The sequence below is a fragment of the Anopheles ziemanni genome, chromosome 3 (assembly GCF_943734765.1).
Source record: "Anopheles ziemanni chromosome 3, idAnoZiCoDA_A2_x.2, whole genome shotgun sequence".
In the NCBI taxonomy this organism is placed as follows: Eukaryota; Metazoa; Arthropoda; class Insecta; order Diptera; family Culicidae; genus Anopheles; species Anopheles ziemanni.
In genome coordinates this window covers 25,872,270-25,986,521 of record NC_080706.1, presented here as the reverse complement: position 1 = coordinate 25,986,521, position 114,252 = coordinate 25,872,270, and the positions used below count along the sequence as shown (strand labels likewise).

At 44.7% G+C, this 114,252-nt stretch overlaps 4 protein-coding genes across 4 annotated transcripts; 3 read left to right on the top strand and 1 right to left on the bottom strand.

Moving 5' to 3' along the window:
* The first annotated feature begins 11,838 nt into the window (after nucleotides 1-11,838).
* On the top strand, nucleotides 11,839-12,761 carry LOC131287859 (uncharacterized). Its single transcript, XM_058316944.1, has one exon. The coding sequence runs from the start codon at nucleotides 11,948-11,950 to the stop codon at nucleotides 12,596-12,598; it is 651 nt and encodes a 216-aa protein (XP_058172927.1). The 5' UTR covers nucleotides 11,839-11,947; the 3' UTR covers nucleotides 12,599-12,761.
* Nucleotides 12,762-53,036: 40,275 nt separating this feature from the next.
* On the top strand, nucleotides 53,037-96,268 carry LOC131284416 (adenylate cyclase type 6). Its single transcript, XM_058313270.1, has 17 exons — nucleotides 53,037-53,150; nucleotides 53,610-53,840; nucleotides 60,331-60,427; nucleotides 68,152-68,291; nucleotides 81,290-81,473; nucleotides 85,443-85,770; nucleotides 88,954-89,376; nucleotides 90,014-90,173; nucleotides 90,247-91,065; nucleotides 91,135-91,466; nucleotides 91,542-91,626; nucleotides 91,690-91,806; nucleotides 92,765-92,845; nucleotides 92,986-93,143; nucleotides 95,272-95,512; nucleotides 95,588-95,939; nucleotides 96,009-96,268. The coding sequence occupies exons 1-17, from the start codon at nucleotides 53,037-53,039 to the stop codon at nucleotides 96,266-96,268; spliced, it is 4,122 nt and encodes a 1,373-aa protein (XP_058169253.1).
* Nucleotides 96,269-98,222: 1,954 nt separating this feature from the next.
* Nucleotides 98,223-100,417, top strand: LOC131288649 (SET and MYND domain-containing protein 4). The gene is given in 3 exon segments (XM_058317799.1): nucleotides 98,223-98,781; nucleotides 98,846-99,209; nucleotides 99,271-100,417. Coding segments are annotated over 3 exon segments (2,070 nt in total).
* Nucleotides 100,418-100,537: 120 nt separating this feature from the next.
* On the bottom strand, nucleotides 100,538-102,407 carry LOC131284415 (proton-coupled folate transporter). The gene is made up of 3 exons (XM_058313268.1): nucleotides 102,375-102,407; nucleotides 100,866-102,292; nucleotides 100,538-100,800 (listed from the first exon to the last, which is right to left on the bottom strand). The coding sequence occupies exons 1-3, from the start codon at nucleotides 102,405-102,407 to the stop codon at nucleotides 100,668-100,670; spliced, it is 1,593 nt and encodes a 530-aa protein (XP_058169251.1). The 3' UTR covers nucleotides 100,538-100,667.
* Nucleotides 102,408-114,252: the final 11,845 nt, after the last annotated feature.

The following is a 114,252-nucleotide window of genomic DNA, read 5'->3' as shown; positions in this document are numbered from 1 at the left end:
ACCCAAAATTCCTATTAATAATGTACCTTACACTAACATTTTGTTTTGTTTGTACCCTTACCTGTAAAAGTTGAAGTTAATCTTCAAGAGTTGGTGAATCACACTGCGTGTAGAATAATTGAAATGCAAAAAGCAAAAATCTTGCGGCACATTTTCTTTGTGTGATTCACTAAACGTCGTATTATTGCGCTTGTGGGGCATTGACGGATCTAGTGGACACAGCATTTGCAATCAACTGTTTCATGGTTACGGAGAAAATACTGCATCAGACAGTGATTTACTAGTATCGGCAATAACTCCTATCCGTCTTTCGTTCATTAGTGACAATTCAGATATCATCTGGATAAACTTGATGCCCCAAAGTGTTGGTTCTGCAGGCCAATTGTGATCAAGTTTGCGAATGAGTCAAAAGAAAAAGTTTTATAAACAGTAGATGAAATCAAAAGCCAAATAACCAGGTTAGTTCCTTATACAATTCAGCTTAATGAAACAAGTTAAGTGACGGTAAATTATTCATTGTACATGAGTTGAATTGATGGAAACATTTTGGCATATTTAACCGACACTATGTATACGCAAACATGTTGTATATATGGTGCAAAACCAACAGAAATGAACAGTGTAGAGCACTTATAAAATGGATTTATTCCATATCCTGAGAATTTATCTTGTGACTTATATACGACTGCACTGCACTCACATTTCATACAGAATTGATTTTAAAAAACGGAAGGTTACTAAAAATTATAAAAACATGTACAATGATCGAAAAAAATTGTATTGGAAAAGATGTACAAGGAATTTGGTGTTAAAGTAGATGAACCAAGGTAAATGGGTGGAAATAGTACGACGGGAAATGTTTGTCGTAGGGCTTTTTCAAACATTGAAAAATTGAGCGATGTTTTGCAAATAGAAACAGAACTTATAGAAAGGTTTCGAAATATTTTAATAGCCATCACCTGTTCACAGCCTTTAAATCCAAAAAACTATTACTCTATATTGCATAGACACATACATGTTTTACATACATCATTACAATTGGTACAAAATTCCTTCTACTGTCCATAAAGTTCTTCCCAGCTCCATTGGGATCCTTAGGAGAGGAAGCAGCAGAATGTAGAAATAAAATGTACAGAAGGGATAGCATTGCAATCATCAGAATAGTTTAGAAGTTATGTCCGCGTTAGATGCTTTAAATATCAATTATTTTCCAGATAACAATATTTTGAATGAAATTTTTTTGTAAATTTAGTTTGTTTTATATCAAACTAAAAAATTTGTTTAAGTCAATGTAAAAAAAAAAGATTGAAAAGTTATTGCACCCATAGAAAAGTCCAAAAATATGAGGTTTTTGCAGCGCCACCTGGCGGGATTGTCCAGAAACATCATAATTTCGTGTAATTTAATAGTACTACACGATATTATAATGAAAAAATTGCAAAACAGTTGATTCCGAATTTTATCCCGGCAATTTGCTCTTTTCGCTCCATAGTGCGCTGGAGGTAGCGATCGATGGCGCTGGGAAGCGAAAGAAGTTTGCACCGCGATGGGAGAGGCTTGACACGGTTAGGTAAAGTGGTCACAACAGGGCAGGCTATTTTATGCAATTTGTTGGAAGAAAGTGAAAGATATAAAGTGTTTTCATTATTTGCTTTTCTGCTAGCTGTAAAGCCGTAAAAATTGCAAATAATGCTATTTAATTTAACTTTTGATTGACAGAAATTAACTTTAAATGCAGATTCTGCTATTAAAAAGTATACAGAAAGATGAAAAAATAGTCTACATATTCTGTTGTCTTATAAGACGAACAAAATGGCATCCAGACTTACAATTTCGAATCCTCGGCTCGATTGGAAACAGCAAACTGGCCCAAAACGAGAATAAATCCCCGTGTGATCCTCTTTAAGCTGCGATCCTCGCTCGCGGATCATTGAGCAAGATTTTCCTGCCCATTGGAACACCATACCAGGAAAAAGGCTCCAAGCAACGCAACCCAAATGGAAAGCTGGAAACCGTTTTCGAAAATGTGACCGGAATAAAACAGTCCCAACGCTTTTGTCGTCGTCGTTTGGCAACCGTGACCCCTAGGTTCGTGTTGAAGGCCATGTTTCGATCCATTCGGGCCCCATATTAGCCACCCTCGTTTCCGGAAAGTTATGAACGGAGCTAGCAAAAAGGCTGGTCGCGCCGGTGGGCGTGTAATTGTGGGGAGTCGCGTCAAGTAAATTATGGCCCACCCGGCAGGGGTTTGGCAGGTGGAACCGCTAGCGTTAAGAAGCTTTTTCGACTGACAGACCGTCGTCCTGATGTATTTATTACCGTGTTGCGTAGCAATGGAACGAGTGAAGAAAACATCGAAACCGCACGAATTGGGCAGGAAAATCAAGTTATAAATTTCCCCACCCATGGACATAAATCTGTTCAATTTCGTTCTGCGTTGGCTCGCAAAAACCAACAATCACCCGGCCAACAGTTGGGTTACCATTCCCGTAAACGGGAAAATCCTTACACTCAAACGACCAACAAAATCATAGCAAATCCCATCAAGCGCAAATATTACCTTCCTTCCAGTTGGTGAACCAGTTAATTAGTACGAAAATGATGACGATAACGCCACGGGCAACGGCGGTCGGTCTTTTGAGGGTGGCGATGAGGTGGCGCAGCTTAATTTCGTCGAACCTCGATCGCAACAGCATAAGCAACGCCTGCTTCGTAATAATTGGAGGAGGCAGCTCCATAAGCTCGTAATATTTTCTAACGGCGGCTTACGGGAAGCTTCGTGCTGCTGCGTTGCCTTGCCATCCAGCAAACGGTTGCTGCGACTGAAAGCGACACGTAGTGAGTGCATCGGGATTGATAAGTTCATTTTGGGTACAACAGGAGATACAAAATGTTAGTATACAGACCGGCCTCGGTTTTGTTCACCAAATGGGACTTTGACAGTACCGTAAACCGGGGCTAGCGCCCAAAAGTTTATGTCAATTTTAAGTGTTTCCTACGTTTATACTCAAGACTTAACAGACACAGAACAAACGTTACTTATGTACATTGAAATATGAAATCATATGAAATCTCACCGATGTAAAAAGAAACGTTATGTTTTTTTCCATCGAATCAACGGTCATCAATCTTTTTACACTCCGTTTTACTTCTTTGATTTCTTCCTACATCCAGTGCTTCAATTGAAACTCATTTTTTATTGAGCAAAGTAGTCTGAAGCGGGAAACCTGCACCATTCGTTTATTAGTTCATGTTCGAATCTTCTGTCATACAAAATGCATTGAATCGTAGAAGAACAAGAACGTTACTATAAACTAGCTTCAGACGATTTGTCAAACGACGTAATCCGAGGTCTACGAAAACCGATGCCAGCCTGTATTTTGGACATTTTGGAAGTAGACTGTTTCCCTTTGTGTGCGTGGATAGTCAGTGTACTAGTTTGGATTAAATCTGTGGAGAAACACTAATTAGAAACACCACGCACTTTAGTTCTCAACCATAAACTTACCAATCCTCTGCGTTCTAAATATAACCAGCGAGTTTCCACAAGGTAAAGCCGGCGGCAAGGATATCATCGTTAGAAATGGCACCATCAACGTGATAATGAGATCCTCTTTCATCCGCGCGAGCGCGCGCACGCCTTGGGTGAAATGCTTGACGACACGGGAAAAATAAATTTTCACGGCTGTTGCAAAAAAAAGGTCAATTCTCAAACCGAGAACAACATCGGGACCGGCAGGACCGGGACCGGGCAGAGTAGAATCACCACAGGACACCAGTAGGACCCGGTGGACCACTTGGGAGGATAAAAATAGCATACCAAGCAAGCAAAGAGCAGAATATGAGTGACAAAAACTGCTCCACTCGAGGTGCAAAGGCTCCGGAGTATGTCCATGTTCATGTTTTTGCTTTGGGGACACGGTTCGTCAGTGTATGTTCGGACGTCATCGTGAGCACAAAGGGAAATACCCCTCCTCACGTCACATACCACTTGCTATTCATTGCCTCACCTCACCGCAATCGATTTGTATTTAGTTTGGTTACCTTGACGACAACCAACGCCCGCAGACCTTTGCATAAGCGAACCACCAAGGTCCAAGGACCACAGGGTCGATTGGAGCGAGCTGGAGGTTTCCGAAACACAACCGATTTTTTCGTCCTGCCCATATTCCCCGGAGTGAGGGCTCAGAATTGATTATTTCCGTGCGCTGATGGGAACGGAAAAACAAAACTTGCCACCGAGCAGGACCGTCGAGGTCAGGACGAACGATCGTGACAGCGAACGAAAACGGAGGTGAACCCAAAACGGAAAAAGGGAAAATTAGAATAAAAATCATCAGACCAACCCACGTGGGAGGAGGGGGGGAGAAGCGAAAAACGGCTAAACAAAATCGTCGCTGGTAGGGGAATTGCTAACTATTTTCTGATTGAACGGCGGATAACGGATCAGGGGCTGGATGACAGGATCGGAGTGCTTCGGAGAAAATCTAACGGAAGGTGTACAGAAAATCAATATGTTTTCAGGCGGTGGAAAACTAAGACACACCGAAGCAATGTGTTGGGGTTCAAGTTCGCCCGTTCGAAGCTATCAAGCAACACAATCGTTTGGACATAAACACTTTATTGATTACCGTGTCGTTCGATTTTTATTATCCATCTTCCACGTTCGAGAGAGATGTAAGCAGCGTATCCCACAATGCCATAAAACTTCGCACCTACTTCGAACTCCATTGTATAAAAAAACGATTGACATTTTCTTGTAACAAGAGTGTTTTTTTATGTTTAATATGTTCATTGAGCAATGTGAATTTTTCTGGGAAGTATACAGATTAAAACATTGATAAAAGAAAATAAATCAAAACCTTCATGAAACAAAATTTTAGTATGTTTTATACGTAGTTTTTCAAATGTATACATATACTATGGAATGTTTTTTTGTAACCAACGATTGGGTTCGACCTAACCTACCGATACAAAATCGTACCAAAGCCAAACATAACAATTGCTGCCGGTCGTGGTCCGTGTTTCACCCACAATGGGCGATGTTGCCGCATGGATACAAACATAACCGACACGCATGCCGCTCGTGCCTCCGATGGTTTACCATTTTGCATAATTTATTTTATCGAACAGTTTTCCCCCCGGTGGCGGTCGGGAATGTTGTGTGTTAATTAAATGTGCATCATTCAAATAAACCCCTCTTTTTAGGTGAACCTTTTCCAGCTCCAAACGAAACGGAAACCCAATCCACGCACGCAACATTGTTTTACTACACAGCCGGATAAAATATTTCACCCTTTTGCTGCGTGAATGCCTCCCGCTGGTGGTTTATGCCAAACAAAATGTGCTCCATTTTAAATGCACTGGCCAGCTCCCCTCAGTGGGGGAGGAAAAGACGCATATTTCCATACATTTCCATCACTCATTCACCAGCACAACGCGGCGAGGGACCACACACTGTTTATGTTTTCCCCTTGTCTCTAATTTTAGCCGACCGGTTTAGTCACATTTTCCGCAATGAGAGTAAAGAAAAACAAAACCGCCGAGGAAAAACCCCGGTACAGCACCAGGGGCCGATGGAGGCCAAAGAAAAGCCAACGGAGCGATGTAAATCGATCCCCAACCGGGCCTCTCCGTACGCTTGTGCCGTGCTGGTCGCGTTACTTCAGCAGCACTCGGTGGACAGTTGGAAAATTGCGTACCAAAGAAAAACGGAAAGACTGTCGTGGGACAAACCTTGGGGGAGGGGGGAGGAACGCCGGAAACTCAAACTGGAATGTCCCATGCATCATTAAGTCCATGCGTACTCTCTTGTACTCGGTTTACGGTTGGGCGTTCGGGATGGCCGGACGTTTTTCTTCCGAAAGGAACTTCCATTAAAAATTCATTCCGAACCATAATGCAAACGCAACCCAAAGGAAGGTCACCTTTCGTGGGTATTTTTTGTTTACTGTACCATTTTGAGAACGGGTTGTATTTTATTTCTTAAACTTGATGAATATTTTGTAAAACGACACAACACTTGAGTACTTTCTTTGAAAAATAAAGTATGCTCTAAAAACCATAGTTATCACACCCAACTGAAAGCTAACGTTCAGGATTAGGATATCTTTCATTTGCCATGGGGTCAAATTTGTGTCGCAAATATCGAATTCTATCCTTTTCAGCTCGTTGTCCACAAAGATCCGATGAGGACCTTAGCGACATAAAAAAAACATGGCGAAACGGAAGAAGCTCGTTAAATATGCGTATAAAGTGGGCAATCCTCACGCACACACACACACAAGCAGCCGCCCCGGTTTTTCCGCTCGTCCAATGAATGGAACGGTTAAACATATACGGTGCGGTCGGTTCTGTGGTCCCCCGTGGGTACCACGGGTGCGGCGGAATGCACACTTCCGCCGGAAGGATACGCTTTATCGAGAGAGAGCCCGAGGCATAAAACGGGTGGTGATGATGAAATAAGTTTCACCGGCGTTCCTTCGTCCCTGGTGCTAGGTTCTTTTCGTAGCCTGTTTTTTTTCGCACTGCCTTTTATGTAATTTCATTTCCTTTCCGTCAGTGAGAACTGCAGTAAAAGGACGAAGAAGCGAAGCGGAAAAAAATGGCACTCACATGAAGAAGAATATAGAATCGATACCGGTGCCTTTCCGCAGCTTCCGTTATGCTTCTCAAACGAACCGAGTCGACTAGAAGAAACGACACCCCAAAAAGCGGTAATAAAATAATCATCAAAATATTCATAATGGTCTCTATTGTTTTATCTCCGCCCGGGCTGGTGCCGAGATCTCATAAACACCCTAATGATAATTTCCATCATGATCATTACCCCACCCTCCCGGAGCCGAGTGTCCGCATGCCAACACCAGCGAAGATCGGAGCAAAAGCATCGTAAATCAAAATTATTAAACCTGTTATCCGTCGTTGACGGGCGCAGGTGTGAATGACTCAGGCCTGGATCCCGCGGAAGTGACTGACTCGCGGTAGTTAGAAAGAATTTAGAGGAACACTCATAAAGAAAACACGAGTAAGATGTCTCATCGCGGATGACTTTCACGCTATGGGAACAGACTAGAGGGAAAAAAAGAGCTAAGAAAAAATACATCACGCTAGCTGCCCCAGTTTACTTAGACTCCATCAATGTACTCATACCAAGTCGGGTGCAAACGCCAGGGTGGTGGCACGGCGTACGGGAGGAATCTTATCTTAAACTTTACTCCATTAACACAAGTTTGTCGTTTCGACTCGGCCGTGACGACGACGTTCGTTCGATACCGATGCTTGTCCACCCAAGGGATGGAGGTTCTTGCGACTGGATTGATGGTATTTTGCTGATAAGAATTCTTTCGCAACCGATAAGTGTATTGGTGTTTTCACAAAATGTCAACAGTGCGATTCAACGAATGGGCGGATAAGACTTTGTTCGATCTTGTTTATGGCTCCGACAGAGGTATTACCTGTAAGGCATATCAAAAGAAGGAGTTTTTGGGGTGAGGAAAGCAATTTCAAATGTTCAAGACATTAAGCTTCCGATGCAAAAATTCTTTTAAAAGGAGATAATGCGCATTAAATATTTTATGCGACCCTCGTAAAAAGAAGGCGCACAAGGAAAGAGTGGACATTTCATAAGCACTACAACATTGGACAAAATAGCTTACCCCAGTTTGGCACCGGCACGTTGTCGGGATTATCTTTGACACACTGTAACATTGATGGCGATCCACTTCGCGCCGAGTGAATGAAATCCGCCTCCATGTCGCTTATGCTTCGGAATGCAAATGGGCAGAGGTTCAAGTGGTATCGCGTGTAGTGCATTAGCTGCAGCCGGTCGCATGCATTGAACGACTCCGGGCGTATCTCCACACACGTCCGTTTTCCACTTCCCTTTCGCCTAACGCGAACACTTTCTTGTGACCCTCACTCTTTTCCAGGAGAAACATCCCGAGGCGTCTTTTCCATTCAACGTTTCAACAGGGGTTAAGATCCCTGGGTACTCTTGCTATATCATCGAGGGGTATTGGAAGGAATGTTTAGTTCCACAAGCTGCTGGTAGCCGGGTTTTTCAAGCATAGATCGCGCTCGTTACGGTTATTGCGACGAATAAATGCGTGCCTTTTGAAAGAAACCCTAACAGATGTGTTGGACAGGGGTTTGAACAACAGCTTTTTCTGTATAATAAATTGATAAGAGGCGAATTTACAGTGTATCCATTATAAACATTAATAGTTTAAAAAAAGATACAGTAACGTTTAATACAGCAAATAAATAAAGCTCCAGCCTCAAATACATTTTTACAGACTACTTCGATCAATTGTCAAAATCTTACCTCAATGTGTGGCCGCGTTTTATCGCCCTTTTATTTTCTCGCGTGTCCTTGCCCAAAACCGTTGACCGAAGGCGCGTTCCAGTGCTGTGACACGTTTCAGCTGACTGTAACCTTATTTTTTCTCCGTTCCTTTTCTTCCCCTTTCGTTTAAAGATCGATATTCCTTGCGTCAAGGAAGTACCGGCCTACCGTACGGTGTGGCCAATGTTTGAGCAGTACACACACACACACTCGCGCGCCCGCTCACAAGGACGAACTTGCCAGCTGCAACAGATGGACGACGACGATATCGAATGGCGGCAAAATAAGCGGACGTCAAGGACTCGCCGAGTACGACGGCAGGTGTCGTTGAGGTTGGCACCTCCTTACGACCGCCACACGCCCATTCGGGAAGGAATGTTTCGTCGTCCACAAACTTCACTCGCACACAACGAACACTCGAACAGGCACAGCTGCAAACGGTGGAACAGGAAATTGGTTTTTGGTCTTCACTTTTCTCGCTCTGCACGGTTTTTCTCAACAACGCCGGAAAGCGAACGGGCAGGATGGCTGCTTTTCAAACGGAACAAATACTTGTGTCACAGCAACAGAAGCGGAATACTTTCAAATTATTATTTTTTAATTAATACGTGCACTTTATATTTCAATTTGTCGCTGTTCAATATCTTGGTATCGATTTTGTTAAACATAAAACTGGAAAAGTATAACATAAATGTATTTTACAACTACACTTCATGAGCAGCAACAGTCGATAAAAATACAATTCCTCTGAAAACCCACCAAATGATGAAACAACCATCAAGTTTGCCAATACAAGACTAGAAAAGCCTGCGAATGACCTACATTTCTGCATCAACCTCATCTGAGGCTGCATGTTACAATTTTTGTTTATTTATTCTCCCTTTCCGCGTGCCGTAGCTTTTCTGGCAATGGCCATAAATATTCACCAAGAGTTTAACGAACGCTGAACGGTTTGCTGGCAATCTTTCCCCTTTGGTGAAGCAAAGGTGTAAAACAATCAACCGTCCGTTCCCATCATGATGACTTCATCAGCATCTCGCGGCCGCTCCGAGATTACCCATGGAAGACGTGTTTGTCCAGTTTGCTTCTTCTCGTTTTAAAGATGGCCCTGGCCCGAGATGATGTGGAGATTGTTTTGGTCGTGTCTCGAAACAGCAGCATCTGTACGCCACGTGGGAAGGGTCGAGCGTTTCCAAACGAAACCGTTCCCCAAAGCGGGCGTTAGCCGTTCGGTCGGTTGCGATCGCAGATTCCTCTGTTAGTCACACATTGCAGAAAGGAGAGCTGAGTAAAAATTACTGCTCATCACCCGATGACTGCAGTCGAAGTCAGTTAAGTCAAGTTTATGCATTTTTTCATTTTTTTTTATGAAAATGTGCTTAATTAAGACCATCCAGTTGATGAACGAAAGAGCAATAAAAACGTACGGTTCGCACGCTAACCACACCCTGCCTAACGTGCGCTATGGAAAACATATGAAGTGGAGTCCTCTACATTGCGTATCGTGGGGATCAATTAATGTTAATTAATGCACAAACACGCCAGCAAAGACTTATTATGTACAACCCGGTCCGTTCTTTTCTTCGACTCGTCAACACATGGCTATCAAGCGTACTTCGGCGGGCCTTTTTCCGTGCAACGAGGACATCCATTCCCGCCAAGGACATGTTTGCGATGGTATTGGTGCACCAGTTTCCGAGACGAGCCTTCGAAATCCTTCACAACAAATCCTCCATCCCACCGGGATGGGTTTCTCTCGCTCCGGTTAGCTCTTCCAAGTCGTAGAGAATTTTCCACCACACATTTCCTGTCGATGAAGCTGGTTTTCCAGCAATTTTCCGTTCGGCGGAGATTGGCGCTCTCGCACCGTTGTGTGGGGAGAGTGTCGCTTGTACGTACCGCCACCACCGGTTGCATAGTGCCCAAGGACGAAACCAGTTTACTACTCAGTGTACTCTTGCGGAATCTTTTGTAGTAAAACCATCCGTATTTGTTAGTCATCGCCCCACTGCAAAACACTGGGGCGTTCGATGAACCGTCATAGTACAAAGGAGAGAACTCTCAGCTTGTTACACTTTAAATATGTTTTTTTTTTAATATCTTAACAAACATGCACACACATTTCGTTCGTCACAAAACCATGCGGGAGTATAAACTACCTACACACGCGGTTGGGGATCCACGGATTTCGGAATGGGATTTACGGAGCACGCTTCGTTACCTTCCACAACGAACGGCGGTTTATAATTGACTAACATTCGTTGAATGTTTCGTCGAGCAGGTTCGGGAAGTTGGAATTTGTACCAAGACATCAATGATGTCAGGTTGAGCTCTTACAACATTTTGAAGTTTCTGCTTTCGTTAAATTTTAAAATTGTGATGCAGCAATAAGCATTATTTAGCAATGTTTGTCTCATTTAAATAATGAATTATGTTTATTAATATAACAAACAAGAATTATGTAGCATACACATAAACCAACAATAGTTTTGAATTTGATTGATTTATTATTTTTTATCTATTGATTCACATCTATGACTTAAGTTGTTATTTAGCTATTTATCAGTAATTTTTCTTTGTATTAACTTGTTTTTAAATAATTTTTTGTAGTCTTCCTAGATATTTCATATGCCTTCTTCTTCTTCTTCAATTCGACGAGGATTTACTCCAGTACGGCTATTGAATCCAGCTTCCTGGGCCTTCGCAAGCTAACCTGGAGACATAGACCTCTATTGGTTTAGGACTGGTAACTAAAGGCCATATGTCCTGGTTTTCTGTGGTTTTCGATTTTCTGTAAGCGTCGCCTTTTGACTGCCACCATGCGGCCAGGAGCACTGCTAGCCAACCACGCTAGTGCACAGTCAAAATGCGGCTGTTCACCCGCCGTAACGAAAGGAATATTTCCTTCCGTTTGTCAGATCGCACGAAACTCGTGATCCGCTTGATTACTCAAACAGCACGAGATGTGCGTCGGCTAGGATTTCTCTGACTTGAGCTCCAGCTCGGCGACACCACGCGGCCGTGCTTAAGATAACCTTACTTTTCAGCTAACCCTTTCAGGAACCTCGTGCACTGCTAACCATCCGCTCTGATGCGACGCCGAACTGGAACTGATATTTCATATGCCCGTCATTATTTATGGCACTGCCTGCATATATAGTTTTTGGTATATTTGACAACCTCGTTCGGAAGGTTTATCTTTACGCAAAGAACCTTGGTCATATCGTAAACGAGTGAGTTAAGTGAAGTAAAGACGAAATAAAAGATTTAAAACTTTTCATTTGTTCATAAAATTTTTTTTTTTCACGGCAGCAAGAAGATCCAATGCCAATTATTTTATTTTGTTTTTCATTTTGAAGTGTATCTTTGACATTTGTCATATTTACGACGATTTGCTGTGAAGTAGCCAACCTCATTGTTCTCGTGCTTGGTATGACGTAGTTTCGATCGATTGGTTTGGAAAATTGAAAGCAAAAACAAATAACATTCCACAATTCGTGCATGTAGATCGCTGCGTGGACAATCGAGTTTACCTGGGTCCTGCCTTTCCTGTGCAATTGTTTTGAATGTTGCTGCGGCAAGAGAAGATGAGTGGAAATAATGAATGACCGCGACGTAGAAGACGCCACTAGTGACTCGAAAGGAACAGACGGCCGAAGCAGTGGTGCAGAACAAATGCTAAACAAACGACCTCGGTTGCTGTCCTTCCAGGGACTGAGCTCACACTCGCGCTCGCAGGCGGAAAGAGATGCGGCAGTACCGATGGCCGGTGCATCCTCCAGCTCGATGGAGCACATCAATCGTCGGGAGCAGTTGGCAAGTGACCTTCGCAGCTGGCAGGAAAATCAAATCGCTGCCTGTGTGGAGGACAACATACTGAACATGGTGCTGGAAAGATACTTGAACTTCTTTGAGGAACGAAACAACCGCAACAACGTCGAACCACCGGAAGAGTATGACGATGAGACGCTGGAGGACCAAGCGATTCGTATGCTCATTAATGAACGAGGGCTGCAGGCGGCCGGATCGGGCCCTTCTTCCTCCGTCTCGGTGGCGATGGAATCGGTGGATAGTGTGTCCGTGCAATCGGACCCGGAATTGCCAGAGCTCGAGCGTAGCATACATGACAATTACATTTTAGAGACAGCCGTGGCCGCTGCAATACAGGAGAAGGGTTTGGTCACGGGGTCTACCGATGCTGAACACTCGGATAGTGATGATAGTGCGTTGCTGGAGGACAACGCTAGGTAGTGTTGCTGGACCGACCAGTATCGTTTGTAAATGAGTATTTTTGTTTACATTTCTTTTCACTTTTACGGATGATTCCGTCCGACACTTGAACTCCTCTCAAAGTATGTCGATCGTTTGTAAACCTTAATGTTAGAAGTAACTGCTAATAAAGTATTCGTATAGTGAGTTGAACCATTTAAACCATTTTATATAAATAAACCCTCTAATACAAGATTTGCTCATTTCAGATGAATATAAAATGGATTACATTTTGAGGTCAAAACCCACGGTTGGACAGACACCAAAGACGAACTGATTGTTTGCGTTTTTGCTTCCACCATGTGTGTTCCGTTGCTGCGTGCCAATGTGATTAACATGCTCGCCGTAAATAATTATGGACGTGTTTAAATATGTCTGGCCATTCAGTGTTTGTTATAACAAAAACAAAAACTCCCGCTTTGTGACCGGGCATGTTGGTTTGGTTTTGGATAAAGAAATTATTTGCGATCGTTCGTAGACATTGGAACTACACAATTACCTAATACGATTGAGTCAGTTTTTGAGCCAACCTGTACTGTGATCAATTTATCGATAAAACTACTGCCTGTGGACCCGGCTTGGCAACGAATACTTCAATCTCATCCGTCGCTAACGTCCGCCCGGGCCATACTAACTATCGTAAAACGGTAATATTATTAGCTCATGGTCGTAAAACCGTCAACGGGGCAAGAAGATACTCAGCGCATCGCAGTTCATTGGAACAAAATTCCTAAGGAAATGCATTCGATGATGCGCGTGATTTGCTCGTTCGCTTGGGGAGGAACACAGATTTGTGGAACCATTTACTTCAATTAACTCGCGTCCGCTAGTTTCAAGTTGATGCATGAAAGAAAAGGGTAGGGCGTTAAGAAGATTCGCTCTGGCGAGCTTCCTATCCAGTTGCACGATTGCACTTGTGAATCAAGAATCTCACAACGTCACATCGCGAGGAAATGGTCAAGTTCAAGTCGATCACTGACGACGTTGACCTTTATCAAGCTCTTCCTGGAAATTAGCGGTTGGGAGCGAAGTATCATCGTTTCTGCAGAAAAGTTAGTTGATGAACTAAAGTTAAAATTATTTATCAACTCCTTTATGTGTCCGAAATAAGGTTATCTAATGGTAAGATTTCAAATATATTGGGCCTAATCTAGCTGATACTGTGTTGATGAGCAAATGCTTTAGCCAACACTGTGTGTTTACTAATTTAACTGTGGGATCGTATGGCGAAGAACCAGAATGATAAGAGAACTTGAAAGTCTGTATTACCATTTCCCCTTCAAGAAAGCTTGTTATTTTCGTGAATTTCGATGCGCAGACTCGGGGAAAATAGGCTGTTGCATGCACCTGGGCGATGTTTTCCGACCTACCTCGGAACCAGCGCAGGAGATTCCCTCTGCGTCCCGTTGCCTTACTATAGCGTACAAACGATATCCTTTTACGCTTAACGGTGGCTCCTGTAGGTCCAACAGGTTACCGAAACCCGAGCCTCGACTCTCTAGACATCAATCGCTCGCCGTTCTGAGGCACCGGATCGGGTGAAGCCGGCTGTACATGCCCTGTTGAGCCATTCCTATCGCATTTTCCCTCTGCCAGCCAATTGGTTCACCGTGTTTTTGTCGAACCATCCGTTGTAGACGATTTTCACTTGTTCGATCGCCTGAAAGTAAACGTTCTTATCCACACTCTCAGGCACGCACGTGTGATCGAAGCGCGTGTTTCATCCTCCATACCACCCCTTAACCCACCCCGCTTCTCCCACTCCACCACCTCACAAATAAGCGCCCCGGGGAAACTGATTCTCCATAGAATGGTAAAAGAAAAATAAAATCATTTTCACCCACCCAGCGGACCAGCCATCAACAGATAAGATCTTCTTCCTCGTGTGGCGGCGCAGAACAATCGTGGAGGCTGAGAAAACGTAAACAACTGAGAAGGGAAAAAGTTAGAAAAAGAGAAAAAAAAACCAACGCACAATGCGGCGATTTCGACAGCGAACTGCTCAGCTGGAGCACCCCGGGGAAGTTAAATCAACCTGTTGTGCTACCTCCCGTCCCGGCGGAGGTGTAGACGGCATTGAGGTGGAATTGAGGGGTTTTGGTTGCCGCTTTCGCAGGAAACTTGTTTGATTTGCGCATGGGGGTGGGTTTCGAATGATAGCACGAGATAAGCTGGTATATTTTTTGTTTTTGTTTTGTATGGAAGGGGGTTACTCTGGTGGAATAGTGTGTTCGCTTTTGTTACGCCCAGCTTGGGAAATTGATTGCATTCTTGTGTTTAGGGCAAGATGATGTTGAGGTATAATTTTAAGGTAGAAAAATTACTCTAAATATGTTCCTTTTCTTTGAATGATGAATTAACTGTTATCAATCTTGGCAGTTGCCTAACTGTACATCTCTTCAACAAAGAATCGAGGTGGTTTTAATCGTTTCGCTAAAAACTGTCCTGCAATTCAACCTTATTTTCCGTTGGAACGTAGGCAAAAAACACAGTAGGCGTTGTCATCACATTATCCCCCCAGGGGAAGTCGTTTCTTTTACGATTGACATACATTATTCTCTTCGCCTGTATTGTATTTTTTTTTTAATATTTCCAGCGAACCGTACCTACCATTGGTTTTCTCACCTTATTTCATTTCATTTGCTTTTTCCGGCAAAAGCCCGCCAGAAATGTTTCCGGTTCCTGACGCTCTCTCACGGGGGATTCGCCCGCGTCACGCCGTTTCCCCTCCGGGGGAGCGGTTTTCGTTCGTGCGATGTTTTTCGTGCTCGGAGTCCGTGCGTGTGCTCGTGATTTCGATGTTTTTAATTCATTTTTCCTTCTGGTTCGAAAAGAAAAAAACACAAACCCCAGTATGCCTCTGAGAAGCTTCCCGCGTGCAACGTTTCATGGAGGCCGGGAGCACCTCCGCCAGCCGCAGCATCCCCTCTTGACCCTCGGCCCACGAGAACAAACGTCGGCACGGTCGGTCGTCGGATCGTCTGTCGGAATTTCGCCGCCATTCGTTCCGTGGGCATCGGACCAACCGGACGTGCGTCCTCGTCTGTAACCGTAGATAACAAAGTGGTAGCGAGAGAGAGAGTGAGACAGTGCGCAAAAAATCGTGAAATTCGTGAAAAACCCTCCGAGCCGATCGGTGCTAATTGTTCCGCCGCCTTCCAGGGTTCCGGGCGGGATGTTCCGTTGGTCGAAGAACTCGTCGCCGCCCCAGACGGCCGCACCGTGGCCCCAGATCTCGCGTGAAGTAGTGTAAATAATCAACATTTCCTACGTTCGTGTTCCCGCGGGCTACGGCGGTGCCCCTCGTGGGCGAGAAGTGTGGCGCATTCGTGTTTGCGGGCGCGCGTGTGTGTGAGCGTAAGTTGTGATTTTTTTCCTCCAACTCCTTGAAGATATGTAATTCGACACGCGATCCGCATGTTGAACTCTTCACCGCGGACAGACTCGGCCCGTGTAAACTAAAACCGTTGCCGATCTTCACTCCAAATCCGAGCGAATGTATCGAATGATCGAGCTCAACTGTCCGTTGGCCGCAAATAAATAGACTCGAGTCAGGCAAGCATTGTGGCCAGCGCTGCCAAAAAGAGGCCAAAATCACCCCCCATTTCCATTGCCCCGTGGCAGCTTGGATTTGGAGTGGGAATTGAATTCTTTTTACTCTTCTTCCACCGGTGCATTTTCCGCCAAAAGATAAATATTTTCTGTGCAAACTGTCGAACCGGCGTGTGCTTTGAATGTGTGTTCTGGTGTAAGCCGTCTGTTTTTCCGCTGTAGACAAGATTTATGGTACGATCGGGTGGGTAGGGTTACGCCGGTGGGTGGAAAGGGATGTTTGGGATCGATCGGATCTTCGTGATGTTTCCAATCAATCCACAATCTGGCGTCCGGGTACAGATCCGCATGTTTTGGATACCTTTTCTGTTATTCGTTTTAGTAAGTAATCTTCTAGATAAATATGCAAACTTTGGTATGGCGTTGGAAAAAATGTATCATTCGGAGGAAAGAAAACATACAGAATGCGCCATGTGTGGAAAACTACTGCCAGTTAGTTCGATCTGTTGTGGAAAGATGTTTTTTTGCTACCAACCGCAAACATGCTCATGAGTAATTTCCTCTGGTATTTCTGAACATTACTCGATGCGACCGGAGCGCAGTCGATTAAATTCCCGTACCGAGCGGGGGTTCGGTGACTCAATGTTATGACAACCGCGGAACTAACAGCGCTCACCGCATTGGTTTGAAAAATACCAGAACTCCCCATCCCCCTCACCTCCCCCATCACCCATTCCACGGCGTTCTTCGCGTCCAGATAGTGAACAAACAGAGCGTACTCCGCGTATCAACCCACCCTGTGTTGTGTTCCCTTTAAACCTTCAAAACCATACCTGCAAATAGAACCAGTGAGTCGCCACAAACCATTGTGAATCGATAGTGTACGAAAAAGTATCAGAATTTATAGGCCATCCTTCTTGGGAACGAGGAAAACCTTGGGAATGTTCGAGGAAACCCCTTTCCCGGTTGTTCAAGTGATTAGTGGGGCAGGCCTTTTCCCGGAACGCCCAGGTACTTTTGCTTTCCCTTTGGTCAACGTGAACGGTCCCAAGAGAGATCCATTGTGCTAGATATCGCTTGACTGAAGGATGTCCCGGTACTTTCGTCTAGGTTGCGAGAAGTGGTTAAAAGGGAAAAAGGGTCCGCAGCCATTGGAGGAGCGCATCGAACAAAGATTAATCGGTGTCCAAACCCGGGAGGGTGTTTGAAACGTGGAACAAATTTTGTTCCCGGAATGAAAAATTGAAATTTTCCTACGAATCAAATCAATATCAAAACTTGAATTCTGGACCGAAACACTAATTGTGATCGTAAAGCATTTCTTTCGATGGTGATTTCCCACACAGGATCTGTGCCCGTTACAGCTCCCTGCTCGTGTCATTAGATACCGAAAGTGTACGAATTGTGGTGCTTGAGTGATTGGGTGCAGAATGGGTGGCGCTAATCGGGAGTGAAAACAGTGAAGGGCCGAAAGAAGGAAAAGGAAACTTTCATCCACAAAAGCACCGTGACAGTTTGTGGTTGAATCGAATTTCGCTTCGCCGTTCGGTTTCAGATCAGTGGCCGTGAAAGGAAGGCTTTCCCGGAAAAGCGGAAGCAACAAACCTGGACCGGACGAACGCTCAAAGGTAAGCATTCCATTCCTTTCCGTTTTATTTTCCCTTAGTTTTTCGTGCGGTCAGCGACAGGGCACCGGTGACCTGCTTCGGTCATATTCGGCCAGCCTTCTCACCCCTTCACTCCACTGGAGTTGAAGTGCTTGATTATATCTCACCTGGGTTAACTTTCCGATAATCCTCCGGAGGGTGTCGCTCGAGGGTAAGGACCTGCCAGAACGAAAGGATACATTGGATGATGAAACATCCGGAAAGCTGAAGGAAGTAACGAACATTCGGAGAAGGAAGCCCCGGTTCTAAGCACGTGCTTCGGAAGGAGAGTCGGTGAGCAACGGGGAATGACGTCACAAACGTATTTGCTGTCCCTTCCAGGAAGTGGGATCGGTCAGTTAGAGAAACCGTTCCCCCACTACGAACAAAATGGAAGTGGACAAAGAACGCGAAAAATTTAGTCTCAAAACCGTTCACCGAAACATTCCAACCATTATTGCAAATTCCCAATGTCATGTCGTCTTTTACAACATGGTTTACAAAAGGAAACATCCACTACGTGACCGTCGGAAACTCTCTCTCCCTCGATATCCGAAAGGGATGATTCATGGCTTAGATTTTTGTAGTGTTTAATCGCCTTTCGAAACCATAAACCTTCCCCAAACGAACTGCTCGTGCTAGGTCGGCTCCCCTCACCTGGCACACGCAGTTGCTGATTGCGGTTACTCCGGTGTAATTACGCCCAATAAAGTCCAAGGTAAACGCGCTGGGAAAATTATCTCTGCCCAGCCGCGCGCTTGCGTTTCCACCTCGCCCGTTGCCGAGGTAACGAACTTGGACATGCGAGTTTAGCGGCGGACGGACCCCATTGCATCGATAAGCTACCGCGCTGGTGAAGAGGTAAAAAAACAAATGTGAAAAGCTGCTAGGAAAAATGACTTCTCTAATGACCTCTGCAACAACAAACCATTCGCAACTCGAGCAACGTAGTACATTCGGAGAGCATTGGCGCTAGCAAAAGACGTTGTTCGCGGCCGGTCGTTGGCATAGGGTCGCTCGGTAGATGTTTAGAAAAGTAGGCGAAGAAAATTTATTTTCCCAACATTGGCGGTCAGGGCAAGAAAGGAAAAAAGGTCACTGCTTCTAGCACCCTTCCCCCACCCTGCTACCATTCCTGCCTTGGGGTTCCGCAACACGCGTCCCGGTTACTATTTTTAGTTCCAGTTTCTATCGATGGTAATCGATGATAGGTTTCGTTTTACATGCACACACCAAACCCCCTGCACGCCCTCGCGGGGGCTGGTGGTTTGTGGTCGGTTTAGAATGTTCCTTCCATCAGCGCCAAGCGGGCGGGAAAGCTCGACTTGATTTCCCGCCCACAAAATGAAGGGTGCGGTCGTTGAACGGGCGAGATAAAAATGGTGTTTTTCCAACATGTCACTGCTGCGGCGGTGAGGTGCAGAATGGAATCTTTGCTTTTCCATTTTCTTCTCCGCTTTTCCGCGCACCCAAGTGCACACATACACACATAATGGTGTGTTGAGATGATTATTATGGTCGGGAGTGGGGCCTGATGGTTTTCACACGCAGCCTCTAGAGCGGCCGCACCGGGTGTATTTTAAAGGTAGGTCGTTTGTCAATCCAATTGAACGCTGGAAGTGGTTTTTAGGGCATGGAAAATGGCCCGAGGCGTGAGCACAGATTTTGGAGAAGGATTTCGGGTGAGTTTGATTAATGAACAGTCAAATGGCTGCGCTTCAAAGGGCCCCTAAAGGCGTTCCTCGTTCGTTTCAAGTGGTAAAAAGGGCTTTCCTAATTGTCGCACCGTTCTTTCGCATACCACTTTCATGCTCTCAATCTTGTATCAACACTCGAAGGAACCGGTTTTATGTGGGAAAAGGTAAACGCGATAACGTGTCTATTATTTTTCACATCCTCATAACCAAAGCGCCCGACATGAAAGTGGCAACCTGCTAAGTACTATCGAGGATCTTCACACATTACCGAGGAGAAGATGGTAAGAAATTATTCTGAACGGTGCTGTGCGATCCTTTGTACGAGGGAGAATCCTTTGCCGTCGCACACGGCTAGTAATTGAATATTTTCTTGTGGCCCGTTTTTCCCGTCGCCCTTGAAGCGGCACGTGGAAAAGCTGACACGGACGTGCATCGTTTTATGCAGTGAGCGTGGGCTCTTGCCGGGCTCAATTTCCGTACCAGAATGGGTCCCATCGGAAATAACTCACACGTAGAACGCGCTACGATAAGGTATAACAATAGGCTTTAAAAATACCTCTTCCCCATCGTTTCTGCGCCAAGAGCATTTTTCATGGCCGCTTATATTTTCCCATTCGACAACCGATGATCGATGGACGTAAAACAAATTGCCCATCCTTATCTTGAGCTACGGCACAGTTTCGCAGCATAAACATTTGTCGTTTAAAATGCCTGCGGAGTAACATGATCCGATAACCTTACGGCTGGCAGCGTAATGGTGAGGGGAAATTTATGGTAACCAAAAAATAATGGATCTATAGAGAGAAGGAAAGAATAGAAAATACTGAAGAGTTTGGCGTTCGATAGAGATTCACTGTGTTTTGCTAAGAAATACCGGCGTGTTTGGGAAATTAAGTAGCAAGACAGGGTCTTGCTTTTCCGTACCGGCCATACTCGCTGAACGCTTTATCAGCTGGTATCAGTTTACCGAGAAGGTACAACATTCCCTTGGTAACGACTACGAGAGGAATTAGTGAATTTTAAAACGGGAAGTTAAAGAAAACATTTTCACAACATCGTCCAGAACCTCCGTCCGACGACCACCTCCGTCCGACGGAGAGGGTTTTGTGGTCACTTCATTCCAGCACTGGAAAATCCTGCCTTTAAAATAAAGGATAACAAGCACCCAGCTCCGTTTGGGCAACGGAAGTAGCTCCCGGTCAAAAAGGCACGGTATGTTGATGTAATCCTAACCAAGCTTCCCGGTTGCCTTTTCACTCCGGTGTGAACTGTTCCCAGTTGCTATTTCGACTTCGTCGCTGGGCCAACATTCTATCCTTCTGTGTTCTGTGCGTGTTGCACAGATGTTCCCAGTATTTTTCAATACTTCCTTTTCTTCCATTTCTGGTCGGCGTGCCAACTTCTCCGTAAACGCTCAACGAACGATAGTTTTCGGTTTAAACTTTTCCGGGTAATTGGAATGTAAAAAACAAAACTACTCGAATTTCCCCCATCCCAGGAAAATGGATGCAGATTTCCATCGAATCCGTAACAGGTGGGCGTACGGTGGAGTGTACGATCGGTTTGTCGAGTTTTCCACCGGCTTACTAAGTTGCTCGGGAAGAGGAAAGGAAAACGGGGTGGTGAAGGAGGTGGATGGGAAAGTAGCGCTTGTTACCAACCCAATCCGACAGACAGTGCAATGGGTCATAATCGAAACTAAACCCATGTTCTCCGGTTGGCGAAGCTTCCAGAAACCAGCAAAGTTTTCCTTTGTTGCAAACATACTGTGTGAAGGTTCCGTATTTTTTGTTCTCGCTCTCTCCCTTTCTTCCCTTCTGTGGATCGAGCGAAACGGGACCGGGGGGTCGGAAAAGGCTATTGTTTCACCCGCAGGTTTCACGACTTTTTGCCCTTTGCCAAGCGGGGAGGTTTTCTGCAAAGTTGTAATGAAATGCCCTTCGCTCGGTGCAGGCTAACTTTTGCACCCCATTTTCCAACGCCAGAACATGTTGCTAGTGATTCCGTTACGCTTTCTACCCACCTAATGGTTTCTTCCGCTGAAGTCTTTGTGTCCTTTGTGCACGGTGTCAAAAGTGTACCTTTTGAAACAATGCTCCAGCACGGGATGCTGGCATGCAAGTGTTTATGCTTCAATCTGTTCTATTTGTTCATTCAATGAGAGCCTTCATCGGCTTGTGGAGCTTAAAGAAAGAAGAAAAAAAAGCTACACAAACACACCCATTCCGTGTGACAATCCGATAGGTTGTCCGTTCCGTTCGATGGAGGTACTCCTGGTGAAGAGTTGGGCCCTCCGTGACACTTGAAACGACGGGTGCAATGGTGGCAATTACGCTCAAAGGGTACCGAACCGGAGACGGAAGATTACATATTTGGAAAAATTGTTGCCTGTTGCTGGCTGTGAGCGTTTTCCCAGCGGTATTTGTACAGCTGCATTGTGTAGCCGAGACCGTAGGGGCTTTGTTCTTTTGTGTCCTTTTGAGTGCACAATGGTGGTCGGGGTGACATTTGAGCACTTTTCCGATTGAGTTGTCCTTCTAAAAGAGCCCTCTTTAATTCACGAAGAGTAGCTTTTACCAGTGTATTTGTTTATGATTTTGAAGTTTCAAGGAAGTAGCCCCCGAAGCGGAGGGAAAGTGCTACAACAAATCTTAATGAAACGCCAGCAAATGACGCAACGGTTTGACCTTTTCAAGCCACATCGGACGAGGAAGATATTGGTTTCCTTAAAAAAAAAGGAAAACACAAGCCATACCAAAATTAAACCAGCATCAGACGGTGCAGTCAGCAGCAACCTTTTAGTGGCATTGCTGCAACTGACGGGGCACCGCAGGAATCGAACTTTTGCGTGCTGCTCATGTGAAGAAAGTATCCATTGAAAGTTTTTACCAACAAGTTGGATGATAACAAGTGTGTGTGTGTGTCGAATTTGAGGAATTTGAGCAGACTTCTGCGTATTGAAAGTTATTTTAAAACCCATTCCACATATTTTCAGTTGAGGAAAGGATACTTCTACTAATGGAGGAAGCTAAAACCATGACCAAGAATTTAATTCGGATGTCATCGATTTGAGGTTCGTTTACTCCCGGATCGTATGAAATGTTCTTCTTTGATCTCTGAAGGTTGGGTTAGATAGAACTTCTCGTAGGCAATCAAGTAAGTAAGTAGAATTTCATTATGAATTCGACTCTTGAGATTTTTGTCATCTCTCTAAATCATGATGAAAAATATTATAGTACTTCGTTTTTCCAAATTAGAGCCTAAGATTGTTTTGAAGAGTTTTGGGCAATTATATGTTTTAAAGCATTTTATATATTTTAAAGCATTGTGGTGCAGGAAACAAACCTCCTTAAAGTACTCATGCCCGACAAATTCCCTCAACTTGTTGTCAAACATTGAGTCGTTCCTTTGACAGAAACGGTGGAAAATTACTGGCAAACTTAGCGAAGCAGATATCGCAGGCCAGCACGCCATACTGTGATTCGCTCGCTCGTTATCCGACACGCTGGGCTCCGATTTAAAAGAGAATATTTAATGCGAACCTCTCCGCCAATCTGGGCTACTGAAATTCCAATCGTTCAGCATTCCTCCGGTTGAGTTTGTGCTTCCGTGCCCATTTTGGGTCCACGAAATATGAAGCATGGCGGACGGCGCAACATAGCTCGGATAGTTGATGAAGATGCTGTACATGGACATTTTCAATGCGGAGAGGGAGTCGCAAAAGTGGGCAAGATTTATGAGACTCGATGTCAAAATCGTCCCTCAGCTTTTCCGCCCCATTCGCCAGTTCATTTGCATTTGGGTGAATTTTGCGATTTTCCCGCTGCGAGACGGAGTTGTCGTTTTCCGCCGCAGCCAATGCGTGTGTTCGCGAGACGGACTGGGCGCCTCCATTGGCCGGGAGAAGGCAAAAGCCATGTGTCTGCAACATACGGGCCCGGGCTTGACAACTTCTGCACGCGTGGAACACCAGTGCAGCAGTGGCTCTGCGATTGATTGATTGATTGATTGCGGAACCGACGGGGCCGGTGTCTACCCGTCACGGCAAGTGTGTGTGCGTGTGTGTATCGTGCGACACGATGGCTCCACTTATGGCTCGTTATTGAGATTTTCCGCCATCATCTTTCGTGCAGACCCCTCAATGGGCTCTGTCGAAAGGAAAAGCATGATTGATGTGAATTTTTTGAAAATGTATGTAAGCCAGCGAATCGGTGGAGCCTGTTTTATTAGCGAAATATTTTTATCATTTGTAGGAAAAACAACCGTAATCACTGAGATTATTTTTCGCATTCGACTGAATTTTTTACCATTAATGATTAAATATTGCTGTTTGCTTTTACTCGCTTTTTACCACAGTATCACAGCATTTTGAAAAAAATGTGCGGTTTATTTTATTAATTTAAATCGCACCGATTTCTTTAATTCCGTTATCGTCGTTTCTCTTGCTGTATGGCTTTGTTTATTTGTAATTTGCAGCTGTTTTTTTCATATTTTCCAACTGTAATCCCTAGGTCACACATAATTTTCTGTTTTGTACAACCAAGCGTATCGAGAAATCTGTGGCAAAAAACAGATGGCAACAGCTAAAAGATAAAAAATGAAACTTTTTGCAAAGCCGATGCGTTCGCTTACGCATTTGAAAAATCTATATGACGACAATATTTTACACTGAATCATAAAGTTACGTTTTTTGCCCTTCCATGGACGAATGATTTTGTGTTTGTTTTATTTATGGGTTGTGCCTTTCCTGGTATCATACAGTCCATAGATAGAATTTTAAAAATGCAGGTATTAAAACTATATATACATTTTATTCTTTAATCAGCGTTCAATTTGAAAGGTGTGCAAATTAATTTGTTTGAAAGTTCATTGATTTCTTAGTAGTTGATTAAAGTTTGTTTTCCGTGTAGAAATGGAATAGAAATAGAAAATATTGAAAATATAAAGCTTTCCTACAAGTCCTCTCTTTACCATCATAATGCTTTCTATTCCCTATTTTCCCTTTTTTTCATTTCAATGTACGGTAAACCCTACACATATCACTTCCGTGCGTTACAAATAAGCACTGGTTGGTCTCGCTAAAACTCTTGGGAATTGTATCCTTGAGTTTTGTCCATAAGTTTCTTGTAAATAATCCACGTACGAAGCGGCGCATGATGTTTTCCTGATTGCCAGGGGGGAAACTTTCCTGAGATGAAATCTTACCTACAAATGGCGTTATAATTATGGATACGTACGTAGAGTGTCGATCTTCAAACCACCTTCTGGAGATGTGGAAAATATACTTTCAAAGCTCATCCAATAGACAACACGAGCGAAGGTACACAAACTCATGGTATGGTAGAAGAAGGCACCACAAACCTGTTGCATCGGATAGCGAACGAGTTCCATCGAGCAGAAATGGCGCAAAGAAGATGAATTGGAAAAGTTGTGTGGTTAGATTTATGAGCTCCCAAAGTACCAATATTTCATGTTTCCCTCTTTAAGCCTGTATTAAATCTTAACCTTCGTATGCTTAAACGGTTGTGCCTGGAAGGGATAAGTTTCTGTTTCTATGACATGAAGGTTTCATCAATTTGACATGAGGGTTATTCATCCGCTTTGAGGCGGAAGTGATATTTTTCATTTATGGATGTGAAAAGTTTGCGTGATATTTTATTCAAAAGTATGGTATAATGCTACGCTGATGCCATTGCGAAAAAAGGCTACTCCAGGTTTGATGTCGACGCAAGCAGACAGTTTGCCAGTGTCAACAATGTCGACCATTGTTGCCCAACGTGTAGCGACGTGTGGATTAGTCTTGTAGCTCACAAAGTCGCAGTGCAGCAGGGCAAGATTGGGAGTAAAATGTAATGCTTCCACCACCGACGGAAGCGCAACACGGAATGAACGGAAATGTGTGCCAGCTGCAGTTGGTTGAATGTAATCCGAACTGTATGTTTGTCTGATAGGTTATGATCCTGCTGATGAGATATTTTTTCCCAACTGCATGAAATGTCACACCGGATGAGTGGTGTTGGATGTTTCAGAAGTCAGAATTACTCCGAAATGGATGAGATTTTCCGTACGCCTTGACCGTTTCCCCGCCGGACCCCGGCTGTGAGTGGTTCCGGCAACGAGCCGGATTTACCGCGCTGTCAAGGGATTAGTCGAATGATATGATGTTCGCCCTAAATCCGTTCACATGAACATCTTGCCCGGTTCTCAGCGGGCTTCCGACCTGAGCGATGTGGAGTTAATGTTTTTGAAGTTGGTTCGGTTTTCATTCATCACTTTAGACATACTTGAATAAAGTGAATAAAGAAGTACAAGACCAAGGGAGCAACGTATTTGACATGGGATACAAATTTAATCATCTTCGTCGATGTGCTATTGAAAACTTGTGCTTGGAAAATTTTCTGTATGTCAAGTTTAATATTGCGAACTTTGCATTGAGGTCATTGGTGTGGTAGAAAGTTTTTCTTTTATAACTTTCTCTATTCAAGAGAATGTATGTCTATGAATTACAACTTTAAAACGAAGTGTGATTATTATTTTTTCAAAGTAAAGACCATGTATATTTCCAAGGCAAAATTTAATATATCTGTATAAATAATTTCTTTGCCTCTCAAAAACTAATTTGATGCAAACTGATGACGTTCTTGATGACCCAATTGCGCACAACCAGAAGCAAAAGAGAAGGATCACAGCTTCACACCAAATTATTTTTCAATCACCGAAGGGAGCTTGTTTCCTGGGGCTGAAGTTATTTATAGTGCGTTTCCAACCCCCAATGAGAATAATAATGGCACTAGTTATTTCTTAAAGAGCGGATACAAATACGGGTCCGCTTTGAGGAAGGCGTTACCAGTTCCACCTCCCTTTCAGAAGCTCCTGCTAGGCCCTGCCGGTAGGATAAGGCAAACGTACAGGAGAGAGAAATCTCGTCGTTAGCTTTTCACACCCACCCCCAAACGGTTCATCCATCCCCCCAGCGAAGGCCAACGGTCCGATGGTGGGTGACAGAAGAAAGATGTGGTCGATGACAGAGCAAGCGGCGAAGCGTTACCCTAATTCGCATCCAGCCTTCGATTCAGCCGAGGCCCAACGGTGACGATGATGATGTCGATGATGGTGTTAATGGTGGCGGTGATGATGTCCCAGAAGTGGGCACCCTTCTCGTGGGCTTCCGGGGGTGTTGGGATGGATGGCTGGAGGGTAACCGGGTTCAATGGATCGAATCGCGCTGGGTCGCGAAAGCGTGGGAGGGAGGGTGCTTGTGTTGTAATATTAATGTGCTTCAAGCGCTATTGCTTCTATTCCAACATTAAGCATATTGAGTTAACATTCAACCGGGGCACGGGATGGGAGAGAAGCTTCACCTGGAGCAGGTTCTTCCAACCAGAAGAAGAAGGATCCAACCGAGGGGCTATCCAACCTCACCCGAGGAGCCGACAGTAGAGTCTTGCCCGCCCTCAGCCTGTGGCCTGGTGGGGGTGACTTGTGGGATCCGGATGCCGGATGTCGTTTCCAGAAGCCATCGTCTTTCTTTTGCCAACGTTACTCCCTGACTCACTGTCTCTCTTTGCCCAACTCTTTTCCTACACATTGGGACCCTCGGCCCGGTTGCTCGGCGACGGTGAAAAGCCATTCAGAGTAGAATTTGTAACGCTTTTCTCCATACGGACCCATGTTTTCCAACCTTCACGACATTTTTCCTGCTGCTAGGAGGCTTTCGGCGGAAGAAATCGTGTTCGTTCAGGCACGTAGCGAGAATGGCAAAGAGAATAAAACTGCCTTAGGCAGGGAAAATACGGGATAATGTGGTGTTTAAAATTTCCACTCCCGTATAAACCCCCTCCTCACTCCTTCACAACGTTCAGCAGAGTTGGCCCATGATTCGACATCGAAGAGAGGACAAATTTACGTACTTCCAATACGATTTGCTAATGGGGATGCTTGTTTCGTTTGGTACGCTTGTATTTTTTTTTATTTTATCGGAATATTTTAGATAAGGAGCTACTTTCTCCCATCGAAAAGAGCATATGTAGATCGGTTACTTACGAACCATCGGGCAGCTTTCCGTCCGCACGGAGCAGCTACGGCAGCCCGAAGGGAAGGCGTACCGTAGAACGTTTACCTTTTGTGCTCGAGGAGTCTAAGTGCAGTTTCTTGTAAAGGAACCGTTCGCGTGCGGACCATGGATTCCGGCAACGGTTTCCAACCGGCAGAAACGCTGAGAAACGAGCTCCGATGTTTTTTGGTTTTTGTCTCTACGATCGATTTCCTTTCACCCCTCAGCAAATGCGAACTGATGGCTTGTGAGCTCTTGCTCGATTGGATTAGCCACTGTTGGAGGTAGGATATAATGGTAAAGAAATTGAGCACGAAATTGATTGGTTTACGATTTTGTTGCGTCGATGTTGGTAGGATCGAAAGACTATTCGATACACTTTTACTTCTTTATGAAAACAAATTTTATTAGATAAAAGTAGGTGGTAAAAGGTGAGTTAAATAATTGCATACAAAGGCCATGCCAAATAATGTTTGTTTATGAATATTTTCTCATCACTATTTAGAAATATTCCATCACCGTAGCTCATTTATTTTTCCAGCTAATTTTCTTCCTGTTTATTCGAGCATCTATTTCCTATGCATGGCATTTTTAGCATAATATTTTCCATTCTGTTCGTATTCTTGTTTCCCAGCCAACGCAGCCATTGCTATTTGTGGTGGTAAATCATTTCGAAATTATGCGAACGCCAAATCCCCGACCAGGAAACTAATAAAAAGTCGTTCGAACGTAAGCTTACCAATCCCACCGCGTAACCGTGTCAAGCATTTTCCGGCCCACTCCGGGGTTTGACTGATTTTCCTACGCCTTTGTTTCAATCCCTTCTCTTCACCCCGCCCCTCGTCTGCCACACTGGAAAACCACCCCCCGGTCGGCACAAAGACTTGAGCCCACGCCAACGAGAGGGCAGTAATAACTCAATTACCGATGACGTGAATTCGGGATGGCCAGATCACCGTGGCACCTTAATAGATATTTTATTATCGCACGCGCTTCCGCCGGTTTCGGTTTATCGGCCGGGGGGCTAGTGTGTTTGTGTTTTTCCTCTTATTTTGGGTGAAGGTACGAAAGTTGCTTTCGTTTTCCTCCCCTCATGCGGGGACCGGATGGTCGAAAGTAATTTCCTCCAGGTGGCAAAGTTTTCCGTTGGAAAAGCGATTAAACTGACCTTAAGTGGAGTTTCCCTTTTGCGACTGTTTCCCAACCTGCCGGCCAGCCTGGTGGTCTAGGGAAAAAAGAGGGGAAAAAAGATACACGAAACGAAAAAGGGAACCTTTAAACCTCCAGACAGCGATAAAACAGAATCGTTACAAGTCGGCTCGGTGCGGAAGGCAAAAGAGTGCCGTGAAGACAATAAATTTTAAATCAAAGCTGTCCGCCGTCGTCCGAACGTGTGTCCCGGGGGCAAGGGCCAGACCGGAAAGACTTTCCTCATTCACGCTCCCGAAGCGCTCGCTGCGACACGATGCGCCACTGCCCGCCCCGTTTGGATTCGTGTCGGAAAATTTCGATAACTTCGGAGGGCTCAGCATATTGCTTCGGGAAACATGCTGAATTCATCATTTCCTTGCCGCTGCGTTCCTTGCGTCCCCTTTCCCTGGGCAGAAGCACAGGAAGAACAAAGAGTGGAACAATTATTTATGGACGAGTAAGGAAATGGACGGTGTCGGGCATCGAACGGCCGGGCATGTCCCGAAGATGTGGAAATAATTTATGTCGCTCGCTCGCCATTATGCGCCCGGTTCGGCCCTCCCAGAAGGCTGGTTCGACTTTTCGGCCAATTTCCCGGCGACACGCTGAGAATGTATTCTTGCACCGGTGCGTGGCTCAGCTGGCCGCCTTCTATCTGCCCCGATGGGAGGGATGGACGGGGCGATGGGGCTTTGTGGAGATTAATTTAAGTCACGTAGGCATTCAAATTAAATTACAAATCCTTCTCCCGGTCGTTTCCACGGGTGAGCGTCACGTTATAATGCTAAAAACATTCGCCTTGCGTCGTCGAAGCCTAAACGCAAACGCAAGCTGTTGGCCAAAAATATACTGCACCGCCACGCAGAAAGGGAGTGTGCAGAATGGGAAAACGGGCCACCGGGAAAAACGTTCTGACAGGGAGCGATGTCTTTTTGGTGAGTGTTTTCAAGGAGAAGGTCGTTCGATTTTTTCCGTATCCACAACTCTCAACTCGGCTGACCCCGGAGACCTTTTACGGTCTGTCCTTCAAATGGTGCCGGCGACACTCAACACTTGCACGGTCTGGTCCGCGACGAGCAGTGTTGGCAAGCGGCCCAGCGAGCGATCGGCAATGGACGAACACAATGCTGCATGCTAATGTCGGGAAACAATGCTCAGTAAATTTGGCGTTCCATTCACCATTTATTTTTTGGTGCATTTGACATTTTTTATGCTTTCTGATCCCAAGTTTACGCAGCATAGTTCGAGGGGTGGGCTCATTTGAGGCTGGCTTGGGACGGTGCGAATTGAGCGAACATCAATAGAAGGGAAATTGGACATGATTCAATGAAAAATAAACACCACCGTCGATGCCAATCAAAACACGACATATTCAGGCCAGCGAATGGCATTGCCACGTAGTTGGTTTTCGGGGCAATAGCAAATATTGGTGAGGAATTGTTGACTGTTGCAAAAAAAAAAAACGAGCCAATCAGCAGTCACCGAACGCTTTTCATGTACTGAATAACATTTTGAAGGCTTATCACACAAATAGGGATTTGAAGATTTTCTGTTAACTCTGCAAAAACTTTTCCATTAATTGGTTTTTGTGTTTGAAATAGTCAATCCATTATGCTTGTTTAATAAATGAGTCTTATTTTATACTGTTAACACTTCATTTGCCTCATTGTTTCTAAAAGAAATGCTCATTTTTTTTAACGGTGTCCTGTACCATTTATCGATTTTATATACAGCTGATTTTCCATGAATTTGTCAGCAGCATAAAACTTAACAGACAACAGTTAAGCTGTGTTTATCAGTTGAAGCAGCTTGTTGAGCTGAAATGTTAAAGTACCTTTGGCATAAATATAACGTAGCTTTAAGGATGATTCCTAGAAAACAAAGAGAACGAATCAAGTGGAAGACTTCTCCGAATAACTTTTGGGCATTTTATGAGGGTTCGGTTTCATTACTGGCTCAGTTTGTGACGGACCAAAGGAAAACCTACAGCATTAGGCCCTAGTTTATGGCGAGGCTGGGGGATCGTGATTGGCTTTTTCATGACTTTTCCACATACAGTATTTATGTTATGAGAGAAAAGTAGAAAATTAGACGGAAATTAGACAGTTAGTTCATGTTTCCATAGAAATACGCACGCTCCTCGTGTTCTAATGTTTTTAATGTTGTGATCCTAATCAATGACAATACTGCGTTTTCATAAAAAAAAACTTAGTAGCACGTAGTCTACTTGAGTTTTTCTAATGTATATTCGTTTGTATGAACTAAATCACTTTCATACGAATACATATGTAAAATTGGTTCATTTACAATTGTCCTCAAGCAGCAGACGTCGATAACAAACTAGGATTGATGTGAAAATGAGATGGTTTCTGTATCAGAAAGCTCCTAGCGAAAGTTTCCATTTTCCGTACACCATCAAACAGAAGAACCTTCAATTCACTTTTACCGACACGTTTAGGGCCCCAAGGGTCATAGGTTGCATAAGCCCAGGCAGCAGAATACTTTTTTTTCTAATGTAGAATCAACCGCCCGTTACGCAAGAAGGGATCGTGATGAAAATCTGATTAAATAGGAAGCCAACTGCCAGTTCCTAATGACCCCCGGGGGGGGGAAGGGGGTCGGTGTAATGTAACGAGTAGTTACATTTCATTATGCTCGTTCCATTAGCCGCCTCGTTTGTAAGGTCTCTCTTTTTCCGATAGTGTGTGTAGATCTTTTGTTTCCGCACTCTGAAAATGTATTGAAATGGAAAATCTAAAAAAAACCTTTTTGTGTGAAATGCGAAACAAAGCAAAGAAGCCAATATTGAACCCTTTTTTTCAAATATTCATTTACGTTGCGAATAGTAATTACGATTGAAAAAGTGTGGAAATCCCCAAACCCAAAACAGGAAATGAGAGCTTTGGGATGGATTGGTTAGACCTCCGGTGCGCGCCTCGCTGGGTGAGGCTAAATTTGATTGTACATTAATACTTCCGTCAGAATCGTTCGTGCGTGCGGAAAAGTTGTTTGCAGCGAAGCCACCACCGTCAGCATCGGGCACGTTTTCGGAGACACGCTTCCAGCTAGCTAGCGTCTATCCTCCTATCTCAAGGTAGGCATTCTCCAGATTGCCAGAATCAAGCTCAATGAGCCAACAACACCGACGCGGAGAAAAACCATCTGTTTGCGTCCGTGCCGGATGGGGAAATCGAAACCGAAATCGATAGCTTTACCGGAGCGCTCGATCGTTTACCCGTGCCGACGTGCGATCGCCAATCAGGGGCGGAAATTAATTTCCAAATAGCTCCACTGGGTGTTTGTTTTTTTTTTTGGTGTTGAGTGCGATTGTTCGTCCCGCGAGGGAAAAGTGTCATGCCGTCTACGGACACGACACGGGAGCAACACTTCCGGTTGGCTTTGAGCTCGAATATCGGACGACCGGAGTACTCGCCACGTGGAGCGAAATCGGAAGGAAAAAATCGAAAAAGTGGTATTACCAAATTTTGTGGGTTGAAAGGAGGAAAAGCAAAGAAGCATGGAATGTGCTTTTTTCATTTCCTCGACAGGCTTTTCGTCCAATATTTGGCCGGAAACGGTTGAGGTTGGGTTACGAAGGAAGCAATAAGTCCACCTTTACCGAGCTCTATTTGGAGTGATGGTTTTCGGACACTGTTTACTATTGTTGTTTTTCCTTCCGAAGTCTATGTTGCGCTATATTTGGTCTCAAAGCTTGACCCACGTCTCCAGTTGGCTTCGGAAAATATCTCTGGAGAAAATGGATGTCCGGCTGAGTGATGTATAGGTACTCTATCGTGTGAAGATCAGACAGGCACGAGGACATTCATTTTCCATTTTTCCACCGATAAAACCGGGTATTCATCGTCTCGTTCGACCCAGCGTATGGTCGGTTAAGCGGTGAAGATAATTGGCAGATAAAAATGTGATTAAAACGTGCGTTTCCTGTAATTAAATAATGATCATGCAGCAGAACGATATAATCGTAAATAATTCGCTGAATGTGACGCACGTTCGTTTCGTTTTTCATCGCTCGAGTACAGTGAACCGTTTGAAAAAACTGCACGTTTAGCAAGGAAAGTTCAGTGTGGTTTAATGTAATTCTATCACGTTAATTGAATAAAGGGGACTTTTTTAGAAAGTGGGAAAGGTTATCCACCCCCAGGGCCTCCCGGGAGCGAAACTTTTGAATGTGCTTTTCGTGTTTTTAATTTTCCTTCATAAGCCGAAAAGATTCTTACGATTTTGCTTCCATCGACCACTCAAGTTTTCCAAATAATATAAATAATTCATTGTGGCTCGTAATATTTCTGTCTATTTTTAGATACAAGTATTCAAAACTTACGTTTTACAACTCTGTTTTTGCTTTTTTCCCACTTGCATTTATACGGAAAGGTGGATTAGGTTTCCTTCCTTCCTTACTTCTAAGCTCTGAATTTTCCGCCATGAACCCGCCGTCAGTTCGCTTCCATTCGTGATCGGAATCCATCTGACGTCACCAGCTACCAACTGAAGGTTTTCCGTAACTAAACAATGTTACCGAAATTGTTTTGCCGCTGCTGCTATAAAATATGACATTCCATAAAATCGGAGGCGACAGGGAACGGCAACAGCAGGAGGTGTATGGCAGGCAGACAATATGCATAAATTTCGACGGAATCGATATTATTTCCCCTCGCCCGTTTACTTGTTCCCCCAGCAGTTTTTCCTCCCACCTAGATAGTGTACCGTCGCATGAAGCAATGGGAGGGAAAATTGATGAGCCAACTGGTAATCAGTGGTCGAATTGTTGCTGCGATGCTTGTTTACGAACCGGTTGCCCACGTTCGGGCGATAGTTGCCGATTCCCGATGAATTGTTTACGCTTCGGTGTGTTTCCGTGATTTGATTGGACACCATCGAGGTAACTCCGTTGTTTTCGCTTGCTGTTCTTCAATTTCTCAGTTTTCTCTCGCATAGATGTCGCGTATGACTTTAGTACATGCTTTCATCAGGTTGAGAAATTGGTAACCGACCTTGGGTAGATTCTGGTGTTTACTTTTTCACTTCATTCTAACGGAAACTGCTGGCACGAGGACATTTGTCGTAAAGCTCTTCTTTATGGCTTTCACCCAGTCGGCATCGCATGCAGAAACTTTCTCTTAAGGGGACACAACCACCGGATCCGAAACAGACCGACGTTATCGACAGACGGTCTGGCGTCGGACGTTCGGTGACCTTCGCCTTGCAAGCCACGGCACCATTGCCCCGAAGTTCGGTGCTGGTAGTAATTATAGATTTCCATTCCGCGTGTAGCTTTGGTCATTTTTTTGTAATAAGCGTAGCTTCGTGTTTATTTTTAAATACATCGTTCAGTTTTATAACCTTGGTTGCTTCTTCTCGTTTCCTTCAATTTATTCTGCCATACGCTCTTGAGGGTTTTGCTGTCGGAAAAGTTTTCGGTTCGTTCACGTGAGCGCTTTTATCTGGATGTTCTGGTCTGGTCTCCCTCTGCTGGTTATGCTTTGCGTAATAGCTTTCGTTTCGTTAGCTAGATTCTATTGACAAAAAATAAGTATAAAGTAGTCTTAGTATAAGACAAAGTGAAAAAGTTCAAACCATAGACAAAAATAATTGCTCTTTAATGTTTATTGTCTTATAAAACTATGGTTTATAAGTTGACTAAACTAAAATTGGAAATCCTTAAAGTAACAAAAAATCCTTTTAAGATTTTCCGCATGCCAACCACTACAAATAAAAACCGAGTGGTTACTTATGTACTATTTTACATAGAACTTTACTTATTCCATTGTGAAATTGCACTTGAAAATAAAAAAGAATGCACATAGAACAGAAGGTTAAGGTACGTGGTGTCCATGAAAACCGTAGAACGACAACCAAGCGAGCAACCATGCGTCCCGCGGAGTCACATTCAACGCTCGCAGGGTGGCGGTTTAATGAGTTTAGGAAGTTTTAATTGCTAAATTACGTTCATTCACTCCCACTTCGAAAGGGTGCAGCAAAGTGGTTAAATGAATCCAATTGGTGCGCTAGTAATGTTTTACCACATAAAATTAGCTTTCTACACTGAATAAACATGAGAACCAATTGTGTTTTTCTGTAGGTTTTTAATTGAAAACCACCGCTTAATATTTACTTTTATTTCGTATTTCTAATGTTTTACCGAGGGTTTTTATTTCATCAAAAAACAGTAAAGTTGAGGGGAATAAGATCATTGGAAATTTTTGATAGCTCGTCAGTGGACAGTGGACACCCCGAATGCAATCGATTGGTCAATTGAGGCAAACCAGGTGCGAACGCATCACAATTGTTTTTCTTTTCCGGATGCTGCGGCATCTGCAGCTTCTCATCCCACTACCATTGCCCCTTTCTGACCCGTTCTCGTTCCCTGCCTCAAACGCCCAGCGTATGTTATTAATTACCGATTATCAATGCATGAGAACGTTTCCCTCGGCAGTCGGGGCACGCACCTCAGAATCACCGCTCCGACCGCCGGCCGATGGGTGGCGGTACGCCGTTTGCGTAACACTGCAACTGCTCGCTAATTAAGCGTGGAAATAATATGCATCCTCCTTTGGAACGGTTCCGGCTTGGTTTGGAGCAGGGTGTAAGTGTGCTTGCATAAAATCATGGCATCGTGCAAATGAACTTTGTCGACGCACGCTGGACTGTTGGGGAGTGGTGGGAAGGTAGTACGATGAGAAATCGGCCAGTGGTGCTGCCAACCCGGACGAGGGCACGACGAAAATGATGAGCAGCGTGCGATAGTTCGTGATGAGTGCTTCAAACTAAAGCCTCAGATATTGAAAATATGGAAATGAGAACGTTCCCAGCAGGGGGGAAAACACTTTGGCCCCCTAGCTTCGCACGTCTCCAGGCGTATGGCAGCCTCTTTCACATACCGAGTTCTTCCAATTTCATCTACACCGCTGGCCCAACCTGCCGATGCCCGGTTTCCAAGCGCATTACCAAGCGATCCGGTAACGCGTACGAATTACTCGACGCCATCGCATTCGTGGCTCGTGTTACCAGCGACATTCGGTGCGGGAATGTTTAGCGGAATTTTTCCACTCCCAGCAGCATATTAGCGGAATTGGCAGGCGGTATCACATTTTCGGGGCCAACAATTTGCGACATGTGCACGCGCCAAGCGTTTCGGTGTTTTGTGTGGTTTGGTGTTGTATTTTTCCTCCTGCTTTTCTTGGTTCAGTCGTTGCTGGATGATGGGCGCGTGTTGCCGTCGGAACTTGATATGCATATTTTATTGTGAGGGTTGTGAAGTGGAATGAAAATTTTTCTTTTTACTTACCTCCGTCAATTGTCCTTATTATCATGGTTAGAGGTTTCTGTATTCCAGGGCATGTCTCCTATTTAGGGGTTTTATCCCAATTACTCTTAAAAACGTTGGTTTCCGTTGCCCAAATTTTTTTAAAGTTTTCAATTAGGTGTGGTTGTGGAACGACTGTTTGGATTATCCTGTCTTATAAAAGGAATTGAATGAATTTAAGTAGAAACGAAGAACATCTTATACTTGGTTAAAAATAAGCAATTTGTTGTAGTGAGAAGTATAAATCGGAAGAAGGGACTTACTCGAGTCAGTTCAATACATTTTCAATCCTTGTTAACATCAATGCTTGGTATGAAATTGAAACATCACCTAAACGAATGGCGACCGGTGGAAGTGGGAAGCCGTCATGCTGCATTCGTGACAGCGCGTAAAAGCACCACCAGCTGCAACTAATTACACTCCTGACACGTCGGGTGACGCTCAATTAGCGCACTGAGCACTCGAGACCATGGACAAGCTACGGTGAACGATTCCAGTCGACAATATGGCGGCCCGATTGCCCCCTTTCGCATGTAGCTCCTTCAGCCTCGCTTTCACACTTACTGATTAGCCACTTCAAAGTTGTCAAAACTGCATTCTAGCTCAATAATAATTTCGCTCAGAGAAAAAGGTTTAGCGTGAGTTGACATGAACGCTGCCTGAAGTCAACGAGTGAAAGTTTGTTAACTCTCAAACCTCCATCCCCTCCGAGGGAACCCTATGGCAACCTCAACATGTGGCTATTAATTTTCAAGCTCAAAAGTTTTCTCATTTCGAAAACGGAAACCATCACGTAATGATGGTACGGAAAATTCCTACGAAAATTGGACGACTCGTGTGCATTTTCGCTTCGTCATAAACGGGAGCCATTCGCTTTGAGTGGTTGAGCGATGAAGCACGAACTAATGAAACATGGTATTTCAAGCGCATGGAATGAAGTTACAAATATTACGGTTCTGTATACAATTGGTAACATTTTGTGCAAATAACAGGTATATCACCTTCAAACAGAACCCTTTAGTAAATAGATCATGTTGTGGAAAGATTTGGTCGTTTTTGGTTGCTTACAACGGTACTGCAACAAATAGCCTAATCTTTACATGCACTCTCTATTTGCTAGTAAATGTAGTTGTCTAAAATATGATTGACATTTCAGAAAGCTCTGTTTTAAATTGCTCTTCCTACGTAATAGACAAAATGGAATTGGATAATGGATGTAAATGGTTGAAATATAGTTGTTTGTTATAGAACTTGAATGGATATACCATTTACCGATGTTCTCTTTTTCCTGCAGTGAAATGGTTGATAGATATACTAGTAACCTCACGCTTACATTTTCTACATAAAATACCTCAAAATACACAGGTTATCCTTTGATGTTGCAAAAAGTATTGGCATTTTGATAAGTGAATGGTTTCGTTCGATTCAGAAACCAATTATTTGTCAAAGTTCGAATGCCTCTCGACAGTTTTTTTCCTAGCAGACGTCCATCGTCCATAATTAGAAACGTGTCAAATGAAAGCCACCCATTAGCTCCACTTGTCTGTGCTAATTAAACAACTGACCGTTGAATTTGATTCCTTCGTTCCATGGCCAACCCTATTAGCAATCCGGGCCGATTGGAGCAGTTGCTTTCCGATCAAACAACTCCTGTTGCGCGTGTGTACCACGTGCTCACTAGAAAAAAAGGTAAAAGTAATGAGTAAAGATCTAACGAGTGGGAGAAAACTCTTGTTTAACTTCAAGAAATTGTCAAATTAACATCGTAATATGGTTATCATGTTCTTCGTTACGCGTTATAACGTTACGAGTTGAATGGTATCCAAAGAAAATTTTCTTGTCTTGTGTCATGTGTTTTATTTTTTAGAAATCTGAGTAAATCAAAGCAATTTTCAAGAATTCTCAGCGCAAGGTAAGAACGGTTGATGGAATGTAATAAACGTATTTTTCATGCTTTCAAGTGTAATGATGTTTTCAAATGAAATCGAAATATGCAAAATTGAAAGAATTGTATTCCTCTAGTTCGTCATAAATACACTTAGATCAACGTTTTCTTCGAACGCCAAAAACGTTTCAAGGGCATGGATAAACATTCTAAACGATTTCCAAATTGGTTAAGTTTCGTTGAACGCGTTCAGTGCTCCGACTCTTACGAATTCAGCTGTTTTCTTCTTGTGACTGTAACAGTGTATCTGCCTAAAGGTATGCGTTTTTTCAACGTGCTATTCACCAACACAGTGTAGGTACGCTGAAAGGAAGACTCCCTTAAGAGATCTCTGCACCATTAGGGCAGCATGAAACCCACGCATGTTCTCTGTACTTGTGCAAAGAAAACAAAATCTACCAAAACAAAAAAATAACCACCGCTGGAGTGCTCGATGGAGCTGGGAAAAGTTGTCAAAAAACTTTGATTAAGTTGAGCAGCAATTTCTCGATCGTGCCTTCTTAGAGCGATTTTGGTCTTGGAAGAAAGCATCATCAGAACCTTTTTGAAACAGCCAAAATATCCAACACACCCACCGACTTTAATCAAAGACTTCACTGAAGACTTGCACAAGACGCTCGGCCGAGACATAATCTACATCACAAACGGGCCGATCCGTAAAAGAGACACGTATTCGTACGACCTTTCTGCCGGCTCTACTGTCTACCTGCGTTCTCCAGTGCATTCGTGAAAGGTATTTAATAATTCACCAGATTTCCGAGGTACCTATACGCAATAGGTTCCATTGCGTTATACCGACGCTCCGTTCCCCCGCGGTGTCCGCTCGGAGCCGCATCACCGTTTGTTATTCGTTTCTCTAAGGACCGTTAAACCTTCCTGCCGTTCCATTCGGGGGCGTTACCGTAAGGGTGTGTTTTTCTTGCCGTGTAAAAGTAAAAATAAAATGTGATTTGCACAGAAGAGAATGTGAAGAGGCCTCTGGCGAAGAGTTTCAGTACCCGTGCGGTCGTCATTAATCTTCGGGTTTTCCAGATTATTTTCTTACGCGCTGAATTTTATGCGACACCAGGCGCCTCCATCGCACGCCCTGGGCTATGGAATGAAAACAGAAACAAAAAAAAAAAAAACGTATGTTACCCTTCCGTTGCTTGCCGGTGGCTTCAAGAAGACAGCATGAACGGGCTTGACGCCAATGGAGAGATTTTGACAAATTGGAATATGCTAGCATTTTGCTGCATCTAACGAGATGGTGTAGAAAGATGGCGTGGATTAAAGTTTTGCTATTGAAATAAACTGCCTTTGATAAATGGATGTGAATGTGTTGATGATGGCATCAAATCGTTGTTAAGATACGCTTACACTCTAATCATCCGAGGGAGGAAATAAATAAATTTGCTTGTTTTTATTTGACAGCACACGATTGTATTCAACTTACATAAATAAATCAACAAATCAATTACATTTGCGTTTGGTTGACTGCGAAATATTACTTCATCTTTGGCATCGAATTAACTTCAACTGTATAAATGAATACGCTTCTCGTTGGATGGTACCTTTCCCCACTGAATAATGTTAATTTCCCCCGAATCGGAGGGAAAACACATCAGCCAATCCGGTTTGCTCGCGTTTCATCACTCAACGAATTTATTTATTAATTTCACCGTAACGGCAGCCGTAGTGAACCAACTCGATTGGTTTTGAATGTCACGTGTGCGTGGAAGCGAGGTATATTTTTGATTAACTTCTTCGGCGCTTCATCAGAACTGCTTAGGATGCGGAGAAAAGCGAGGCAGCCATCATCGGTGTACCGTTCTCCTGGGAATCATTAGTATGATTCCCCCGAAAGAGCCACGCCTGGGTGGCGAAAAGATGGTTGGTGCTCTCTGCTCCAAACCGTGCCACCGTTAAGCATCTCGGTGATTCTGGAGAATGGAATAATCCCGATATTCATAAATAATACACACGAGACGGGTTTGAAATGTGTGATTCGTTTTGCTTTATTTTTCCCTTCGTTAGTTTCGTCCGTTTACTCATGAATAGCAGGGCAATGAAATGGATTGCCATTGAGCGCCTCTCGAGAAAACACCCACCGAGTCTTTAGACGAAACCGATAAGCGGGAATTAAACGTATTAACGAGAAAACGTCAATCATCGCGTCCCGATGGTGAAACAAGACGCACCGACACACCGTTTGACGTTTGACGTGTTGCTTGCAATGGTGGTGGAGAAATTTTCTTTCGCAAGAAACCTGTTGTCGGGTGTCAAAGTTTGGTCAAACAATCGGGGCAGTGAATAAGATGTGCGATGAGACGGTGATGGTAAAACCTTGCTTCTCGTTTACCATCGCTATGCTAGGAGGGATGGCTATTACCATGCCCGATAGATCAGCCATTAATGATTCACATCGGTTTCGCACTTCACCGCACCGGTCTTCTTGGTCACTGGAAGCCAAGCGTGCCCTTGTTTCTTGCCCTTGCGAGCAACGATGTTATGCTATGCTCGAGCAGTTGACATGATGCTGCTGTTGGTAGTCAGAATCTTTCTCGGGGGCTGTCGAGCGTCCGGAAAAGCGTGAGAATCTGGCCAACTGTGCGATGATTGTTGAGCTGAAAACAAAAACAAAACAACTTTGCCTGCTTGTGCCGTTTGCTGTTTACCTAAGCCTGTCATGTGCTGCGCTGTTGTGATTAGCAGGGTAAATTATGTACAGCATTCAATCACGTTGTGGAGGAAAAAAGCAAGAGAAACAGACGCTCAAATGACGCTGTCATTAATAACTGGATAAAGTGGACGGTATGATGTTTGTTTTAATTTATGTGATTTTTTCAATGGCAGTGGTAACATGTGAAGTGCAATTTAAGCTCTTATCAATAGCCCTGACACCTCATCTAATCCAATCAAAAACGTATCAGACCATAAAAATATGACACCAACGATTGCGTTGGATGTTTATGATTTATGGTATTTATTTATGATTGCTTTACGTTTTTCATTACATTCAATTTATTTTATGTTTTACCTGCCTCTTCTTGATAGCCATGCCACATTTAAGTAGTTGATGTTGAGTTTTTCGACATATTTAAGTAGTTGATGATTCGTGCACCCATTTTCTATACTGTGTTATTCTGTATTGTCCCTGATATCTCTCCCCCAAACGTTTTTTTATATAACTTTCAAAGGCGCTTCAAACCGCCATTGCCAAATGAGTTCCCAGGAACAAATTGATTGGGATTTTATGGAAAACCTACATAAACATTTTTTTTATGTGGCACGACATCCCCTAGTGGGACAAGGCCTCTCTCCGAAGAGAGTTTGTGTGACCGAAAGACGGTATATTATAGATCGGTGGTCAGCCGTTCGTAATACCGGAGGGTGCCAGACTCGAGATTCGATCCCACACCTGTGGTGTGGTGTTTCCTCGCGCTACCGCTGCGCCATGGGCACCCCCCACACATAAACATTAAAATACAAAATTGACCACTCAAGTGTTCTAGTGAAAAATAGTTTCTATTTAGGTGTTAAAACGATCATTCTGGGGGAATGTTATTCACCAAACAATCGTATCAGCTATCTTTTACCATCGAAACATGATTTTGAAAAAATTCATCGCTTAAACTCAATGTTATCTTTCATTGTTCACCGTAGCTCATGTTTTTTGCAGATATCGTAAGCCAACATTATCCCAACAACATGAAGCATAAATCTCATTGTGTCGTACTCGGTTGGTTCCGTTTTTGTTGCAGTTTCGGCTTAATTTACAGCGTGCCATGAATCAAGCTCAGTCTGGAAGAGCTCTTCCGTCCACGCATCTCTTCGGTTGCATCCTGGCATTGCTCCGCCGGTCAAGCGCTGCGGTTGTTCATGGCGCGTCAACTCAAATTCTCTCCACACACTAACGCTCACCAGTACACACATACACACAATCCGGAACCATCGACGGACAGACGGCGGTATCGAATCGAATCTCGGTGCGCACGGATGAAACGCTGGATGAATATTTGATCAATGTCAAATTCGTGCCAACCGTCATCCCGTGCCAAACCGGGGCCCTCCGAGCTCACTCACGCTCACGGATGTGCGAATGGTTCTTGCGTGCCTTGGTGGTTTGCCACACGATGACAACGATGGCGCACGGAAGTCGGGCTGAGTGCCTTTGGGACCGACGGGAACAAAATCGGTTGCTGAGGTTTTCCATCCATCGATCGACCGGAATGGGGGTTTCCTTCGAAAGTTCGGTTTGGTTTTAGGTGTTGTACTCTGACATTATCGGGTTTAGTGTTCGCCAAAGCAGTGCTTCTGGAGCTAACATTTTGTTCAGTAATGAGAGTAATGTTAAGCTTTTAATACCCTTCACGAACAGGCACACAATGGTTGTTTGAAAAACAAAAATATTGATGCTTATCTATTGAATTTCCAAAGAAATAAATAAACATTCATTTAATCTACAATATTGTTCGAGCATTAACGCATTTCTTCCATTAGTATATTACGTCGTAGTAAGTTTATGGAATTGTGAATGCCTTCACTGTTAACTTTATGTACCTGAGCAACTGGTTATACCTTTCATCCAACCAACGATGCATTCGACGCCGCGCCATCCAATCGCATCCATGTGTGAATGGAGCATGACAGATCGGTTCGTTCGAAGTGGATGCAATGTGCCGTCGTACCGACTTGATTACCCCATCTGCACCTCGTAGCTACGGCAGAAACAATGGACTGTTGCAACGACATGGTTCCAGATACGAGTTCCATATCCCCTCCCTCGCCACACACCCAATGCAACATGGTTGAGGGAAATGTCAATCAAAATCGGCCTCCGCTCCAGAAACGGATCGAACGTGCTCAGTTGTACCGTCCTCCTCAAAACCCCGCATGGTCCGATCGTTGTATGCCTTCGGCCACTCGTTGGTTTGTGTTTGTGTGTGTGTGTGTGTGTGTGATTGCATGGCACGCGTGTTGTAAGTCAAAACCACTCCTGGTCGCCCTTTTTGCAGCCGCCAGGAGTGACAGGGCTCGCAGCTGCCAGAGCGTGTATCATGTGCCCGCGAGGCTGAAGGAGGATGCACCAGTATATGTGTGTGTGTGTGTGATGAAAGGCACGAGTGGCACGTGCTGTTATGCTGCTGAGTGCACTCTCCAGTTGAGCTGCGCCTCGAGCGGAAGGATCGGCAAAGCGGGATACACACGGTGTCGCCTCGGGGACGAGTTTGGGCATCTGTTCTTTGTTACGGCGAAGATAAACGTCACGCAGATGCAGTTCCGGTGGGACAGATGGGCACCGGAAAGGGCCGTACTGGCGGGCAGGGGAAGGAGTTATATGAATGCTGTTAACAAGCCAATGTGGGTAAATATTTTAGCAGCCTGCCTTACTGCCAGTCGACTCTTCATTGGACGGTTGGATTTTACGCCCAGGACCCAATCGATGAAGGTGAAACTCATCGGATTCCCAAATGGAAGGATTTAATTACTCCTCTGCCGCAAAGATAATGGTCTTACCGGTGCCACCATGCTGATGACGTCGAGCAGGTTCGGCTTTGCTTCGGATTGATTCAAATGAACTTTTCAATCCGATTAATCTGCTTTCATTTCCGCTTTGGGCAGACGATTCATTTTGTACCATGAAATATTAATCTCGGTGTGATCAACAATCGAGGAATGGATACAGCTTTGGGAAAACAGTCATTTGGAAAATACGAAAACCAATCATTACTGGAATCTGTATTCTAATGATGTGGATGAAAGATTTGTCAACATTGTAATTGAATTTACAACCGAAACAATGTTTTTATGACACGAAAGATTAGTCATAAAAGTGACCGGTTTTAGTGATTCCATCAAAATATACCACTTTAGTAAAAGCGCGTGGTCGGTTCCATTATTGGTACTCCGTTAACAGCAAACCAAACCGAGCGCAACCAACCACCTGTAGCGCTAGTTTGGCTTTTAAATTTGCGGGCTTCATGTGGTTTTCCATCGTCTGTGGGCATGTGTGCATGTAGGTCGAACTATTTTTCGATCTATGTTTTATGATTACCAGTGTGTTAATCCTTCTTTCAAGTGAATTTGAACTTCTTTGGTTGTTCAATTTATTTAAAATGGTTGAGTGAATTATAAACATCTGTTTAGAAATTGCTACTACGAATATTGGTTTAAAAAAGGGTAATTAAAAAAAAAATGATTTGAAAAAAGGGTGATTTAAAAAACGAAATCCCAATAAGCCGTTTCACCGCAATGGAGGCGCCTGGTTGTTTACGATAAAATGGGAAAGATTGTTCCATTTGATCGACCCAATTTTCCAACCTGCACAACAAAAACCAAAGTAAATGGCTTACAATGAAAAGCGCGAATGTTCCGTTTGCGATAGGTTCACTGGTGGCGTTATGGGTTGTCATTGCGGTCCCTCAACTGGGAACAGGAACTAGGGGCATTAATTTTTCATCGATCGATTTTTTCCTATCCGGCGTTTCTACCCTTTAAGGTGCGTTGAGTTTGAATTATGGCTGATACTTTCACTATCTGCTCCAATACTTAATGCATATTTTATGGAAGCCTTTCGCTTGGCATTGTTAAAATGACGAGCCCAGATTGAAATGCTCGATCGTGCTGCGTTCGCACGGCCTTTGTGATGTGGAACCATCCTGGCTTATGAATGTCCGTCAAGGAAGGGGTGAAAAATGTCTTCGGTTTCGGTTGCCCCTGAATTGTATCACTACGTATGGGTGTGTGAGTTGGGTAGGGCATTAGATTGATCATATTTCTTCCATTTTCTTCCGGTACGTGTGCCGAGCACGTTACAATACTACTGTGAAACGCTCATATCAATAAAATATAATCCACTCCGATTGGTTTTCTCGAGAAATGGTATCAATCAAACTAAAGAAATGGGGAGGTTAGCTAGCAACGACATGTAATTTATGTGCTAAATTATACAAATCTTCAAATAACAAACTTCGTAATCAAGTACCCAATTTGTAATACAAAGTAATAAACTTACTTGCTTAAAGTCAAGAAGCACACAAAGGTGGTATAATTCTCGAACATATCGAAACGAAATTCCGCTCAAAATCGATTTCAGCCGAAAGACGCTAGAACGTACGAGAAAGTTTGCGTGCTTGGCAAAGTTCATGATGCATCGATTTTATGACCTCAAAAGTATGTTACGACGCCGAGTGAAAGGGGTGAACTCGAATATTGGAAATTCTTCCACAAAATGGCGCCTAGTTGCAGTTTGGGCGGGCGGGTCATGAAATAGCGGGGCATTGAAAATTTGTTACATCTATTCTTCGTTCACCAAACTGTCAGAATAACACGAATTGCAGCAGAAGCTTTTGAAATATTTTTCTCAAAAATAATTGTAACACCTTCGTTTGGATGGAAACATGATTGACGAACGCTTAACCCTAGGCCTGCCCGAGGCAGGCTGCCTGAAAATTGCGCTAAACTAATTCGCATCCAACATTTCCGCGCCGGTAACGGTTACCCAAAATGAAAGTGGGGGAAAACTTTCGGAAAACCATGGGAAGAAGCACGGATTCTGCCGAAGCAAAACTTCTGAAGGTGCGCTGCGCTCCCGGGGTAAAACTTTTTAATGCCAGCAGAATGGCCTTGAACTGGTTTTCCGGTCGCTGTTGGCGTCTTCAGAAAGGAACACGTGCTGGAGCAAATTGGTGCGATTGAAGGCTCGTTAAACGAGGGAAAACAGTTTAAAACGATTCAGAGGTTTGCTTGCTGAATCAATCCTGTGCACGTAGTCTTACGCCGTCGGATTTGTAAACAAATTACTTGTCGTATTTTTTATAGTTATTTGCTTTAACATATGAATTCGTTAATGTTTTCAAGTTTTTATCTCGATCAAATAGATCAGTTTGTTTTTATTTTAAGTAAAAAAATTCTCACAATCCAAATCCTCGTAATAGATAGCATCGGACACAAATGAGTATTGGTTAATCACACGTTTAAATACCATACTTCCAGTACACAACGTTTAGAGAACTATCATGTAATGCTTGAGCGGCGATGAATAATTTCCTTCCAATCGATGGTTTGCCCAAGACACCAGAATATCTTTTGACATAGTCGTTATCGGGTATGGAAGCGTTTGGAATTCAATGAAATGCTCCACACAAACATGTCAAGATCTTTCCGGTACCGATGGAAGGGACCAACCTCAACGAAGGTCTGCTTACCGGAATGTAAAGTACAAACGAGCATCATTTGACCATGTGTTTGTGCCGCTTGTAATCTTACCAGAACCGTTCCAGAACGGTCCTTGCTTGACAAACATTGAATAATCGTCTTCTTCGTATCAGATCGTTGAGACGTTAGAATAAAATTGCGTCCAGAGAGAAATAATATAATAGAAACGAATCTTTCATATTTACTTAAATCCAAACATGTCAAACATGTTCGTTTAGATTGAAATGTAGAGAGAAAAGTGAAACTATCCTAAATGCCTGGTGCACTATGCAATTTATTTTTTCAAATTCAACATTTTGTTTCCTTGGTTCCAATGCTATCGTGCCAAGGAACACATTGATGGAAAATATGTCTTGTACCTTATTTCAACACCAACAGTCAATCATTTAATAAACCTGGTGTTAGTTTCCGGTGGTGGATGCCTTTTACCTTCACAAAAGCATATATTTTGCAATGCGATGTCAGCATGCCAGTTCGTCAATTTGTTCCTGTGTGCACATGTCTTTGTTCTTAATCTGCACTACCTTTCTTCCCTCTAACCGGGACGGGGTTAGTTAGACAACGTTTCCTGTTTCTTTTTTCCCTTTTCTGACGCTTCATCCATTTCCCTCCGGAAACGGATATCCTAGACCATTGAAGCGTACCTTTTTTTTTGTTTCCTTTCCTTTCCCCCTATGTTTTGGTCGTTCCTTTCGGGCGAAAAAGCGTCTGCCGGAAACATGAAAGGTTAAGCAACAAACGATGTGCTCGGTCCGTTCCGGTTGTCGACAGCTTCCGGAGCAATGGAAGGAATTTCATGACCGTCGGTGGAGCGGTCATGTTTGGCTTCCCACACCAATTCTTTTCCTCGCCGACATATACACACATGTACACAAACACACCCACACACACTCGTTTGTAGATACATGTTTTATTCATGAATCTCGATTCGAATCTTTTGTTATGCATTGTTCCTGCGGGTAGAAGGCGGGCCCAGGCCGGATTGTCCCTCGTATCCCCGGTGGTCCCCGTGGGGTCCCTGCGATCACATCCGCCCTTCATTCTGTCAACATCCTTTCCTGATGTGATGACGAAGGTAGTGTCGCTTCTGCCAGCTAAATTTACAACTGACCTATTGCAGCTGCTGCTCCGCTTCGTATTCGATGCAGCTTTTCAGCTGTCCTGACAATGATTTAATCTAGAGCTGGATAATAAATTGACTTTGGCCGGGCTGTGGACTATCGTACAGCTGCACTCGCTTGACCAGATAACCGGTGTGATAACGGGATGGTGAAGCGCCGAAAGGGTCACGCGAAAGAGAAGAAAGGCTGCAGAATAGCCAAAACCAAAAAAAGAGTTAACATATTCCCACAAAAGCATCTTCAACCGGGGTGGTGCTGCTGGTAGGGAGTGGAAACGAGGGGTATGTTTTACATCGCCATCGGCATCCCATGGAAAATGTTTGCAAAAGCAGCCTTCGGTATTTTTGGAATTTTAACAACGATCCTCCCGGCGCTGGGTTTGTCGAAAGTCCATCGCAAGGAAAGCTTAAATGTCACCGGCGTGATGACACATACCGAAATCCACACACACACACACGCCCACACCCGCACATTGGTTGGTAATTTTTCCCACCGTTCATCACATTTCAGACTCGGGGAGCTTTTCCGTTTGGGTTGGCCGTTCTTTTCCAGTTTGCCTGATAATCGCTCATACATAATGCATGGCGCTGATGTTGGATGTTCACTTTGAACTTGTAATCGCTGATGGGATAATATTGGAACAGACTTTTTCGTTTGACTTTCCCCTGTTCGGCAAGAGGAACGTTTTAAATCAGAGGTCGGTTGTGCGACCGAAAAGAGTTTTGCTAAGAGCGAATGCTTGTATCGTTTGATTGGAGGTTTGTTACGTTTGTTTAACTTACCCTTCGCTCTTTGATTTGGAAGGCGAGAATTAAATTTGAAATGATTTATCGGTCTTTGATAGAGCGAATTTCCCCAAACAAAAGCAGCTGGTACCGTTGGTTTTTGATCTTCCCGATGCGCCAGGGAACATAAAATTAAGGTAGATTTTATTAATGAGCTCCAAACAACGCCCTGTGAGCTCATTAATCATACGAGATAAATGATACATTCACCCATCAATCGTCTTCCGGCGACATCGAGAGCTTACCGGTGTGGGCGTATGTGTGAAGAATTAATTTACAAGCTTACAACCGGTGGCCGGAACACCGGTTCATCGATGTGTTTTTGCGCGCTTACGGACAGACAACAGTAGCTGCCGTTCCGGGTGATTTTGTGCGCCCATCCCGCCGAGAGATGGATGGGCCATTTTGGCCTTTGAGTTGTGGGGAGGTTTTTCGCTTCCTTGCTAATTGATCTGCCGTTCCGAATCGGAAACTGTGATCGATGGGGCTGAAAGCGCACAGGTTGGGGCGGCGAAAAGCTCCCCCGAGATGTTTCATTTTCGGGCGATTGGTTTTGCACACTCGCTGCGCACCGGTGCCGTTCGCCAGCATGTGTTCCGTGTCACGCTTCAGTTTCGGGACCTAATTTAATTAGACATGGTGGATCACCGAAAACAGGTACCGGAAGCGCCGGAAAGTGGATGCTGCCGAACGGAAATCAAATTATCTGACACCATTTGAGTTCTGGCGGAAGGAAGCGTCGAATGGACGCGAATGACTGCGATAAAACTGTGTTTAATCAACGGAAGAAAAGAAAATTCATAAAAGTGGAAAAAAAATCTCTGAAACCGATTGAATCAATCAATAACGAATATTGATAAATGTTTTTTCCTCTTTCAAGCGAAAAGCCATTTGATCGTAGAGGCATATTGGTGTTTTTATACCTCGAAAAGTCTCAGTCACTTTCGCCTCACAGAAGGAAAAAACACATATTGTCAACCGGTGATTGATTTTTGAACTGTCCATTTTGTGGACTTCCGCAGCAAACGTTGTGGCCGACGCGATTGTGCTGAGGCGCCGAACGATACGAAAGCCGGAGCTCATTAGTCCAATAAACATAAATTGTTCGATGAATGTTACATTTTCAACAAGATTTTTTCCCACCACACACAAAGCCCTTTTGTAGCTTTCATTCATCAAAAGGGACAGTTTTTGTCGCCACATCCCGTTCCGGTTTTTTTTCTCGGGCCACGATTTTAAGCGGAAAAAGGGTCCCATTTCGGCCCAATCATTCAAACGAACCGGCACTAACGACCGGCATGCCGTTGTGTTTGGTTTTTAATTGGACCCAAACCCGTTGTGGAAAACTTTTCGTTCCGCAAATTCCTTTATTAACTTGTTAAAAAGATTTCCTTTTTTTCTACTTCGTACAATTGTGTTTGCGGGCTCAGGAAAGTGATTCAAATTTCCGGAGTTTCGGTTTGCCAAACGGTTCAATGATCGTTTTCCTTCGCCATATAAAATCTAAGACCTACCATCATATATAAACACAAAACCTTGTCCTTAGAAAATGATGTTTTATCGGTAAATATTATGTTAATGATCGGTAAATATTATATTATTATATGAATAGTCATTATTTTATCATAAAATCGTTTCATCTTTTCATTCTTTACAATCGTCTAACAATGCTGTTTCTCCTGAGGAGGAAAACCTGAAGTGTGGAAAATGGCACGTTAATGCTTTGCAAAGTAGTTTATAGCTTTGCGAAAATAATGTGGCGAATAAAAGCGATTGAACTGAATGGATGGTTTCGCCCTAGTTGCATATGTACCGTTGCACCACTCGATAGATATTCGGTAGCAGATGAGCATCAGGCAAAGGTTGAGATCTGCCCCGACAACCGGTCGATGCCGTATCGTTCATCTCCGAAATCTCCAAAAGCTGGAGGGTTATGAGTTCGCTGCTCGTTTTCCCTTTTGTCCCATTTTTGTAAATGAAAACTGTCACAATATGAAGAGGAATTTGGTAGTCATGAGAAGCGGGAATGTAAGATCGAAGTATAATTTTTCCTGACGACCATATCGAAAGGGGTTCATTGAAACCAGTTTTCCATTGTGTATGTCCATTGTTCGATAGCGAAAGTCAATGTTCGCTAGTTTGGTTTAGTTTTAACGGCACGAAGTACTGCACAGAAAAAAAAAACCATCCGAGCTTTAACGTATCAGAGATTGGTAACCTATTTTGGTACATCGAACACAATGTTGTGCATCCCAGTTTGTGGTTCAAACGCGTGATGTTGATGACAGCGATGATAGTGAGCTTATACAGCGTAGACATATTAAACACACTGAATTCATCTCGTTTTATTTGTTGTGTATTATTATTAACGGTCCGAAAGACAAATGGAGCCGCACGGTATGGCACGACGGGCTAATATTTGTACGACCGCAAAGTGGTCACAAACTTTGTGGTCTGGCCAACGGCCCCTGGCAACCGTCAAACCGGCCCGAGCGAAACAAAGCGGCTCAAGAGGATGAGTAAACATGCCATTCCAAGAAGCTAAGCTGCGAGAAATCCCTTTCCGTTGCTTTTGACCCGGTCCAGCGACTTTGGGGTCGTTCCTGGGAATAATAATAATAAGCTAGTAGATGAGAAAGTTTATTTCGGAGAATTTTGTAGAACAAAGACTTCATTAGCGTCGCGCCACGTGGCGCGTCTGCGGTGGAAAGGGGACGGGCACGGATTGCAGACGATCAAACAAAGGTATTGTTGTTGGCATCATAAATTTGTGCTTTGGCGATGCATCCGTTCGTTTTCACCGAATTGCTCTCGCAAACGAACGGAAAAGTTGAACGATATGAATATTTCCCGGGACAGGATGCGAAAATAAAACTTAAAAGAGCAGGAACTGTACAGGTAATGAAGACTTTCCATTGTTCAAATCTGCATTACAATGAATGAGTAATATCTTGATCATTAACATAATTGAGCGTGCTCTCTGAGCGGGTTCCAATCATTGTTGATACTCGAAGAAACACCTGGTCGGTACACCTAATAATCATTAGTTATAAGATATTCATATGTTAAATCATGATCATGCTTCAAATAATGCTATTTTTAACAGTGTTTAACATGTAAACGAATAAAAAAATACTGCCACGTTTCGTCATTATTTTTTAAGGACGTTTTTTCAATCTATCATTGAATCAAAACTTTTAAACAGTTCATCTTCAAAAACTTCAAACGATAGTTATAACCAATAAGAAAATCCTATACTTTCTACTGTGAAAGTTTCAATATAAGTAATAGTAATGCAAAATTGGCCTTTTCGGTATCGCTTCATACTAACACATCGATTGAGTCCCACACTATTGTTCACGTTTTTGTTCTGCATGTCATGGAAGGTGGAAATCGAGAGAAAATTCTCTGCTGAAGGCGAAAAGGCTGCGCCTCGTTCCGGAAAAGGTTGTCAAAAGCAGCGATGCTAACTCCAAACGGTTCTAGGAAAAGAAAGAACTTACGCGTGATCTCCGGCATTTCGGCTCGAGCACTGTAAGTGATAGTAAGCGAAAAGTTTTCTTTCAATTATTGTGGCTGTCGGAATATATCACCGTCCTACGCCGTGTACGAAAACAAATAAATAAAAGAACGAACGAGCATAAACATGCTTTCCAGAAGACAGCATAAAAATGCTGGCAGATAAAATGATGACCCTTGTGGCGGCGAGAACAAGCCGAAGTCGGCCGCTCGGGAGAAGGAAGAAATTTCGGATTGGAAATGAGTTTAGCTGACAAAAGCAAATATTTACTTAGTATTTCTTCCTTCCTCCGAATGCTTCCCCTTGGCGTGCCTGTGCAACGAAGGAGAAGTGAAGTTAACGGTTTGTTTCGGTGCAAAATCAATTAGACATGCCAGTGTTGTTTTCGCTCGCACATTCCCGTGACGAATTTCGATGCCAGCTGGGGAAGACAAAGTCAACAACTTCATTTTCCCGACGCAACACGGTGGCGTGGATTGCGATTCGCCCGCAGCCCTCCGACGCCCAGGGGAGCGTAATGGGAAGGACCAAGTTTATTTAGATAGTACTTCTGGCGGTACAATGGCAAGTTTCTTCTCGGAGTGCTAAATGGTGCTCCGGTGTCGATACGAAGATCGAATTCATTACCCCGTCAATGGCAAAGCATTACACTCCACGAGAGAATTGTAACCAGGTTTGGGATTGGGAAATTTAATGACTCGCAATTTGCTTCCTTAGTTGTGCGCCTTTACGATTTCCATCATTACACCGAACGCTGCTTTTGTCTTTGAAAACAACTTAGAATAAAAGACGAATTAATGTAGTGACGAACTTGATGGTAGATTTAAAAAAATACTGTGAAAAACATGTTGCACAGTATTTAACTATTAAATATTTAAATAGAATGTTGAGCTTTATATATAATACATCCTTCAAAAAAACTCATTTGAAACTGAATATATCAATAAATATTGAAATACCCTTGCAAAATATTATACATATGTCCGTTACGGCTGTTTAACTTTCGTGTTCGAGTCCATCAAGTATGAATATGAAATAAAATAAATTTTCTTGACATGTAAACATCCATTTAACTGAAGGGAAAATACTACTAATTAAGCTTTTTATCCAAATTTGTATTGAAATGGAGGCGCATGGTGTTTTCAAAAGAATATCGTTATTCTACCATTTTGCTAACTATGATAACACACAAGTCAGCGTTGACTGTCTTAGTAAGCGTAGATGTAATAAGAAACATAATATTTCTTCAGTCCGAGAAAAAAGATAGTTCCTCTTTGTTGCTGCCTTTATAATAACTTTAACAGCAAAATAGCACCAACTTCTTCTAATGTTTAATCCTCTTTCATTTTCAGATTCTACTAGCATCCTTTCTGCATTACGTATCAACATGACGTCACCGCTTCCTCTGTTACGCTCGTTTTCGACCGAAAACCAGAACCGAGACTGGAGCAAACGGTTTTCCCTGCGCATCAAACAGAAGAGCAGCAACGATGGCAAGTTGGTAAGTTCGGTAAGGATGAACAGAAATATACCCACCACCACCGATTACGTACAACGTAATTCGTGGGGCAATTCCGGACCGAATCTCCGGTGACCTTTACTTCAGACGTTTTCCCTCGGGGGAACGGGGGGCGCACGCTAGGTGTATTTGTGTGTGTGTGTGTCACTGCCGTTTATTTTTTGGTTTTTCTCAAGCACCCAGTGACATGTTTGAAATACCGTTTGGGCCACCGTTTGGGCACCTTACACAATCTCACCAGAAATAGAAGTCACGACACCGCCATCTCCCCCCCCTCTCAAGACACTGGCCGAAAGCCCAAACACTCTCTTCCACGTTTGTTGATTATGTTTCGTTTCTTTCGTTCCCCCCTCAATTCACCGTGTAACCGGCACGACCACCACCCCACCTCCACCATCACTCAAACGGCAACAACAACAAACCCACCATCCCCGGGCACAGGACTTTGCGTCGTTGCGCAAGAACAAGTTCGCACGGCGCTGCTCGTCCCTGCGCCAGCAGCCCACCGACCAGACCACGTCCTCCGTCACGCTGGAGCTGGAGTCGGCGTCGCCGGCACATTCCATGACCATACACGAGAACAGTTCGCCCAAGAAGCCCAAGTGGGAGGTCATCGAGCACTTCAAATCGAACGTCCGCGGCCAGGAGTCGATCAGCAGCAGTCTCATAGCGGTAAGTGTATGTGTGTGTAAGTGTATTTCCACTGGTATCTTTTTCCGATGGCAGGTATGAGCACTCAATGGTCGTTCTAGGTCTAGGCAAGGTAGCTGCACAACATACCTGCACATAAGATAGCAATAACAATCTATGATTAATGGCTTGGAGCTGATTTTTCGTTGTAGTACGATTTTTGCGAGTTTGTTCAACGTCTTCGGTGCTTCCGGGAGTGCAGGAAGATTGAATCAATATTGAGTGCCTGCATCAGCGAAATCGATCGCTTTCGGTTTGATGGAAATCATTTTTCGTTCAGCGCCTCTTCGAGCCGAATGTTCGCTTCTCCGCAAAAGTGCTTCACTTCCGTTCCGGCTTCAGGTTGTTAATTGTGCTTTAAGACAATGAGAAACCCTAAACTCAATTCCATGTAATCGATCATGCTGGTGGCAAAACATTGCTGGTTGGTTGCCGGTTTGCTTCGTTCGTGCCCCAGATTTTGAGGCGGAAGGAAAGTTCGCCTCCAATGAGCCGGAAAAACTTTAACCCCACCATGGTATTAATAAATTTCTGCAAGCCGCCCCGGTGTGCGGAAACGTTTGCCACGTGCTTCAACCAGAGTGTTCCCATCATCAAGCATAAGAGAAAGGAATATCCGAACCGTTTCCTCTCGCTAGCTTCATTTCCCCCTTTTCCCATCACGCCCAAGCTCAAGAATGAATCGGTTAGCTAACAATCCCGTACGAAAACACATCGAAACCGGTGATATGCAATCGAGCGATTCGGCATTGCCACACGTTTGCGATCGGATTTATACGTTTGTCTCCATCTGGTTCGTTCGTTTCGGGTGGGTTGGGTATGCTGTGCTTCATCTGCTTCCTCCTGCCTTCGGCAAACGACGCGTATCGGCTGATGCCACGGGAATGCTAAATAGCAGGTCGCTGTGAAATTCTGAGAGCTTTTCCGCATGCCATAACGCCAGCATCCATGAAGGGCTGATAGGGCTCCGCTACGATCTAGCTGTACGCATTCTTTCTCCGGACCGATGCCAACGAAGGCAACGGCTGCGAACGGTAACCTTTGGTGCGCGATCTGCGTCTCGCAGTCAGATTTAATAAAATGTAAACGACATCGAACGAACGATATGCGCCACCAGCAGAACTGCTTTGCATACGTTGGAATGTTATCCGACGCAGGGCCAGAAAGGATGTCTAAACTTTTCACCCAATGCAATCGTGCGTGCGTGCGTCGATGCGGGCGAGCGTGCGGGTGAGTGTGTGAAAACGTTTCGTCATCACACCGCCGTCGAACGAAACAAACCCGGTCGGAACGATCGAAACGGTTAGAGGACTCTGGATTGGAGACCAAATTTTGTGACAAAGCTTCGAAAGTAAATTAAGTTCTTCCAAAAAATCCACAAAGTTTCGTCTGGATCCATGAAATGTTGGCTCATCAAATTGTGGAACTGTGGTGAGCAAAGCAGGCTTATGCCTTCCAAAGGAGGAAAATCAAAGCTTCATCATTTACTTCACCGAAACTCTACTCAGGTTCATTTTCAAACGCGTTGCGTCGGAGCAAAAAGAACGAACGGCCAGCGAGGTGATCCGTTGGAAAAAGTGAAATCCTCCCCCGGTGTATCAGCGATCATCCCCGAAAACGGTGCGATGTAAAGTTGGTAAATAGCTTCCATCGACCAACAGCACGTCCTGGAGCGCGTTGTTCGCTGGGTGAGTCCTTATCCCAACAGGACATGCTTTCAAGCTGCTTTTACTGGAACTGACAACCACAATGGAGTATGTTTGTGTGTATATATGTGTGTGTGTGTATGTGGATTTCCAGTAACCCTCGGTCTATGAGAGGTCGCTATCATATCGCTTTGAGCATCACCAGCATGGCGATAGAGGCGATTACTGCATCCGCCAAAGGACATTCACAGGAATTTCCCTGCACAGCTTTGAGGATCCATTTCCCCATGGAAAACCCACTTCCCTTCTGGAAGTGTTCCTCCTTTTGTTCGTTGTGGTAGAGAGCGTTTAAGGAAAGTAATTGTTTTATGCACGTGAAGCGATAAAGCGTGTTAACGTGGAACACACTCATGCTTTTTCGTTCTGCAGCATGCGTCAAAAAATTCAGATCCTGGCTTCAGTAATGGTTTGTGCAAGCGAGTGGAAAGAATCCGAACGCGTGTGCAGGACAATCGCGATACTCACTGTAGAGTCGAAGATATAAAGGTACAAGCCAACCATTAAACGTGTAGGTCCATTGTAGTGGGAGATGTTTTCACAAGATTGTTTCCCATGAGCTGCAAATATTCCGCAGGCTTTCCTTTTCATTCACACCTAGCTAAAACTGGCTACAAATTTGGAGATTTTTCAAGGAAATTTAGCTTTTAAAATAAATCCCTCCCGAATTGCGCCCAGATTTCAGAGCGAACTTACAGGAACGAAGTACGAAATGTAATTCAAAAATGTTTCCACCCGCTTAAAGTGCCGATTTCCCGTAACACAACACGGTCATAAAATGCCGTCCACGCGCTGGTGGATTTTTGTTTCCTTCGGTGTCTAAGCATTTCTATTTTATTTTATAATCTTCTGAAAGCTTTCATAGCCTCCTCTTAACGTCACGGAAAGCGAACACACGGGAAGATGACTGTCGTCGAGCCGCCAGGCGGTCACAATCTCCGCAAAGCTTCCTTGGAGAATGTGACTTGACGTTTGGTGATATTTTATCGCTTTCCGAGCGAGTTGTTCGTATGGTTGTGCGTGTGTGTGTGTTTTTTTTTATAAAATCATTTTCCACCATGCGGTTCAGGGGGAAAAATAGAATGTAAACGAATGCGCTAAGGTGAAGAAAACTGGCAATAAAAGTCGCTCAAAGAAACACACTGGATGATGTTTGTAGAGTCACTTCCTGTTCCAACCGTTTGGGCGACTTGGCTACCTCTTCCTAGATGGCCTCTCTATGTTTCGCGGCGGAAGTGTCGGCGAACACTTGAGGCAACACTTTTATGGTCCGAAATCGACAAAACGTTCCACTGGGTAAGTAGTGGCTGGGCGTTTCAACATCCAACCTACCCCCGCTCGCTGTTTATGTTGGACAGTTTCCAAATTTTATAGCGCATTTGCAGTAAAACCCGCGCCGCTTGATCGTTTGGAAAGCAATCATTGCCATTTTGCGGTCGGCTGGCTCGTTTCATCGTTGGCGGGGGGATGGTAATTATAATTTTATTGTATTTTGAACTGCAGCTGCCAGCAGAAGCGGGACGCATCGCGGTGGATAGTGATTATGCGTCGGTTTTTTATTTAGCGGTGCTGCTTTGCTGTGCGGAAGTGCGGCCGGTAGATGTGTACGTTCAAAGCGACGTCAGCGCTCACTAGCAGTAGTGAGGGTAATTAAAGGAAATGAGATTTCGACATCTAAAAGACGCTCTCCGTTCGCTGCGGCCCCGTTAATTACAATTTATCTAAGATGCCATCAGCAGGACAGCAGGGCAGTAAAACTGCACAGCAAGCCGAGTGGCGGAATCAAAGCGCTTTAAAAGCATCGCTGTTTTATTACAGAGCAACAACAATAATGGTATTTGATTATTAAGTCGTAATTCGGTGAGTGTCTGTAATTATGATTTTTTTCTTAAAACAAAGATCCGCATTTTAAACATTATCTTCGTAGTCTTTTATTGGTGCGGGATAAAATTGACTTTGTACTTGTGCCGATGAAAGTATTCTGCATTCAAATCGTTTGTGAGCGACTTAATTTTTTAAAGTAGTTTTTAAAACCTAAACATCATTAAGAATTGTTATTGGAATACACATATGCATTCCTCCAAGAATCTTTTATGAAAACTTGCCTTTTTAAAACTGCCCAAATAACTAGCCTCTTTTCGTCGTAAATGACAGTTTTGATTATTGCAGCGTGGAGAGTATTGTCGGTAGTTCTTCCAAATGGGTCATGTTATCCCAATATCAATACTTCGTACATAAAACGTTGAATTTTAAATAGCAACTACTTGCGTAGAATAGTTTTCGGCTGCAGTGCAGCTTAAATGAGCAGAATTAGGATACATAACTCTCAATTCAAAGCAAAACCAGCTGTAACTAAAAATTTAGCTGTAAAAGTTCCACTTTTTTACAAAGTAAGCATCTTTTCTATGAATCCCACAGAATGTTCTCTTTCGACAACAAATATTCCTAGTACTTGTGCAAAAATGCTCACGCTTGAATGCAAAACTATTGCTGTGCTGAATGTTTTCTCGTTTTACCATTCAAAATTCACATTTTTATGAGTGAATATTCTTCCTTCTGTAATCTGGTTGGAACGTCCATGGAAAAACACGGTAGGAAAAGAGAATTTTCTATCGTATTAGGAGTTTCGTGGAATAAAATTGTACATATGGGTGAAGTTGTAACGGAAGCGCTTTTAAAACTTCCTGAATAACTATGTTTATGCTGCCCTAGCAAATGCCCACACACAACCATGTGAAACGTATTACTTCTAAAGCATGGTGTATGTCCGCAACAATGCAGCCCACCAAACGTACGGAGTGTGTAGTTTCTGGTGAAATGAAATTCATCCTACCATATGCAACAGTGTGTGCACCGACCAACCGAAGCGTTCACCGTGCATTCAATCTGCCTCGGTTTTTACTCACGAAGTAATTTGCTCGTCGTTCGGTGAAACGAGAAAAACCTACGGAAAGTGAAGCAAGAAATCATCATACCGAAAAAAATGGAGCGGATTATAAATTTGGAACGTTTCCTACCGCACTATCAAACGGGCTTTGGTTGCGTTATGCTGCGGAGTTAGTGCTAAGCGGGGATGATGCTTACTTTCCTCCAAGCAAAAATACATCGGACGGATTGCATCCTTAGCATCAGCTCCTTGGGTGCATTTTTCCTTCCAGCATCCAGGAAGTGCATCGTTCCGTTGCGGCGGCAGCCAAGCCACACGGCTAAGGATGTGATAATGATGATAAGCACGTTGCCATCACTGTTAACAAGGTTCGGAATCAGGATGATGAATAGGTTTACGTTTTTCTCACCTCCCTTCTCCCACACGGTTTCTCCGTTACCGCCATTCGTTATACGGTGGCTTACCGAAGGAAAAGGCGACACTTGGCACGCTGCCGAAAGAATGAAAGGACGAGGTGAAATGGTAATTTGCGTGAAATGAGGAAGCAAATAGCTCCGTGTCGCTCCATCACCGGTGCTCCGTGTGAGTTCTTCCGTTGTAGCGGACGGCTATGCTTATGGAGATAAATGAAAAAGCATTGTGTCATGGCTCCCATAACCGTCGGTGTGCGGACATGAAGAAGATGTGGTGCAATTTTTCACTAGCTTGTCGCTTCTAGTATAAATATAACCACGTTTACCATTCAGCTGTTCAGTGGGGGCTTAGCTAAGGTGTGAAGTTTTCATAATTCTTTGATCTTCGTTGCACAAGACTAGAGTTTTGAATTTCGCCCAAGTCTAGATTTGCATTGCATTAAACCTCTTCCTTGAATTTTCTTATTATTTCATTTCATCAACCTCTTCCTTGATATAGAAGTTGAAAAAGATTATCCCTAAGCAGGTTAAGCTTAACAAATGTACTTTACGTTGGGAACTGTTTTCACCTGCTTGCATCTTTTGCATGGTTTCACAAGATAACAGTTGCAGTTGCGAGGTTTAATGCAGTCGATGGAAATTACATCGCTATGTTATGTACTTTAGAGGGATTAAAACATTCACCTGAGGGTATTTTGATTCTGGAATAAGTATCCCAATTGCACTTAACACTCAAAGTTATTTGTTCCAAGCTTCTGGTCGTTAAACTATTATGATTCTTCATTTCAGTTTAGTCACGTTATTAACCGTTTACTAGCTGCAAGTCCAATTACTCTCCAAGCTCTGGGGAAAAACTTTTCCAGATTGTTTGTCACTTTTTTGTACACCAACCGAAAAGGAAAGAAACACCGCCCAAAGTTAATCATAAGATAGTCATAAAAGTGTACCATAAAAGTACATTAACGGCCTGCCGATCGTGGACCCGCGGCGTCGAGTTGCTACGGGACGCCGAGCCGCTGACTCGATTTAGCTCGGACCGGATTAACTTTTCGCGTGATTTATGAAAGATTTAACGATGTCTCCGGTGACCTCCGTGCAAATTTTCTGCCCGATCCCAAACGCAAGCAAGCAAGCGGGAGCGCCCAAACTGAGAACCGTTTATTAGCGGACGGTGAATGAGTTTTCGGGATTAGTTTGTGTTTTTTCGGGGGCAAGGTTGTTGCTTGTTTCCCGCTTCGCGGGATTGTTGCCAGAGTTTTCCCCCCTCGCACCGATACGGTTTGTTCTCGTTCTCCAAGGAACGCAAAACGGCGACCGGCCCAGGGTCGGGACTGAGCAGTGTGTTTTAGGTTCGCTTCCTCGAAAGTTTATTAAATCTTCACTTTACGCTTGTTTAGGTTTATTCTTTTGATGAAAAATTAATGGAAAATGTTGTGTCGTTGACGCTTCTCCTTCTTCTCGCTTCGCAGGCCGGCGTGACGGCGTTCAACCTGGACGACACGAACTCCAACTACTCCGGCACGCCATCGATACGGAAGAAGAGCTTCCAGATTTACAGTGGCGCAGGTAGGTACACTCGGAGTGTGGGCAGGCCGTTAGATGTCTCCTTCACCGAAATGGACTCGCCTCGCAAAAATGCACAGCAGATAGAAAGCGCGGGGTTTTTATTTTTGATGAAGTCCTCGAACGGCACCTCCCGAGGGGAATAATTCGTCAAATTTTTGGCTCGTTAGGAAATGCGTTTACTTTGGCCCGGTAACGTCCTCGTCGCCGAGTGCCGCCGTGTACGCGCGCGGGAAATTCGTAGCCCAACAGGGAAATCATTATCAAATTGTATTAATCATAGCTGGGACCTAATTGAATACGATAGAATTATCGCTCGGTGCGATAACAATTTCGCTTCTCGCGCATATCGCTCACCGCTGAACCACGATGCCCCAAGAGTAGAACGATATTGAGAAAGAGAGAGAGAGAAGAAATTTTCACTGGAGAAAACCTTTTTATGCTAGCAGGGGAAAGGGCCGTCATTCGGGTTTTTGTTTTAATTCCTTACTGTCGTACCTAGAGTTGTGTAATTCACATTCAGATTCATGAATCTGAATGATTTTCTGCGTTTTAGAGATTCATGAATCTTTTAATGAGAGATTCATGAATCCCAAAGATTCATCAAAAGATGAAAAGTTAGGCGCAAAAAAATTGGCAGAGGGATCACCTTTTTTTGGAAGGATTTCTTTCGTCATGGAAGAATCACGTAGATTCGTCCAAGATCCATGAAAGATTTATGAAAATTCATTAAGGATTCGAAAGATTCATAAACGTTTGAAGATTCGAATCCCAAAAGATTAATGAATCCATCTGAACGAATCTTAGGCGAAAGATTCATATGAATGAATCTCGCCAAAAGATTCATAAGGCACAACTCTAGTCGTACTTGCTTGAAACCGTCACTGGGTGCGCTCTCCCGGAGTGCGCACCCTTGGGGATAGGGAAGTTGGAAAATGTTGCCCGGAGGGAAAATTAGACTCTGATGTCTTGCAGACGCCCACCCCCGCGCTCGTGCCGTTACATTAATTACAAATTCATATTACATTAATTAATAATAAACCATGTGGCGCTGTCGGCAAGGCCATCCAGAGTCTGCCATAGTTTGAACCTGGCGTTACTGGCCTCCCGTTCCATCGGCTGGAGTTGACTGCCGCCGACTCCGAATGCTTTCCACCAGTCGCTTATCGCAGGTCAAACGGCGGGTTGATATGCAAATCAGGTCACCGGCTCGGAAAAAGCTTTAAACTATCCGGGCAAAAACACCGCATCCTCAGCAGCAATAGTTTATGGTGGTATTCATGAGCAGTAATTTCGCACTTCACTTCATCGGGCCGGATTAGGGCCGGTTTGAAGTGGATCAAACTGTACGACTTGGGCTAGGTAGGTGATAAAAAGCAAAAAGGGTTGTTGTTTTTTTTTTTTTTTTGGTGGATGTTCATCTTCGGGCGAGTACTGCAAAAAGGTTCATCGAGTTAATTTTAGACTCTTGAGAAGGGGTATCGGTACCTCAACTCCCGGAGGTGAACGCTTTCGCACCCTCGTTAACGCCGTTCGAAAGCAATCGAAACCTACTGACCTTTTGGCTGCTGAAAAGGAGGTTTAGTCCCTTCCGACACGTGGCCAGCTTCTAACGAGATATTTTTCCAGCAACAACATGCCAAACACGTAATATTCTGATCTTCTTTGATCGTTGATGGATGTTTGAAAATAGAAAGATAACGGTTTCGCAGTAACTGTGCAATGAGACTGTGTATCCCCGCACTCCTCTCCAACAGGTTTGTGTAAGCCTCAAAGTAAAAGTGATCGCCAGACCAGAAGAATCATTTACTACCCGATTCGATAGCAGGACACTGTTCCTAACATTATTAAATTGAGTAACCCCTAGGTCGTCGGTTTCCGGTTCATTGGAACCGAGCAAAAGTCCGGTGAGTTGTCCCGCTTCGTAGCAGTTCTTTTTTCTCGTATCCCTGCAAACAACTTTACCTCGGTGTTGCGCGATAGAGTGGACCTACCTAGCTCGCCAATCTATTGATGGTCCTCGACCGGGAGCCGGTAGGGAAGCTTTCTTGGCTGTCATGTTTGCATGCGAAACGAACGTGTTTACACGGCGTGCGACTTCCGGGTGGGGCTTCGCCGGTCGGTGCGGGAAAGTTGTCTGTAATTGAATCCACTCCACTTCTTCGTTCGGACGCTGGGCTCATCCACCTACCAGCCTAGCTCAGCTGGTCGCTGTCCTCGGTCGGGGTTTGTCTACGTGCTTCATTGCTAGGGATTCACGGGAGTAAGGGAGATTGGAAAATGTCGTCGGGGCAGCGGAATCGGTGGGAGGAAATTGACTTCACACGATGTTTGAATACAACGACGACGAGATCGTCCTCGGCCAACGTACGGCCCCGTAAAACGGCGCAAGCAGTTCCACGGAACACATCAAGGCAAGTCAAGTGAATTGGAAAATGGGGACGAAATACAGGAAGAAGCAAAAAAAAACGATACCAATCCTGCAGTGCTTCTCAGCGCCAGAAGGAACCTGTGCCTCACATTGACTTCTTTGAAGTCACGAACTCGAGTCGCACCGTGGTTTGGATAGGGATTGGATTCGCATTTCGCAAACAGACCGGTTCCCTTTTTCGAGCGGATAATACGACAAAATGTAATCATACTTGTGTTTGCCCGTTGTTTGTTTCGTCCCGTTGACGAACAAGGCTTGCGCAACGGGGAACAGGGGGCGGGTAAAATAGGAACGTCGTGTCCCAATATCCGTGACGGAATTGAAGAGCTGTTTGTGCGCACACGGCACAGTGTCTGCAAAATGTGTGTATCCATTCCGAGTAACCTTGTTACGGGAAATCCATTTTCCACAATTTCGAAACAAGCGAAATTGTATTGATTTGATGCAAAACTCACACCTGGTTTGCGACCCGATGTAATAAAGTGACTTGTTTGATAAAAACCTTGCGATAAGCTTTGAAAGTTTACGCTTTTTAAAAATTCAAACATGGAAAAGATCACGTCAATTTTGATCTTCAAGACGTCGCATGGATTAAAATAAATTGTCCCCAACAAAAAAGGGTTAGGTCCTCTATTACGAAATTATCAATCGAACAAGTTGAGAACAAACTTTCTTATCCCCCCCTTAACTCCACCTCCTCACGAGTTATCGTAGGTGGCACTTTTCTCGTTATCTCATATGATTTCATTCTACTTTTATCACACCGAAGTCAAGTACAACGGCTCCGGTCGTTACCCAGGAAAAGGAAAACTTTTCCATTCGGGGTTCGCCGTACGCTCGACGGGGGGGACACGCCAATGGCAGACGAAAAGGACGCCAGCGACGGGCCAAACTAGGAGCGCAGAGGCGAAAAGTTAAAGTTTACCCGACGTTCCTAATGTCGTTCGACAACGTGAGAACACTTTGTCGCCCTTTGGGTGCTGGCGTGAGAGGAGCGTATCTAAAAAGTTGTGTTTGTTTGCCGTCCACTCGAGACGGTTGGCTGGCGGGATGCGTGCCGACATGGATGGTGGAAAACTTTCCACCAAAGCAGCTTCGAACACATGTTTTTGCAAACGGCAACCGGCAGTAATCGACGGAATGGCAATCGACTTGGTCAACTATTTATCAATGCCATGCCGTGACAAGATAAACGCTACGCGAAGGTGGCGCGCGTGCCGGGAAACGGTAAGTGCTTAAGGAGGATATTAAACTATCCCGAGCACCGGCGGGACACTCTCCGTCTTGACCGGGGAGTTACCCTTAATGGCCAACGAAATCGCTCCAAATCTCCCGAGAAACTAAGAACACAAATCTGCGACCGGGTCATAAAGGGCTCCGGTTGGCAAGGCGCACGTAAGCATTTAAGCGACGTGTTGTTTGTGTGCGTTCCGAGGCACTTTAAACCGCAGCGCTAATGGATGTACTCTACGTTTTCTACCGAGAACGTGCTAACAATTACTTTATGGCTTTTCTTTGGCAGGCGGGAGCAGTTACTTACGACCCGGGTCTTCGCCCGGTTCGCCCTATGAACACAATCTTGGTCGACTTCATCCGAGGAGAAGGGACCTCTGGGTGCTTTAAAGCCAGGAACTCTTGTCGGTCTTCGCTTGGAAGGTCCGTCCATTGTTGAGAGCGATAACAACGGAGCCCGGGCGTATGTGCGTGGGTCTTGCTTGAAAGCGAACGAGCGAGCCTCCCGGAAGTCGGAGCTCAAGTTATGAAATATGATGTTTATGTACGTTCCGTACCCTTGGGCATTTCATTTCACTCCGGTGGCCCCTTCCGCTCGCCCGACCATTCGACGGAAAAACGGTTCCTCCACGCGTGTGGATGAAGGTTTGTCCGGACACTCCCTTACCGATCCGAGTGCCAATATCTCGGCGGAAGGTGCTTCCGTAAATGATGAAACCCACCCCGGTGGGTGAGCAACTTCCGATTAACTGCGGTCGGAGAAGGTCGACCGGTGATCGGTTTACGGGCGGGACATAGAGGGACATCATTTGTGACTCAACGCATCGCAACGCAAGTCGTATCGAATCGAAAGAACCGAGGGCTGCCGTGGGGGCGTCCATCATAACAAACTTATTTGCTAGCAAAACCAAACAAACATGCACAGTGCAACATTTATTCATCGTCTCGAGGTTTTCCAGAGGGAAATTTCCTTCGAACGAGAAGTTCGGGAGGCAACTGTTGAACATAAATATGGCAGCAAAACAGCACTTTTCCGAGAAAGTGGACGGACTTGGTACAGTTTTCTGCCCCTCGTCGATTGCAAAAAGGTGAAATTGAAAAGATTCACCTGAGATTCGCTTTAAAGAGAAGGGTTGTCGAATTGCGCACTCAGTAGTAAGTAGGTCAAGGCGCGTTTTCAAACATTGGCCCCATCTCTTTCTCAAACTTTTCGATGATATCATTTTAATTAAATAATTTCTGTTTGCCTTGAATACACCCTCAAAAATGGTTCCATTGAGAAATTTGGAACGTGGAAATTTGAAGCAACAAAAACCAAGTAACAAACCTCCTTTTTCCGTTATGAAAGTATTTTGGGCGAGAAAGTATTTTGAGGCGAGTTCCGGCAAAGACTTGATCCCCGAACCGCCCGATTCTACCGTCGGCAAGGAAGACATTAATGCCACCGAGCACGCTGGCGCAACTTTTCCCACCCTTTGGTACACTTGGGCCATGAATACCATTATCCTTTGAAAGTGGATTCGTACTCGAGAAAGGCTTTAACCGAAAACCCCCATTGGGGGTTTTCCCGGCGTCGGAAACGGACGTTGGCGTGCGCGAACCGAAGGGACCGAACGACGAACCGAATTGAAATAAATCAGCTTAACTTTACCGTTCCGTCGACGGGATGGACTTTGGGGAAAAATAAAACTCAAAACCGGAAGCCAACCACTGGCAGCCATTTCCGGTGGGTTTTTTCACTCCTCATCCTGAAAGGCTGGTTCCATTATCCCCGACAAAAAGATCTGCAAAGAAGAAAGCGGTAGCTTTTTCTTTCGACGTCGGAAGCTTGCGAGTGCAACAGGAGGAAAAAGGGAGAGTGAAAGAGATAGAGAAGAGAAATACTCTTCGGGCGCGTCCCTTCTAAAAGGGAAATCGATGATGGATGCCTCGAGGACTCGATTAGTGATTGTTGAGGCTGCCGGTAAGCGGTACTTAAGAGGTCAACTCAAGCAATCGGTACGCGTGCGTTGGTTTGCCCTTCAAGCTGTCGGGAAGCGACCTGTTGAACTTCCCTTTACCGTCGGTGTGTGTGTGTGCTTGTATTGTGTGGGCGAGTGTTTGGCAACAGTTAGGACCAACTTTACCCGCAGGACGTCGATATTTGCATTTGTGATTGACTTGCTGGCCGCTCGAACTATCGCTCTTTAACGAGCTGCTTTAACTCGTGGAATCGATTCGAATGCCCGGCCACAAGATGCGGTCTTTCGAATAACAAGCACCGCTTCTAAGCAACACCTCTTCTCCTTTCCCCCCTCATCGTTCATGGAAATGATGTTTCTTGTTTAACTAAACCAAACGATCGAATGATTCGTCTCACAGTAACCGTAATTACTGTATCAGATTTAAACAAACGTCGAAGCTTGCGGGCGTCTATTCGGGCGCGGATGGTCGGACGGGAACGGATACAATTACTGTACCGGATCCGGGCTAGTAATTAGCATCCGAAATCGACTCGCATTTCGCTCGGGTCCATGAGTCCAGCTCGGATTGACCCATCCGCGTAGGTGCTTCAAGGTGCAAGTGCGTGTTTGCTTTGGAAAGAAAACCGCAACCCACAGTTTACACGCCAATTAGGGGCGAATTACTCTAATTGGGGTTAAGCTGGGGTGGGCGGCGGTCGTTACATTTAGAAAACGTTCGTATTACGGATGTGGATGATGGTACGGTTAGTAATCGCAATCACAATGTGTGCAATTTTGTGGTGGTGTACGTGGTGAAGTTCTGGAAAAGAATGGATATCGTAAATTTACGTGAATGACTCAATATTTCAAAATGATGAGGAGCTTGTTTTAAAAACTTCACGCTCAGCTACATTTTTCCAAGGTTTGTTAAAAGTCGGTGGCTTATAAATTATGTTTTAATACTTCGACTTTTGGGCTATCACGTGTATAAAACCTCCTTTATATAAAATACTAGCTCGAAGCCCCGGCGAAGCTCGGGGAGGAAAAATGTGACTAAAGTTTTTATTCTTGGTTCATTTTCTATGCTACATTCAGATTGCCTACAGACATATAAGTACCTGTGATATCACTCGGAAATTTTCTTTCATCAATAGTCTAGGGGGCAAAGTGCATGGGTGTTGTTCCGGAGGATCGGAGTTCGAATCTAGGCTAGGAAAAACTTTTTTGTTGACGGTTGTAAAAAATTTTTTTTCATGATTTTTTTTAGATATTTAAATTACTTTTTCAAATCTGATCATATTTTGTTACATAGATTTCAAATTATCATAACCATTATTAAATTAACAGCTTGGTGGTTCAATTTATTCACATAGCCATATATACCTGTATTTTCCCTATGCAATCCACTTGTACAACTGGTATACTGGCAGTGGTGCTCGAGCCTTGTATCAGAGGTTTGGTGTTCGAATCCCGAATGGGAAAATCTTTTATAGTACGAAATAAAATTTTTCTTCAAAATCTACGTTTGCCATTCAAGTAGCGATATTTCCTCACAATTTTTAACTTGTGCTATGGTTCCTCGGCAAGACTACGGCTTCGCTCTTGGTAAACCCGTGTTCGAGTCCCGGTTTCCACTTAGAGTCAGATTGTAAAAAGCATGCTTCACGTGCACTGTAAAAATGTAGGGTTTATTGCCTCATCTCATCACGGGACTTTGAAACTGAGATTTATAAAATTAAAGATTATTTTGTCTCTATTTACTATTTGAAAAATGAATACTTTGATTCTGTTGAGCTCATCCTAACTTTTAATCATTTCGATAAAATAATGATCACATTTAGTGCAATTAGATTGAATAAATGTTCCATTGATCCCCAATAGTTATTGTTGTTTACTTTTCAACTTAACATTTTTTTCGTTGCAGCCCATCCTTCTGGGTCAATCCTGAAAAATGTTGAATGTTAAATTTTCTTCAAAATATTCAAATTTTAAATAATAATTTGCTGTAATATTGGATGAAAATTCTTCCCGTCTTAACATTCAACTGATGGAAACTTAAAAAACCATAGAAAATAACTATCTTGCATTAAAATAAAGTGTATGAATCTTTCATTTTCCAGCACAAGAGGAACTGGAACCGCTGAACAACCTGAACATCAACAACACCACCGAGGGCGTGTTCGATACATCCCGCTGCTGGAACACGGTCAAGTGTTTGTTCAACGGTGTCATCTGCTCGCACAAATTCAAAAATGTCCAGGTAAGTCAACCGCAGCTAGCTGGTAGAAAAACACACTCCACGACACAGTGCTCTCCCCAGCCGGGAAGAAAAAGGGGCGGAAAATCCATCAAAAGTTTTTGCGTTGCAGACGCAACAACAACACGCTCGCCAAATCTTTCCCATCAAAGTTTCCCCCTGGTGGTGAAAATGGTGAATGAGAGAATGCTAAGAGCTGGTCTCCCTACCTCAAGACACACTGTGCATTGTGCAGGTACGAAACCTGCAAAGTTTGTCGGTGGCTTCAGCCTTCACTCAGTCGGACCGGGAGGATGAAGTTTGTAGAGATATTTCTTTTGCGTTATTCCTACCTTCTTTGGCTGGTCGCGGTAAAAGTTAAATATCGCTTAAATAGCAAGAAAACCGCGACGAGCAACATTGCCGATGCCGACGATGTTCGACTTTTATTCGCTCTGTGACCGCTGGAAAATCTGGACGCGGGAAAAATCCATAATACGGTATTAAAGAAAAAATTATAAGCGAGTTACCAGTTGTTTATTCTACCCACGTCGTGTACTTACTTTTATTCAATTTTCTCACCATTTCGAAGCAAGCTGATCTTTAGGAAGTTTGCCGTAGATAATGGTTGAAAATTTCACTTTGTTTCTTCTCTCCTTCCCTTTTTCCCGTTGTTACCGAAGAAAAACTTATGCCGTGGATGTCTCCAACGGGATGGGAAATTCTTGGTAGTATAAATGTGTTTTGTCCACCAGTTTTTTCACCAACTCGTTCAGCTTCCGGTTTTTCTCTCGCTCTGCAAGATGGGAGTGAAAAACAATCCGGTTTATCACGTTGATTACTTTCTTCTCGATTTTCCAACGTTCTGCATTTGCGTTGAAAACCACTAGGAACGAATCGCATTTCGGCGATACGCGTTCCTTCGCGTTGTTTGTTTATTTAAATTTGTTTATTTCAATTTCGCAAAAAAAGTAAGCTCAAATACACGAGAGCGAAAGAGAAATAACAACAGCACGAGAGGCGAGTAAATAAAACCGAATTGGAACAAACAGGAATAACGAATCAGCCCAGGACACGCCGGCTGTGGCCAGAAGCTTGTTTGCCTTTGCACCTGGAGAAACAAATAATTTTTATTACCGTTGAACTGCACGCCGCCGGAAAGAGGGCACGTTGCACCGAGAGGCAATGTTTCGTACTTGTTTTTTAGTATTTATTTTTCAACATTTCCACCGGCACCGTAGACGAGATTGCAAGATTTATGGTGAACCGAACGAGGCGAAAAAAAAGGAAGAAAAAAAACGGTGCTCCACTTGGAAAATGGAATAAGCATGAAACATTAATATTGCGAACAAAGAGCCGACCACTGCTGCTGCATCGTCCCACGGGAAATAGGGGGAAAAACAATAGCCACCGGGAAATGCATGTGCAATGCACCTGACATTCGCGTGCTCCACAACGGAACTGGAGTTTCATCAACGCACACTGCTACAATGGAAAGTGCTCGAGGGGGTGGTTCGGTAGGGGTTGGTTTTGAAGAGATGGTGTAAACTTTTTCCTTGTGCTTTTCCAACGAGAACCGCTTCGTCCTGCTTGGATCTGATACGCATCAGCATCGAGGCGGTTCCGTCGCTGCTTCCTCGTTTGGCTTCGGTTCGGTTGGCAGCAAGCCGAAGCCACCGGAAGTAAACCAATTCGCTTCGTTCGTTCCCTCCGAGACGGGTTATTGAAGGCCAAGCCGGTCACTCGGGTCGCTTGGAATGCGATTCGTCTTGCCAACACACAAAATATGCATAGCTTTTGGAAAGGAAGCGGAATAAAAATCGGTCCGGATTGAGTGCGCTTTCTTGCACACGTCCCGGGAATGGGTTATCAGAGTATGGAAATGAAGAAAGTTGATGACAGCGAGCGGACCACAGCGAGGGCCAGTATCTGATCAAACTAGCCCGTTGGTACCCAATGGAACCGAACCGATTCGTGTACCGTTCCGTCGGAAAACCAGCACCTTGCGGTAGTTGATTTTAATATGGCTTTCCATAGCGCACCGAAGCGCATTTCCGAGGACTGGCAGGTAAAGTGTTGGCGGTAAATTTGTCCGGGCAGAGATTGACACAAAGGAAGGCGAACAAAGACACCGACGATGGTGGTTTGGTACGATCGGTCGGAAAGATGCAGTGGAACAGAGATTTGCAATCGTCACAAAACAACGGATTTTGCGGTACGGCAGACGCCTTGGGGAGCGACAAAAGGTGTCGTCTTAAAGGTTTCCCACAGCGTGTTCCACTCTTTGTAAAACCTTGGAACAAGCAATGGCAGTGCTACTTTTCCCTCCATCCATCCCGGGGGTGAAGCCCTACGAGAGCTTTCCCGAGCTATGCCTTATCACGATGGAACGGTACCGGTCGGTTGAGCGCATCTCGTTTCACTCCGGACGCCACTGCTTTATTACAGCATAATCGAAAAAGGGTTTTCCCTATTTCGCCGCTTAAAAGGAAGCATTTTTCAATCTTCTTACCATGGTGGACCCATTTTATTTTACTTCGGTCCCACACGACCCCTTTGGCCCTTGACTGGATGGAGCAGCATTTTACCGGCGGTGCCACAACAACAAAATAATGCCGAGGCACTCATTTACACCCGCAACATGGGAAAAACATTTTTCCAATCCGGTCCCGTACCGAGCTTACAAAAAGGCTTCTGTGGGGGAACGGGAGAAAAAAAAACAAATCTCTGGAACTTTCAACAACCATCAACCGGGGCCGAACAAAGTGACTGTTAATTAGATTTCGTTCAAGCAGGCTAGAGCAGACTCTGGCTCACCGTGACGTCCCCTGTGCGGGGTCGGTGATTTTCTCCCCATCGAATCGGACCATCGGTTTTGATGTATGCGAGCCATTTTTGATATGTTTTTTTCCAAACACAATTTTCCCTGCTAGTTTTCGACCCTTCGTTCCCCCGAACCACTTATGGAAATAAGCTTGTTTGAAGGTGCGCCCCCCTGTTGGGTTACCTCATCGGAAAGCCTTCACCGCAAAATCACGGCACGGTCCCGGGGGGTGGTGAGGGGTGGTATTCAGTTTTTAACGATTGTGGCTTTATTTTTATCAACCTCAGCCAGCTCGGCCGAATCACCGGACGGGTTATGGTTTGTTATTTCGCCTGCGGTCAAACCGAAATCGGGTGGAATATGATGAATTTCATTAAATCTGTTTCAGGGTGGACATAGGGAGGAATCGGGCCGCGGGCGATCATGGTGATTAACTATCAGGTGAAAGTTACCATCAATAAATAATGTTTAATTTTGACGCCAACAGGTCAATGCATATTAATCAGGACGGAAAGTTAATGTAAATCACGACTTGTTTTTGCCTAGAGAGTGGGAAATATGAAAATAATATTTCATCACGCTGAGAGTAATACATCAATGTATAGAATTATTATATTTTTAAAGAATACTTTTATTATATTGTTATAGAATCACGAGCTCTTTAAAATCGGTCATATTTGATCTCGTACTCAGCTGGCATCATAACAAATACAAATTTTCAAACTAGTATCATCCTACTAGTTTGTCTAATAACTATACAGACAACACAGATACATTTTTTAAAGCTAATTAACTTTAAAAAATAATTAATTTCCTAGTAGCACGACACTCCGGGAGGAAATAAAAAGATGCAGAGTATCCTTAATTTAATCACATGGCAACGAAAACCTCCCAGGGGATGCGTTTTAAATAGAATCTTGTGTTGAATAAACTCCCACCGAAGGCTTCATCGTCGAGAACAAATAATAAAAAAGGACATATTGCATAAAGCTCACATTCAACATGCAGCAATGCCGTGTCTTTCTCTCCAAGGACAAAGCCTTCACCGGAGCACAGATTCTTATTTTGATTTGCCACTACAAACAACCCGGTTGAAAAGTGCTTCTCAAATGAAAATTTTCCCTTGAAACGCAAGCACCATGTGTCCGTTTACGGGATGTATTACTTCGCACAATAACACTCGAGCATGGCAGAAGAATTGCAGCATCGTCCCGATTGCGATCGGTGGAAAGAAGTGCTTCTTCTCGATTGGGCATCACTGCAGGTCCACTTTGCACTCCTTCCAAGCTCTTCGCTCGTTGAATTGCATTGCGATTTCCTTCGCACATGGTGATGCATCCCGGCGGATACCGTATCCAATCCATAGAGTGCCCGTGCCATGAAGTGATTCCTTTACGAGTTTAGCTTTTCCCAGTGTGCGCTACACTCGTAAAACCTCCTCCACATCCCCGGCAGTCCCGTAGAAGGTGGCTCCACGTGGCTCAAATATCAAATTAAATGCGCAACCCTGCTCAATACCGGCTTCACGAGATTTTTCTTTCACACACGTTTGGTTCAACCGTTGTGAGCGATTTCAATGGTATGAAACGTTGAAATTATGGGAGTAGATAAAGAAAACTCCAAGAAGACACTACCCACACTTTGGTTTAAATGAAGGCTTTTCCACTGAAACTGAGAAGATAAGACTGGCACCGATGTATGGTGGAAATGTAATGGATGAGCACACGGTGTTTGTTTTTTCCTTTTGACGATTTGTTTTCCTTACGAGAAAAAAAAAGCATTCAACGGCCATTTGAAAAATACTTGAAGCCAGTTGCATCCATGTTGTAAAGCTTCTCTCGGCTTACCGGATCTTAGCCAGCAATATGCCCGTTTCATTGCGAACGAAGTTCTTTTTTATATCAAGCGCAGTGAAAGCCTTACCGCAGGATTTGGATATCATCGTTGGTGGTGTGCTTTTCGCGGGGAAAAGAAAAACCTGTGGTCACCATTGACACCTCACGTTCGAATTCAAGCGAAGATGAAAAAACAGTCGTTCATAAGTCTGTTTTAATAGGGGATATCAGTAGTTTTTTTATGGAAAGTAAAAATTTCAATAGCAGAACTTTTGCCTCCAACCGTTTTCCCGACTTAGCTCGAACTGCTAAGAAAAGCAATCCAACGAAGAGATGGCCCCGCTGAACGCTGAACCGTAGAGGGTATGCAAGAATCGTAGAAACGGGTGAATGAAACTGAAGTTAAACTTTTTAATATACTTACCCGACAAACACGATCTCCCGTAGCGTGAAAACTGCAGTAACAGTATCGAAGTGAAAATGGCTCCCATTACGCAAAGCATGAGCTGCTAATTGCATTCACCGCCTGGTGCGAGGGCAAGGAAAGTTTGTGAGCTTTGCTACTATGTAGCAGTTGCGATTCATTACAAATTAATGATTGTAATTAAACGATGCCTTTCCTATTTTAGGGAAGAGGATTAGAATTGGAAACAATTACCAAAACGTTCATTAACTGCAGTTCCAAAGGGTTGAAGCAATTGAAATTGCCTATGCAAGGAATAGTACACCAAACGTTTAGACAGGCATAATTTAACTAAATGATATCATTTTGATGACAGAAACGCTCCTAAGTTTGGCGTAAATGGCATTGTATCTAAACTGCTACATCCGAACAGACTGGATGAATAATGTTCCGATTTAGAGGCGAAATAATTCATTAACCTCAGACCACCAGTTCCACTGCCCGGTTCGTACGGACACGAACAGATCCGATAATTTATGTCCCTTCTAAGATCGCACGTCGCACGTAACTGAGGTTTAGCGCAATGGCCAGCGAGGAACGCTGACGTGCTAGGTTGGACACGAATGTGCTTTGGAGCGGTTTCAACGGCGGTTCCGATGAATAACTGGCCGTCGTTTCACGAGAGACCGTGATTTATACAGCCTTCCGAATGGCGTTCGGGGAATATTCTGGTCAGTGGTGATGTGGTTTTCCGATTGCAAGGGTGTTGGGTAAGTAATTGGAAACTGTTCTGCTGCACTTGACTCGTATGAAATTGTATGTGGAACAAGATCCGAAGAAATCTTGTTTGTTTACAGGTCTCTTTTATTTCTTATTTCGTTTATTTTTAATTCATTTATTTGATAAAGATAATTTGTTAATGTTAGAAGGGTATAAATAAGGAAGTTTATGTATTATAAGGGAACAGTTTTTATCTAAATGAAACAGATATAAGAAAAGAAGAAAAATATTGTCACAAACCATTCGTTTGAAGAATTAAGAAATAACACAAGGATTAAGACGACTCGAAAAACGCTCGTACTAAGGAATAGTATCTGTAAGTTCGATTTCATCGCATACTTTCATCTTCGTCGTTTGTTCCACACATTCTTGCTTTTTGGTTTTTGCTCTCTCACCGTCTACTTTTTGTTTTCTCTGTGTGGATTAGGTAATGGGCTTGAAATATCCTTTGGCGAAGTTTTGTTGGTATTTCTACCCCGTCTGGTATCGTCTTCAGAGACGCATCCTTTTGCACTGAAAAGGATACCGGTGAAGGAAAAAAAACGCAAGCACTGGAAAAAAAAACACACGCCCTAAGTGAAAGCTGCTCCAGCGAGACGGTTCTATCGTCGGCCAGTTTTGGGATTCTTCGGATGGCCAGCAAATTGATGCTCGTTATTTTTCGTCCAACTGTTTATGGGAATCTTTTTCGGTCCCTCGTCGCCGCCGTTCGCCGAAGACAGCATGGCGTTTCACGTTCAGGTCCGTTGACTCTGGCCAGTCAGCTCGAAAGAAAAAACCACTGCAGGGTGTACGTCTTAATGCCTTCAACCGGGTGTAGTTTTTGTACGTGCGTTGTTTTGGTTTGCGTTTTTGTCGGCGTGGGGCTTTTTTGGGGAGGGGTGTATTTTGTTCGTCGTTTGTTTGCCCTTATGTTCACCGTTATCCTCTTTGTCACATCATAAAATTGGGTGCGTTTGTATCACTTTGCTTCCCTCACCACATTGGCTGATCATTTGCAGAAGGTTTTTTCTGCCTTTTTTGTGTTAGGTAGCTTCATTCACGCTTGTATGAACGTGCTTTTTTGTGAAAATGTAGCAGATAGAATGTTGGCATATATTTTGTTGAGCACAATTTACTTCTATTCTTGGTGTGGTAAAATGAGACAAAATTGTATGAAATGGTTGTTATATTTGCAACCTTGAAAATGGTTTTTTATTACTTATTCCTTCTAACATAATTGAATTAAAGATTTCCGACGCATTCATTGGTCGTGCTTCTAGCTTAACAAACAAAAACACAAACATAAAGTTAGTTATACATCCCACCATGAGATTTCTGATATTTTATCCTTTGTTCTTCTAATGATTTGCAATGCAGTGCAACAATTTGCTGGTAATTAATTGTTTTCTGAAGTGTCCATTCGCGCACTGAACCACCGGGCGCCTCCATCGCTTTTATTAAAACCGAAAGCACTTCCAGGAAATAATTACGACGCAACTCCTTCCCAACAAAGGTCTGCTGCAGAAACAACGACTGGTCATTTGGAGCTCATGCGATATCCGCCCTGCGGCATAAAGACGAAGGTTGCAGAGTGATTTACTGTAACGACCCCCATCGGCTCTGAGGCACGTTCCGCTTGGTGTCAGCGCTATCATCATCGCCCGCGTTCGTTAGCGTTGCATGCTTTATGAAGATCGTGGCTCAACAGATGCCCCCATTTTGGAAAACCGGGGGAGGGAAAACTTTACCAAAGGGTCAGCAAAGTGTCCTGACTGCCATTTTTCCTTTGCGAGCGAACAGGAACGCTGCGCTGAACATTTTGTAGTGACATTTGTTTCATCCGAAGCCTGTGTTCAAATATTTACTGATGCGATTCCATTCACTTCAGCTTGCACAGGAAGAAGGTTGAATGTACCATAAAAGGGAAATAGAGAAGCACAAAAGAATAGAGGCAGGGAGTTGAAGGGTGTGTCGAGGGGTGTTGAGTAATGAAAGTGTATCGATGTACCGTAGATCAACAGCACTTCTCAGTAGCAATTTGACGTTCGAGCTGCTAGAGTAGGTTCAATTATGGTACAAACAACTGGGCGCCTCCATCTTCAATTACTGACTGAAATTATGATAAAATTAACCTCCTACATACCTACATTTTTCACACAGTGTGGCTGATTAACGATTAATGCTTCTCCCAATCATCGAATAAAAATATATTTTCATTGAAATATGCGTCCTTTGTGACATTCCATTAGGTCCAATATGAGCGAAACCCTTCTGGAAGGGCACACACATTCCTGGGCCGCTGCATACACTGTCGTTCCACGTAAAAGGGTCAGTTAACCGAAATAAAAGCGAAGAATTTTGTCAATCATTTCGGTCCGAACGGTTTCAATATCAACTTGTAAATTATTAACGAGGCACAATGGTCGACCTTTTCTATCCCCACGGGCATTCTTCATGCCTTCATAAAGGGCTAACTGCACACATTTTCTCAAGAGCCAAGACGAATGAGAGAAACTGTGATCGAAAATAAAGCAAAATAGAATCGGGGGAAAAGCATGTTTTCCCAATTTGCTAACGGCCACCCGAAAGCCATACGTCTGGCATATAGAGCAACAAGTTCAGTTCGGAAAACTGCGGGAGGGAAACATTCCACAATTACATCCCACGTTAAGATTTGGTTTCGGGCAGGGAGAGACACCAAAGGGTAGCTAGACGAGTTGGAATCACCGTTTTGTTTTCTTTTTGGTCCTGCAAAGGGTTTTATTGGATTTTTGATTGGTTGATTGGTTGGTCAAACGAGATGAATTTCCCGACCCGACGATGGAAAGTAAACATTGTCGAATCGAGGCTCTCCTAGTCACACATTCGTTTCGCTCTTCCATCGTCCTTTTGCATGGCCGAAAGCGCAATTTCCGTTGACCTATCCGCACAGGGCACGCTTGTTGATGCATACATATTTAATGCGTCCGCTTGGGAGGGACGCGGGTTTCATGTTCGTTGTTTGCTGTCGAGCCCAACCTCGATCATAATAGCGACTAAAAATAAACTCAAAGAAAAAAAAAGTTGGGAAAAAGGTCTCTAAAACACCAAATCCACCACGGTATAAGTTCAGGCTCCATCAATCCCTTTGGAGCATAAGCCAAAATATTATGTTTTCGTTCACTTTTACTTCCTCGCGTTGGAAGGGTAGGATCACTCTTAGCCAATTTGTTAACTAATGAAACAAATACTACCTTGCAGACCACGTTGAGTTTGAAAGCATATCTTTGTTTACGTTGTTTTAAGTTCACTTTATCCCTCGTTAAACTAACGCAGCACCATCACAGTAGAAATTTGCTGCATTCTATGTCCGTAATATTACTGGAAGTTACTTTTCCCGCTAAAAATCAAGCCCTATACACGGTGTAAGCTTTCACTCAGCAAGGGTTCCTTTTACCGTGCATTATTATCCCGCTTCTCTACCACGCTTCCTGTTTGTAGGCTATTTTGTTTTCCCTCAACCATTCTTTTGACCCAATTTCTTTGGAGGGTGCGATACAAAGCAAGAACGCAACCAAACAGAGGAAATTTCGTCCGCAATACGCGCGTCTAGAGCAAACTGTGAAACTTTACCACGTCGTTGGACGCTCCTTTGCCTTGTTTTAGAGAAATATTACCCCATCCGAGAGCCTCAGGATTATAAAAGGTGCTCACGGAACGGGGAACAAGGATGCGCAGATTTTCCATTTGCCCACGGTGCTTATCCTTTTCCCTTGAAGTTGCTTTTCGTCAGCCAACGGGTGAACGTAGAAAATCTCTAGCGCCATTACGGAAACTGTCGACGACTCTAACTAGCCTTACCGAATCTTTCAGCGTCAACGACACTAACAAGCATGTTGTTTCCCTGCGATGGCATACTCCACTCAAACTCTGGTGCACTCGAATAGTAAGAATATTGTTCAAGCCGTGTTCCTACTACTCTGTTTGGCCGAAGAAGGGGAAGAAGAACAAGTTGGCGCAAGAAGAACATCCAGCGTCTAGTTGTATCAACCATTGGAATCATCAAGTTTAGGGTCGATGTTACACGGGAATCCTTTCATTCAGGAAGAAAGTACGCTTTCATAGTCTTTAACATGTTGATTATACACTGTTTTTCCAGTTACCCTACACCAGATTCTTTTTACCATCTTACTTATGTGGAGCACATTTCTTCTTTTTGCTTCGGAAAGCGTTATCAGTTATTAAAGTCTTGAATACCAAAATTAAGATTTGAAAAAACGTTACAACGTTTCTGTTGAGGAAAAGCCTACTTTTTTCATAAAAGTATTCCAAAAGGCGTTGTTTTCATATACACATTTTTTCTCTTTGTGTGAAAGTTTTTTAGTTTTAAAAACATTAATACAACCATTCCATAAATTACATGCATCAAGAAAAGTTCTATTGGGAGGAAAAAAATATAGGGGAATTATCCAAAATGCCACGTTCTGAGCATAAGATTTTTATGCCGGCGCAAAGCGAAGATGCTTTTGCACGCGAAACGGTATCATCGATATAACGAGCCACTTGAGCGATATTAATATTGCCTCATAAAATAGATGACTACGTACTTTAGATGTCAATGACACCGATTACCGTAAGTAACAGTTTAGATAAACTGTGTTAGGTTTTAACCTAGTGAACAACAGTTTGGACCAGGTTCCTTAGCGTGTTCACCGGTTTCTACAAAACAATCAATTCTGTAAAGGTTGTGAATATTGTTACATATAAATGTAAAGAATTCTTATGGGTATGTTTAATATTTCGATCTCGGTTTCATAACACTTAGTGTGAGAGAGAATTTAATTCGTAAGATCCTTTTAAAGTAAGCTAATGGGACAGCTTTGTTCGGCGATGAGACTTTAAGGACATGCATGACGACCTTTCCTTCGGGTTGACTATACAATATTTAAAGTCCTCAACCCAGCCTAAGATCCATCGGACACAAATGATCGATTTCTGAGGCTACAAACTCCCGGATGAAGCTGCCAAACTGCCATTGTTCCACCTCTCGAGCGAAAGATAACCGAACAAATTGAAACAAATTTCACAATTTAACTCAATAGGTCCGGACATCCTAACCTATCATCCTCTAATCTTTTACCGCTTCACGCTCCTTTCCCGACCGTTGGACGGACGGAGTCAATTCGAATCAATTATCCTTCGGCTGTGACCGAACCCGTGCGATACCTTTTCCCCAATTACGATTTCGTCATTTCGGACATCATCATTCTCATCCACTCAAGGTGGTTGCGGAAGGTCTTCCGGTGCTGCTGAAGACTTTCGCACCCGCGTCGGGCCCGGATCGGCGAACCACTTGAGTAAACAAATGAATGCCAATAACAATAACCATTCTCTGCCACTTCACATCACAGGCCCACCGCGGGAGAAAATGGGGTAGGGTAAAGAGAAAGGTACGGAAACCGGATCAAAGGCAGACCCTTGGCGGCCTTCGGTGGGAAAACCCATCCCACGGCACGTTGCGGTGATTGAGGGAAGAGGACAAGAACTGCCAAAACGTGACGCGCCCTCCGTGGAGGTCGCGCCCCCCTGAAGAGAATACATGTCCGGCATAATGGTACAAATTAGTGTCGGTTTATGAGTGTGTGTGTGTGTGTGAACATCGGGAAAGGCGGCGGCTTGGCAGGTGGACTTCCGCGTAGGAAGCCAATGAAATCAAACTTGATTGGCGCCCGGAATTCGTGATGAGTCACTTCGGTGTAGCGCCTGGGAGTCGTTCCGATGATCCACTTGCTGGGAAAGCGGACCACGTTTCCTATTTCCCATCGGCAGCCTATTCGGTGTCGGACACAGAATAAACAATAAGGAACCAGTTCCGTGCCTGGACTAGTGAATTCGAATGGAACCCGTTCGGCATACAGCGTGGCCGAATACAGAACCATTCGGTTCATCTTCATCGGGTCCTAATCTTTTTAGCCGTCATTTCAAAACCCACGCAGCATTCATTTCCGACGGTTTGCGATCATTCGTTTCCAATTTTTGCTATCTCTAGCTAATCGCTTCAACTGTTTAGTGTGCTATGAACTATGAACAATCTTTTTTGACCCTCCTTTAGGATGAGTTGATAACATCGACTGATTAAAAGTTATTTATTAAACAACACTTCAGAAGAAAGCTTAGCGTTAAAGCGTGGGGAAAATGAAAAACTGTTCTTTTGAAGTTTAAAACCTACTCGAAGGCATTATCTTGAGTCGGTGAAAGCTTCGCGGTCCTTGAAACTATAAGTTGGTAATTTGATATCTCTCTCTTGCCGTGAGTCAGCTGAAGATGGTTTTAGCTTTTGTATACCAAAGTGAAAGGACTTTCCACTCGACTATTCCAAAGCTGACATCCAGCGAAGTAGAAGATAATTAGTAGCAGCTACAGGTGTGACGTTAAACAAATTTTCAATTGCTTGATGTCGACACAACAGATTAAAGGGTGTTATTTGAAAGAGCATTCAGAATTTGGATAAAGGAGCTAAACTAAATGTATTATAATATATTTTAGACTATAAATTGTTTTTTACATTTTGCTTTTTAATATAATGAATGAAATCTCCTTACCTATTTTCGTATGTCCTACGGATCTTTGTCAGGGCTTTATTGAACGATCAATTGTTAATTCCTCCGGGTTTTACGTGGTTCCGCGTCCATGGTCATTAATTTCCTAAAGTGACTGTGAAAAAACGCTGTAATAAGTTTCTGCACATCCAAGCGCATGGTACAGCATCATATACTTTCTAATACCTCAAATGTTTTTCACACAAACATCGTCCAGCACGAATTCAAGAAAACCAAAACGAAGAAGTTGCCGTAATCTGCCCTTTGCTATTAGCCGGTACACTGCCTGGGAAAACGAAGTAAAGTGAGGTTCCCACACTCAATATCCCTTTCCGGCTTGACGTCCCGGCAATAAGGAACCAGCTCTGCGTGGGTACACATACACACAAACACACACACATCAACGCCCTTTATCCGCCCAGAGCCACTCCTAATGGCGACAACTAATGAGATTTTTCTCATGTCGGATCATTCGGCGTCTTGCTGCGCCCCCCTCGCCCGACCCTTGTATTAGTGGCGATTTCCGCGGAAAATACACGTACCCAACCTTCCAACATGTTTTCCCCCGTCGCGTTTCCTTGCCATGTGTTTCTATGAGTTCTTTTCCCTTTTTTCCGCAGGTGGAAATGCTGTACCAGCGGTACTTCCTCCGCATGAATCAAAGCAATGCGGTGCACATCGTGTGGCTTCTGTTAGGATTAATATTTATCTTAGCGCTAATACATCTAGTGTTTACATTCATCCTGCAACAGTCGCTGGAAAGCTGCTACGAGCCGCCGCTGGATGGAGCGCACGCCGGTCAAGGTAAGCGGTTGGTGGTCAGGTTGCACAGTGGGACTGTTATCAAGGGAGTGAGGAACAAAATATTGAAGACATTTTTGATCAAAACATTGATAAATTTGTGTAATTAGCTAGTTTAGCGATTCTATCCAGACAATTATATTAGCTAGATCAACAGATTATATAAAGAGTTCAATAACAATTCTCCAAAATTGATGGTTGATAAGAACCCCATTTATCCCACCGCTAGTGTGGAAAAGATGGGTTAAAATTAAATAAACTGCATGTTCAAATATTTGGTCAACATCATCCAACATCCCACCATGCGCGTGATGGAACTTCCGGAAAACATTTCCGTAGCCCCACGGAATAGACTCGACATGCTACAAACGAAGCGTTTGGTCGAGCAAGAGGACGTTGAGGCTGCGCTCCCTGCGGAGAGGCAAGTTATAAAAGATACTACCGAGCAGAGCTGGCCTGACACAATGCGAGCAAGTGGCAATGTGGGATCGGATTTGTAACACATGGACGGTTTTCAGATGAGCTTGCTTGTCCTTTTCCGGGACCGTACGGTTTTTCTTCTAACTTCCTTTGCCTTGCAGTTACTGCACACACAGATTACCGGATAAACCCCCCCGCCTGCACTGGCCCACGTATGATTGAAAGCGGAATTTCCCGTTTACGGACATGCGGTTCGTAAACACCTACACCCAGGTACTGCACGGACATTTGCTGACACTGACAAAGTCTTTCGGTACAACTTACTAATATGGGGAGATTAAATTGTTGCATCTGAACTATATTTTGAATGGTATTTACCTTCCATCTTTTTCACGGTACGACTCCGATACTTATGGCCTTTGCCATCCAAACCCGGGGGTTGTTAGAACACTTCTACATAATGTTGAATGTTGATTTCCTTCATGGGAACGGCAACATTATATTATTATGAGAATTAATTTCACTACCCCTAGCTTTTGCTCCTGAGGAATAAACAGCTTCAGTGTCGTGTTTAAATTCTAGATAAAACCACTTTCAACAGGGACATTATTTGCACATTAGGAAGAAGGGCTTTTTCGAGGAACAGTAGGGGCTCAAAAGCCAATGTTACTGTGTGACATTACTTGTAAAATAGACCACAGAGTAGGTTGAAAGTGCGTGCATTAGCCTAAGTCTATCGTTTGATAGGTACTAGGTCAAGGTACTTTGCTGTGTACTCAATTAGGGTACATTGTTGTACAGTATTAATTGCCTCTTCTACAGAAACTACCATTCATTACGGGGTGAAATGCAACATCATAATTTGTACGCTGAACAAAGGAGCAGTTTAACGTTTGTTCTACATAGAAAGTCGGATCGTTTGTAGCTTGCTGAATCGTTGTTTTTATAATTATTGGGAGCCGTAGCATATCTTGGTCCAGACTACTTAGTATTTATTTAATCACAACTCACTACAACAAACCAACTTTCACCATTCCAAAAGTCCGTTCAACAGGTGTTTTTATGGAATTTGCTTAGATAGTGATGCAAGCGGAATGAGAACGTATAGAAACTCCTTTTCGTGATGTTTTGTCAGGACTTCGGGAGAGTTTATTCAGAACTAGCGGATAGCAAAAACATATCCATTCCGCGAACAAACTTGATTACGAATTGAACTTTGTTTTCTAAAGAAGAAAAACATCAATAGATCATGTTTTTCGCTCTAAAGCATAGAAAAAACTTTGATCTTAACATAATAATGAGAAGTTTTGCTGATAAATGACCATAATGCATATGGTGTAGATATAGAAGGTTCATTTCATATTCTCCGAACGAACCGAAAGTTATCATTGTGCTTGTCAAAACTAAAACCAGATCAACATTCTACAGTTTCCGGGAACACAAGAAAATAAGGACAGTCGGCGAACAAACCGACTCAAATCGAAATTGTAATCGTCAATCAACTTGCGAAGGGTATTTGGGAACATCCCCAATTACTGCATCCACTCGGATGGAAAACCGATAGGCTTATGAAACGAAAGTCGGTTTTATCGTTCGCCTGCAGGCTCGTTACGTTTGGCGTTATCAAATTGTGTGGGACTTAAATCATTTCTTTCCCAACAGTCCATCGTGGTGGCCGACAGTTCCAGGAAAACGAAAATCCGTTGTCGTACCTGTGATATCCACCATGCTCGTATATTGCTGTATCAACGCATACGCTGCGAGTCAACGGGCATCGGTCGCCACACACGACCGTCTCTATTCAGAGTCCGATCCATACTGACTACCCTCTATCCGTGTAACCCGAAACCCAGGATGCCACATCCTCCCTTTGGCAAAAATAAAGCGTTACCTATTCCCACAATTCTCTACTCTCTACACACATGTTCAAAGTACCGCTTCGGTGGTCTTATTTTCCTACCGCTACGCCCTTCAGACCTCTGATTCTCTTTGAATGACTCTTCCTATCTTCCCTCGCATTACGGTCAAATTTGGCAACTTGGTCCCGATCCCTCAACTCCTCGTCTTGAGGACGTGCTGAATCAACATTAATATTGGGGAGCAGATTCCTCACTGCTCTACCAAACAATCAATTGTGCTGGAGGAATTTTCGTCACGTGATGCGGCCATGAGTTGTATGCAACCACATAGTCAGCCAAAACATCCTTGCAATTCTGTTTTTTTTTTCAGCCTAGCTACGGTTACCGTTTGATTCGCATACCCTTTTAATACCTCTTCTGGATGCACCGTCAAATCCTGGCCATAGTGTGGAACTTTTGTCTTATTATTTGCCACCCCTGGGTCGTGATGGTATTTACCGTGGCCCCGGAGTCGATTAGGAATGTGAACCTCTCAGAACCAAGCACGCAATGTACCAACCGGGGATCCCCATCGCTATTGGAATCGAACTGCGGAGTCATAGGACACCCGGTGATCATCTATTTGATTTCACCGGCAATCAGCACCAGCTTGATTTTCACCTTACTCACCAATACCAAACCGCTGTTCCGTGCCACCGGCCTAATATTCATGTTTCATCCTGTTTCTTTATTCGTGCATATGGGCTACCGTTTCCCCTTCAAGCAGTCTAAAACAAAAACAAACCAAAACAAAACAAAACTCAACGCTTTTCTGCACTGGTCATGGGCCGAACCCTACTCAGTGACGTTCGCGATCACCGCACCGCTCTGTTGGTCATGGGCCGAACCCGACTCAACTTTCGTACTCTCTCTCTCACTGGTCATGGGCCGAACCCGACTCAGTGGTGTCTCCGATATTACCTCTCTGTTGGTCATGGGCCGAACCCGACTCAACTGTCGCACTCTCTCTCACTGGCCATGGGCCGAACCCGACTCAGTGGTGTCTCCGATTTTGCCTTTCTGTTGGTCATGGGCCGAACCCGACTCATCTATCGCACTCTCTCTCACTGGCCATGGGCCGAACCCGACTCAGTGGTGTCTCCGATTTTGCCTTTCTGTTGGTCATGGGCCGAACCCGACTCAACCGTCGCACTCTCGCTCACTGGCCATGGGCCGAACCCGACTCAGTGGTGTCTGCGAAAATGTTATCCATTTCCATTATGTCATGGGCCGAACCCGACTCAACTTTCTTCCCAAAAACTCACATACGCGTCCTCCTTTCTTCATCACTACCGGTTATCAATTTTCCACTTCGTTATCATGGCAGGATCGCCAATGTGATATCCACCATGCTCGTATATTGCTGTATCAACGCATACGCTGCGAGTCAACGGGCATCGGTCGCCACACACGACCGTCTCTATTCAGAGTCCGATCCATACTGACTACCCTCTATCCGTGTAACCCGAAACCCAGGATGCCACAGTACCACGATTTGTTGTTCGCGAATTATTCTCCGACGGGCCAAAGTTATCGGTGGTTTGAGGAAATTTTGCGCGTTGATCCACCCGAAAGATAAAAGAAACTCATCCGTCTCGATCCAGTTCTTAACCGTTCCATGACTGATGGCCTGGCGATTCTTCTACACTCACAGATCAGCTGAATGTTACCGCATTGACCGCGCTCACTTTTGGCAACGAAAGCACCGCGGGCTACGAGGGACCACTGGGGTGGAATAGTTCTGCCGAGATCGAGCCTCCCGATCCGACCGACAGCACCGACGGAGGCGCAACGAATCATCGTGACCGACGACAACGACAACGCAACGAACAGGACGACCCGGGAGGCACTCGTGGTGGGGAGGACGAAACTTTTCCCCGGGCGGGACGCAGTCACCGGAGTGCCGGGAGTGGCGGAAGGACGTGGCAGGTGGTAGCCGGAAGCCGAATGCGACGGTGGACGCGAGGGCATTCTCACAACAGGTAGGACTGATTTGATTTTATTTGAAAAACTCTTATTTTCATCGATTCTGCCTATTGTATATTTTAGCTTCATTTTTTGTATGGAGTTTTATATGCATACACTAAGAACTCGACAAATATTAAACTGTCACTGCTGAAACTTTTTTTACAATGAGCATGTTGCTGAAGATTTATTTGATTCCTGTATTTTTTTTTATAAAACTATCTCAACTTTATATTTCAAGCTCAGTTTTACCAACTTAAACAAAACAAACATGAAAGATCTCTACAGTGCTTAACAAAGTCGAATACAAAGAAACGATGAAATATCAATTATTTCAAATGTCCATTATTTATGTCCAGAACTGGATTTCTACGTTCTTGGAAGTGTTTCAAATTCAGTTTTGCCGGAAAGGGTCAAAACATAACTTTAGAGCAAGTGTAACAATATAACTATAAAGTAAAGAGTTAAAAATATCTCTTGTTTTCTCCAAACCTTCTTTACCATCGCCGGGGCGTCAAGCTACATTACAATTTAATACACCAAATGTAAAAAAAATTAGCAAAATATTTTCTGCCTTTCCTTCGTTCGCTCCTTTAAGGCGAACGCAGCCAATTTATCGTTGAATCGATTCGCCATTTCTATTACTCTTTTCCATTGAAAAACATAATCCCCCGGCCCTGTTTCAATTACAAGCTCGGATACCAATTGCCCTAAACTGATATAAAAATTGAATTTTCTTCCCCAAGTCGGTGACACGCACATAAAAGCCGATCGAGTGATTCAATGGAAAGCGTCGGTTAATGGAGTTGGTGGAGATAATTTTCTGAGAACTACCTTCGGCCGGAGGGAAACCAAAGAGGGAGCCTTTTTTTCCAATCGACTACCCTTAGTGGATGTAACTTGAACGGAGTTGAACGACGTGTTAAACGACGGGACGAACGCGCGACGGACACGTTTTTTACACCTTCCACTTCAGGGGTGGTTTGAAAATAATCCAATCGAGACCAATTGTTGCTTTCGTGAGCATTTGATGAGATTTCGTTTCAAACGGCGAACCATTTTCTACGATGCGTGAGTATGAGAGTGACGCTCCTTTCAGTTCGTTCCCAACTGTTGTTATGGTAAAACGTGACTGAATGATGTTCGAAGATTCCAGCAGGAACAAGAAATCCATCCTTTCATGGCCACGATTTGACTGATTCCAGGCGGATCTAAATAACTCAGCCAAACCGCTGCTCGGCATACATTTGCTTCGCTTGAATACATGAACCAGATTGAATGATTGTGGATGACAGAGAACAGCACAATGATGGGGCTGATAAAACTTTATGAATGGAGGTTGAATGTTGAATTCTATACCAGCATATGCAAAAACAAGCTTATTACAGAAAACCGATATCAAGCAGCCTCGTAGGAAAAAATTGAAAAAATTGACTTGTGCGTAATTTGGTTTTGCAACACATTTCCGGTTAAATATTTATTTTATGTAAAGAAAATTTACGTACATTAAAACGCAATGATCAATGCAAACAATTCAACGTCCAATGGCTTGTCCGTATCAATTTATTAATGATATGAAATTTAATATATTACTTTCGTGGTTCAGATCAAAATGACCGATGCATGGAGAGCTCGGTCATGAGGATTTCGTGGAAAATTATTCCATGATGCACTGTAAAATACAAAATTCGCGTTGAACTTGCCACAGATCCAATCGAGATAATCAAACATTCAAATATGATTACTAAACCACCAATGTCTTCCCATAATGCAACATGTTGAAATATAATGAAATCGTTCAACATGCACACCTAGAAGGTTATTCTTATTCCAATGGGATCAGTTTTTTTTTTAATAACAGAAAAAGTTCGCCCAACAAATTTTCCAACTACATAAATCATCTTTGTTGAAACCATGAAAAGGCTTTTCGCTCCATATCAGCTGGGAAGATGAACAATATTAGCAAAATGATTAATGAACAGAGTATCAAATTCTGCTCTACGAAACCGAAACACTGAACCGCTTTTTTTAATTTAAACGAGTAGTGAAAGAAAAATGAACCTAAGGATGAGAGTACGAACCCTTGGGATGACATTGATTGGAATTGAAACTCAACTTCTGTTGATCACAAATACCCGTGCCGTTCGATGTCCTTGAAGAGGACGGGTTTTGGGAAAAAAAGGTAAATGTAGGCGAACCTTTGCCTCTCATGGAAGTAAAATATGCTTCCCAAGCGGTTAGGAATGGGACCGCTGGCGAATAAATACTGATTATCTTTCCAGAAGCATAAAGCTCCCTTTCTACACCATCCCAATGCTACCGCTTCACCACAAATCATCCACTGTCTCGGTGGGTTAGTCTTAATTAACGCGATTAGGATACTTTTCGAGGATATTCTAATACACTCACGCCACGACCACACGCACACACACTTAGGTGCCCGAGTCCTGGAATAGATGCCACGGAGACTAAGCGGGCGTGTCGTTAACCGGTTCGCAAGTGTCTTCTCCCTTCTCCGGTGAGCTGACGTCTTCAAGGGTCATGCCATCGAAAATTATGACCAAAATTGGCATAATTAATCATGATAAACGGTGACACACCTACACATCCTCCAGAGGCTTCTCAAGAGAAATGGTCCTTCCCTTTGTGGTCAGCATAAGAAAACGGATGAAGGAAATCTTAAAATTATGTTGCACCACTTTCTAAAAACAGTTAAGTTTGTTCGTAGTTATTATTGACACTTACTGTCGAAGTTATAATGGAGATGCAAAGCTCTCGGAATTGCTTCTATAGCGATGGATTCATAAATTAATGCTATTATTTCATTCTTACTTCGTATTCCAGACATCGGCAAGAAATATTCTCTCTGAGAAAAACGATAAAAACATTAACAGATTGCTGTTGTTTGGTATTGCAACAAATTTTCCAGAGAAGAAAGCATCAAAATCTTTCATTTTCCTTGAGCTTGTCCATTAGTGGAGAAAGCATGTACTGAAAATGAAAACAAAGAACTGGATCTAGTGAACTGGCGATGAGTTCCGGAGTTTTACCTCGCGTAACTTTTTTTTGTTTCGAATCGGTAGCCATTTAAAGCTGCTCCGGAGCCATTAGGGACCGGAGCGTCGAAACCGCTATTTTTAATCTTCTTTTCTTTACTTTCTGGCGCTCCTTCCCAACTGCCTCCCGCAATCGGCCATTAGAAACAACAACGTCGACGCCGAAGACCAAGGCAGCATGGCAGAAAGTGTCGCTGACAGCCCGTCATCCGATAGTGGGCAGCGGACATCGTCGTCGTCGTCGGTGCCGGAAGGCGAAATCGTACAGGACGGAAGCCAGCCGTCCGGTAGCCCCGTGACGACGTCCCAGCAGCCGCCCGCCAACGTCAGCAGCGAGTACTCGGAGGACGGCGAGATTCCGCTCTGCAATCGAGACTACTTCACGCTGCTGAAGGACAACATGACCCAGATCATCGTGCTGGGCGTTTGTGCGACCGTCTACGCGCTGCTGCTGATGTGCCTGTACAAGCAGCGCATCAACGAGATCTACCTGTTCCAGGTGTCGTACGTCATCATGGTGACGCTGCTCGTGCTGGACGTTTGCTTCAGCTTCACCACGTCGGCCAAGTAAGTGCTGCGTGTCCCGCGGGAAGGTGGCTAACTGTCGCTTCTTTTAACGAGGGACATCACTGGAGTGAATGGAAACAATAGTGCTTTGAGGGATAATTAATCGTTTTTTCAGTTCCCAAACAAAAACACACATGAAAAGTATGTCGACAAAGGGAAAGAAGATTTAAAAAAACATAAATTAACACTTTCATTATTTCAAATCAATATTCTGCCGTTATGAAGAATTTCACGAATCAGGATCAAGAAAAATCTATTGTTAGAAGAAGGAATAAATTGGAATTAAAAATGATTAAATTTCAGAATAATTTGAAAACACATATATTTTATGAAACTTCAAAGAAAAATAGTTTTTCACAAACTCAAAAAAGCATGTAGACTGGTGAAAAATCTGTTACATAAACAGATTGTTTACTGTTATTCTATCTCTATGATAAAGCTCAAAACAGCACTACACAATGAATGATCATAACAATCGGATAAGTTTGAACTTCCTTTGCAAGCAGTTCAAAAACTTTTTAATATTTGATACAGAAAGCGTGTAAAAAACATTATTTAGCTTTTGCTGAATGCACATGACTAAATTTAGCTTGAATTTGCTCCACGAACTAAAACGAAAGTTTTCTTGTTTTCGTAGAAAATTCACCTCTTCCGGTGGATGTACGGTAATCGCCATCTATATTATCTACACGATGCTTCCGATTCGACTACGGGAGGCCGTCGTCGGCGGCAGTCTTCTTTCCATCTCGCACATCGTGCTGATGTTCTACATGAACGAATCCGACGACACGGACGTGGTAAGTATCGCGTCAAGCTGAAGGTAGTTCTCCCGGGAAGGGTTGTCTGATCTCTCGCGTTCTCCCTGTGCAGCTTTACTGCGATCTAATAACGTTGGCGTGCACGAACGCGACCGGCATCCTGCTGCACTGGCCGAAGGAGAAGTCCCAGCGCAAGGCGTTCATGGAGACGCGCCAGTGCGTGGAGGCGCGCCTGAAGATCCAGCGTGAGAACCAGAAGCAGGAGCAGCTGCTCCTGTCCGTGCTCCCGCGTCACGTGGCCATGGAGATGAAGAACGACATCGCCGGGCAGCCACGGGAGGCCCAGTTCCACAAGATCTACATCCAGCGGCACGAGAACGTGAGCATCCTGTTCGCGGACATCTGCGGCTTCACCAGTCTGAGCGACCAGTGTACGGCCGAGGAGCTGGTGCGTCTGCTGAACGAGCTGTTCGCGCGCTTCGACCGGCTGGCGCAGGAGCATCACTGTCTGCGCATCAAGCTGCTGGGCGATTGCTACTACTGCGTGTCCGGTCTGCCCGAGGCTCGGCCGGATCATGCCCTGTGTGCGGTGGAGATGGGCCTAGACATGATCGACGCGATCGCGCTCGTGCGTGAGGTGATGGCGGTGAACGTGAACATGCGCGTCGGCATCCACACGGGGCGGGTGCATTGCGGGGTGCTGGGGTTGCGCAAGTGGCAGTTCGATGTGTGGTCGAACGATGTGACGCTCGCGAACTACATGGAGAGTGGAGGCGTACCGGGCCGGGTGCACATCACGAAGGAAACGCTCCGATGCCTCGGGGATCACTACGACGTCGAGGAGGGGCGCGGGGCGGACCGAAACAGTTACCTGAAGGACCACCAGATCCAGACGTATCTCATCGTGCCGAAGGATGCTTCCTACCGACCGGTAGGTAAACGCTAATGCTTCCTTTATCTGCAATTGCAATATCCGGCTATGTTGTCCTTCTTTCGCTAGCACACGATGTCGAAGCAGTCATCGTCGGTCAATGGGAACGTCTCCAAAGAGCTCCGCATGATGGGCCACTGGTCGAAGATGGGCTTCAACGACAAGACCGAACCGAAGAGCACCGAGGAGGAGGTGAACGAGTATCTGATCAAGGCGATCGACGCCCGCAGCATCGACCGGCTCCGGCTCGATCACTGCAAGCGGTTCCACCTGACGTTCATCAAGGACGACATCGAGCGGAAGTACTGCCTCGAGCCGGACCCGATGCTGAACGTGTACTTCTACTGCAGCCTGATCATCTTCTTCGGCATCATGTCCATCCAGGTGCTGGTGTTTTCGATGTAAGTAACGAGCGAGCGATGTCTCGCCGAAGTCGAAGGAGAACGTTTATTGAAAACTGCTTTCGGCTCCTTCAGGGATCATTACAGCTACTGGGTGTACGGGTTCCTTACGCTCACGCTTCTGGTGTCCTGCGTTCCGGTGTTCACCCGAGAAGATATGGTATGCCACTTGGCAGGCAGGAAGTAGTGTTGGTATCTGATGGTATTTTTTTATGAATTACAGAAAATTTCCACCTTCTTTCGTGCACTGTCACAAAAAATTCACGGCCACCGTGAGCTAGCTCAAGTGATATCGCTCTGCGTCGTCATTACTGTGATATGTTTATCGTACTACAAACTGGTAAGCGCGGTATAGGCGTTAGTAGTTTAAACATCCCGACACAATAAAAGTGGGATACTTAAAAATCCGGACAATCGTTGCTTATCTTCTTCCCCGAAGACACGAAACTTCGTAGGGGATTTCCTACACCTTTTCTCCCTTTTATGGCAGGGGTTGGCCCACGTTTCCAGAAAAGAGCTAAATGAAGAATCAAAATCTAAAACCGCGGGCTAGCTATCTTAAACGATGTTTTCATGTTTTGAATGTTAAATTTTTTTATATTAAACCCTTTTTAAATGGAGTATCAATTTTCTTCTCCGAAAAGAAGCATAAACATAATATAAAATATTTCAAAGTTCAACTGCCATCGTAAACTTGGGTACATATTTTTGTTTAAATAAGTACTTTTTCAACACATAGTTCGTTTATCATACTCTAAATAAATTTATTTTATATTATTCAACTAAATCATTTACTCAAATTATGTTACCGTATCAATGATTTTCTGACTTACTCTCAGTTATTAAAAATAGCTAAGCTTCAAGAAATTTGAATATTGTGAAACATATTTTGTTTCGCCATGTTTTCAATAAAATTAGCTGGCGGGCCAGACTTTGACGACCCCTGCTTTATGGAAATCGAGTGAAAATAGTCTTTATTTCGAATCCGGAATTGTAAAGCGAACAGTTTATCAAACAAAACTTATTGTTTTAATATGTAGTAGCTTCTTCTAACCATATCGTCATTGTATTGTATCCATTCTTCGTTTACTTATTCCCATTGCTTTCACCACAAATGTAGCCTTTTCAAGTGTCTTGTTGGGATATTCATTTAAACGAAAAGTTGCAAAGACTGCTGTTAAGATTCATATCTTTAGCAGCTTAGATGCAAACTTTTTTTTAAAGATTATCCGGTTTTTAAGTGTTCAACATTGTCTACCCAATAATGAACGGCTAACCATATCTCACTTCTCTTTCAGACTTTTATTTTGTACCTTTCGCTTTACGACGAGTATCCGCTTGTCCGGCCTAGTAATTGTAAGGAGTCGAAAATTATCAATGTAAGTGCACTCTCGTGTCGTCCACTCGGCGTAATCCCTGCAGATTTGCGGTTCGGCCATATAGTCATCCATTCTAACCAACACTGCAAGATTTACCGCTTTTTTTTCTTCTCCTTTTCCCCCTTCCGGTCCGGTTGCAGATTCTACTATTGCTTACCTTGCTTGCCTTACTGACCTGTGCGGTGCATCAGTTTATTAAAATTTTATTCAAAATGCTTCTGCTGATTACCATACTCGTCCTGTACGTCGTGTCGGTCGTCGTCCTGGCCCTCATCTTCGAGCGTCACTGCGAACCATGGTAAGTTCAATCGATCTCGAGCGTTCGTTACAACGACCCTGGGGGTTTTTTGAGGGAAATGTACGGTTGACCACTTAGGTGTATGAATTGTTTAAAGAGTAACTGGAAATCACCCTTGCCATACAATTTCGGGGAAACGGAAATTGATTCTGTCCAATCGAGCGGAAATGAGTGACGTGTTGCAAACCCCAATTGAAGCACACATAATTAATTCAAATCGAGTAAATGGTGTGGTTTACCTGGGGCAGAACTTGGAGAAAGGTTGAGTGACGGATTTATTTTACTTTTCAACACTGAAAACAGGGAAAAAGGTTTTTCCTGGACATCGATGATTGTTGGGAAAGTAACAAAATGGAACCATTTATAAATATTCAAGGTGCTTGAATTACTTTTAGTTTCTCCAGAAATTATGCACCATTTAAACATCACAAATCAAACACAAAGTGAAAGTACACAATTTAATCGGAAAAAGAACATAATCCGCAACAAGCTGCTTCCGGCCTTACCGGGTGCGATTATCAAGTTTATCGTCCGTCCAGGACTGGTCGTGAAAAGTTCACCTCGGTAGTAATCAACGTTGAACCGATCAATTTATTGGCACTTTTGCAAAGACGGCTGCGAAAACTTGGCAAACATCTACAACCAGCAGGCCGTGAAGGTCCCACCCGTTTCCTCCCGGTACTTCCCCGGGGCGGCCCATCGCATCCGTCCGTCCGATGGATTAAAAACTTTTCGACCTGCTGCTACATAATGAGGATTTATCAACCATTTCTTCCGCCCCGGTGACCAACAATCCGGCCACCAATCGCGCAATTCGCCCAGCTTTCCTTCCGGCCGGCGCTGAAAGTGTCGGTGGAGCCTGTGATCGGTTCGCCTCCTTTCACCCTCCAGCTTCGTTCCATTCGCTCCGAGGGTGAAAAATTGCCCTTAAAATTCACCTTTTAGCTTGTTAATCACTCGAACAAAAGTTTAAGCCATCGAACGGTATCGGAAGTGATTCATTAATTCCTTCGTTTCCGTCGGGAGAGTTTGTGTTGGGTTTGTTTTGGTCCGCTTTTTTTACCACTTTTTTCTCCTGCTCATCGTCGCCGAAGAGAGGAAGAGATGATGGGAGCAAGTAAGTTGATTAACAGTTTTCCGAAGATAATCATGCCAAAGTGGGAAAATTCGATTGTAAGGGCTTTCATCGGAGCATAAAGAAGCGTCGAAGTGGAAAGTGAGAAAGATACCTTCCTAGCGTGTGCTTCTAATGCTCTCGTGTTAGTTTTGTTTTCGAAAAATATCTTGCTATGGATCGGAGAAGAATAGGTAAACCGAAGATCGGTTTGTTTTTTGGGTGAAAATTAACATAAAATCCACAAATCATCCATTTTCAAATCCCCAACCGCGCATGAAAGCCTGCCTAATTTAGACCATTAGTCCAACCACTGGAGTGGAATGCAATCTTAAAGGCTCAAGGGATTAAAACATTCACCTCATCGCGTCCACAAAAATGTCCCCACAACCGATAGCGATGCGGTTCGTTAGCATTAATTAGGTCCGGAAACTGGTGGAAGGTGAACTGTCGCCCGAAATGGTCGAACCTTTTCGCTTCTTGGGTCCAGGTTGTCCAGGGATAACCGCAACACAGAATGGACCGACCATACGCATCCACAGTGCTTTGCCACCTAACGATGACGATGAAAGTTTTACGGGAAATCTGCTCATCATTCACTAATTACTAAACCGCAACTGGCCGACCACAGCGAAACAGCGAACCAGCCCAAGCTGAAAAGTTGGATTTTCATACGACGATACGTGGCGTGTGTGGTTTTTTTGTTTGCTTTATTTATTTTCCACTTTCCACGATGCCGTGGTGTATTCTGCGCACGTACACAACGGGTAAAACTGGATGCTGGGAATGGAACCGGAAGTGAGGGATAGTGTTGTACGATGGAGTGTTTATGAGCTGCATTCCCGTTGTAACGAATTAAAACAATCTGATGGAAGAAGTCCACCGATTATGGTACGATTATGAACGTGCTTAAACGGTCTTACTGTTGTTCGAAATTCAAACATCATTTAGTGGTTGTTGTAGAGTGAAATTAAATTAACCTGAATGGGGGAACACCTTGCTCGATCGTTACAGGTTTCTAACGACGGAACGATTTCTGATCGACGTCGCGTTCCTGGTGGTGTTCGTGATCGGACAGATCATGCACAGCCAGCAGACGGAGATCACGCGCCGGCTCGACTTCATCTGGAAGCTGCAGGCCACCGAGGAGAAGGAGGACATGGAGCACCTGCAGGCGTACAACCGGAAGCTGCTGGCCAACATCCTGCCGGTGCACGTGGCCGACCATTTCCTGATGCGCGAGAAAAACATCGAGGTACGGTGTCCGGGTTGAACACTTGAAAACGCAGGGCACAACTTAATCTTTGGTGTATTTTGCGTTTTGTTGTAGGAGATCTACCACGAGCAGTGCGACACGGTGTGCGTGATGTTCGCCTCGATACCGAACTTCTCCGAGTTCTACATCGAGCTCGAGGGCAACAACGAGGGGGTCGAGTGTTTGCGCCTGCTGAACGAAATCATCGTCGACTTCGACGAGCTGCTGGCACTCGAGCAGTTCCGGTACGTGGAGAAGATCAAGACGACCGGCTCGACGTACATGGCCGCGTCCGGGTTGACGGCGAACCGGGGCGACAAGAACGACTTCCAGCACGTGGTCGCCATGATGGACTACGCGCTCGAGCTGTTCAAGAAGATAACGGATGTCAACGAACATTCCTTTAACAACTTTCGCATGCGCATCGGTGAGGAGTTCGGAAGTCCAGTTTTGTGAGAGCTCCCTTTACAATATGTGTTTTCTCTCTTATCCACAGGAATCAACATCGGGCCGGTGGTGGCAGGAGTGATCGGCACCCGGAAACCGCAGTACGATATCTGGGGCAACGCGGTAAATGTAGCCTCGCGGATGGATTCGACCGGCCTGATGGACCACATCCAGGTCACGGAGGATGTCTACCAGATCGTGAAGGATAAGGACTACAACCTGACGTGCCGTGGTACGGTTAACGTTAAAGGCAAGGGTACGATGATCACCTATCTGATGCCAGGCTTGGCCAAGGAGCAGAACAACTAGACCGTAGAAAGAATAAAAGACCCACTTCGGTTTCCGGGCCGTAGAAGCCTAACTGAGTTCTAACGTATTCCCTAAGGGTAGGGTAAACTTCAAGTTCCAAACCGAACATATCAGAACACACAACCCGCAAGTCCCGTTCGCGCTCACAACCAAAGATGGTCTCTGGCTCTAAATGTTAGTAAATGTTCCCACTATACCTGGCTCCCTGTTACCCTGGGCTTCATGTCCCATTTTTCCGTTGATTTACGGAACCATCCCAGTAGAAGAACGCACTTACTGAACCACAAATCAAATCTACCTGTTACCGTGCAGAACTACCAGAAACAATCGAACCAACCAATCGTATCAGTATTATATTTGATCTGTACAACAAACCGATGTATGTATTTCCGAACTCGTAGCGAGCTCGGGCAAATCTTTCCAAAGCAGTGAAGGAAAAGGAAAGCCACAAAGCAAGACCGTTCAGCCGTTTTCCCCATGGAAACACTCAACAATCAAACTAACGAATCATTTATTGGTATGCTTCCATTCCCATCGCCGTCGAGGGAAATTGTTAGAATGACTGTTATTACTGTCCCGTGATACTGTTTACTGTACACAGAAAGTTTAAAAAGGGCATAGGGTAGTCAATTACACTGTCACTGACCAATAGCATGTTAAAAAGAATGTTGCAGACATGAAAGACTTGGATTAAAATGGAATGGGAACATGAGCACGGTTACGAGAAAGGCAAATGGGGAGTAATGGAGTAGAACAGAGGATAAAAAAGAGTAGCTATGCAAAACGTCACGAAACTGAAGATATATTTTTGGAAACATGTTTATACCTTAGAATCTCATCATTTTTTAAAACTTTCGAACGTGATCCTCCTAACATTCAATGGCCCAATACCAAATGGTTTTCACCGATGGGCGTGCTGTCGGAATAGATCTCTTCGATTTTGTGTTGTTGTTGTAGTTGATCTATAAACCTAAGAAAAACCAGAGCTGAATATTTTTTTTCCGAAATCTCATTACATAGCCAAAGTACTGACCGTTGGGTGCGCAAACAAACTAAAATCCCACTCGGTTACAATAGTAAGAAACATAATACGAAAGTCAAACGAAACGAAACACAACTGAAAATAATCGCTTGCAAAACGAACAACTTATACAGCTTTTACACACCTCTATGGATGTTTGTAAATTACATGTACTTACCTCCCCCACGCCGTGTTTCCCTCCACGATGATACAGGAGAATGTCCGACCGACTCGAGTCGATCTTGAGCGTACGAGCGGCCTCACCGGAGGCAACAAGCATAGTGAGAACATATTTAAATACATTATTAATATTATGATTACCACTGGAACGTATTACACGGCGAGGTGCATATTGAAGCAAAAGGGAAAAACAGAAGAACTATACAAACACGAATCGATAGCATTGTACTACTATGAAACCAAAGATGAACAAATAATGTTAATAAAAAAAAACCTCTGGATGGAATTTAATTCGATGAATAGACACAAACAACACAAATCATATAGGAAAAGAGCGATGGCGGAAGCATGGAGAGAGAGAGGGAGAGGGATCAAGAAAAAAACATTTAAGTCCACATTTGAGCGTGGAAAATAAAGGAACTTATCTGGTGAAAACGTGAAGTTTGTGTGTGGGTTTGGTATTGAAGTGATGAAAGAAAGTATGTTTTATTGTACGAACCGCGTTTTCACGTGGTTGAAACATTGTAAACAACCTATGGCGTAGGTTGCGCCTGCGCCGGTCACACCCCGCTTTCGCTCGCTCAAATGCGCCGGGGGCAGAAGGGTTCTAAATTTAGGTTGCATTTCTATTTCTCAATTCTCCGACCGGCCGCCTCCAATCAGTCTCGAGCGGGCAGCGAACTGTGTTGGAGTTTTGACCGCGTTTTTGAGCTCTAGTTTTGTATCCCGGCCCGTTAGATACCGCAAAAGAAGATGGCCACGATCGACAACGATCCCGCCTTTACGTCACTGTGCAACGAGAAAACGCTGCAGTCGCAGAAGGAGGGCTTCTTCAACGTGTTCTACGCGTCGGTGGCGGAAAACTTCACCGGAAAAAATGCGAACTGGCTGACAGAGGTGTACCAGCGGCTACCAACCGATGCCGAGAAGCTGCGGGTGGTTTACGACGATCCGGTGGTCGCTTACGAGGTGCTCGGTACGCTAGAGCACGTGCAGCCCGTGTTCCGCGCCAAGGATGCCCGGTTCTCGTGGCAACGGCGTGAGCAGGCGATGAAGCTGCTGGGAGAGAATAAGTTCCAGCAGGCGCTCATGATGGCCTGCCAGGCGGTGATGCGTGCACCGGCTCAAGGCGTCGATAAGTTTATCGACAAAGGGCTAACGCTGGCACTCGCCTTGTGGACACGGGCGGAGGTATTTATTCGCATGCTGGATGGCAAGCGGGCCCAGCAGGATCTACAGCTGGCGGTCAAGTGTGGTCTTCCGGTGAAGCAGAACGCCGAATACTATTTACGCGTCGCTAAGTGTTACGCTCGTACGAATCAAGCAGGCCATGCACAGAATGCGTTTCTCATCGAACGTCAACCTTTCTCTTTCAGTCTGCGGTGAGGATGGTCGTGCGGAGGTTGCGGCGAAACTGTTCCATCAACTCTCCGGCCACAACGATTATGCACTCGGAAGGTTAAAGGAAGACATGGAGGATCTGCGGGTTCTGAAAAAGGAAACTCCAACGGTGGAGCAGGACCGTTCTCTTCCGGCGCTGGCCGGCGCAGGTGAGAACGTCGAGCTGAAGGGTTGCAGTACGAAGCTAAAGCTCGTCGGAGCGCAAGAAGATCCACGCGGACGGTACGTGATAGCGGCTGAAGATATTGGTCCCGGGGAACCAATTGTCGCCGAACCGGCCGAGGCTGCGTGTTTGTATCCCAAGTTTTTCGGATCACACTGTTACGCCTGCTTTGCGAGGTAAACGTCCAAGAGTGAAGATCGTGGTGAAAGGAATGTAACGGACTTTTTCTTATTTAAGGTTAATTGCCCCGGTGGCGTGTTCGGAATGCTGCGGTGTAGCATTCTGTTCCGTTGCCTGTCGGGACAAGGCGTGCGCCACGTACCACCGATTCGAGTGCCAGTATCTCGATATGATGATCGGTTCCGGTATGTCGATTTTGTGCTTTATAGCGCTGCGTATTGTCACCCAAGCTGGCACTCCACAGAAGGCCATCGAAGCGGGTCAATCGCTGTTGGACACGCTCTGCAAGCATACGGAGCGTCGCGACCCAGAGGACCACTTCAAGCGTACCCTCATGACCACCTTCCTACTCCGGTGCCTTCAGAAGGCCGAATTCTTTGGCCGACGAACGACCGAATCGCCCGAACCGAACCCGCTCGAGTTACAAGTCGGTGCGATCTTGCTCGGTGCGCTCCAGTCGCTGCAGTTCAACGCACACGAAATCTACGAAACACGTGTCACGGGCGAACATCGGTTCGATACGGCCAAGGTGCTTTACCTCGGGGTCGGTATCTACCGGGCGGCGTCCATGTTTAACCACGAGTGCCGCACCGGAGTGCTGCGCACGTTCCTCGGTACGTCGATCATTTTCCATACGGCCCGAACGATTCCGCGCGGTGAACTGGTGCCGGAAAACTATGGACCACACTTCCTGCGTCAACCGAAAGCGGTGCGGCAACGCAATCTCCGCTCGCGGTACTGGTTCAAGTGTGAGTGCAAGGCGTGCATCGAAGATTGGCCCCAGATGGACAAACTGACCGATAAGCCACGGCTGCTCTGCCCCAATGGGAACTGTGGTAACGTACTGCCGTATCCGGGCAAGCCGTCGCAGCGCAATCCAAAGTGCAGCAAGTGTAAGACGCAGGTCCATCTGGAAGCGAGCGTCAAAATGGTGGAAGCATGCGATCAGCTGTATGTGACCGCAGCGGAAATGATGGCGGTAAGACGGCCTACAATGACATACAATTGAAGTGGAACTAGTTCGAATTTTAACGATTTACATTCGAACTTTCAGAACGAACAGGTCGATCAAGCGATCGAACTGCTGAAGAAAGGTATCACCATCTTCTCCCAGGTGGCCGTCCCACCACACAAGGCAACCCACATCGCGCAGGAGGCCCTTCGGTCCTGTCTTGCCGACAAGGGCAACGTCAACCATTACTGAACGTCTATGTCTTCGTCTATTGATGTTCATCAATTTTACGAGGCAGAGAGAGAGAGAGAAAGAGAGAAAATAAGGTGTGATTATAAAACCAACCAAAGACATCGGCGTGTTGGCGTATACTAATCTATTTTAGGGTTGCTTTCAAAGCACTGTAGGATGATTGGCTTTCGTTTTACAATAAAACTAACACTTTATCACGGAATGGAACCACCCGAAGGAAGGTGCGCTCTTTGTTGAATGAAGGAACGAATTAATGAGCAACACTGGGTGCTTCATCATCGATCGCTGGAGCCTTCGCTTCGTCGATCAGTCCCGTGCCGGGTGGTTTTTCGACCGGAGTACACTCTTCCAGTGCTCGACCACGAAGTGAGAAGTGAATCGCGCTGAAAAAAAGACATTGATAAGATTTAATAAGAGTCATCGTTGAATGTTTAGGTCGAAAACTTACAGTGCAATGAAGAACACCACCATTTGGGTGCCCATGGTGAGAAGGAAAATCGCCTGGGGGTACGTATTGATCGAAGAGTTGTAAACCTGCGTATACAGCACCCCACTGAACAGGGGAACGGCGTTATCGAACACGGAAAGGAAGGAGAATATTATTCCACGCTCGTTGGTGGGAACCATTTTGGAAATCATCGACCGAAGAACCGGTGCCACAACGGGGCCCACGCTGGAGATCGTTGCACCGATGTACAGCACCCAGCCAACCTCGGCGAAGATGTAAACGAACCGCGCACTGGCATGCGCCAACGCTCCGATCATGATGATCAGGGTGTCCTTCAAACCGAGCACCTTGGTGAACAACGGGACGCCGAGAAACATCATCACCACGTACGCGGCCGATTGGTACGTTTTGAAATAGCTGTACAGATCCGTGTCCCAGTTGAAGCGCAGCTGGGTGTAGAGGTACATCTTTGGCTTTTCGTCCCGCTGGAACGTGTAGAAGGACATCGCCACCATCAGCAGGTACAGGTAGGTCCGGCGGTGCATCGTTCGTTTGCGCAGGAACGTGCTAACTGACCGTACCACATGCTGGCGGTCGAAGAAATCCAGCGGCATCCGGTACCAAGGTAGCTCCCGGATCGAACACTGGCGCTCGGTTGTGCGTGACTTTAGACGCACAATCGAGTAGAGGATTGAGCAGGCGAGTAACGATGCGTTGATGGCGAACATGATCGTGTAAGACTTTCCCGTGTGGTTAAAGATCACATTGCCGAGGGCGACTCCGATTGGCATCGTGCTCAGGTAGGTCGCATCGAGGATGGTGATGCGTAATGTGCGCTCCTCGACCGTCGTAATGTCGGAGATGTATGCAAAACAGGAGGCAAAGATGGCAATGTCGGCTCCGGTGAGAACACTCGGGATCGTCGCGGTGTAGATGATGTACTCAACTGGCCACGATGGCATGCGCGTGTTTACCACGATCATGAGAGAGTAGATCAACTTTCCGGTAAGCCCGAGAATGAGTGGTAGCTTCCGACCACGTCGATCCGACCAAGCACCAAGAAAAAGTGCTAGCACAATCGGTACAACATACATGGCGATGTTGTTCCACTGATGGAACGTCGAGGTTGTCACCTGGACCTGTTTCTTTATATCCTGGTACTGTTCGATATTTAGGCAAATCTCGTGCGAGTACCCATGGTCAACGGTGCACGCTTTGTAGAGGAAAAAAGCCTGCTCAACGACCGAGGTCAGCATGAACGCCATCATGTACAGGAACATCGAAGGTTCGACGGAGATCTTCTGATACCATCGCTCGGCCGGTTGCGGCGCGCATTCCGGTGTCGAGTTCTCCGTAGCAACGCTGTTACTCCGACCCGGCTCCGTAGGTCCAACCGCATGATTGCTGAGCTCGCCGTTGGTCGACCGCTGGAATGGGAACACCATGAGGCATAAATAAACATTTCCGATGGTGCAACGCGATCGTGGCGCTCAGGTTAAACTTGCTTACCTTAGCATTTTCGTCCGTAGCCGTCGACGACATTGCAGCTACGCAGGAGATGCCGGAAAGCGACGCAGTCTGGAGGTTCAATCAGCACGACGGTTCGCGGCCGACTACCGGACATGCCTCGACTTGCGACCGTGGGCGAGGATCGTCGGCATTCGATGATAATTGTATCACACGCGATGGTGGTGGTGGCCCTTTAGCATCTTCCAGCACGGACATCCACGTTCACACGAGAAGCTAGAAGCAAACAGATAGTGCTATCAAAGTTGATTCACATACAAAGGAAGGTGTTGGTGGAAGCTGAGGTTACAATCTCTAATTGACGCCGTTAGCTGCGGTGATGCTGCAGAGACGCATTCATACGGACTCGGAGTGAGAAGATAACCGGCTTCTGACGACAAGAACGCTGATTGAATCCTCCGATAGCTGCTCGATCGGCCATTCGATTGTGGGGCGTAGAAAAGCAGATAACGAGGAGATGAAATCGACATCAGTACTATAGGCGACATAGTAACGTTTGTTTGAACCACTTTTCATTACAATATATAATTCGTTTCACCACAAGCGATAAGACAACACAAGTTGTTGTGGTTCGTGGACCAGCGTTAACACGTGTTTTGCACGTGCAGCATCTGTCAAAAGTTTGTTTTGGTTTTTTTTTACACGCACGCGCACTTCACGTTGAAAAAGGCGGCTACAATGTTTTGCGCTAATTTTGCAGTTTAATGCACTCCACTTGATGCAAGCCGGTCCTATCTAAATCAATATAATTACTTGCACAAACAGCCACCTCAAGAGCTATTATTTCTCAAGGGTCGGAACAACCTTCGCTTCAATTATCTACCGGGAGCCTACTTTGTTGCGATTAATTAGCATTGTTTTGGCTTGCCAGTGGAATTTGGTAGCGTATTTTTGATAAGTTATGAATTGCACCTTCGGAAACTCACCGTTATCAAGATAAGCAAGACAGCGGAGCGGAGGGGTCTTCTCTAAAATATCCTGGATTCTACCACAGTAAAATAGCACACTTCGAACGCGCAAAGCTGCAGATGAACTGACGAGATCGCAAACAACGACCGGTTTCGTAACATTTAGACAAAAAAATGAAAAAAGACGCATCTTTGCCGGTTGAAAAGGCATAAATAGCCGAATTGTAAGTAGCTGTTTAGCCGCCTAACCGATTTGTACATGTGTCCTCTCAAATGTAAGGACTTTTTAAGAGAAAACATTTTTGTAACACGACTTGGTCTATTTCTGCTAGTTTTGAGAAATTCTGAAACTCATCTGATTTCTATGACTTCTATAAATACCGGTTCGTGTTTCAGGGTCAAATTACCGATTCGTCATCTAGGAGTGTGCTCGTACTGTTGCATACAAAAAGGCGTTTAAGTTTTAAATTGACTTGCGAAAGTTGGATTGACATGTTTGGCAAGCAGAACAAAATAAAAAATCATTGCGAACCAACTACAAATGGAGTATAAACCCATTTTTATACGCTTCTTTAAGATCTGATCTTCTGTAAACAATCTGTGAATGAACCGCTTGCTTATTTTAATACCTTCTATAACATTTTTTAACTCTATAACCCTTTTTCAAATTCCAAACTGCAACGCACTACAAGAAAATGTGTGGTTCTTTACAATATGTTATTTTGAGTATAGGCTGTGGCAGAATCACATGTTTTTAAGGACTTTAAAATTATTCACAACCATTTTTACTGTTTGGTTGTGAATAATGTAAAATATTTAGAAGTATTTGTGATCTTTTTATACTCCCAATTGAAATTGCACTCAGGTCAATGGAATTTTGGGCTATTTTGAAAGCATAAGCATATTCCAACATAAGTGCATTCAATGATATTGGCATGTTTGACCTATTATCTAAGGATATAAAATATCGATAAATTATATCGAGGTCAGTAGTTTATTGTTTTTTTGTTTTTAAGGTCAGTCGAAAACCATTGCAACCAACCCGTTGATACGCGTTTGATTGTTTCCCGAGAATATTCAAGCACCGGTTTCTTCATCCATTTTCACCCTTGACCAACATACACACCCGGCCATCCCTTCCCGTACACCGGGAACATAATCGTTTCCGAAGCATCATTTGTCATGTAACTGGCACACGGTGGCGGCGAAGATTCGGCGGGGTAGAAAAAAAAATTAACATAACCATACGGCCCTCGATGCTGCTAGCGTTCTACTCCCAGCACCCGGCCGCAGCATAAAACCCGAGCATAATGGGTGGAACCCACGGGTGTGGGACGTCGGGACAGGTGGATAATCAGCAATCCGCCGTCCGTGCCCGGCCTTGAATTGTGAACTGCGCTCATCCGTAATTATCATCGAAAATGGGTACCTCGAGTGCAGGAACACCTCCCAGTGGGAAGGGGCTGTGCATGGCGCTTTTATGATTACCCAATTTTACCGAACCCACAAGCGCCAGGCCGCATCGGGTCGGGAAACGTTGGTAGTTATTTCCCGGGCTCTTTTCCCAAATTCCGGGTGCCTCGAGTGGAATCAAATCGGGAACAGTTACCGAACGCTCTAGCAGCACACAAACACACTCATGCACCGTGAATCCCTGATCTCGTCGACTTGGAGACTCTCGTCTTCACGGCGATGCACTCCTTCGCCGAGGCTCTTGCGATGATGCAGGCGGGTGGTGGATTTAATTGATTGGTACTCGAGGCGATCGAGGCGGAGGGTGGGTATGAGTAAGAAGGCGCACCAGATGGAGGAGTGCTCGATCATCCACTTGGGGGTTGTGTATTTTCTTTTAATCCACACCCTCCCTCGCGGCGAGAGTTCTTCCAGCTGTTCCGAGCGCCAGCAAAAGCAGGTTCGAGCTCTTCTCGCGTGTTCGAGCCACGAAACATTAACCTATTTCCTTCCGCTTTGGCGCGGTTGCGGGCGCGCGCGCGCGCGTTCCCCTTTCTGTGCCACCCGAATCCCGAGCCCAGCGGTTTCCACCCTCACCGGTTGGCTCTTTGGCCTCTTTGATGCTCTTCATATGCTACAGCATTTGGCACCTTGCGCACTTGCGCGTCGGCGGTGTGTGTCGGTGTCTCTGGTTCACTGGTACTGTTTTTGGCATACAAATTGATCGTTCATCGACGCCCGGGACCGATGCGAGGTTAATCTCGTATTACCCGGCCACATTTGGTGTCGGTGCGCTTTTGTAAACTCTATTTTGGACCATTCCAGTGCGGTTAATTGGCGCATTTTTGGGGTCGACTTGGCGCAAAAATAGTTGCGATTGCCGGAGGCTCATTAGATGTGGGAGGTCAGGTCAATGTAGCAAGTGTTTGCCCGGTCGGAGTCCGATGGAGATCGATTTGCGGTGATTATCTTAATTGGAGCTTTTGCAAGGTAACAACTTTATAATGTCTCAAATCTAGATCAAAACATATTCCGTTTAGTAACAAAAATGTTTTTGTCTGTTTATTTGTTGTTTTATTTTAGAAATACGGAAAATAAATTGTGTGTGAAAAACATACCCCACGAAAGCAACATATGTAATTTAAAGCAAAATGCGTAAGATATTCGGGTAGAATTTTTTATGTTGTCTTTAAAAATGTGTTTTTAATTTCATTACTTGGTCAAAGACTCCGAAAAAAGAACACAGAAGCAGAACAAATATAGAAATCATTTTACAAAAATATTCATGTTAGATTCTTTGATACTAATTAAAGATATTAAACAATAAGTTATTTGCAAGTCACTTCTCAATATACACCAAACAAACCGAAATATGCGCACATTTTGGATTAAAGTATGTGATATTAAATTGAATCAATGTTGCATGGGTTATACCATAAATTAACCTTTTGTTAAGTAAAGGGATATTTATTTTTGAACAGTTAAGGAGGTTTAAAATTTTGTATCGCACATGATGCCGTTTGTTCAAAATCTTGTTAAAAATCGAAGCTCCCGCTCGTTATCGCAAACCATCTTCCTAACGATAAGGAAGGGTGCACTCACTGCACTGCACAGCATCGTTGTGTCGAATCATTGTAATAAATTCATCCCAGCCTCTCACGACGCTGCATCCGATTGGCCGACGTGTGCCAAACTATTGAAATGGCACAAAAAAACTAGACCCAACCAGCGTGCATGCAAAAACCAAACCGATCCGGAAGACGCCGTACGGCATGTGGATCCCACCGCGCCGAGGCGGCACAATGGGGGTCGAGCAATGTCTTCATTAGTGCGCTTTCGCGGGGCAACATATAATTGTTCGGTAGGCAAATGGGGACCCATTTCGCCTACCCTCCCGGCCCGACCCTAACGCCAGCGCTTTGAAGTCCATTCCGAAACAACGATTCGGCCCCGGGAGGCCGCGCGAGGCGAAACGAAATGGACAATTTTGCACTCCGCTCCGCACGAGACCGATCGCGTTCACCTTGCGCGAAGAGCTGTGGCCCAAATCCAGGTGACATTGAAATCATTAACCGCTCCGTCGGTCGTCCCAGCGTCCCGGGAAAGGGCCAACGCGCGCTCGGTTGGTTCATTAGGCCATCGGGAGCGATAGAGGATTTTGCTTCGCTTAACGTTCGTCATTATTTGCCTATCAGAAAGAGTGGCAAACGAATACGACGCCACCGAACCGTTTGTTTTTTTTTTTTCGCCAGGGAATCTTTCCCTAGCCTCGTTTTCGCTACCTTTGACATTGACACCGCGGTGCCAGCGTCGGCTTCTGCGCCTCGCTTTCCATTCCCTTCCCCCCACACCCGGCACCGGGCGGGCAACACGAGCACGAAGACTTTGTCCCACGGTGGCGCTCCCATTGTCACGCTGCATCCGTTGCGACGATGCATTTTCCCTCCCTTTTCCCGTTTCGGCGCTAGGGGTTAAGTTCAGCGATTATTTGCATCCATTTGCTCCGGTGGTGGTGGTGGTGACGGTGGCCAACCGGTGGTGCCGGGTGAAACATAGTAAGGGTCATGTTTACGGCTACGGGTTCATCACCGGCAAGCCACGGCGGGAATTCTTCGCCGGTCCGGTGTATCAAAAAATAGCACAAAATAAAAGTAAAATCAAATGCAAATGGCAGGCCAGCAGCTCGGCGTGGTGGCTTAAGAAAAGTAATACATTTGAATAAATCACATTGATCTACTTTCGTCTTTTTTTTTTCCTACTTTTTCGTGAGTTTTTGTTCGACGATAATAAGCAATTGTTATAATTTGTACATAATAACATGAACGAGAAAGTTGAGAACAAAGTAGAGAAGCTGGTTGCAACCCATCATAAGCCATTTTTTTTTTAATCCTCCAGTATTTTTAAATAGTTAAATGTAGGGATGAAATGTAGGTTTTTTTTAAACAATACAACTATTTGTTAACAGAAAAGTAGTTTATTCACTTTAACAAATGTAGCCCTATTTAAATACGTGTCGACAATTACAGCTCAATTTACAAATTGTTTTTTAATTGTATTAAAAAAAATTGCATTTAGTTTTATTTCGAACGAAACATAGAATAAATCCAAAGAAACGCAATATTAAAACCCTCCAGCAAGATACGGCACCCTAACAAATGATTCATTTTTGCGTCACTCAACTCCTTTCGTGGTGGTCAAAGCTCAGCCTCTGGTTGACATTTTCCCTAAAAGGTTTTTCCCTCCTTACCTTACCACTTTTCCTGTCCAATCAGGCGACAAATCTACCAGAGTGTAAAACAACAAAACATGTGCGCAGTGAAAAAGATGAAAAAAGCACATTAGGAAAAACGGACCGGTATCGGCCGGACGTGGGAATGTCACGGTTGACATGCAGCCGCTCGGGAGAAAAATAAAAGGAGTTAACCACTCTGCTCAGTGCGACAGGATGAAATTCGACCGACCTCCGTTGGAGGATAATTTGCATTCCATTGGAACCTCCGTTTTGTGCAGCTCGCGTTCGCATGGAATTCGCGTTCATTTTTCCGTATGTTTTCCTTTCGGTTTGGCGTAGACAAGGAATCTTTTTTGACTCGTTTCCTTTTTTTTTCGCTTCGATACCTACGTCAACCCATTTCGCTTTTCAAAAGATCCACTCGCGCTGTCAGCCGCAAAGCGGAAAAAGACAATTTGCCCACTGAAAGGTGCAAATTTTCCAACCCACCTGTCGCGCGCCACGCCTAGGAGGGTCTCCCCTTTCCTCCGATTGTTTCTTTTCCGATCGATTTCCTCCGTCGGCCTTCCCAGCTTCCCGGTTGTTCTTTTAATGCGGGCAAAAGTTTCCGCCGCTTCGACGGAGCTCGATTTATTTAAAGCGTCTTCGAAAGCCGGGAGTCATGAATTGTGGCCTAATTCGATAGGCTTCGGCCTTCGAATGGGCCCGTGTGCCGAAGGAAGGAAAAGAGCACGTGCGGCGTTAACTCCAACTGGATTAACCAGCCTCCCGAACGGCCCGACCTCCGTTCCCGGTTTGGCTCCCGTAAATAATCAGTTCATTGAACGCAACCAGCCGATAAGGGAACGATCGAATAGAGCTATCACTTTTGAAGCAGGTGGGTCCGAGAAAACGGGTTCGATCGGGGTCTCTTTTCACTGTCAAACAGAGCCTCCTCTCGCATGCTGGGGGACAATTTTCCACCCTTTTCCGCACCGTCCAAACCAGCCGGACCAAACCGGAAAAGCGATTCAACACCAGACCCGAACTGGGCCACACATCATCGGCTAAGGGCCCACGCGGAAACCCGGCGCAATCAAAATCAATGACACGGTTTGTTGTGAAGAGAAACATTGCGAGGGCATAGAGGATAAGGACACGAACCTCGCACGACAACGACACATCCACCCGCGATTGCGACAATTTATTACGACAATTAGCGAATTAAATTTCCATCCACCCACCGCGCCGTGCGAGGCGCCCGTGTGAGCTTTTCCTTTCGCTTTCACCCACACTAGAGAGCAAAACAAAACCGGGTTCAGACATTCTCCCAGCCTACCTCCACTCTCGCAGCGATATCGACGTTCGCGACATGGCCAATTTAAAACAGCGATAAAATAAGATCATCAGTACACCTTCGCTGAAAGCCGGTGGACGCGAATCTTGGTGGTTATCTTTCGTGGGCGAATGGAACACGTAGAAAACGTAGCAAGCTAGCACTTGTCGCTCGGGAACGCGCTCGGTTCGCCGTGGTCCGTGTGAGACAGGCCGCCTTTGCATCGCAACGTGCCAATTGAAGTGGAAAGCGATTATTGGGAAGAGATTTACGGCCCGCAATGTGGGAGGAATATGGAACGGACATGTCCGGGGGAAAAGTCTGCCGGGGAATTCATGTGAAAATGGTACCCGATGACAAGAAAGTAGGTGATATTTTAAATTTATAGTGCGTGTAGTAGGTTTGGTTACCAATGGAAACGGGCCTGCTGACAGGTGGATGCAATAAATAAATCACACACCTTACAAATTGGTCCTTAAAAAGGTGGTATTTAAAAGAAAATTAACTTTCTATAAGCTTCACTGTTTTCGAACTAAATTCAACGCGGGACTGCAACGGCTATGACCGAGTTGAAGCTGAGATCTGGTGAAGCTTTCAGCAGTTTACTTTTCATGTACGACGTCGACATGCTTCCGTATTACCGCGTACAGCGTTGAACTTCCCTTGAGGGCACTCGCATCCAAATGCCCTATAATTCTACGGTTCCGTCGATCACGTGTCGTTTTGTGAGGCTTAAACAACCGTCTTTGGTGATTCCCAAAAGAGAGCAGGAAGCCAAGCAGTCTTCGTTTCCCTGCGAAATGGAACGGATCACGGGGAATGGCTTCCGGAGGGACTGTCAGTAGGACCTTTTTCTGTCCAAAGTCCATGCCATCCGATAGTGTGTCGGTTTCATCGGCCAACCCAGTTCCATCGAGCAACGTCTCTATTGGCCGGCCGGATCACGGTGAAGTGCGAAGTGAAGCGCACCAGTCAAGTGTCGTTAGGATTTACGAGCGTGAATCGACGGAACCGTTTGTGCTTCGGTGGTACGGCGAGGATCTACGATCACGTCCTCCGGAGCGCACAGGAGTTTTACGACGCCAAGGGGTCTTAAATTACCGGTGTGCTCCCAAGTGTGCATACACACCCTAGCCACAGTCAGGTTGATCTTCACCATCGGCGAACGATCCTATCAGACGTTGGGTATCAGCTCGCAGGAAAAAAAGGGCTCAAGAGGGTGATGCTTGTTTCGCCAGTGGCGTTTGTGATTTGCCAATCGTTTTTGTTTGGCTTTTCAGCCTTCTCCACGACACCTGAAGAGCCGGTCGTTTGCAGATTTTATCACCAGCGAGTCCAGCGATACGCCATCGAGCGCTCATCAGCACCCAGCTTCGTTCGGAGTGAGGTCCCGGCATTAACCTTTCGACCGACAGGTGGCGCTTGCGATGGCCGGCGGTGTTGATTTGGCGCATCGGACACCGAACCGCTCATTAGGGAGCGCGGGACTTAGGCGGGTTTCACTTTTTCACTCCCTTCCCCCCTTCCCTCCCTCGCCATCGAGCAGGGAGGAACTTTCGCCTGCAAAGGTATCTTCTACGAGAAGGCATCCATTGAGGATGCTTCAAGCGAACTTCCGAATCTTCCACGCGACCTCCGACCTTTACGTGGCAATCACAACCATCGTGGTGAAGAATTTCGCCCCTCTTTCGAGGATGATAATTTACGAGTCATAATCTTTTTTTTACCTCTCAGTCTTTCTTTCTTTCTTTCTTTCTTTCTTTTAGCTATCCCGTCTTTCAAATCGACGAGGGTCACGTGCGCCAGACCTTAATGACACGACTTATGATCGATGTTCACTGATGTAAACGCACGGTTGAGATACTCCAACTTTTTATCTGGATTTACTGAAATTGCAAGGCATTCAGACGAGTGTATAAAACTTTTATCCTTTTCTTCTATTTTCTTTTTCGTCATCGTCAAGAGCTCAATTATCTATTGCATTTTAGCGCAGTATTCTTTTTTACGAAACTGCTAGTTTCTACTCTTATTTTTTGGACGGGTTTTTGTAAGTTCTAAGCATGATTTTAAAATGTGAAACAAATCATTAATGTATCTTAAATTTCGTATAACTGTTTCACTATCCAGTGGTTATATTTCAAACAAAAAGTAAAAAATGAAAGCTCAATCGCAATCCGATAATTTTAACACTTCAGGTAAAACGGCAGCCTCATTGTTCATTCGTGAAAAACAAAACCAGCTACACTCATTTTCAAAAGAAACGTTAGCAGTGCGCCATACTTTCCACCCCGATGAAAGATCGCTTTCGGGTGCCCGGGGGGGGCTGTCCACTGCTTTTGTGCTAGGCCAGCACCCGCCTGCCTCCCCGATGACGCCGATGACGGTGATGATGGCGCAACCTAATTAGTTTTTACGTTCCAGCGGCAGCATCATTCTCCACGGCAGCATCCCGAAAAACCATGACAAACGCAAAGCGGACGCATTCTTCAGGCGTCCGAGAACTTTCACGGCACCCATCGCACGGGATTAAGGGGGGGGTTTTCCCGCTCCGGCGTCCGGTAGATCGCGCCCATTCACGGGAGCACTTCCGCCCGGGCCGGTGTAACTAACTAAGCTAAATGTAGCAAATAGTTACACGCATGTTCACGCATGTTCCGTACGAGGCATTCCCGGGGCGCATTCTTGAGGGCCGCACAGGGGAGAACCAATTTTCGGCTTCCATATTACATCATCATTAGGTTAATTTTCGGGCGCTTCCCTTTTCGCTTTAGCACCTGCGTTGGAGTCCGGTTGGCTCGCTTACCTAATAGCTCCCGTCTGGAGTTAGATAATGTCTACGAGATACCAGGCTGAAAAATAACGACGTTGAACTACGAAAGGAGAGGAAACATTCATTGGAATGTGTGGAACAGTGTCTGACAAAAAGTGAGTCCAATTAAAAATTCTTTTCATCAAATCATGATGGTCAAACTATATTGCTTTTAGCATTTGTTTATATTACACACATAAAAAGGATGGGTTCAATTATTTTTATCAACATACTCTAGTACCATATTTGATCCTTAATTTAATATTTTCCCCCCCCCCCCCCCCCAGCTCGCCCTTTTCTTGCCCAGCACTGTACTGCAGCAGCTTCCGAAACCACTTCCGCAGGTTTTCCGTAAGAATCCGGGATGAAAACGATCGCCTAAATGAACGTCCGAATTAAGGGCAGTCGGGCAGTATCGGGTGTGCAGCATCCCGCCGGGCCGAGAGCCAGCGCCGACGACGACGACGGCGTTGGAAACGTTTTCCGGGTTCTCCATCCTCCGGCCATTCGGGGCCTCCCCCGTGGGCTTGACGGGCCCTGCAGGCTGTCGTGCGCCGCCGCGGTTGGGGCGAGAATTGATGGAGATTCGGTAATTGGATAACTCACTTCTGACCACGAGCGTTGAAAAAACCGCTAGCACCCAGTCGGCGGGCCCGGTTTGGTGGCCGGAGCGGGAAGGCACGAAGATGGATGGGGCTGATTCTCGAAGGCAACGAAACGCAGCCAGCCCAAAGGGTGGTGACCTTAATTCTCGCCTCGCCGGAGCTAATCGGCGCGAGGTGCACGATTGTGCAATACCCAGCGGCGCGCACCGTTCGTTTACCGTAAGGCACACATTCCGGTAGGCTACGCGGCCAGCTCTGCAGGTCCTCGGCAGAGCTTCCGGCAACGCAACGCGCCCGAAATGGGGGGTTCCATCCGCTTCGCTCGGTTCCCATCGCCAGAGTGCACCTTCGCGCACGGAAATGCAGATCGTAGGAAATAAAATATTTCTTCCATCAAACCTACCTTCGCTTTATGCCCCTTTCGAGGCTTAAGTTCACGCTAGATGGGTTTTTACATGTGTGACATCAACGATCGACAAGGCGACGAACTCGACCCGAGAGCATCGGAGGGAAAAAGGGCGCTCGGAGGCCATCTGCAAATCCGTGACATGCTTGACGTGGAATTCGTTAGCATTAGCCTTACAATCAAGAAAACTTGTTAGACGTGAAAATAACTATTTAACCCTTTCCTGCGTGGTAGATGTCAGTTAAAACCATTTTGAGTGTTATGATTGTTTTTAAATGTTACATGCTTATGATCAACAAGTGTCTCTAACCAAACACAATTCGTAAAAGAAACGATCTTCATTTATAATAATATTTAAAAACATAATCCTAAATGTTTTAAGGGTTAGGAAACCACGAAATAGTTCCCGAGCAAGACAAACCTGTGTTTACAAAACCATAAGCTGCAAGCTGCCTTCGATTCCGACTCGCCGCTCCAACCTGTTTAGCATAAACGTCAGTCAGGCGAATCATCAACCACCGACCGAGCATTCTTCTCGTTCACTTTCATTCTCCGGCGCTTTCGGGAACGTCACAACCGGCAGCGGAGGATGAAAACGAAATTCGTCACCCTCGAGATTTAAATCGACGTCTGTCGTGTCCGGCGTGTCCCAGGCGTGCGGTGGCGGCGGCGTGGGAAAGTTTACTTTCTACCGCGAACTTTTCACCGAAAAATTTCCATCCATTTCGTCTGCTGGCGGGCGAGTTATGTTTTTCACTTTTTCTGCCCTCCTCTCCGAAACATGGACGCTTGCCTGTAGATGATGATGAATTTGAGAACTTTCAACACAAAAGCCTCAAGCGCGCGATCGTTTAACGATCTTGTTAGGGGGAGGCTGAACGGTCGGCCAGTTGTAATTTCGGGTTCGGGTCCATTCCATGGACATTTGTTGACAAAAAGGGAAAATTGTCCCACTGGGCACACCGGCACGGGTAGTAATTTTCTCTTCCCGGGAAGGAAACGTTCCTCCCACGATCGGTCTCATTGTTTGTTTAATTACCACCCACCAGTTTGGGGAGGGAGGGTGGTTTTCTCAAACAAATTTCTTCGCCAGCCCAATCGTGGTCGAGCGAGCTGTCAAATAAAATTAAGAT

What these genes read in the sequence shown, in the direction of transcription:
- LOC131284416 (XM_058313270.1), top strand. Translation starts at nt 53,037, where the DNA reads ATGACGTCACCGCTTCCTCTGTTACGCTCGTTTTCGACCGAAAACCAG. An exon ending in ACAAATTCAAAAATGTCCAG is followed by an intron (nt 68,292 to 81,289) that starts GTAAGTCAACCG and finishes TTTTTTCCGCAG; the next exon opens with GTGGAAATGCTGTACCAGCG. An exon ending in CGAGGGCATTCTCACAACAG is followed by an intron (nt 85,771 to 88,953) that starts GTAGGACTGATT and finishes ATCGGCCATTAG; the next exon opens with AAACAACAACGTCGACGCCG.
- LOC131287859 (XM_058316944.1), top strand. Translation starts at nt 11,948, where the DNA reads ATGAATGACCGCGACGTAGAAGACGCCACTAGTGACTCGAAAGGAACA.
- LOC131284415 (XM_058313268.1), bottom strand. Translation starts at nt 102,407, where the DNA reads ATGTCGTCGACGGCTACGGACGAAAATGCTAAG. An exon ending in CTACGGACGAAAATGCTAAG is followed by an intron (nt 102,293 to 102,374) that starts GTAAGCAAGTTT and finishes TTCCCATTCCAG; the next exon opens with CGGTCGACCAACGGCGAGCT. An exon ending in GTGGTGTTCTTCATTGCACT is followed by an intron (nt 100,801 to 100,865) that starts GTAAGTTTTCGA and finishes TCTTTTTTTCAG; the next exon opens with CGCGATTCACTTCTCACTTC.